Here is a 121,896-nt window from a genome sequence, read left to right as displayed (position 1 = left end):
AGCCGCCACGCGCCAGTTTATCGCCACCCTCGACGCGAAATGGACGCGCTGCCACCACCGCATGTAAAAATATTCCAAATACGTCAAACGGATAAAACTCACAACTTAAAATTAAATAAAAAATAATAATTTAAAAATTTATAGTGAAGTGTGTAATTACGAGTATTAAGAATTAAATAATTATATACTATAAGATAATTAAAATGTTTGAATATTGCAATCAGGAAAAGTTTTGTAAAAAGTTCTAAATGAAAGGTTCAAATTTTGCACAGACTTTAAGACAGGACGAAAATGCATTTAAATCGAGTAATGAATCATCACGAGCTGCATTCGGAGCGTTGCTGCAGCGATCCTGCGTGCGTTAACGCCGTGGCAGCCGCCGCCTCCGCCGAGGCTTCGCAGCTCTCCGTAACTGAGCGCCAGATAATTCTGGGAGTGCTCAAACGCAACGAGCAACTACAAAGAGATCAACAGTTTCGCATTATGTAAGTTCTAATAATAAAATATAAAATAACAAAATCCAACGAGAATATATTTTTATATTTAGTAAAATATTATTTTTTTGCTACACTTTATCCGATTAGTCTCAGTGTTTTTATGCAGGCGTTGTCAGGCCTATAACTATAAATAGCCTATTAGACCTACTGATACGTGAGATTCAAGGCTCACCGCTATACAAACATATTATACATCATACTCAGGGCTTGAAAACATTGTTGATGTGTGTACGTCCCCTGGGAGTACCTACACCTATCCTACACCCTTCATGCGGAAAATTCACTTTCGATTTCTATAAGTGCCGTCCCAGTTTAAAACCCTGTTTGCTCGTACCACAGAGACGGTTTAACATTTAATGTCGTTCTGTTTGCATGATAAATCAATTATTGTTGTGTGAGTTTTTCAAATTAGGTCTTTGTTGTTAATATTTGAGTGTCGATTTAATCACTTGTGATATTGGATGAAGTCAATTGGAAATTGTGTAACAACTTGCAACAATGTAGCAAATCACCAGTATTCCGCGTTGCATATTTTACAAGTTGGATGTTAATTAAAATGTTGTGCAGTGTTTTGCGTATTTCCTGCTAAACATTCGATTCTGAGGTTACCAAAGTTGATGTGTTTGATGTTACAGCTGTTTGAACTTCGATTGGATCAGTTTTCAATTAATTATTTACATACAAACACTTTCCAGATGAAGAAATTTTATTTTATATTTTCGTCTCAAAATAATAATTATTTTATTTTGATGTTGATTAAAATATTTGTTGTGCTCGCAAGCCCTTTAAAATATATTTTTAATAATTATTCTGGCGGTGATGTAGGTACTCGTACTCTGAGCCCGCTTGACAGAACCAGATGAAGCTACTGCCTGGGGTTGTTTGCGGACGCACCTCACATGAGTTCATGTAGCTGGAGCTTTGAAAACGCAAAACCGATAATTCGGTACAATAATAAACGTATTACTAAAACAAGGAGTGTTGCATTAGATAGGACGTGCACAACAAGGGAGTTGCATAAATTAGGTACACGTAACATTTAAATGATATGCACAATTCGAAGAATTACGAGTATTCTCAAGAATATACGAGTAGATGCAGAATCATTGAAGACCCCTGCGGTCTGCGGTGGAAATTGGTTTTGGGATTTTGATTTGGTTCAATTATTCCTGTAGGGGAATCGCTTCACAACCAGACGCACGACCTAAATACTAGAATTTTTACGGTGGTCGGCAAAATCAATTCCTGAAGTGCATCAACACGTCTACGTAAATCCAGCGTGAGTTTAACTCTTCTCTTTCAAAATAATCGAACAATCGGACTGTTAAAACAATTCTACATATGTGCGTATTTAATTACATTATGTTTAAAAATAGCTTTTTAAATTAAATCATTTTTGTTCATTTCCAGTTGGATATTTCGAAATGTTGAACTAAAAATGTATAGATTGGATTCAGATTCTGAGTTGCAAGTCAATTGCATTTGTTTGTGCACAATTTTGTTGTCCCGGGGGTGTAGGTGTAGGTCCTGCCTGTATTGTGCAGGTATTACTTTACTGAAACCTTATTGCATCCAGAAGGTCATTTCTGTAAAATTGCATTTGTTTGTAAACACTGTTCTGCAGTTGCAAAACAATTGATTGTTCCTGCCTTTTGCGTCTTGATCAAAAGAAGCGCCTTCAGCATTTTTTTTTGCTTTCGCGTATTTGTGCAATTATTCATATACGTAGTTTTTATCTCTTCATTTAAATTAAGATAAATTAATTAAAGAAATATGTATATAAAAATATTTTTACAGGAAAAAACTTTTAATTATACGAAGCGCTCTTTTAGTTTCACCTAGGAAATTATTAAAAGAATTTTTCGCTCACCTAGGAAAGGCTAGACCATAAAGGTTAGACTTTCAAGAATTTTTCCAACAAGTCCAAGTTTCCCACTTGACTAAAGATGTAAGTTTTTCCAAAACATTTAGTAACAGTTTGAAAAGCTTTCAAACCATCAGACTGATTCAGAATCAAATCTTAATTCTTTATAATATTTTAGTGTGTAATTCAGTTAATATCAAGTACAATCTGAGCAATATCAATTAGTGTTATAATAGCAAACACTAACGAAATCGATCTGATTTCCCCGAAATCCTGAATTTGATAAATAGTGATGGAGCTATTTGAAAAATGATATTTCCATGGCAATGATCGGTACGTCGAAGGATATCTAAATTGGCTCGCACGACATAATTAAATTTCGTGGAAAATATTTCTTTTCAATAAATAAATATAGCTCTATCCATTGTAATGCATCCACTGATCTTCTATTAATATTAGCCTTTGTCACGCTGTGAACTTGATCTTGAAAAACTTATGCTTCATTTAATAACGTGTTAAAAATTTTTTGCTTGTTTACTCCCCGATGAAAATGAATGTTTATTTTTAATTTTCATATGTTCTTGCATAATGCATTTTCACATCTAAATTTATATTGTAATATACAGTCTCTAACACAAATAACCGTGCAGCTACTGCAGCATTGTTTAAAATAAATGGTATATAATAACGATGTTGAAATTGAACATCCTACAACCAATGCCATATTTTGAACAACGAATAAATTAACAAATTAGTTAATTTATAACATTTAAATAAATTCGACCTAATATCCCATATACAACAACAATAGTACATAATTAAAGCAATTTGCTAAAATATTATCGAAATGTATTGTTCCCAAATGCAATAAACAAATGAAAAATATACAAAATTGACCACCAACTTGTTGCTAAACTCTATATGCGCAATGAAGCGAGACTCAGTCATACCACCTTGAGACCGAAACTGTTTTAACGCACACTAGCGGCCACATAATACCTACCAATACCTACATATCTAACATATGGTATGCTTGCTTGAATGGTATGGTCAATTCTACACCTACCAACGCACTGGCATCCTCGTAGGTGTTCGGGTTTCTCCGTCCACCACATCGGGTATACCATACTGATGGTAAGTAACATAGCTTAAGCGAGCGGAGTTCACCTCCTGCGTGGCGCTGCATGTCGGTCCGCATCTTACCATCGCCGGAACGCCGCCATCCGCTGTTTAACTAGGTATTCTGTTGTCAGTCGGCGTGCCGGTGTGTCGGGGCCGGAATGCTATCAGCTTTCCAGCTTATATTCGCGTTCTAAAAGTGAAACCAAACCAAAATTGACTTAAGTTCATACTCAGAAATTACTTAGTGCATCCGATGCAATCAAACGTAAATTGAAGTGAAAAAGACGTTGATTCAGTGTTGTGCCAAAGTTAATTGGATATACCACCAACTCCCAGAAGAGATTACTCGAGGAACTATATATAACCACATTGGTAATTAAAACATGGTATATAAACAGTGAAGGTATTCAAATTGTATTTCACACCACATACTTTTGCGCATTTCTGGTGTTAGTCAGTCACCAGCAGATTAAATCAAAGCCTTTTAAACCCGGCGATGGTGTGGGTTGAATAATAATGCAATAATGCAGCAGCGAGTAAAATCTGAATTGCGGCTAGCTTGCGGCAGCGATTGTGAGCACAAGAAATGAACGTGCATCGGCCGCACTGGCACACCACCAACACAGACAACTCAGTGCAGGTAGATGCATAGGTTTTCAGCATGAATGTGTCGCTGAGTTTGGTGTGAGTAGTCGGGTTGTGAAACGGGTTCGTAGCTTAGTCGCTTATTCAACTTGAGTCTACCAGGTTTGTTTGAATCACCACCAGCCGCTGAGCAACTCCACGGTTTCCCTTGAACCCCATGGTTGGATAAGACGCGAGTGAACATTATCCAAAAAGAAACATATATTTATAATGATGCATACGGCTTGGAAATTTGATACAAGTTTACCAGCAATATAAAACTTTACAGTCGTTTTGCAAGTCATTTATGAATGACCTCATAAATGGTTGCTGCATATTTAACAATTCATTAAAGTTGGTTCACGACGGTTATGAACTTACAAATTTAAAGTTCAAGCAAAAACTTTACTACTACTCAACTTAAGCCTCGGAATAGACTCAGTCAAAGTTCAGTTTTAAATTTAGGTTAAAGCAAAGTAATAAAATGAAAGTAAATTAATCATCGAAAAAAATGACCGAAACAAATTGCTTCAAGGAGATGTAGAACATATTGAAGTAAAGAAACTTTTAAGGTGCTAGACAATTATAATAGACAATAGATAATCGAGTCGGATGGACGCCATTGAACGATTTTGAACTTGCATTGAATCGTTCAAATTGGAATAACATTGAAAATTAATTGAGGTCTCACTTTATGGAAGCCAGAAATTGATGTGATTAGAATTCTAATTAATCCAAAATAAGATATGATATAATAGTAATACATTTGGCTGCAAGCTGTGTAGATTGTTATTAAAGTTCGTTGTTTCGCCATTGTGCTTTTCGGCTTTCTGTACATTCACTCGCGAGTTTTCATACATTGCAAGTGCTTGCACCGCTTGGACGAGTACATATTGTGTTGCAGTGTACTTATGTTTTACCTGTTCGTGCTGGACTTGGTCAACGACGCCGCCTACCCTCTCCCCTTCACTCGAGCTACAATCCTTTGATTCTTGCGTCTATATATGTGACTGAGAATGACTCGGTCGGTAGGAATTTAGATGTGTGCGCATGTACATGTGTTTTGTGTATGTGAACTTGACTTACCTGGGATGTACATTTGTGTGTGTGTGTGTGTGTGTGTGTTTTGCGACGCGACGCGTTCATCGTTCAGGTTCATCAACCTCACCTCCTCACCTGTCATCTCTATGAGGAACTTCTTCATGCGCTTTTTCACCTTATAAGCAAGTCACCTGTGCGCATGGTGCAAATGAAGTACACACAACACACTCACGTGTATCCTGTGTCCAGTCGTAATATTTTTAATCAAGACGCCATTTTGACGGCGCTGTTGAATTGAATTATTGTTTAGCAGGAAACGGTCGGCTTATACAGACTAATAGCAATAATAAATAATATAAATGGATGCTATTCAGATTATAAAACAGAACAGTGCAGAGCAAAATTAAAGCATTCGTTATTAGGTAATACAATACAATAACATCGGATTAATGTAATTATCTCCGGAGCATGTGTTCATACCCGGTGGCTATTCTGTTCCTTGGTCATTAAGTTTTCCTATATATAGAAACATGACTTACATCATGTAATGAGTATTTTAAACTTTGAAACTTACATAGAAACATCCACAATTGAATTTTGTGATTACCTATGCTTTGATATGGTTTGCTTGGATTTGTTCCTACAACGAAAACTGAGATATGCATGATGTAAACGTTTTTTTGCGCTGATCTTAACGCCGTGTCCTTGATTGGCGCCGCACGAATATTTAAAATAAATGTTGTTATTTGTTGCTATTTGCCGTCGCGGTATTCTTGTTCACGTGCTGTCATTATACAATTTAATATTTTAATTCTGGGTGTTTTTTGCCCATTTATACCCTGAGAGAAAAAAATCAAACAAGCTTTTTCTAAAAGTATTACGATAAGTAGGCTAGACGTAGAAAAAACTAAAGTTTTGTTTCGTGGGCGTAATAATTGAAGTGTATTGCAAGACGTTTTCCAGTTCAACCCCGATTATAGGTTGCAAAGTGCAAAAGTTGGAAGTATTCAACCGTGACAACTATTATTGTCTGTATTCTGTGTTCTTTATTGTAAGAAAGAAGTAAAACATTATTTTGATCTTTTTGCTGGCAGTCTGGAAAGTGTTTGCATCTTTTATTTATAAATAACTTTCGATGAAATGTATTGAGTATTATATTTACGGAATGCAATATTGTATAGCTATCATTTTCTCTGTATAGTTCAGATCAGACTTTAAACACACTTGCAGCAAAGCAAAGCAGCTTTCATCTTTGCTTTCTTACACTTCGGGAGATTTGCTACTATACTCGTACTTGTCGGCAGCTTTAGCAAAACGCAGCCAGATACAAATAGGTACTCATTTTACTGCAAGCCTCCATCCTCCATTCCTTCGCGGTATCTGTTTTTAGCTTTAAACGAAAATGGAAAGTATGTCAGAAATTGTCAGCGTACGCCAACGCGCACGTATTCTATCGATTCGCGAACCGCCGTTTGCGTTTTCTATCGTTCAACGCGTGCTGCGGTTTTCCAACACAATCCCGGCTGATGTATCGCGTGCACGGCGCGTCAGTCCTTTCTGCATCCGCCAACGGGTAACCAGCAACCAGTAACAAGTACAAATGCCAGAATCTACTTACGAAGAGACAACAAAATTAACAAGTATTACTACAAAAACTTTTCTCATAAAATGATTATAAATCATATTATCTAACTGTAAAATCTAATTATAATTGTTTGTTTTATATCCCGGAAATCTTTCGGATTATACCTACATATGTGAGTTAGTGACTTAAGTCATTAAACCAACAAATCATATCCGCTTTACTAGTTTTACTCTCGAGTCAACACTCATTTAATCACACGAGGTTCACACCCAGCCTTACCTAGAACAAAACGACTCACACTTTATTTAGAGTTTGTCTTTGTCTTAGGTATGACTTAACCGATAATTTATATTCCGACATTTTGCATATTTGTAACAACTTCCACTAATGAAAAATTATTTGATATGAATGCAAATATTATTATTATTATTCAGTGACTTAAAGTGTTTGCTTTTTGCATAAAGTGTGGAAATTGGCTCAACGGAAACATGCAAGCGACAAAAAATAGAAGATAAACTAGAAACTAGATCTAAGGCAGGGCTTGGTCTCTCATGTCATTTGCTAGATAATAAGAATAATGTTGCAGCCATTATTAAAACCATGCAACACTTGTGCTCAAAATAGGAATAAAAGCAGTGTACTCTTTGTGCCTCTCTTGATGCTTTATTATAGGCGTGACCTTTGGGAGCAAATCCGAGAAAATACTGCTTACAACACCGTACATAATACGAAATAACGAATACTAAGCAGAATTCAAACCTGAGTCACGTTGGCTAGAAAATAGATACAGTTATTGTAGTTGGTTTGTACTCGACGGATCTTTGTACTGCATTTTTTCTCACAAGTACAGATAGCCAGATTTCGGACACAGAGAGGCGAGAGGCGAGTATTGCGACACGGTGGATCAAACCATATCAAATCTTTTGTACTAAGTTAAAGTTATGGAGTCGTAAATTGTTGGAATAACTTTATGCTGTATTATTTTATTCATAATTTGTTTCAGTTCCTTTCTCGAAGTCTTGTGAATGTTTAATTGTATAAAAATTAAGCGCATTTGAATTGAAGCTTTGCCGGTGTAATTATTGTCAAATAAAATATAGTAGAATGTGAGCTCAATTCTTTATAAAAGAAGAATAGCATTGTGTCATAATCGGCCATAATAATAAGTAAAATATTTTAATTTGATTGCTTTAACAAGCAAGTTTGTTTGGTTTGGTTTGGATTCATTATACAATATGAGAATTATTTAAATTATTCAGTACTTAAATTTAAAAAGGGGGTTAGTATACAATCAAATTGCAATTAGGCCAAGATTAACCTCAAAACATATTTGGAAGACTAATTTGGTTCAAAGTTGAAAATTTTAAGTATTTTAAGCAATTTCAGATTAAATATAAACAAAACGCTTAATTTATTTGACGCAATTGATTTTGTTTCAATTAAATTGATTATCCAGATATGTTTAATCCAAATTTTTATTTCATAACAAAGCGATTTTACGAAATAAAATTTATAATCACACAATGTTATCAGAAAATTGATTCATAAATCTAATCGCCTTTAAACATAAATTGCTAATTAAAACATAACTCTAAAAGCACAACAAGGTGCAAACACAAAAGATACTCTTAATTAAGGCACTTAACAATTAAATCCACACCAAATGAATTGATCTTGCTATATCTTGCGGCATTAAATGCTAATGAGAAGCAACAACGCCCAAGGGAGACCTCCTCTCCGTATACTCAATGAATCTTTTAATAAGTATAGCGACTTGTGCCCATGTATGAAATCATGAAACGCTCTGGTAATGTGGGAAAGCCATCGCTCGAGTGACTTCATCACAATGGGCGCGGAATGCACAAGATTTTCTATTACAGCAAAATTCCTTCATATTATTCATAATACAAGTTCAACGCTCAACATGAGAAAAGTTACAATTACAATATTTGCAACTGGAATTGTCTCTCGATTCCAGCATTTGCAAACGGCGGAAACGAGTCCGGAAATGTAAGAAGTATTCTGTATATTAAAAACTTTTCAGTGATGTGTTTTCCGTTATTTCTGCTATTATAAGATGAAAAGTTCATGTTTTTCCGTTCAAGTTCAACAAATATTGAGCGCAATTCAGCGCTGTCAGCGAGAGAATAATATTACTTGTTCCTTTCACGGTGCGAGTTTTTGAACGAGAGAAGACGAGATAGAAGCAACTGCGGGTAATTGCGCATCGAATGTCGTCCCCGGATCTTTCACGAACGACTTTCTAATAGATAGCGATGAGTAAACACTCGATAAGCGGCTGGCATTAAGTGCATTAATGATTAAGTACTTCTGCGCGCTTTCAGATATAATATAAAATGTATATAGAAAAAATGAAATTCATATGAAAAATTAACCTAATATAAACTATGAAACCATGTAAGGTAATATTTATTAAATAATGGAAGTACATACTTGTGGTACACACTTTATCGATATCGAATTTGGGAAAATATGATTATTTCTTATCGCCATTTTCAATTTCACCAATCAAGGTAATAAGATTATGAAGTTGTGCCTTCATACTAACAAGTTCTCCCTCCATTAATTTTACACTTTTTGTTAAAGTGACAGCCACGTTTTTCAAACTGCGAATTGTTAGTTTATCTGCTGGATTTGTTGTCTTCTCAGAAGGTTCTTTTGGTTCTGGTTCTTTTGACTTGACAAAATCTGAACCTAGTAATTCTGTTGATTTTGAATGGTATAGAGCTTTTCTAGCCGATACTTTATTGTTATTTATTGTTGTATCAACTTCGTCGATTTTACTTTCTTTTGAACCCTCTGGTGATAGTCTTCTGAGGGCTTCCACATTACCCACTGATAATGGTCGATCTGTTCTATTTCGTATTGGGGTTTGCCTACGAAAACCTCCATTTAGAGGCTGGACACTTCCTGTTTTGAACATGTTTTCGTCTGCTTTCTTTTCTTCTTTCTTTTCTTGTGGTTGAGGTGAATCTGGTGGGGTAGAATAAGAGTTCTCGTCTAAGGGAATATTAGCGGCAACCAGTTGTTCTTTAAAGATGTTTGTAGATTTTGGACGAGTTGACGGCGCCTTGACTCGGTTAGATCGAACGTCATTGAGAATTTCATTACGTTCAATACGATCCAATGTACTGTTGTTTTCATTTACTACCTCGTTTGATAAGTTATCAGTACTTTTTGAAGTAAATTTATTTAAAGGCAATCGCGATTCGGTCGGTTCCTTAGTAAAATTGTAAGTCACCGGTCGTGTTTCAAATGCCTTCCTTGGATTATTATCAGAGGCAGGTGCGGTTGCCGAATCGCATGCCGTAGTTTCTTCTTTTGTAACTTCCGGTGCATCCGGGCTATCTAATTGGGCATCTTCTTGCGGTGATGGTTTTTTTGGGGCTTGGAATTTATTCATGAGGGCATTACCCAATGCTGCGCCAAATTTTCCTCCATTTTTCTTCAACATGCTCGGAAGGAACATGTTTGGAGGTTTGTCATTTTCTGTAAATTACTGTGTTAAGTATTGATTTTATAATTTATATAATAGATTTAGTTACCTGTATCATCAGACGACATTGTCGCAACCGCCACACGCAAAAATTGAATTGACTGAACAAGTTATCACCTGGTGCGTTGATCGCATGTGTTTATGGATTTGGATTGATAAGATTACACGATGTTCACCTTGTATTGTAAATCGATAGCGTGTTTGGTTAAAACTTGAATTATTATCAGATTTTTCCTAGAGTTTTGTTAATCATGAGATTAATTTAATTCGTTTGACAATTTTGCCAATTATATAATGCGAATATATATTAATCGATAAAGGGATTTTAAATTGGAGTATATTTTTGTGTTATTTTAAGATAAGCCGATTTTAATTGGATTTATTTTTCTAGACGACTTCAAGCTGAGCTTCAAATCCTCCGACAGAAAGGCGCCATTAGAGTAGATGATCCCGACGGACCAGATCCAGATCGTTCCTGCGGGAGGTGTCGGGTCGAGCTAGGCCGTGTGATCAACCGAGGTGCCACTTGCCGGGCATGCAGATTCCGTGTGTGCAAGAGCTGCCGCGTCTATCATCTGACTGGATCCGAGTGGGTGTGCACGGTGTGCCACAAACACATGTAAGTAACCCAATTAGGATCGTTGTAAAAGCATTGTACCATTGTGCCATCGATATTCCCATAACTAATCCTCAATGACAATAATAATTGTGTCAATCATGAAGATTTCAACACTAAATACCATTTGGAGTCATGCCAGTCACGACCATCTCATCAATGGCAGCGTGCATGTTCATCGTTGGAGAAGTTGTGGGTGAATGAATCATCCGTCGGCGCAATTATTATTAAATATTGTTTGGATTGGTTAATTGATGGATAGATGTAGTGAACGCGTGTTGTTTTTAGGAGGCGATGTTAGTTGGTTGCGGGCGATTGTCGAGCGTGGTGTAATATCATATTGGAGTGCTTTTCGAAGTTTTGTAATTTATAGAGGAAACTGTTTCACTAAGTGGGTTATAACCGACGTGCGGTCCTAATGGTTACAGGGAAATCCAAGCAGCGACCGGTGAGTGGATGAACGAGTTCGTCCGGCGTCCCAGCAGGCGGCGAGACAATCGAGTTTACAATCCCTCCACTGATATCATAAAACGTTCCATTCGAAGATCTTGGACCATTTCGAGTAAGAACCGGAATAATTAATACCGAATTTAAATGATAAAATATTGTGCATTTTAGGCCCATCAACAAGATGGAGTTTCATGAGAGGCAATCAGGATTTTCGTCCCTATAGTAGTCTTCCTCGTAGCAACGATATTAATAATTACCCCTCTCTAATATCTCACCAACAGCCACCGAAGCCAAAACAACTGCCTCAACCTCCAGTGCAGCAGGTGCACAACTCGAACGCAAATTTGATCACATCGAACTCGAATACGAACACAAACTTGCCAGAAGCATCGCAGCATAATCTAAACAATCCCGGCGTTAGAGTTTCATTGATTTGGCGCCGCCGCTCGCCCACGAAACGCTCACAATCAGAAGATGTTTATGGCGACGCGACCACCACCTGCGACCAGCCCCAACAGCCGCAACCTCAGCCCACAACCACTTCGAATATTTTCAAAGACCTAAAAGATCCATTTAGCTTCCTAACGTTGAATAACAATCAAAGTTCTAAAAATACCCCCGCTCAAAGTGGTAACAAAATCAAACGGGAAACTTCACCAAAACCACGAGTTAACCCACTCATTAAGTATGCTTCTGAAAGGAAACCTGCCAAGTTGGAGACAAGCTCCGATTCAGACATGTCCGACAACGAGACTATGGACCTGATGAAAACGATGAAGTCGAAACGGAAGCTGCAGCACGCCAAGTCTGACGGCGCGAGTGATCGAGAAGCCGGGAAGTTGAATGTGACGAGAAGACCATTGGAGACTAGTAAATCAGAGGAATGCCCGAGGTTCGGGTTGAACATGCATCAACTATCAGAAAAGCGTGTCAGTTTCTCGACGGACAAAGACGATTGTATGCTTGCGAATAGTGAACGGGAGGAGGGGGCGGCAGTGCGCGTGGATACTTATTCACAACCCTCTGTTCTGCAGTCGACACGGGCGGAAATTCAGTTAACGGAGCGCGATGAGGTCCCGATTGAATTATGTGACATCGAGCCGATCAGCGGAACTGTTTTCCGAAAGGTCACTGTGCGTAGGCGGCGGCAGGATATGCGAAAAATGCCCGCCGTGGATGCAGGTAAACAATATATTTTAACTAAATTATATCTAAAAATTAAGAACCTGCATGAAATTTCATTACTATTCACAATCATAACATTATGCTATTTAGTGCTATATGTATATAAAAATGCCTACAGTGAATTGTTATAAGCAACTATCCTACGTAGGATAACATTTGTTGGCAATGCTTCTATTAATATATATGAATTTAACAAGTATGGCATGCATGAATACATAAAGTGGAGATTGCTTCAAAGAAAATATCCCGCGGGCGTCTTTGGGTGTTGGTTGCAGTTAGCTCGTATGTCGGTGTACGGGGGTGGGTGCAAGGCCTTAGTGGCGATTCAATTGCGTTATCGCTGCTCTGACTAACTCAATAACAAGCGCGAGCGTGCAGCTCTTGCTTCAAAGCAAGAAGTATAAAAATGCGCACGGAGGTGTAACTGCTATCTGCATGCCCATAACAAGGCAATATTTCGTGTGGGCGCCACAGCACTAAAATCTCGTAGTTGGCATGTTGGGTGGAGGGCACAGACTTGTCCGTCTCGGGCATACACATACATTGTTGGCTTTTGCCAACGCTGCGTGCGCGACGACAAGAATTTATTCATTCATTGTAACACAACTCTTTGTCCGCTCGCGACGCTTTTGAACTAGGTTGGCGACGCGGAGGCACGCAACACGATCCCGACCTGCTCGATATTCTCCTGCCTGAAGGCGACGACTACAAGCTGGTGTTCATCAGTTCGGACTCATCGTCAAAGGAAGAAGACCCAGATGACAACGATAGTACCACGACCAGTTCGAGCTACCCGATTGACGAGTGTGATTGGGATTATTTTGAACCAGGTGGTGGTACACCTGGTCAGGGTAAACCAATGCTATCCTGGACTACGTCTCCGTTCGGTTCCCCGAGAGTGTATCGTAAAGGTTTGGCGGAATCTCCATTGGGATCTCCGTTGGTTTATAGACGAAGCGTGAGGGAATCTGGTACAGACACTGGAACAGATGATGATATTGTGAGATTTGATACCAGATCACCATCATCTTCATCTTCTAGGGATGTTGAGGTGGAGGAAAAAGAAAAGGTGCGTATTGGAGTTGGTAATACCGGTGGTGTGACCGGCATGGAAGACGCATCGTTACAGTGCGTGCATCAGGATGTTATAGAAACGCCTGAGCGCCCGCAGTGTAAAAACTGTGGTGGGAGTAGTGGTGGCGCCGGTGGCAGCACAACGCAGTATGTGCCTATTCCGGTTCCGGTGCCCATTCCGGTGCCAATGTCACAGTGGCACCCACATGAGCTGGTTGTCTACACGCCAGAAACATTAGAAGCGCTGCGAAATCAGCTGCGCGTATTGCCACGAGTGCTGTGCGCCTACCTCAATCAGGCGGCGATTATCTGGCCATTGATTAACGCTGGCGAGCCAAATCCGTTTGCCACGGCTCTCCAGCAGCACTTACAGCAGACCATCAGTGCGGCGAGCGGTGATTCCGGTAGGCAACAGAGCGACGCAGGTTGTGTAACCCAAGCTGAAGCAGACGCCGCCGATTCATCAGCGGATGCACGCCCGGTGAACTTGAGCGAGACGCCGGTCGACCAAACGTCGATACCGGTCCCAGTCGCGGAAGAAACCCTCACGAGTGTAGACATTGATACAGAAATGAAACTGAAGAATATCAACGAGAAACCGCAAATAAAAACAGAGTTTCTACATTCCGATAATGGTTATAATACAGATCTTGGTGGGCATCTAGCATGTGATAAGAAAATGGACTCTGAGTCCTCATCGTCATCCAGCTCAGAGGAGGAAGACGAAGCTGATGCCACTATTGTTGCCAGGTTGAAGAAAAAGGTTAAAACGAGAAGTTATAGTATTAATGATAAGAGTGACGTGATTGATGAAGTGTTAATGACGGATACAGTAGGTAGTGCTTCCTGTACTTCCTCGGACGATTCCGAGGTGGATTCCAGCGAAAATCAAATAAGTTCCGATGACAATTCGGAAAACGAGAAGAAGAAACGTAAATTTTCCAGAGTGTACGTTGTGAATGTTGCTAGTTCCAATGAAACATCTTCTGACAACGATACAGACGTCGATGGCGATTTTGGTATTATTTTGACCAAGATTAAACCACTTGACGACGAAGTTCTCCCCGCACTTGAACCTATAAAACCTGTGATAAGCGAAGCGGATTGTGATACAAAATCGGAATGTGAAGAAGAAAAGACTGATCCTGATGATGATAAATCCGCATTAGATGAAAAGTTAAGTAAGTCGGAGGAGCATAAAGAAGTCGACGGCGTGTGTGTAAATGAAGACGAGGCGAGCGCTGGCAGCGAACGGAACGAAAACGCGGGGATCCGGTCCGACGATCGTGGACCCGTTACGCAGCTCGGCGGTGCTACATGCATTGCGGAGGTGGAGGGGCTCGCGAACGAAGCGGACACGCGCTGCCTCGACTCTCGGGCAGGTGTGCGCTGCGCGGCAGTCACCGCCGAGCATGAAACGCATGCCGCTACGTCGTCGCTGCGTCACGCGAACAACAGCGCGCGCTACACCAGCCTGATAATGATCACGCAGGACGCGCCGGCGCCACCACAGCCACCGCCTCCATATGCTCCTGTCAGCGTCGTCACGTCCGACACGACGACTCTTGTCGCAGATAACGATGATGACATCGTGGTGCGCCACACCAACTGTCAACAGCAAGCAAGCACTCAACAACTGCTAGACAATGCCGACCACGCCGCCCCCACTGCCAAACCGCGATATTTCACACTGACGTTGGAACACGCGGATCGACCACCTGTTGTATCCGAAGCGGCGGCGACGGCTACCACAGACAAGCCGCGAATAATAGATGGAAGCGAACAAAACTCTGATGGTGAAGACAATAAAGATGTCACGCTCGTTGGCTCGCCCGACACGCTTACGCACACTCACAAATTACGCGCACCGGCCACAACAACTTCAGAAACTAGTACTAGTGCTGAAAACAAAGACGCCGAAAATGTTACAGTGATAACGGGTGCGGATACGTTATCAGCGGTAGTGTGTCTAGAGGAAGGACTTGCTGACGATGATTCATGGGTAGAGGATTTGAGCCATGACGATCAGGAGTTTGATTCTGATGAAGATTCTTCTTCTGGTGAGGAGGTCCTTCATTGTACAGTCGCCATTGATCATGAGGATGAACTTAGAGGCTATCATCGTACTGCCATTGACTTCACCCTTCATACCATTGTTGAAGAAAGTTGTGAAGAAAGTGAGGTTGAAACTCCAACGACCAAAAAGCAACGTCCCCAATCCGCAACAGACTTAGAAAAATATTTCTTCTTTGGTCTTGGGGATGGCAACACTGTTCGAGATGATGCTCTCTCCGAAACTAGCAGTATTTGTAGTGAAAGTTTAGATTCCTATGTGGGTACTGAAGAAACAACGAATCACGAAACGAACGATCCTGCCGAATTAGCTTCATCTAGATTAGAAAAGTATTTTCTTAGTGGATTTACAAATTTTAAATCAGGACGAAGGGACTCTGATGGTTCCGTGGGTAGTGATAGTGAAGGTAAACCAAGCCCCGAGCAGCGAAGAAAACGTTTAGTACGCGCTAGGGGCACCGGTAGATCTCATTCGTCTTCCCTGGATAATCTAATTGTTTCAAATCCTGACCTGTCCAATATGGAATTAAACGACCAGCCGGAAGAAGCATCTTCCAGCTCGGATACCGACACGTATGATGAATCAAATTTTGATAAAAACGACGGACAATTCGATACTGTCAAACGTAAGAAGAACAAAAAGCGCAATGGAACATCTTCTCCTTCTGAAGAGACAAAACCTTTAGAAACAACTCAAGAAGTCAACGAAGATTCAGAAGAAGATGGTCACAAGACACCACAACCCATTGAATCATTTACTTCGGACTTTAATAACCGCAATAAACAACAAAGTCGTGATAGTGGTTTTATCGGAAGCAACGATGATCTAAATAAAGACACACGTGACAATAACAACGAACTATCTATAAGTGACAATCGCAACGAATTAAAAATGAACTTGTATAACATATCAGAGGAGAAGCGGGTCGATGAACGAATTACCGAGTCAACACCTCCTGCGACGTCGTTGACGAGAAAGGACAGTTTTAACAATTGGAGTTCCGACGAGGAGACCAACCTTATGATGTGCAAAATGCGTCAATTCTTCAAGACAATGGTGGCAGCGAACAATACCTCCAAACCAACAACGCCAATCATGGGCGGTCCTCGTGGATCACCGAAACCTGTGCCCAGCCCAAGATTGAAAAATCGTTGTAAACCACCGCAACTAGTGTATTTCGAAAATGAACTGACCAGGCTGATGAAAACAGTTCCGGGAATTCGCGATGACCAGGTGCGAGAAATTGTGGAATATCTTAGTAGCGAGGACACATGGAGCGATTCGTATGACTCATCGGATTATACTAGCAGCGACTTAGAAGGTACAGCAGTGTGTAATAAATCCGTTCTGCAACAACAGATTTCAGACAGTTGCAAGCAAATTATAAATAAATTTGATACAAGTGTTGATGATGAAGGGGATGAAGGTGATGGTGGTATTTTGGAAGAGACACATGGTCTTAATAGGGAAACAGCATTTGTCTATCAAAAATTGGTGGCGTCATTTGAAAAAATTGCTACTGGTGATAGTGATGAGAACAAAACCAACTCACCTCCATTAATTGCAAAGGTGATGCATCACATTGGTAGCAGGCTCGTAGCGTTGATGCATGAAGTATCAAGTGGAGAGAGTCATGCTTCCAATAGTCCCAAACAAAGATATCATAGACGATCCCAACAGAAAATATCTTCATCAACAACCACCACAGAAGATGATGATAGCACTTCTGATAGCAATATAAATGATAAACTATCTGGAATGGATGACGTAACACCGTATAATTTGCTACCAAGGAGCAGATCCCATGATCTTCTGGTCAGTGAAGGAAGAGCTCATCACCAATCAGTGTCTGATATTGCCGAGGAGCGTGAAACCTCTGACTGTGAACGGTTTAGTTGGAGAGGTAGCTTTGAATCTGCACTTTTAGCAACAGATAGTCGCAATAGACTTTCCCTAATTGGTGGAGAAGGTTCTGCATCAGCTTCAGCACTCGCTATAGCCGCCAAACGCAGATCTGCAGGTGATCTTCTCTTCAGTAACAAGAGTTTGAGCAGAGAACAACTGGACCGAGTGCGTAGTTGTGGTAGTATTGGTGGTGCAAACAGTGAAGACAAGTTGTGGGTGGCAAGTGGACGTCCCTCACGACGTCGATCGAGTGTACCTGATGCCTCATGCGGTTCGGGCGGTTCTGCGGATGGTGAAGACGACGACGACGATGAACTCGAAAACCGCTCGACACTTCCTCGAAGTTTGCAATCCAGCACCGCAACCACGAACTCCTTACCTAGACTGCCCACAAACACCGCCACGAATAGTATGCAAAAGGCACAATCAATGCATCAATTTCCTCCGCAGAATAGCGTGAAGAGTGCGCGATACAGGCCGCCTGGCTTTAGCAGACTGATTACAAGCAGTGTTCCCAGTGTTCCTAAACGTGCGGTGTCCGCTCCGGGCTTGCAACCAACACCACAAAGACGCGGTAGAAGGCAGCAGCCAGCTCTTGTAGCTGCACAAAGTGGTGAGTTGAAGTTTTACATTGTATATCTCGGTAATCACAGCAATCACAGATTTTACGAGTCTATTACGCATTGACACTGTCGGATCTCAAGGTAGAGGAATTTTTATGACTTTATTATTATGCACACGACATTAATAGACAACATTGTACCTGTAATCGTTTACAATCTTGGAAAATGTCAAAGTCGTTTCACCCACTCGCGGGCTTGTTTATTGATTGCGGAAGCAGTTCATTACATCCTTGCCCACCTCGCATGACTACAATTAGGCACTTGAAATTTGAACCCACAATAAAAACAGCTGTGAAATTAATTTGATAAATGTAAATAGTTTAAAAGTCCATGTACTATAATCAATATAAATATTGTTTCCATCGGATGAATACGAGTACCTCAATAGTCAGCTATTTTTATATGGAAAAATATTATTCTTCTACATAACTCGCAAGATTCCTGACATAACTGTAATCAGGTTGCACCGCTATGCATACATTCGCTGCAACGATCGGCAGTCGAATTGAAATTACTAGCGAGGTAGAAGTGAAATAACTGCGCGGTGCGAGAATATTTACTGTAATGGTGCGTACTATTGATAAATCGAATGGGACACGAACACGATTACATCCAAAGATGATATATACGACCATACATGATAGAGATATGGAGGTAGTGAACATAAAAAGTGCATATCCGCATATTCCACATACGTACGCACATATCTATCGACTAACGCACATACTGGAATTTATATACATTGAGAGGAATGTGTATATTATTTAAAAAACGATGAAGGAGTAACGGTGTAAGGTGTTGAGTAGCCAAGTGACGACAATTTACCTTGACCTAGATGGAAATGATTTTGCATTTGGAATTCTTTTTTCTTTTAATACATACTTTGATATTTTTGAAAGTAAATAATTACAATTTTGTAAAATGGCATACATTTTTATTGCTGCACCAAGAAGCAAGGATGTTCTGCGTGTTCGTAATGCGCAGATTTTCTACTTTCACTTTTCGAGCCAACGCTCCTTCTTTTTTGTTGTTGATGTTGTTGTTTTGTTGCGTTTCATTCTTGTTAATACATATTAGGAACAATACTTTGTGCTTGTTCACTTAATTTTTTACTTTTTTGATTACTACTGACAGCATGATGGAAAAAAAATCAATTTTCCCATAGTTAAATAAAACATCAATTATTTACAATTTTGCAATGCATTGCATGACCTGTTATTATTCCAATTAGACGTTGTTAGTCGCATTTAATTAAAACGCGTACCAGGCACAGCTCTCAGGCGCGTTTCACTAGCAACAAGTCAAGATTTTTGCAATTCTGTCGTTTCTACAATGACTTAACCTAAGTAATAATAAGTCCGTGGCTGACTGGTCGGATGTCATAAGTAATAAAGTGACTTAAGCGTCGACATAATAAAATACAAATGCGTACATTCCGTCTAGTTATTGCAATTAAACTTTATTAATCGTTGTTCATTTATTTTTTTTCAAAAAAGTCATTTCACGTCTTATTTATGGATAAATTATATCTGCAATTATACAATTAGTCTTTAAGTCATTAAGCAATTAAAAACAATCGTGCCAATACTCTCGTGTTCCCATTCTGATGGCAAATGCTTTTCTCTCTGGAATATTGCAGATATACAAATAAATATTCCTGATGCTGTAGGATATAGGCTAATATACCTACTATTAATATGCACATTGTAATTTGTATTGTTTTAGTTGGTGAAAGTTGAATGAACTGGATACATTCAACTTTGGTTAAAATTAGTTTCGCTATGCGTATTATATAAACAGGTTAATTTTAATTTTAATAACCAAGACGAACTCAATGCTTTATTACGTTATAATAATTTAAAGTGCAATTTTATAGTATTTACCCATTTACGGACTTGTTTGGTACTGTTTCTATATTTGTTTAAAGATTTGTCTTATACTATAAATAGTGATAATAGTCAGAGCGGGATGTAGAAAACAAGAATCGTAATTAAAGCCCCAGAAGACGGAAGATTTTCTACGTAATCTCCTTACGTCTACTGTTAATTAGGTTTGGTTCAACAACGGGACTTGTCCTCGCCTAATTAATTAATAATATAATACACAAGACATGACTTCTTGAGTAATACTCAAAGTAGCACCAAGCTAATTATATTTTCTTTGCTATTTTCATCAATTTTTATTGAAATTAGCAAATAACTACATTTCTTATAATTTTTAATGCTTAACATTACAAAAGAGAAATTGAGCTCAGTAGACCAGTCCGGAACGAACACCAAAGCAATCTGTGTTTAAGTATTAACGGAATAATCAGTTTATTATCTAGTATTAATAAAAAAATAATCAAATTTTATTTTGCAAGTTAGTTTATTATTTTATAAACGGTCTTGAAATTTAATGGATATGCTTTTTGCGAGTATCATGTTCTCATTCATTTGATGTTGACGAAAATGTGTAGCTCAAGCGGAAATGCAATCGGCATGTTTGTTTACGCATTGCATTTGAACACAATGCAAATAAACATTTTATATTATAGGGAATTTCAAATTGTGAGCAAAATAGGTTGTTTGAGAAGTGGCACAAAATATTAATTCGCGAAATAAATAAATACTGTCTGTTAGTTTCGCAAAGGTGAAGAGAGATATGTTGAGCTCTAAAACCCCGCAACTGGACTATTTTTAACTGCGGGCGACCAGAAACAGTAGTGGGGGTAGAGAGGACTCTAGAGATTTACGACCCGTAAAATGTGGTGGGGGTAAGCACTCACGAGGGTGCGTGCTACCCGCGCAAAACCGGACTAAAAAGCAAGAGAAGTATGAGTCATCAGAGCGAATATGGTATATGGCAATGTTACTTTCATTGTTATAAAGTTCTCCTCTCGCGCGTCATTGCACACAAAGCCAAGGACCTAGTACTTTATAAAACTGCATGCAGTGCAAAAAACCAATTGGAAAAGTACGACAAAAAAGAACTAAGAAACGTGGGTGGTATTTAAGTTGTCAGACCGGGTCGATTTGCTCGGTGCGTAATTTGATACTCGCTCGAATTTCATGACCAAGTTACAGACATTTTATTAAGAACTCACAAGTAGAGTAACTTAATAGAACATTGGGTTATTCTATCTCGCAAGAACAAGTCTGAAACAAAACCTGAACGATTACGTGTCACATGTTGGAACCAAATGTTGCGCTGTCACTAAACGTGACACAATTATAAATTCATTATGTATAGACGCGGTTGAACTACGAGCGTAAAATAACAACAAATCATATCACAGTTCGATAAAAATACAATTCAATGCCGTGTTAATCTCAGAATTGTTCTATTTATACTTTATTAATTAATAGAACTTAAGTGATTTATTTTACAATGCGTTTAAATAGACGTTATATTTATCAGCAATAATGTAATGAAAGAATTAAAGACGTTGTTATTTAGTTATTGACGTAGGAAGTAAATCGAAATTGAAACTTTGAGGTGAAACGATGGAAACCACAGCGAGTGAAAAAAGACACATTAAACATTAAGACAAAGACATTCCTGCTGGGCAGTCAGTGAATCGCCGTCCTGTTCGGTCATTTTCCTAACAATCGCTGCACATTGAGTGCAAAACTACAAGAATTTCTATTAACTACGACTTAAAAACGCTTAAAATACCAAAAAAACATTACTATAACTATTTTAAACCTTGGCAAATAAATAATATACAAGGTGTTTCTACGTTGTAAAATAAAAACATGTATATCTCATAATATTAGCTGACTTAAGCAAGTTTAAATAGGTCTAATGCTTATAGCATACACGCACTCGTAGATATTTCAAGGACAATTTCGTATATTTCACCTTTGCGTTCTCCGAACCTCCACATCGCACTCGCAGCCATTCACACTCGTACGAATGCTTGTGTACATTAATTGTGTTTGTAAGTACGAATGTCGGTGTGAGTCTTAAGTGCGAGTGTGTTTACGATTGTGATTGTAAGCATGGCATTTGCTTCGCACGGGCTTCTCTCACCTGAGCACATAGTGCGACACAGCGACATAACTCAGGTACACAAGTAATGTGCAGGTTAACGTTAGGTCAACGTCACAAGCTAAAAATAACTTCAAAATATTTGAATATTGGTAGTGCGTAAATAATATGAAAACATTCGTTTTTACGTTGCTAATGATAACCGTCGAAAACAAAACTCACATCCGAATTCAGTTTGAAGTCGCATTTTTCTTTGAACACATTGTAACTTATATAAAATTACAATTTACATCAAATTTAAATTCTAAAGTTTGCTATTAAATCAATATAAACTAGTCTAGACTCAAGTGAATGTTAAAAGTTTTCTGACTCCGATTTGAACTATTTCTATTTCTTACGTAGGTTAAACTTGTTAGTTACAATAACCAGAACTTCAAAATCTTCCGTAGGTGGACAAACATAAAGACTGATTTATGTGATTATTGTCCCGGGTTTTTTGTTAACTCGCTCTATTTCTTGTTAATTAACACAAAAAATTGTCCACCATGACAAATACAAACATGCGCACCAAAATATGTCGCTTAAAATCAAGAGGCATTGAATTACAGTTAAATTAAATTATTAGAATTTATTGCTTGATTGTCACGCACTAATCTCTTAAATAATTTATCTAATAATTATCTTTTTAATAGTTTAACTATTTAGATATTAAAATAATTAATTTAAAATGGGCGTATGTCACATATATCAAACAAAAAGCGATAAAATTAATGTCAATATGTTTGAAATACTCTGGTTTAGAGATTGATAGGAATGATTCAATCACATACTCGAAATATGAAACAAACAACGTGTTAACACGTTATCACACGCGGAAAGTGCGCGTGTTGCGCGACAAAAATGAATTCAAAGCGTTGTATCGAGCACAATGAACCGTACAGAGTGAATACTAAATACGATGCTAACTAAAACATTGACAATGAGAGTATGTACAAAACATGTTCATGGTGTGAATTTAACACACCTGAAGCGCGGATACGTGTACATCAAAATGTCTTTATATTATACATTATGATGGTATTTTGATCTGAAAATAACGTTGAGAACACTCGTCTTCTTTGTTGCTCCTGTTGTTGTTGTTGTTGTTCTGGGATTGTTGGCTTTGATGCACAGTCAAAGATATCAAAAGGGTGCGTTATCATGCGGCTTTACAACGATGCTCACCGCCGGCGATGAAACGTTGAACGCCTAAAAGCCGCGTCGCTTTGTTATTGAACTTGCGAATGATGCTGAATCGGAAATTAAACACACCGAAATACGGAAGTGACATGTGAGTGTGTGTGCGATTTACTCGGAAGTCGGAAGTATCCATCGAAGTCAATCTCGAATTTACCTCTAATATATTTACATTTATAGAAAATATAAATTCAACTTTTATCGGAAATGAATAGAATATTATTCTGTATGCTGAATAAATACCATTATATTTTGTATTTACCTTGAAAAATTGATAACAATGGCTGAAAAGAGTTTTTTTCTAAATAGTTCAATGCCGCTAAATTATTATCATTTAATTAATTTTTTTTTGCTAGACTGTTTGAAAAGTGCAACCTTGTGTTTATTTAATCACATGCTGAATAGAGCAGTAAAAAATTCTATTTTCCGGCTTCTCCTTATTTTGTATTTTCCAGCATGTCACGCTATTCATCGCTCAATACTTTGTACAAACAACAACGCTGGCATTTCTACACATTTCCGCCTTGTAGATTATTTAATTTAATTAGTACTCATTTGATCGCTTTGATGTTATAGTACACATCAATCGATTTGTAAGTGACTCACCTTAAAGAGTGTTTTTGTTATGGGTCTTGCCCAATATCTTTACTTCAAATAAATCAAGCGAAATGATAGTGACTTGTTCGACAGTTTAGTGCTTAGATGACTTGCTATTTATATATTTGAATGATTGGTTCTTTAGGTGATTAGAAATTTAACTTTCTTTTCAATGCTCATGATATGATCAACTATGAAATGTTAGGAGCAGGATGCAAACCGGAACTAAGACGCTACTTTTACGCATATTAAACATTCTATTCTTGTTTATTTTAATGTTAGTATTAATTAATTAATGTTCAATATCATGATATATTCGTAAATAGTTGTAGCACTTGTTAAAAAAGAGCAGTGATGAAAGTTCAGAATGCCAAGCCCGGCGTACCCAGAATTTTGTATGTAGATGCATAACGTTATTACAAAACTTGCGTTAACAACAATAATAACTAGGTAGGCTATATTTATATGCATTCTTACGCTCATCATACATTCAAATTTACCATACATTCGCATCCACGCCAGTTATGTAATAAGTGAATATGCTTGTAACATGCAACCGTACTGAGTGTCTTCGTTAACAAAGGCCACTCTCTAATTACTTGATTTGAGCAATTCTGCGAAACTCGACTCGACTGCACTCGGCGTAGTCTGTTTTTGCAAAGAGATAATTAATAAAATGAATAATAAAATTCGCCCAAGTATAAAAAAAAGTGTTGAGATTTATAATATGGTTTTATATGTGGGGAAACCACAAGACAAAATGTACATTAATGACCACTGGCAGATAAAATTCAGCGGAACTGCATGAATCATTACTCGAAATTATCGAAAACAGAACAGTTAAATTCAGTCACTTCGTGAATTTCAAGCGTGTCATATGGATTTTAAAATTAAATAAATAGTAAATAATTTTAAAATGGGTTCTTCGCATTCAGTTGCATCAAACTCTAGTTCTTCTTGTTATGGCAGTATAAACAAAACTAGTTGTAAATCAAATAAAAGATCACCGAAACAAGAGAATTCAAATAGTGAATGTTGTAGTGGCTATAAACGTAGTTTGAAGTGCTTCTTCTGCTGCTGCTGCTCGAGTTGCTGCTGCAATGCTGATTCAGCTGATTATGAACTGGAACTCGCAAAAGCACGCAGGTTTCCTGAACCTGAGAGGTATATGATTTTCAGTCGGCTATCCAACAAACAACGCATGTTTGATGCAATTCTCAGAAGTACCGAGCAGACGGCAGCAGCTTCGAGCTCAATTTCACAAATGGAAAACGAAAAAGACGAGAAAGAAGTTAGAGAGGAAAATAATTTGAATGATAATAAAAAAGAGAAGATTAAATCAGATAATATTCCGATAATAGGTGACAATGGAACTCATGAAACCCACCGATTGTTTCGCAGAGATAAAGATATTGACACATGGTCTGTGTGGTCTTCCTCAGTAGTACAGAATCCGGAAGTTTGGTATAATGAACGACAGCGTGAGGATGAGATTATTAATACCGTTGCATGTTCACCTATGATTAAAGTTTCACCACCAGAAAATACAGGTAATACCAAAATTATTGGATTTTACAAGAACTGGTTTAAACTAATGGATATAATTTGAATGTATTCAACTAAAAATAACTCGGCTTGCAAATGTCAAATTTCCAAATTTTGATTTCTTTGATACCAACAGTAGTGTTTGAACTTTTGCAAGAATAACATAATGGGAAACAAATCCACTCACGAGCCATTCAGGCGTTTTCCCGAACCGGATAAAAACATAGTTTTCAGTCGCTTATCAAATAAAAAACGCGTTTTTGATTCGATTTTAAAAAGTATCGATAATGATGAGCAATCAAGTGTTAATACTCGCAAGAAAAGTGATGCAGATTCTTCCTGGTCAGTATTGTCGTATTTAGTTGTGTACAACCCGGAAGAGTGGTGCAATCAACGCGAACGAGAAGATTATATCATCAAAACAGTCACGTGTAATCCACAAGTTGGAAATATTAACCAAGGTATTCGTTTTGTTATTTAAACTGTAATTATTGATTAATTATTCGCATTTTCATATTTGTTGTTGGTACTTTGAACGAATTAACGAATATAATAGATGCAGGTTCTCTGGGCGGACTTTCTCTAATTCAACAAAGCGCAAACGATTGCTCATAATAGGCAAATGCTTCTTTCGTTCGTCGGTGCGAAATACCCGCTCGCAAACAAATATATACGAGTACGTCAGAGAATTAAATTTCCGCAGGCGACTGCTTCGAATATTGTCTGTCGTTTTACTTTCACGGTTTCAATCAGCGCTCGCGCTTTTCATTATTTGCATTTGAATTAGCAAGAATACAACTTGTTGCAGTTTTACACTGTGGATCTACGAGGCTTGTTGTGTTATTATAGAGATATTGTTATAATTCGTTATGCGAGAGCTGATAATTGGTTCACTTGTTTTTCAATTTATGCATTTATGCTTCTGTGTCACTTGGCTCACTTTTATTTGATGTCTGTTTTGAACGAACACATGTTTGTTGTGTGCTATGTATAAATTACAACTTTCCAAATTTAATGTTTACAATGAAAACTGCTGTGCATGTGCGAATTTGCATTTGCATTTTGCCTCTAGTGATAAATTGATCGTAAAATAATTTCAACGTTAAAGAGAAAAAATGAATGTGATTAAGAATTAATGCTCTCATTGTGTTACTTTTAGCTTTAATCTGAAATATTTTATTCTTCTGACGTGACTATAGGTCAATGATAGAATTGTATTCGGTTCTTGATTCAAATGCTTGCGATTCCCACGAGAATCGCGCATTGTTTGGTGATTTTTCGATGAACTTTCTAGCACATTGTTCGTTCGTCACGTCGACATCTGAAGATGCTTACTTTTCTTATATATTTTCCATGCAACTAATTTTTTGCTCATTTGCAGACGACGTGAGCATCAGCGAAGCTCACTCCTCACCGATGTTGACACCGCGCTCGGCAAAGAGCGCGACGCCGTCCCCGGTCGCCCACAAGTCTGCGAGGTCTTTGGGAAGTCAAGAATGGCAGCACAACGAGGAGGATATAGATCATCTAGTTGCAATACATTCGAAAAGGAATAGTTTATCCAATTTAGGGGTAAGTTTAACGCCAATTTCAGCAACATGGTGTTAACCAACACTTTTGTGCCTTAAATTTTCTAAATTCAATTGTTTTTCAGAATCGTTCCGATTCGATGGCAAGTGTGTACTCAGGAGCTGGTGAAGGACGTTATGGCACCGTGGCAGTCAAAGGACAAGTCGAGTTTGGTTTACAGTACAATTATAAAGCAGGCGCTTTGGAAATCAACGTCAAACAATGCCGAGATCTGGCCGCAGTGGATAGCAAGCGAAATCGTTCAGATCCTTACGTAAAAGTATACCTCTTGCCGGACAAGTCCAAGAGTGGCAAACGCAAGACAAAAGTGAAAAAGCACACATTAAACCCTATCTTTGACGAGTGTCTCAAGTTCCATATGTCGTTAAGTGGACTGGAAACACGCACACTCTGGTTGACCGTGTGGCACTCCGATATGTTCGGACGAAATGACTTCCTCGGAGAGGTCATGATGACTTTAGAGAATAAAGTCTTCGATGACCCCACGCCAATGTGGTATAATTTACAAGAACGCGTAAGTTTTACTAACTTGCTAATAAAATATATTCTAAAATATTAATTAATTGTTTGCAGACTGAACCCTTTGATGATCTATCGTTCAAAGGTGACATCCTAGTGGGGTTGAAGTTTGTACCGCCAGATATGACGGTGCATAAAAAAGGAAAGCGCTCGAGAGGAGCACTACACGTCCTCGTGAAGGAAGCGAAATCATTGACGGCTGTGAAAGCGAACGGAACCTCAGATCCGTTTTGTAAAAGGTAATAAACTTACTATTAATTAACAAAAATGACAAATACCATAATATTTTTACCTTTTTCAGTTATTTGCTGCCAGATAAAGGACGTCACAGTAAACAGAAGACGTCTGTAATCCGCAGAACAGTGAACCCAGTCTGGAATCACACATTTGTGTACGATGACGTTACTTTACAGGAGTTGGCCGAACGATGCTTGGAGTTGACGATATGGGATCACGATAGACTTGCTAGCAATGAATTTGTTGGGGGGGTTAGATTCTCATTAGGCACAGGTACTTACAAAACAAAATATTTTCAATTTCCACGCTCTAACTTTAAAATTTGTAGGTAAAACTTATGGAAAGTCTGTCGATTGGATGGACGCATCTGGTAAGGAGTTGTCCCTATGGAAGAGTATGCTGGAACGTCCCAATTTCTGGGTGGAAGCATGCGTATCCTTACGGTCGTCGCTCGAACACCGGACGTCGTAGCGCCGATAAAATAATCAAGTTTATTTAAATATTACTTGCTGATAACGACCATATTAGGAGTAATACTGCGTCACATAGTTAATGTTGTTATAAGCGATTGTCGTTTGTATGATATGATAATGATAACCGTGTTTTGTTCTATTTTTGTGTTTGGTCGAAAACTATTGTACATGATATTTTTTCTATCCTACGATTTATTTCGATTTGACTCATATATCAATGCGTATTTGCTAACAAATGAAAACGTGATTGTGTGGTGCCTATGAACGAAACCAAATGATCTGAGGCGTTTTGTTTTACACACACACACACATATATATATATATAAAATATAAATGATTAATAAAAAACATATATTTTTAAATTTGTTTGTCACCATCATTATCAACACTGTTCAACATTAATTTTTTTGTTTATGTATTCTCGACAACTTCCAAGCGTCATTATGATCATTTGTGATTATGATGCTGAACGTTTCACACGCAGAATGAAGAAAATTAATATAAATAAATATGCTATTCTGTGGCTTCAGGGCTGGGCTAACATCGGTGGATGGAGCTAGTTTGCTATGGGATTATTAATACCATCAAGTCACGCGCTCGCGTTCGTTTAGTTTAACACGTTTAACACGCAGAAAACATTAAATTAGCACTTAGATTATTTAATTGCCGTTTATCGCGTCTCAGGTTTGTTCTTGGGCGGTTTAAACATTTTTATCTTTTTATTCGTCTTCTCCTTTTTATCTTTCTTTTTCGCTGATCCACCAGCTTGAAACGTCTGCCAGCTATCGACACGATTTTGTCGAGATTCCTATAATAAACATTTGAAGAACAAATTGATTTAAATTTCATAAAATGTAGAAAATTTAAAAATATTGATATGTAAATACCTCAAAATTCTTCTGCCACTCTTTCTGAGCTTTCTGTTGCTCCTCTTCTTCGATTTCCGATTCGCGTTTGCGTTTTCTTTCCTCTTGTGCTCGGTCAGCTAGATCGCGCCTTTTCCTCTCCATATCTGCAAAAAGTTTCATTGTAAGAACATAAACGGCATGTTTATATTTTTCTGGGTCGTCTTCTGGCACGGCGCCATCTTTGCCTTCTTTTTTGGCTTTTTTGCGTTTCTCTGCAAGCTACAATCACATTGATAATTAAAGCCGTTAAGCACATATTGCACCAGATATCGCACTCTCACTACAAGACTAGCAACGTGACATAACTATATTCATTACAATGTTCTCTGAATGAAAGCATCACTTGGTAAAACATCAACTTCTTTTGGTGGGGTTCATTTCCTAAAACTCTTCAGTTTCTGTAAAAGAAATACACAACACAATATATATACTCAAATAAAAACAATTCAAGAGCCCTGTGTATAAAAATATAAATGAACAACAATAGTTCTTCTATTAATTTGTATAAAAACTTATAATAAACATGTAATAATAATTTAATTAATGTTTTGGTTGTAAATTTTTGTGTTCTACCAACCCCAACTATATTTACATTAGTTGATCTTGTAGTGAAAGTGCAATATACTATAATATCTATGAGCAATACCAACCATTATGTCTGTTCGGCCTTTGGCTTCCTCAATAACATCAAGACACTTTTTTCTAGTTTCATCACTCTCCAATGTTTTCCATGCTTTATTCAGAATTTCAAAAGCTTGCTGTGCTCGGTCTGCATCATCCTGATTCTTATCAGGATGCACCAATATAGAGTATTTTCGATATGTTTTCTTAATTTGTTCAACTGGTGTGTCTGGGTCAACTTGCAATACTTCGAAGGGGTTCAGATTAAAGTATGTAGAACCAGGCCGTAATAAACGATCAATTTGTTGTTTGGACGTCAGTACTGAGTCTCTTTTTTCAATTGCTTTTACCTGCCAGAGTAAACATTGAATTACTTTTAATTTTAATGATTGTTTACCAAACTGTTGCATTGTTATTGATGTTCAAGAGGAAAGAAAATCACGCAGAAAGAAGGAATGAAATGATTTGGACTTACCTCTGAATAGTACTCAGAGAATTCCTCCTCCTTCTCAGTCATGATTGTTGGTAAATAACAACGTTGAGAGTGATAAGATATTTATTTTATGGCAATTTACTCTGTTCTCTCGATAATAATAACCTACATATCGTAAACGACATTGAAGTTATCTGAAATGTAGGTATCGTTGTCGCTGTTGTTTCCTCTAGCAAAGTACTTATCTGACTAGAACAACGTGCTGCTCATAGATGGCAGTTCCAGTCCAAAGTTTTAATAAAATTAAATAAACTTTGAGGTGAACATTAAAAATTAGTTACAGACTTATGATATTGATAACATAGAACATAGATAAATTCTATGCTTTGGTCTATACTTATTAAATAGGCTATTGTTTACTTACTCTTGTATGCTTGTTTGCTACATCTATAATAATGTTCTTTTTTATCTGTGATTTCAATCTGGCATAATGAAGAAAACTTAATATTAAACTAACAAAAAATATCCCCATATGAAGGTAAATAGGCAAATAGAAAAACTGTCAGCAGGTTTGTGTCTAGTTAATTTATTGGGAGTTTTAATTAACTTTTATAACAAATAATAATTTAGAACTTTGGTTTGGATTTACTTTTGACATCAACTTTGAATGCTCTTTTTTGGGAATTAAGTCAAAGTAAATTAACAAAAATTAAAATGTAGAATTTGTCATAAGGTCAAAGTAAATAATTATAATCTTTTTGAGCATCATTAAAAAGTTGTGACGCAATTACAGGCCCAGAAATTAAAGTAAATACGTTAATTAACCAATCAAAACATATCATGAAAGTAAATATTAATGTTTTTTCAAAGAACACTTGAATAAGTCAATTCATTGTAGAATGAAAGTATGAATAAAATTTATGAATGATATCAATTCTGAATTACAGATTCAAATAAATACCAATTTTACGTTACTTTACTTTACTGGTTAGGTAATTTCATTCTAAATAACGTGGAAAACTTAAACAAATAATTGCTTTGTTTATTATTTATTTATACAAAACCCTTTTTGCTAAAACACCTAAAATTTCAACCCGCGCACGATATTCATCGCGACGTGTCTTCAGATAAGTACGCGTTTTGTTGTGCTAAACTAAACTATTTAGTATTCAAAATACGAAGAGGTAGAAACGCGCACCGGGGGCAAAACGCCGCCTCTGCTCCGCTCGTTTACTTCGCAGTTACAGTCGAGTCATGCATATTCATGGCGTTCGTAATTAATCATCAAGTGTTGTAGTCGGCGCGGTGGCAGCTTTTACAAAAGCGCCCGGCCAACCCTAAATGCAAAAACCCGCCAAGAGAAACTGCAAAATATGGGCCCTCTTCATGCCTTTGAAGCTTCCAACAATGAAATTTCAAAGTTTATACTAAAGGAAACTAAACTAAACCAATATTTTGCTTATAAAATGCATAATTTTTGTGGATATGCTTGGAAATCTGCGCCATTTTGTTGAGATTTAACGGATTTTTGTATTTGAAAGCAAAATGAAAACAAAACACGCACAATTATTAAAGCAAATGAAAATTTATGAATTATAATAAATATAAATCGTTTACAACTGCGTGTTTGCGCGCTTTCACGCTATGCTTTGCTCTACAAAGTAAATGTCTTTGCGACGTTAAGCTCAATTAACGTCGCATTGGTGCGCTGAAATGCCGCGCCGTTTTGCATAAGTTAATTATGAGTTATTAGGAACTTAGAGCCGTGTCGGCGTGGGGCGGCGCGGGGGGGCGCAGGGCGAGCGAAACGAAAGATGAAGTGCGCACCGCCGTATTTAATGTTTATGCATTGTATCTTTGCAAATGTGAACAATAGAGCACACTTTCGGCATCTCTTCTTCTATTCTTCGCCGCGTTGGCGGCGGCGGCGGAATCACGGCGCGCATAATCGCACAACGTGAACGTAACCATGGCGCACAATGCGAAAAGAGAGACAAATCTGAAGATTACGTGGGAGCTTTGCATTAATTTTGATTGCATAATGTGTTTCAAAATAAATTATTTATATCTTTAATGTGTGCATAGTTAATTATTTCTATAAAACTTTAAAAATAAAATAAAAATAATTTTAATAAACACTTACACCCATTACACCCATTATTTTTCCCTGCCTAATTTGTATCCAACGATGACACCCTGAAAAACCAACAGATAATATAATAAATCGTCGAATAACAAATACAATTTACCGCCACATTATTAGGCACAATGGAGAAATGAACACCATCTGTTGCCAATACACAGGGGCGACCCATCCAACTATCAGCAGTACATTTGCAAAAAAGACCATAATAGTGAAGCCAAGTCACACAGTGCAACCCTAAATCATATGGAAGAGGAGTAACTAGAGATAACTAGATATAAATACTGCTGGTGTATGTGTGTGTACTGCTGACTGTTTGAACTGGGCATTGTTGTGTAGCTTGTTCATACAAGGGACGAAAAAACACGCCTACTGGACTTTCTTTATCCATTCATATGAGATATGAACGAGGGATGAACAAAAAAGACAGCAGACAAATCGTATTTGAAAACATGTCATAATAAACGGCCAGTCATTAATTTATTACTATTTGGACTCCAAACGGATTCTGTTTTTATTATATGTGGATTTAGCAAGTAAGTAAATTCTCTTTTAATTTGCTTGAAAGTTTAGTTCACGTTTATTCTATACCCATACGCTAGTTCATTCTAAAGCTAGAGCGGGTTCTATCCTAGCTTCGGTTCCAACAACAAAACACGTGTAATAAAGTTAGTAGACAGGTTTAGTGGTTGGTAAGGTATGGCCGCGGCGCATAAGGTGCCCCGAACGCATCCCCTTCGACCGACCAGCGTCCACTGCTTCTGCCTTGGCCACAGCAGGTCCGTGGAGATAATAAAACTCAGTGCCTAAGCTTTCGGGCCGACAAAGCCGCGGCTGAGGTAAATTGCCGTGCGTGGATTACGCTGGGATTTGTTTAGGAGCTTCTGCCACCTGCAGGACGACGCGCTCTCCACAACCACTACCACCTCTTCGGCTGCATCTTTCCGAACAGGATACAAACACAAACAGGTAAGCTGGACATTGGCAAAAAGTCTCTATTGGCCACTCTAGAAGAGTCCTGATACTATACTAGTAGTGGTACAACCTGGGGCAGGAAGAAACCTCGGCTCCGGGTTCTAAAACTAATTTGGTTATACACGTAAAGGACTTACACTTTATGTACGAGAGTATTACCTACATGGGAGGTGCATTTACACTGCGGGAAAACGTTGAGGTCCGAGGAATATAACACTTCGAGATAGGTGAAGCTGGAAAGCTCGGATTCTAGCAATATCACTTAAAATTGTTTTCCACTATTTTAGACTCTATTTACAGTGAATGAACATGGGCTAACTGCCGAATAGTAAACATTTAAATTAAATTAGTTTTATATCTACAAAGGAACAACAACAATCTTTAAAACTGCGAAAATAAATCCTCGGTTTTGTTTTCTTATTGATAGAGGAATTTCTATAGAGTAACCACAAACTAAATAAACAAACTCAACATTTTATCCTTTCTTTACCTTGCTGTGTATCTGTGCATCGTTCACACTTTCAGCAAACTCGGCGTTGCCGCAGACAATATATCATTCGAATATGAATTGTATGAGGTTATAACAACCAACAATGGACAGGCTGGTATTGTGATGTAAATATCAGGGATCTAGCCACCGCTAGCTACCCCTGGGCTGGAATATTCCTGCACGAAATGCAAACGTTTGCAACATTCGCAACGAGAGCAAACATTGCGGGGATCTTCGCCGCCATTGTCCGTTCCGCTCCGGCCTGGGATTAGATCGGTTATAACTTCGCCGACCGCGCACTTCCAACAAGGGCAGAGAACTATTGTTCCTTGGGGTTGCTTCCCGTACAGCAACAATGCGTCTTTGTTGTCCCAAGGCGTCAGCACATATTAACTCCTAATAATGATGATAACCAACAACACCGACAGGGACCTAGTGGTCGAAGTAGAGTTAGACCAGGTAGTAATATCACCTAGTGTAGATGTTTTCAAGGAGTATTAGGAATTTGTCCGCCTTTTGTGCACCATTGTCCTATGGTTAAACCCATTTTAAACAACTTTTATTCATGCTGCTGTATTAAACGATTAGCGCACAAAAGAAACGAGTTCTAACCTTTAAAAAAATGATTTATTAAGTGATAACCAACGTTCGAAATCAATGTTGATCCGTGGATTACAAGAAAATGCAAGGATATTAACTATTTATTTAGTTTTTATTTCAAGTAGATTTATTCCGTGATTCTTACAGTTGATTCCCACAGCTCACGTTTATCGCAGTGCATCACATCAGGTTATATCCAATAATAGATATTATCCTGTAATAAAAGTTTCAATAACTCTATCATATCTAGAAAGCCACAAAATTGCACGGAATGTGGAAAGTGAATGGCGGTTACGAGTGGGTGAAATATAAAATAATGCCGTAAATTTTGCAACGTGCGACTTTTAGATAGCAGCCAATGTTTATTGTAACTTTTATTAAATTTATTGCGTTCATTACGCTTTACGGCTGTTACTACCTACCGATATTGGCAGAGAGGAGCGCGATTCATCATTTACCTGGCTGCTCGCTGTTTGTGACACGACAAAAAATGTATTTATCAAACGCGCTCGCGGCGCGATATCGTCGTTTTGTGATTGATTTACGACCACTCACGGCACGGCGCAGATGCAACTGATAAACGTCACTCACGCACTCACTGTAAATTATTTATATTCACCATTTTCAAATTCCACGTATCATTCATACACGTATCGCATATGGTCACGTATTAACTTGTAACATATTTTAGTTATTTATGTAAATATATTAATATTAATATAATATATCTTAAATAAAATATCCTGCAAATAAAAAATATTCTATGTTTGTTTAATATTTTCCGGCTTAATTCTTGATTATCCGTTTGAAATACACGCTTCAATAGAGTATTACTTGTTGTGTTTGTTGTTTCAATATGAATGCTTGTTGCGGGTTGTTGTTGCATCCGCATTAAATTCCTCTCAGTCATTGTCGTTGTTGCAATGCTTTCGCTGGTCGCCGGTGGCAAAGTGCAAGCTTTCCAGGTGAACGCCAACCGGAAGCCGCGCTTATCGAGGCGAGCAAGTCGTCGGCGTTACTCCGCAACCGCCGCCGCTTCCGCCGCATTCCGGCATTCAGATGGGATAATAATCCGGAGCGCATTACGCAAAGTCTTTGCTAGTCCTTCGCTTAGTCCTTTCGCCAAGCCGGCTGCCACAGACACAATCATAGGGATATGTACCAGTACTTGCAGCAGCTCCCAACACCAACAGTGGAATCACCGGCATCAAAGACTGGATCGAATTGAATTGCTTCGACGTCCTCGTATCTAGAAATCTAGGCATTCGAGGATATTCTGAACTAGATACTAAGCTGTTTTGTTGTTTACCTTTGTACACCAAAGTGAATTGAATATTCTAAATAATCCAACCGGTGTAATATAATATCTCGGTGCGTTTTTGTAATTTGCTAATTATTCTTTTATTGGATTGATGTCCGAAGATCAGAAGATGTTGATTACGATTAGGATGTTTTTCCTGGCGGGCGCAACAACAAAAAACCACTTGCTGTAAAATTGACGTTAATCGGAATTGGGTTTCCTGGAGCCAGCCGGAGGGTGCATGCGAATGACAGATTAGACACGTAAAGGCATGGACAGACGCACGCCAACATCCGACCCCGATCCGGCCTAATTCAATAAGCGTTAGCTGAAGCCAAGCACAAAAGTTGGGTAAATAATATTTTGCTTTGAACATTTGAGCACAAGTTCAAAGCGCATCTACACCTCCAACAACCGAATACCAAGTTCATCTCATGTTACATCAGATTATATGGATGGATACAAAATGTATCGGAGGTGTAGGCGCGTGCACGCTGATAGACATTGACGGGAGGTTGGTAATTTTATGCACACAGGAAAAGGAAGCGCCGAATAGAGGAGGGAATTGGTTCAGTGTAATTACAATTGCCGCAGCTCAACCGATGCTCGATTTGGGGCCTGGCACGTGACCAGACACGTGGTGATAGGGCTCGTTGGGCTTGTTTAGAATAAACTAAACTCATTCGATGTAGGCGTATTTTATTAATCCAAATGGTTATTATCTAAATATTTAAAATTTAAGAAAACATTTTTTAAAATTTTTGTTTTTATGGTACCTGACTGCAAATCACTTAAAGTCATCACTAATATTTGGTCCAAAATACCTAGGTGTTTCTTGTTTACAGAAGAGTTTGCTTCTCAAATCCCGTCACAAACAAATCGCATTATGTGCAATGTGCACACACTTGCCAAGTGTGGTGTCGACGACGGCAGCAATGAGATCAGAACCCGATCGGTGCGAGATGGTAAAACAAGAGGTATTTTCGTTCTGCATCGTGGCGGTAATCCGTGGCGCAGGCCGCCGGGCACGACCGTTGCCTTAGCGCGAGCGATTGAGGTACCCCTATCCTCCGAAACAAGCTATTGACACGTGTATCAGGATAGATTTTCGCACGTGTCAAGTAAACAACATACCAAAAGGATCGGATGCACCATGCATATGCATTTTATTGAAACATTATTTATTTAGATTTCATTTAAATGAGAATACTAATGTTTTAGTTTAATTTATTCATCGAATTACTATTTTAATCTAGCAATTACACGTTTGCCAAAATTTGCGTTAGTGCAAAAAATCCATTTAATTAACAACGAAAATCACCGAATAATTGAAAACAAAATGTCCTATCCGACAAAACGCGACGCACTACAGCTCTAGCCGTAATACACTTAAAGTACTATAGTTCCATGGTGACATGAAGCGCAATCGTTTGTGAAATTCCAATTAGAACACCGGATTAAAGCGTCGAAATATCATTCTAGGCCAAGCCGGAATGCCGGCAATCACACTGAACCGCATGATTTTCCTCACTATTTCCACACATACATACAGCGACAGTCATGGAGCAAAAGTTACAATTAATTAATTTTTTCGCAGCTGACTCAAATCCCACTAAATGTAACTGGTCGAGCAGTAAAGTGATATTGGCTCGGCGCGAAATCTGTAAATGTGCATCGAAATTAAAAATCGACTTTGCAGCATGCGGCGCGATTGGAAATTGATTTTAAATGCCACCCAGCGCCGAATACGGGATTAACGTTATTACCAACATCGGTTTGCTTTTTCGATATTGCTCTCGAAGCCAGGATTACACGTTTTGATCTTTTGTTTTTATGTTAATATTTTAATTAACAAAACTCTATTCAAAATTTTAGTATTTAACGCAAGAAAAAAGAAAAACGTTGTTCAAAATGCATTGTGGTTTTTAACGACGTGTCTTTTATGTGTATGTGTGTGCCTGAAATGGAAATTTAAATTCACCCTCTTGTGTCGTGAGGTCTTCTTTATATTTTTTGCGTTTTCCGTGCGCTGCCACCGCGCGTTTCCTTCGAATCCACTTTTTTTGTCTCCTTTTCAGGGATCCCATGGAAAATACCGCCCCCCCGAGTGCGTGTTTCCACATTTCTAGTCTCGCCACCCTTCGAAAATGAGAACCTTGCCGACGACACCAACGGCCCCCAAGCCGCACCGAAGGATATAAAAAGAGAAACATAATTTTAAGTTATGTAATCCTCTCACGGACCGACGACACGTTTCCATTAGCATAAACATTCGTTTTTTATTTGTACCATTAATAAAGCAAATATTGGGCCGGCACGCTCTCGCCTTCTAGTCGTGAGTTGAGAGTTGGCGTTTCGTGAAAAAGTGCGCAGGGGGTGCGCAACAAAGATTTGCGCTGAAAAGGGGGCAGCATGCACGCGCGGGCGTAAAACGGGATCGTAAAACGCGGCGTGCCGAGTTTGCAGACGTTCGCAGTGAGGAGAATCTTGATTTCAAATTAGGTTCGCCCACAAACGAATGTGAGCGATGTGCGAAATGCGATGAAATGAAATGGAATTGCGCAGAGGCGCTGCTGGTGGCTTTAAAAAACAAAACAACGTGTGGGAAGCAAACAGTATTAAACTAACAAGGGTGGCGCTTGCCGTACTCAGATTCGAAAAAATAATAATATCGTATTGTGGTCGTCGTCTTCGAGTGGCGTGTGACAGATTGTTCGTGTTTATAAAATTTAAAATTCAATTTTATTATTTAGGGTTGTCAGTCAAGTGTTTGCATTCATCACAATCAAATTCAATTTTAAAATTATTCATATTATTATTTTTACTCATGTTTTACATTTAATAATTTTTTTATAATTTAATAAAAATTTTTTTAACGTAAGATATTTTTTCATTATTGACAGATTGAGTTCATTTATATTTCTCATATAACCGTTTGAAAATTTCTATTATCATTGCAATCATTTATCTTAACCTTGCCAAACAAATAAAACCAATACAATGAAGCCTGTCACACCGCGAAGGGCGCGCTGTTACTGGTAGAACGGGAAACACAAACGCAAAGGGATGACACCTTCCTCCGTGTTGTTTTGAACATCCCCTCACAATTTTACCCCAAATACAACATACCGTCTGTATTTACAATTCGCGTATTCTCTTCTTTTTTTATTAGAGCTTCTGTATGTTTAATATTTGCAGTATTTTAGTTTTTGCCCTTTTTACTCAATTTCTAGAAAAAAACTGCATGAGTTTAAATTGGCAATTTTTCACATTTTCCACTTTTCTTTTGACAACAATTCTTCCCTTTTGTGTTTTGTTCAATAATACGATTCTTGATCGAATCGTTTCCATCTATTTCCATCTGTATCTATACAATGCGCCACAATTTTTTTTCACTTTTCCCGAGCTGTGTTTGCAGTTGAATGAAACATGAACACCGAACGCCCGAGACTCAAGAGAGTATATATGGTTATACGAGTCTAGCGACGGAAATATGAATCAAACATCGATTTCGTGTTGCATTTCGCTTACATTTTGTGTAAATTCTCCACAGCGTGGCATCTCGACGGCGATATATCACAAGCGAACTATGTGTCCATGTCATCCGCGGCGGAATGGCAAAATGCATAAATCAAAGTATCAACCATTCAAAACGCCAACCGAGACGTTTTGCAACCGGTTTGAAACGCTATTAGAATTTGCCCCAATATATCGAGAGATAAAAATAACATTTGTGTTAAATTGAAGTTTTTTTCTTCTTTCCTTCATGAATATTTTGCAAACATTTGATTGTCGTTATCATATTCTGGATTTTTTTATTCTTTCTTTCAAATAACGTGTTAGTATGCGTTTATTTTTGGTCCGGGTTTGGGTGTCGAATCGTTTAGACATGATTAGGACCTCTTCGCATCACAGTAATGTATCGGCCACCCGCCGTGATGAAGATTGATAATGCACTCGCACGTTTTTGAGCCTAGCCTGCCTCCGCTCTGGTGAGCATCCCTCTCGCAAGTGTTTTTTATTCCATCAATTTTGCGAGCGCACCTGATGACTGTCGCAGCTTTCGTTTTTTTTTATTTTCATAAATTACCGATTAATCTGTTGGTGCAATCGTGTCGATACTCATTGCCATCTGTTCACAAATAAAAGTATTTCATTCAAATATTCGATAAACGATATTTAATTTGAAAATTAATGAAATTTGCAAATTTTTATTCAAGGGAATAAAAGTGAAATATTAAATTTTTTTGTTTGTATAATGAAACGACAAATTAGTATTTTGATGTTATGCAACGACATGGCTTCAAGGGCTAACGTTTTATTGCTGTCGGTACACATTAAGTGGCTGATAAGACGTCAAACATCAAACATCACGTTTGTGTATCTTGATGTAACATTACAATGCTATAATAAATGTAGAAGATACCAACTTTACTGCTGTATTAAATTATTTATTATATAGGCAAAACTTAAATTAACGCCATCTATCTCCAAATAATAAATAAATAAATAATCATTTTTGCAATACATCTCTCCAAATTATCCAATAACCACGCTTGATTATGATAACTTTAATTTTTAGTTTTTTATCTGATTAAAATTCACTTGCCACAATTCGATGTGGTCCAAATGGCACATCTGAAGAGATGCGAACAGATGATACGTATCATCATATCATCACACAATGTTTACATCTCTCTTTCTATGATTGTATCGTTTTTATCGTCGCATCATCACGCATCGCCTCGTGTGGTGCTAATATTCATATTTCACGCCACGTTAGATACGTCCAGAGTGTTGGCAATCCTTGGTTCTATCCGGAAGGGTAACCCCTCGTCATCTATGTCTCCTGTAGATACAACATTCTGACGCCTTCGTTCCCCATTCCCTTGCGAATGTAACAATCACCCTTTTCATAATTTTAATGGCAGCGCAGTGCACAGTTGCAACGCTCCAGTAAGTTTACAAGTGCAATGCATTCGAAGGGGTTGCACCAAGGGTGCATTGTTGTACTATTAGCAAGTGACCCAAAAGATTACCCATCGGGGAACAATAAAGTTCATCAATTACGTTTAAGGTTTGCCTCAAAACCAAATTTTTAATTTAAATATTTATCTTCAAATGGAATTTTTTTGGATGGAAATAAACTCTTAAAATTACATCATTTTTTGGCAATTAGGATCATAGAAAACAGTAGCTTATTTGAAAAAAACTAATGACTCGTCAATTTTATCACATTAATTTTTTTTGCCAACCGCCATTATCAAGTGTTCAGCCTTTGTAATACAAATTAATTGAAAGGAATTACTGCGGGCATTACGCAAGCTTAGCGGTAGTACTTGTAAGATATCACCATTATCACAGCGCCTTTGATTTTCGCCGATGGATCGATGACGACAATCCGATTAAAACCATTAGTCAATAACACTTTAGGAAAAAAATGTTATCATTTTCAAATCAAATATTGATTAACTGATATCTTCATACTAGCTACATTCAAATTCAATATACAAACTTATAATAAATTAAATATACCTAATAATTTATTTTTAATTTGTTTCTAATTATTAAAAAAAATTAAACAAATATTGAACTAAAATGTATTTGATATGTTTTTTGTAATGTGCTTATGGAGATATTTGAATTCCAATTCTGTTGGCCCTGTTGGATTGTCGTTGCGGCGTCTGGCGAGTTGCGCGGCGTCGTCGCACCGCCATGTTGGGCGCACGTCGCGCGCCACGCGGGAGCCACTCCTATCCCTGCTACTGGCCGATAAACAGTTATCTATATAGGCGGAGTTTGCCTGGATTTTGATTGACATCTTGTGATAACGCGAGGCACTTGTTCGGGAGTATGTTTTATTTCGATGCTGCTTCATTCATTTCCTTCCAACTCGTACGCGTCCCTGTTTGTCACCTTCGTCTCTCCTCTGATACCCGCATGAGTTGGGTTTTTCTATTTTCCGCAGGTTGCCACTTTCATTTTTTGCATCGCTTAACTTTGAGCGCGCGCCGCTTGCCGGGAAAATTGATTCCGTCAAGCACGTTGTTGCACCTTCGCAACCCTAAATCCCTAAAAAAACCCTAAACCTATCAAGCCTCTACTGCGATATAGAGATATTTTCTCTATAAAGAGATGAATTCAATATTTTTCTGTTCTATTTGGTTCAAGTTGAAGAAGACGCATTATTGATATTTTTCTGCCTGAACGAGTTGGAAAGTAATTTGCTGGAGTCCTGAATAGTGGGATGGTGCTCCCTTTGGGAGAGAGACCTTCTCCGGCAGTCTAGACGATTTTTACGACGCCTTTTTTGGCCTGCCTAGTTCACAACCCGCTCACATTTGCTATTCTCCTGCATGTGTATGTGTACGTACTTACTCAAGGTTTGCAAGCCCTCTTATAACTTTTCATCCGGCAGTTTACTAAAATAAATTTTCTTCTTACACCTTCGGTTTGCACCGAGAGAAAAAAGCACACTTTTCACGAGCAAACATAAACTTTAGAATTTCTTCATGTGAAAGCTCTGCGCAAGCCAATCTCTCCTAGGAGGCATTATTTTTGATATTGTGAGTTGGGCCGAACCCTTGCGGCACAAATCAATTTATTGCGCGAGCTCTTTAGGCGTTATTTGTTTCCTCGCCGGAACGTGAAGAAAAAGGGCACGAGGTCGTCCCTGAGTGGATTTGCTTTATCTTGCTTCGAAAAACCAGCATCCACCGCGGCCAACAGGTACTTTACCTCAATAAAACCTCAAACCACAAACCTCAAAACGCCAAAAACTTGAGCAACCAGCCTTGATTCAACGCCAGTTCCAAGTTCAGCTTTTGATAAGAGTCAGGGACGTCATAAATCATATCAAGATGGATGAGGCATTAAGAACTGGTAAATAAACATAAGGACTCACAGATCCTAAATCAATATAATAAAATCGCGACCATCGACTGAAGCCCGCAAAGCTGATCTAACAGAGTTTGGTGGTAGTATTCGATCAGCGGGTTGCTTCAATGAGTGATTCCGTGACTTAGCGCCCGACAGGGTGGGTCCGCGTCGATACACGCGGCATCCCCAAAACACGGTATCAGATAAGGATAGATAAAACGACGCGGCAACGCATGCTCGCCGCGTGGGCGTGCCAACCAGGACATGTTGGATGCCGGTCTCGCCTTGTGCGAGTGAGTTCAACTTATAGCCAACATTTAGGCTAAAATAGGACGACTGTTCGGAGCACACGAAGCGCCTCGATGGCGACCGAAGTTGTCGGTGGGAGTGAACACCAACGCGGGATGCCCGACGCACGGCCCGGCGATGATATATAGAGTATCCCGACTTACGGTTAAACCGCGCTGGGAAGTGGCCCAGATTACAGAGACTTTGCGAGAGCATCAAGCGCCCCCCGATATCTGTGCGGTCCGCTAAGCGCTTAAGACTTTTTAATACTTTCATAGGATTTCTGCGTGAAACCTCGCGCGGCGACGAAGGCGATCTCGTGTGCAGCCGTCGCCGAGACGGGAGCCGGGAGTCGTCAGTGATTTGTAAGCCGCTTGCCGCCGGCGGAGCCGCCACCGATGACGTTCGGGGATTTGCACCTGCAGGAATCATACAAGTGCCCTGTGTGGTGAATTTTTTGCACAAACTATCCAAGCAAGAAAGAAACTGACTGTCGTCGACTGAAAGTGAAACGTGTGCAAAGTGGGTCTGTGATCATCCGACGGGGAGCTGCTTATCAAACCATCCGACGGCAGCCGATACTCAGAATACTCAAAATACCAAAGATTTGAAACGTTAATATTATCATCAGTATCAAGAAATTAAGTCATTAGAGATTATAAATGAGGTAAGCACAAAATTTGTCATTTTTTACTAATCATCAAAATTTCTAACTTATTGCTTATTAAATTAAAAACCTAGTTAAATTGTCAAAAAGCTGGATTAAAATCAACATAAATAAATACGAGACCATTACATGAAGATAAAAATTATAAAATTATGTTATTCGTTAAATTTTGGCACGTTACAAGTAAAAAATGAAAAGAATTAAATTTTGGTGGATGCGCCCGATGTGGAATATTCGCATCCGTCGCACGCAGTACGCTCGCAATGGCACGGTAGATGGCCAATGGTGGGGGTAGAAGGGGGATGATGGAAAAGCCGCGGCGGGCTTAGCCCCGGGCGCCGCAAAGCCGTCCTCAGACCGACGCCGGCACCGTCGCGACGTCGCTCCGCACCGCTCGCCGAACGAGCCGCCGCCACGCGCTCCCAGTGATCCGCTCTAAACCGGGCGCAAAGCTGTTTTTAAGCTCCGGCGCCGGTACTTTTTTCCCGCCGCCTGCCCGCGAAGGCTCACCTGGATTTGCTTACGCGATCTCTTCGCCGATCCCCGAAATCTCGCGCGCTGATTTCGCTAACTGATTTGTGACCAGACATCATCAGATACTTCCTGTAAAGACCTTACAATACCCTAAAGATCTGATAAACTCATATGCATGAAGCAAAATAGTTTGTGTGGCAGTTAATGTTGATATTTATTTTGGGTTGAATGAAAACCCGGTGCTTTAACAAAAACAACTTGTTTCAGATTAAATTGCTGCTATAAGTGATATAAACAGTGATTACATACGGGTTATAGAACTGCAAACAATTGAACTAAAAATAAACTTTTGTGATACAAAGCGTCAAAATTGCGCTAACACGCGAAGAATTCATGAATTGTGCGCCGAGGAGAATCGACATGGAGCGGATGGAATCACTGACGGATCCGTCGCTCTGTCTGCAGGACCTCGTCTCGACATCGACGGCAAACAGCGATCATCTGCATGGCGTGCATCATCTACACGATTCTGTCACTTCGGTGTCGGTGAGTTCAGCCATTTCGGGCATCATGAGTGGGACCTCTTCTGTTTTGGGTCATCACCTTACGTCGCATCATGACCCTCATCACCATGGGGTTGTACCGCACACACCGTCACTGCATCATGAACCTTTGGAGAAATTAAAACGTGAGTAACTCATACAATTTCGCAAATTATTTTGTAATTTATGGCTTGTTTTTTACTCGTGTAATTTATTGATAATTTGGCTAAAATTGAGCGCCTACCGGGGTGAACGGAATTTAATTAATGTCCAATTTGGGCGCCCAATGTACGTGCATGTTGATATTGATAATAATTCATCGCCCAATTGATAACCGCGACACTCGAAGCAGGCTGAAATATTAATTATTTTTAGCTTCCTACGTACTTGATTGCCATTGAATTAGAAAATTAATCGGTAATTTTCTACTATCTTATTGCAATTTAAAAGAATATAATTCACAATAATAAAATCATTGATAACATTTAAGTTATATTAATGTATAATCATGCAATAGAAATAATTTCTAATGGTTGATATTACCTTGATACGGCAGATGACATCTGACATAATGTCCCATGTTGATTTGCTGATATCAAAACTCTGTTTAATCTAAACTATTCTCCCACAGACATTTTTGTTTGTTGTCTGCATTGTCCCATAACGCACTTCTAATTTTCGGCAATATCTCTTATTTGCGCGCAGCTTATCTGATATTGACGCGGTGGAAAAATGCCAAAATGCGACACGAATAATTTTATTACACGTTTATCAGCCGTTATCGCTAACAACCGTTGGTGGTTTTGTATTAATTATAATTTTCGGTGCTATTACTTTACGACCACGCATCAATATGATAATACATAGTGTGATTGCATTCGTACGTTGTAAAGTCATAAATTCATTTGGAGGTTCATAAAACAAGCGCCACGATTCTTTTTAGATACAATATGCGATATAAAATGTATTAAGCTGAGTAATTGTCTAAGTATTTACATTGTTATCATGTGTATCAATGTATGTTGGAAGTAAAAGTCATCTTAAAACTACAAATCGGAATTTATTAAGTGTTTGCAGAAATAACTTGGCCATAATTTACGATTGCGTTATTTTAACATTATCTCCTTTAAATATAAACAAAATAGAGTAAAATACATACTTATCATCTCTTTAGACACTTGAATGAATAAAAACTTTCATTGAAACGTGTTTCAGGTAGCGTAAAATTAAGTTTTAAATTGTTTTGGGATTATTTAAGCATTTTAAACTCATTTAAATCAATACTTCAAATCAAGTACACTTATATTTAAATTGTAAAAATAATTCATATTGTTTTCATGTTTGAAACTAGTTAAAATGATAATTTTAAGCCAAATTATCAACATGAACATTAATATTAAACCTAATGGAACCCGAATTAGGCCTTATGCATTTGTTGACACAATCGAGTAATGGTTGACAACTTCTTATCAGTGTTTGACATTCATATCAGTAGATCGTCAGTGGGGCATCAAAGAGATATCTCTGATTCAATTAGGGGACGCCTATTTTCAGTACGCGTCCATATGTCACAAAACAAGCAAACTTTCAATGTTTAATACCGTGAAATAATGATTTGGAATTATTTTGATTTCATGTTATAAACAAAACCTGGAATTGATATAATTATGATTGGGTTTGAATCTGAAGCAAAAGAGCAATTTGGGTTTGCACCCCAATCGTCTATTATTATTGGTTGCCTCAATATAACCGCTTAGAAAGTCACCCCTCTAGCCCTACACGACAAAACATGATGCGGCGGATGCACAAAACAACATTATGTTTGCACCGTATGTCTTTCTCACCCTGCGCCTATTATTCTATCTTTTTTGACCTTGCTACTGTTTTTCAATGTATTATCATTGTCAGTCTTGTGGTTGAAGAATAATATCGTTTGCACGTCTAGGAAACAAAGTTCAATTGTGCGAAAACTAAGGTAACGCGCCCATTCGCGCCTTTTCTCCAGAAAGAGAAAGTCAATAAACTTTGTTGAGCATGTCAAAGCGCATTTTGGCCATGCTGAGGTAAATACCTATTCGAACCCCACGGATAAGAACAGAAACAGAGTGAATTGTAGGTTGAATGCAACAGAATGAAAACGAACAGTGCCTGAAACGGCAGAAACGGCTGGAGAAAGTTGATGGCGAAGCGGGCTTAGGTTTAGCAGTGAGCAACCCTTTCCTGCTTTTATCGCAAAATTGGAATTGTAATAGCGGGCGGAAAGTGAGCGCTCGAGCTTGCCGGGTTAACCAGGATAATCCGCACTTCCTTACTCTGCCGGCTGCCCTCATCGTTATTTTCGACTCAATATTAAACCCTTTCCGAAAGCTTTCGAGAAGTAAAAGCAATTACAATTTTGGGGGACAATTTTCAAATTGATCAAAATTTTGCTCGCACATCTGTTCGGGTGGGTTACCCAGCAATAACTAGAACAATGAAATAACATTTAACTTTTTTCCCGTTTCCTGCGAGGATATATATTTAAATCTTCACGAGTGTTTTCGGAAAAGTCACGTACCTACGACATTTTTTACACATACAAAATATTTTTCTTTTTATAAATCTTCATGAAATGAAATTTTTGCTAAAAATGCAATCAAATGTTGTTTTTCTCATTCTTTCCTTGTTTGCTTTCCATTCTCGAGCTGAGTTGAGTTAATCTTTACAAAGCACGCATCTCACTGGCATTCAGCCAGTATGCACTGTACTGACGAAGATTTTAAAAGAGTCTTGAAACATGGGAGGGAATTAATAAGTGGGACGTTTTGGAATTTTTGTGAAATTAGTTGAACAATTTGTCGCATTGGCGACCTCCAACAAGATGACGATATGCCTCATCGCATTCGTAAGAACTTGAAACTCGACACTACTATCTTTGGATGTGACACATCTTCATTTTATTTTATTTGCATCTGGAAGTAAAATAAGAAATAAAGCATGGTTCTCTGGTTCATAGGGTCTTCGCGCTTTTTATGTCTAACACATTTCATGTGTGTAAATTTGTTTACAGGATGTTTGGGAACGCCCCATACCGAAAATCTGTGTTCACGATTCGCTGTCTCTTTGACTTTGATGTGCTTGTTTTACTCGTTTTGGTGTGGTGTGTAAATCCTTGCAAATATCTGGATTTTGGCTGAAAGTAAAAGTGACACATTTCGATAATAAATTAGTCGTCATAAATCAATACAATCTGAGAAATATTTAGAACAACACAAAGAAAGATCTAAAGAATACTAAATTTGGGCAAAATAAACAAAAACGTAAAAATTATTTTTGCTAATAAATTTTTAATCCGTGTTAAGTACGTTGAGTTGAGTGAAAATTTGAGTAAAATTATTATATAAATTTCTCTTTGAAGCGTTTATTCTTTGCATACGTCGGGAATACTTGTATGCTGTCTTTCGACATCGTTTAGCGAAGAATCCCGGTGAGTCGGAAGCATTTTGCGGAATAAGGCGTGACAAGAAATGCGCCCGCGAGCATTAATTCCTCTTAGATCGGGCTTACGGCGCGTAATGCGCGCAGATTAAAGGGGGATCATTAAAATTATGCTCAGGGAATTATGGTATAAAACTTGATAGCGCATCGAAGATTATCCAGGATCAGGTCTTGTTTAAGAAAGCTTTCGTCCCGATTTGCCTTCCTACGAGTACATCTATATCACACATCCAACCTAGAGGAAACACTTGGTAAAAAGTGGAAGCAAATTAATTGTTATCACTCGATTAAACGCATCACAATTATCACACGTAAATCTTAGCTCTTGAATGTATATTTATTTAATGGTAAGCTGAGATATAATTTTGGTAATTTCAGTGATTCAGGGATTTGTTCTGTTTGTTAGTTTGATTTTGCTCAAAGCTGGGTGTGTGAGGTTATAGTTAATGGCGGTTTGGTGGAATATGAAAATAGAATGTTGCACGCCACCTGGCCAATATCTGCCTGACTGATAAATGACTTCCAGCGTAAGCCGGTTGGACTCGGAGGAGGAAGGCCAGATTAAGGGTAGGCTTAGTGGACGTGTCGCGACGCAAGCTCGGGAATCATCCGGAAGAGTCAAACCAAACCAACTCTACTTTTACTCATGAATTGTAAACGTGTTGCATCTTTATTTTACTCTTCAACATTCAAAAATTGAATTTTAATCCCCGGAATTCAATTTTGGGAGGTCTTCTTTCTGGTAGTGGTTTTTTCTTTCTTTTTTCTATGAATTGGCGCATCGAGGCATCAAATATCACACGTGTCACAAGAATGTGAACGGGCGTGTGTGGCGGACAGGTTCGCTGATGTTGGAAGGGTGCCTTGCCATGAATATGGTTATAATGGTTATAATAGCGTCGGCGAATCGGAATAATTCGCTAATCTATGGTGTCATAACTAAACGTGCTGGCGGCTCCCTCCAACTTCCAACTGCTCTGCTTGCGTTCCAGGGCTGCGCACCCCGCGTCCAATATTCCGCTCCCGTTTGCTGCTCCCGTTTCTCCCATCGACACTTGCGAAATTCTCATGCAATTTTGCACGCCCCTCAAAGGCCTTTGTATTTCTTCCCGCTACTTCTATCTCTTTTTTCTTGGAAGGAAATAGTATGCCACAGAGAGAACAAAATAGATGTTACATTATAAGACGGAGCATAACGTTATGTTTGGCGAAGTTCAGAAGACGTATAAAAAATATAAGACGTGGCAAACATCAAGGACATTCATCCGAGATGGATGAAAATGAGAATTGAAGCAATGTTTCTCGTGCCTTTGCCGTCGAGCAGGAAGAAAAACGTAAGCCATTGGCAACGCAAGTAGCACAGCATCTTTTTTGCATATCGTTCGTTGAGCGTGAAGCGAACTGATAAATTATGCGTGAAGTGTTTTACAAAACGAAAAAAAAAAGCGAATGAGTTTCATCATTCATCATTTTCCCATCGCGCCCACATCGGTTTGGAAGGGGAGCGATTTTCCATTGTGTTCTGTTTTCTGTCACTGACGAATTAATCATACGCAATTCTTTCGAAAACAATTCGAAATTATTGATTTCATAAATAAAATAATGTTGATTTTGGCAACATTTTACTCTGTTCACAATAGAATTATTTTGTGCAATTCATGCTGTGACATTTAAATAAAACTTCCGCGTTTCAAGTTCACGACGCAAACCTTTCGCACTATTATCACGAGGAAAACAAATCATAAACCATTTCATTGCACTTGATATTTTATGTAAGACATCATAAAACAATAAAATGAAACCGAAAGATAATGAACGCTAGACTATGTCCTCGTGCCCTCCATCAAACCGCATCTCTTCACATCACACCTTCAAGAAGACATCGAGTTTGTGCTCGGCCTCGATAAAGAACATAACATAACATCTTATGATGTAAACAAACCAAGTCCTACATTTATTTCGGTGAGGGCTAGACTCGTTTACACTACAAATGTAACCGAATAACGAGATAAAATAGACCCATGAGCAAATACGTAATACGTTGTTTAAACATTTATTAAGCATTCGTTAGAATAAATACACAGTGCACGCGATTACAGCCGCAACAAAATTATATCATTTTTACACCTGTGGTCCTCGTGTGGGATGGATACTGGTGCACCTCCACCCGCTCGTAATTTTTTCTCTCTGATTACGTAACGAGTTTGTCTTTTTGTTTGTGTGGGCATCATAAAATGTTATTCGCCGCGTCGGAAAAGTGAGTCCGATCGAGAATACGAAGCGTGTCACGCGTGATAATTTGATAATTAAATAAATGTTAAGCCGTGGACCTGCGTGGAGAGTAGAAGAACATTAAAGATGGTGAAATGTGTGCGGTGGATTTAAGGCGATAGGACAAACTAAATAAAAAAAATACGTTGATGAGGGATTAACAACAAGGGATTTGGAAAGACGCACGTGGTCCACAAAAATGTAAATATTAAAGGTTAATACCTACGCACACTTAGCAAAAGAATTTCGAATTTATTTTAAACTAGGATAAAATTAAATTTTGTGCATACTTGATCCCAATTTATTTGTTATATTAAAAGTATCCTTGATGCAACTAAAACGGAAGTCTTGGCAATCGATTTAGTTTATTCTTGTTTTATTAATAAAAACGGAATTTAAATTCTTCTGATTAAAATACATTTCCAACATAAATAAGAAATGCGCGGCAGAATTTTTGGATAAAACTAAACAAACGACTGTTGCACTTCTTCCAACTTTTAAATAAATAAATAATGTGCGGTCGTCGTAACGACTTCACCTCTTCGCGGGCCAAGCGTTGGAAATTTATGAAAATTTATTTTATATCTACCAAAACAACCATACAGTATCCAAGGTTTTCTCTAACGCAACTTGCATCAACACACTGCACCGTATACGCTGTTTTCTCTTCCTCGGATGTCTAATGTCTGCGCCGGAGACGTCCCGACGCCGATAAATTAGGCTTGTAAAACTGTCGCGGACCATAAGGTAGTCGATAAATCTTCGCCGTGAGCTTTAAAGCGACGCACACGCATGCCAGGCAAAGATGTGAGCCGAGCAAAGATGTTAACTGCTCACTTCGGTGATGATGGCATATAAATCGCTGCGGCGTTACAACGTGTTTAGCGCTCAATTAGTAGACGCCTTGGAGCGGCTAACTAACTGGCGAGGAACTACGAAACGTCGAGTACCTACATGTCGTTTTGTGCGTTTTATCGGACGAGAGCCATTTCATCGCTTTGTTTGTTGTTTTGTTGTCGTTTAAGATTGCTGCCGAATGTGAACAGTATCTATTTATGTTCTGACAGTTAACTTAATCACGCGGACTGCATGGTGCAACTTACAAAACATCCAAATGTGTAAAACATTGAGATTAATTGTATTGTTTTATAATTTACAGTTTGGGCCGAGACTGGAGACTTCCGCGATGCGCATTCCGGGATGACCGGAGGTGGTAGCATGGATCATCCACAACTTCCATTTCCTACTGCAGCGAGGAGTAGAACGAGAGAACGAAAAGGTAAAAAATATTTATAAAATCAATTGTTAAGCCAAATATTTGGAAAGGTTCTGTTTCACCTTACAACCAGTGTTTGCATTTTTTTTTTCAACGTATAAATTTTTATACTGTGTACGTCGAGACTGCTAGGGTAGTCGGTTGGATGAAAATTTTAATCAAAACGCGTCTGGCAACGTGCGGAAAATTGAGAAAACCTTTTAGCTCAACATTGCGCTCGTGAAAGAAATACGAAAAATCTGAGCGTTGGTCTACGCGAAAAGGACCGCCATGACAAAGAACGACCCTCGACATACTCGAGATTCCACCTACTCAGACAATCCTACAAAAAAGGTTATTTGAGGAAGAAATTTTATGATTTAAACGACATCGCCATACAAAATTCATTCTACCAAAAATTAAAAATCACACGTTTGAAAAACTGCTCTTTTTGGCACAGAGTCTATAATCAATTGAGTTGGTAATAACGATTTATGATTATTACCAATTTATTGACTCCTAACCTTTTATTTTTTCACATTTTATCTTCATTTATATGAGTTAGGTGCCTTTCTCTGCTTTTATTTTATTAACCACACATTATAATCAATACAAATGACACTCAGCAAATTAATTAATGCATCGATAAAAATATTTCAATTGATTTGTCACAAGCGATTATTTATGATTTGCACATAAATCATGTATATAGATATTTGCATTCGGACGCAATTAAACAGACGCGAATAATCATTATCAGTAGTGAGGCACACAGAACGGATTATATTGGTGATAAAACTCGATGCTTCTTTTGCGCTTCAATTTTTGTGCGCATGTCAGCAATGATGATAACACAACGGTTCGACTCACGACTGCCTGGAGGTCTGGAGAGCAAACGAATGATAAGCGCATTTCAAACGGGTGCCGCCTTCGATCAATCATGGCTGATTTGACACCTTTGCCGATTCGTGTATGCCGACATCTCCACCTGTCATAATATGTACATTTACATGTGATAAAAAGTGCGGTTTATCGGTAAAACGTTTTTGGAGGCGGTCACGGAGTTTTAGATAATGGCGTAATTCGTATACTTGAAAATACTTCAATTTTTGCAATGTTTAAATCATTTTAGTATTATTTGATTACATTGCAAAATAATTTTAGAAATTTCGAAAAAATAATTATTACCTAGAATAGTTTATGACAAATATTCGACAAATTTTGAGAAGTGTTTGCTGTGTAATCATACTTCCATATAAGTGATTTTTTATGTGTCAAACTTCAGTTCTCACAATCCTATAGTATTCTGGGATTAAAGTAATTTACGACTCGCGCGCATGCTCGTGTTTTCTTACTGGCGTCGCGCGTAATTTGTAAAAGGTAATAACCGTTTAACAAGGAAGCGAAATAACGGTCGATTTTCCACTAAATTTATTTAATCCACACGTGCTCGGATAATTATTTAAAGACGCCGTCTTCTCGTCTAATCTGGAAATAACTAACACGCGAGGAGGAGAGCGCGTTCGGGCTTAAAGTTCTCGCTTCCTCTGCTTCGTTGGCTCATTCTGTGATTTTCAAATACACTTTCTGAGTCGCTGAGGTGGTGCTTGATCTGCTCGGTGCGCTTCCACGCTCATTTTGCTATTTTATTCTATTCCACATCGTTAGTTACACTCAAAGGTGGTGCAAAACGTTGCCAGTGAAACGGGTGCAAGATGCAAGCGTAAGCCCTTAGTGCAGCATGCTCAACGCTCGCGGTTTCTTTCATAAATTCCTTCATCATAATCCTTGTAATCCCGCGCGGTGCACTAAAATAGAACGCCTCGACGGCGCGCACTACTTATCAAGAGGACGCTTCTTCCTTTCGGCGCAACGCTTCACACGTTTCGTGGCTTTTTTATCGGAGACGACTTAGTCCCGGTGTTTCCGTCTTAAGCGACTTAACCGGGAGCTATCATTCGAAAAAGTCCAAAAAGCAACTATCAACTTTTCAAGTTTACAGCTATTTTTAACCCCGGCTTGCCATATAGGTATACAAATAACACTCTTGTGTTTCTATTTTTGCAGCAAGCAGATCTTTGAGTGATCCGGTAAAGACAGAACAGGTTGGCGTGGACAACGGCGACAGTGAAGAAGGCAAGAATGATAAGAAGTCAAAACGTCAGCGTAGACAACGCACGCACTTTACTTCTCAGCAGCTTCAGGAACTGGAAGCTACTTTTGCGCGGAATCGTTATCCTGATATGAGCACCAGGGAAGAGATTGCAATGTGGACGAATTTAACAGAAGCCAGAGTCAGAGTAAGTCAATTTTTCAAGTAATTTATTTTATTACAAGAAATTGTTGGCCATTAAACCGAGATTTTTAAAGCGAGATTAATTGATGATTAAATACTAGAGCTTTTGTTAGTCGTAAACTTTTTACGACGCCCATGATATGTTTGACGAGTTAATACACTTAAAAATACATTTAATTATTTATTTTCCTTCTGGTTAACCAAAAGAAAAACATCGGTTGTGATTTTGAATAATTTCGTTAGCACACATCTTAATTCGTATTAGGACGTTTATGTTGAGGGTGCGGTGTGTGCAAGTGGGTCTCATGACACCCTCAATTAACTGCTTAACTGGGGGGAACATGTGTTTCCTGATACATTTACAAATAGGTACGTTTATCAGAAGTAATGAATTATGTTTAGGACTATCTAAACTTTCTCCGATTTTTCGTTGAATTTTTTGACATTTTAAGTAAAGTAATATTCGACGTGGGTCGTGACCAGCGTTGGTAAATTTGGCGAATCACACTGGCAGCTTTTGGCCACGCAGTGGCGAGGACTTTGCGTTTAATTAAAGATCCCGCCGGCTTACTGTGCCTCCGGTTTCGGTTAATTAAAAGTTTGTTGCCGGCGTCCGGACTCGTCGACGTGGTGGTGTCGAGCCAGTGCGATGCACGCGATGCGGACGTGAGTTATGATTATTAAACTGTGAATATAAATAAAGCACCTGCAAAAGCTCCCCGAAAAACCGGCACAACAAACAAGAATAAATAGCAACAAAAATAACCAAATTAAAATGGCGTAACTTTGAATTAGAAACTGCAAAATATGAAATTTTTTTCCGCAGTTTCTGTGTTCTAGGAAGTATTGTTTGAAAAAAAGAGAGTAGAGTTTGAGGAAATATATCGGGGCGCAGCATTCTCGCGTGCGTGTGCGTTTTGTAAATCTGGCTTAATATCTTAATTAGTAAATCGTCCGCGATGCGCCCGCCGGGAGCACGGGCGGAGAGAAATTTCGGGGGAGAACTACGTCGTATTGATCCGGAGCGCGCGCGTGAAGGGAGAAGCGAGTTGGCCAACCGAACAGAGGCGGGTGCGAGGCACATGGCCGCCGTCGCCGCCACCAAGCACACCCCCGAATTGCAGAGGGACGGCGCGTTCCGTCGCATCCCCTTCACAAACGCAACCTTCAACATCAAAATCATACAGATTGTAGCATAAAATAATGAATATTGTGCTGAACAACAAAAATCCTCTTAAAATTATCCATAAAATATAAAATTTATTATTTAAAATCAATTCAATTAAATTTAACTAACATTTTGATAGAGTGCGAATATTGTAGGGGTTTAGGTTCTTTAGCAATGTTGTTTGCATGTACTTTGAATTTTTTGATTCTTGTTGAAAAAGTCTAAATCCATTCGAAAAGCTATGGACTTAAACAGGCTATAAATGCGGTCGTGTCGTTTGTTTCGCATCGCCAATGGTCGGAGTGCTGGATGCCGACTCGCTGTTTTTGCTCGCGTCGCGGCAAAGCGTATGGGTTTCGGAAAGTCTCTTCCAAAGCCTCCAAATGGCCATCATCTTCTTCGCACGGCCGGACCGAGATCCACTCCCATTCCGCGCTGATTTATTGCAACAACCTGCCCGGAGCGCTCGCGCACACATATCGATGTTGTTCTTTTCGGCGTTCTGGAATTACGCAGTTTTAGACATAACAACTTCAACAACAACATTTGGGCAAAAATTGGTGTATCAGATGACAACTTAAAGCACAAAAGTTTAAAATAATTTATAAAATGTATTGAAAACGAACAAAACAATGACAACAAAAATGATTTCCCAGAAGTTATTCTTATGATACTTACAAAACTTTATGAGTATGTTTTCTGTTCAATATCACACAGAAATTCTGATCAGCCTTTGTCAGATTCTGATCTGGCGGCATTTAACATCTCGTATCGATTACAAACGCATTGGTTGTGTGATGAGCGGACGCGACCGAAGCGCACCCCGCCTGGAAGATAAATGTTTGTTTGTTCAGGTATAGCGGCGCAGAGGCCCACAAATCGCGTCCTCAAACAGACAAACAACCACACCACAGAAGGTTCCGTGGATGGCGGCTACTTGAAAGCCTGCCGCTTGCTCGTTCGTCGCCCGAGTCTATCATAACGCTGAGCACATATCAAGAACACGTGTAAACCAACATTATAACATCTCCTTCAACAACTTAAAGATATGAGGATCAGATAAAACTACAAGAGTACACGCGTATAAGAGTAGGGATAAAATCATAAAGAAAATCGAATCGAGTTGATTTTAATTTTGAATTTAATTGGCGTGATATGTGGTCCACGTGTTCAACCGTGGTGTAAACGCGATATTAGATTAAAGTCGGGTGTGCAAGTCTGAGTAAGTCATTTAATGGTTAGTTTAATATCCCCCGACAAGTTTGTTTAAACGATTTAAGCGTCTCGCGTAGTACGCGTAGACTGGCCGGCGAAATCAGCATGTAAAGTGATTTATGCTAAGCTGGCACGCGGCCCTTTTCGGGTGCCCATTGTGCGCGGGCGTGCTGGCGAAAATCGGCGGACCCGATGGGTTACGCGTGTCGGCGGGGCGCCGCAATATATGAGCCATCCCGCTGGGCCCACAACACTTCCTGTTGCAAAATCTGGTTACCCCAAAAGTTAAGTTAGAAATTTGGACGGGATGCTTAATTACGGCGCACGCAAGTGGTCAAAATTGCAATTTTGCGAAAACATTACGCATCAGGTTATGATACATTGGTACGAGTATAGTCCATGCAAGCGTGCGGATATTTACTCTCGTAAATCAACGTTATGCGAAATGTTGTCGCGCCAGGGTTTAGATTGAGTTGGATTTCGGCTGGAATTGGTTTGATTTGGACTGTTGTGACCAGTGTTATTTATCTTCCGATTACAATGCGGCACCGACAGGTGCCTAAAGCGTCCGCGCGTTGTCGTGTCGCGAGCAAATATGTAATGTTGAATTACGGCGAGGCCGCACTTTAGGTCCCAACACCAAACCAAATTCTGTTCATGTATTGGTTCGAATATTGGAAATTGCGCACAATATCACAATAGAATGGAAATGCGCCCCGACTCGATGCAGTATTCTGCGCGCTGTGACTAGTAATGGAAATGAAATTGTTGTTATGGAGCGGCGGTGGGATTTCACGCGTTACCACAGATCATAGCTGGCGAATCTGTTGTCATTCGTTGCGATGCAGTCGGCAAACATGCGCCTGTTCGCAGTTAATTGTGATTAACAAACGACTTTGCACGGCCAATCGGTCTTAATCGAAATTAATGCATTTCCAACAACCAAGTAAACAAACCCGTTAGTATACAGCAGGTATAATAACATTATCACAGTGCTGCATATGCAAAATTTCTTGCCCTGCATGTTGCACAAGTAAAATCCCAAATGTCAATACATTTCTATCTGTGCATGGTCGGCTGGCGCTGGTGCGGGTGAATGTTTGTTGGGCCCGATGCAGACGCCCTGGATGCATAGATAGTTAATAATTCAGCGTGAGTAATGCTGGTCTCGGGCGGGCGTAGTTATTGTTTGCGCAGATAAATTGAGCATGTGCCAGCCGACGTTAGCCGCCCGAACGGGCTGGGATGCGTGGCCGCCTCCACCCGCCCCGAGAGTGGTCGCATGTTTGGGTGAATAGTCAGTGATGGCGATCTCGTTAATCCTGCCTAGATTTATGGTGTTAATCATACACGGATTAGCGTACCTGGGCCAACTAGCCACTCGCACCAGCAACGCCACCAACACCGGGTTTGCTCTAACTCCAAACTCCAATCAAGGGATGAGGTGCATCATGACACGTTCATCAATCGTAAAATATCACTTTTTGGAAAATCTAAATTAACTAGTATTAGCATCACAATATTAATTTGGTAGATGGTATAAAACATTTGTTTAGTAAGAGTAGCAATGGCCTCTTTGGAGCATAAGACAAATTACGACAGAACTGCTAAGCGACGTGGTGGAAAATCGACAGAATCGGTACGTCAAGCGGAAGCAATGGAGATTGGTGAGGTGGATGCTTGCTATCATACTCTAAAAGTCTATCAAGCAAGAAACCAGGGAACCAAGACTATGATAATCGACCCGGTTTAATAAAACACCAAAACCACGTTTCGACTACATTAATCTAACTTTGTATGCTAAAAATATTTTAGGAAAACTTTGGAATTCTCACCAAACAAAAATCAATTCCGGTCCAATTTATATTTATGTTATGCGATTCACATGCATGTGGTGATTTGAGAATCCAATGAAACAAATGAGCATTTAATGAGCAAATCGACACGCGTCGCATTCGCTTTACTCGTTGCCCACCCTAGAAGGAAACAGTACTGTATGCGAGGCAATAAGGAAGCCGAGCTGGGCATGTTAATCGCATTAGTCTCGCCGCACATTCACACGCCTCATTTACCAAGAAAACTGCCCCGGAATTCGGAAGGGGGATGATAAATAATGCGTGCGCGTGCCGTACATTCGTGCAACCAGCTCACAGGGGGTAATCAACATCCAGCTCACTTCCAATCTTCACGTCTTCATTTGTTTGTTTATATTGGGAGTACCTATATTCGGAGAGAATTTTTAAACTAGCGAATCAAATCAGTTTTTCTTGCTGCTGGAATCGATTTGTAACAAAACTTTCGATGGTTTTCGTTGGTTTTACGAAATGGGGAACATTTATTCGGTTGGCCAAGCGTGTGAACCAATGACGCGCACTTAACAGTATATAAATTAAGTAATTTGTATTAATTTCTGGCGTCCCCTCAGCGTGGGCCAACTGGTGAACGACAAAGTTGGCTTCGGTCCGTAATACTTTAGATAAGTTTCGACGTTTGCTACGCTTTTCTTTTCGGAATTTTGGAATTGAGTTTTCTTCTCCAATGTTCGGTTAACGGCGCTCCGGTTGATTGCTTCATTCGCTTCAGACGCTCGTTCGTCTTCATTCCAGGGTCTGCTGAGGCCAGGCTCGTGGCGCAATTAGATGGATCGTTGCTCACGCAGCAACTGCCCAACTTCCCATTCCTTTTTTGGTCAAAGCATTGAAACGGGTTTCTAATGGAAAATGACATCGCATTTATTTTCTGAAAATTGTAGTCTACTCATTTCATCATTTTAATCTTGATGTTTTTTTTATAAAATTTTATTTCATGTGTTTTCATTTTTGTTGCAGGTTTGGTTCAAGAATCGTCGTGCAAAATGGCGTAAACGCGAGCGTAACGCAATGAACGCTATGAATGCTGCAGCTGAATTCAAGACCGGTTTTGGGACGCAATTCAATGGTTTGATGCCCACTTTTGGCGATACAGACAGTTTGTATTCATCATACAGCTACAACAACTGGGCGACTAAGGTACCCAGTCCTCTTGGTGCAAAACCTTTCTGGCCGGTGGTTCCATCCAACCATCATCAAAGCCCAGTGAATTGCTTCAACGCTGCTACCTCAGTGGCGTCTATGTCGGGAGCGGCCAACTCCATGCTGCCCGGCACCATGGGAACAGGGTTATCGACCACACCAGGATCCGTCTCTGCTCAGCAGTGTCCCTATACCACGCCAACAAACCCCTACTCGATGTACCATCATCGGACGACGGCTGAACCTTGCACAGCGTCCAGTATCGCTTCGCTCCGTCTGAAGGCCAAACAACACACTGGATTCGTAGGTTATTCATCGGTCAGTCCGGTGCGTTCCAGTTCCGCTGGTCTTTCTGCGTGCCAATATGCCGGAAGCGGGATCGGTGTCAGCGAGAGACCTGGCTGAGAACACGAGCAGCCTCTCGGGGCCCAATGCAAGAGTGAAGACCAAGACGATTAATTTGCAATTAGGTACATCAAATTCAACGTACAATCATCAATATAAAAAACAGTGCATCATTAATCTTGGAATCTTCGAATCTTTGCGTAATTATTTTAAATTCTGTTAAAGAACTTCCCTTGGAACGAAACCTTAAAAACAAAAGTGTATATATAAATAGCCGTCAATAGTGTCAATGTGTTATGTTAATTTTGTCTAAGAGAAAACAGAACTCCATCGTGCTTTGTGTGCCATCTTTAGTAACTGTGAAACCAATTATGCCTAATTTGTGATCATTGATTTACGTAAGATTGACGAAAAAAGTTCCCAGTACAAATTAAGTATCAAGTAGCAACACCCGCACTAGAAAATCGCTTTACGAAAATGTCACCTTCGCAAGTGGATCACAGGGTACCAAAATGGTAAATGTCAAGATCTCAGGTTGCCTAAAATTATCCAAGAAAGGTGACATTTTCAAAATATTAAATTGAAGCAACCAAAAAAAGTGCAATGGCATACTATCAACTATCAATATCATTAAGTTTAATTAAACACTTGTGTAACTAATAAGTTTAGTAATACTAATGAATGTATATTATATGAAATTTGAATGAGATTTTTGCAACCGAAGTGAAATACTACGTATAAGTACCAATACCAAACCAAAACAAAACAGTCATACCAAAAATGAAATGAAAAGATGAGAAAGATCGGTCTAATAAATTTTTAGACTCTGATTCATTGTTTTTAGTACAAAGTATAAAATTGAAAAGGCTGCCAAGTGCAATGTATTATAAATCAGTCGAAATAATAATACAATTTTATCAATGCGAGGAATGCGAATGATAATGATATGAATGCGTTTTTACATTCAGTTTTGTTCGCAAGTACCTACATTATTCGTATTAAAAAAGAACATGATGAGAACATGATAAGGTAATATGATAATAATATATTTTAGCGAATGATTGTAATAATACATTTTAACGATACAATGATGATGAAATATCATATTTAGGCTCAAACAAAGAAATATCAAAATGGAACCGAAAGCAAAAAATTGTAAATATGTACTTAAAGTAATGTCAAAAGTGTCAAAATGTCAAGAAACCACGAAGATAAAAAGGAAAACGAAAAACAAACCACTAAGTAATAATTTAAATTAATAATATAAAGCCACAAAAAAATCGGAAATCCATCATACTCTGTGCATATCTATATTGTTTGTACTTGTTCAAACATTATTTCAGTCATCTAGTCACACAATAAAAAACAATTTAAAATATTGCCCATATGTTTTATTGTATGTAATTTTTAAAACAATTTCAGGATTTTTTTCAATTTAATTAGCATTTGGGGCAATCGATCATCAACAAAACAAAAGCGATAAAAAGAAAAACGCGAGGGTGAATTCGGGATGTAATTAATGACGAATTTAACGGCATCATCTGTTCGATCATGAATGCAAATCGTTTTGGTTTGCGATGAATGTGCGTACAATTCGCTTGAGACATTTATTAAGCAATTAAAATACACGCGACACATACACCCTCCGGCACCCCTTGTGAAGTTAATCACCTGTTTTATCATTGTCTTCTTTTTGCTGTCACTTTAGGGTTGTAACGTTTATTTAATTTTATTATTACATGCATTTTAAAGTAAAATTTTTTGTTGTAAAATTTTTAAATTTCAAATTTTGGAAATATTTGAATTAATTTTGTATCATTATGATAGATGAAGCGTAAACCCCAAACGATAATTTATACGCAAAGCATTGGGACTATTTACATCACAATAGTTGTTCCCCTCTCACTTAGAGCCTTTAGTTGACACCATATGCAGAATGATTTGACTTTGTTTCTTTTCAAATCTGTATTAGATTCGCGCTGTGGGTAATAAAGTGTCGGCGATTAATTATTTTGCACCCTTCCCATAATGGGAGCGACATGACAAAAGATACATTGAAACAATACCAAGGGTAGAGAAAAAATCTGAGAAAAGGAGGTAAGTGATATAAAACATGGAATCATACTGTGATAACAACATGTTATTTAATTGATTACATTTTTGGTTGAAACAATAATTTAACAAAACTTATTACATTTTCTTTTTATTTGTTTTATATATGTGGATGAAAATATTGCGTTACGCAATGTAATATTTTCTATGGTGAATTGGCAAACCACCCCGCTCCCAGATGTGACCGGGAGCTGATGTTAGTTGGGCTGGTCTGGTTGCAACGCATCAGCATTTTAACTATTATTATGCTGATGGCACCATGATAGCCGGATTACACTCGCAATAAAACCGAGCGCTGATACATATCAATGCAACCTCAATATGCTTCGCTCTTTTATTTATGACCCGCCGACTACCGGTGACAGCCGCCCTCCCATAGGATCCCCCGACAGACCTCCCTGCAGTCAGCATCCCTTGTAGAAGGAGGAGAAGCAGCAAAGATATTCGATTATATGTGGGCACAGTAGCAAGAACCGAGGAGGTTGAGCAATGTAGAGACCGAGAAAAAAGGGGGACGTATGAAATGGTATTCCATTGGCGTTCGTTACATCTACATGCTATGCATTTAAATAAATGTCGTTATTGTGTGGCATTACTTTATTAATCGCTTTTGCATATAAATCCGCAGCGGTTTAGATATATTAGTGCGTGTAATGTGATTCCAGACCCCAAATGGAAACATTTGTTTTCTAAACCATTCCAGTCTGAGCCATTTTAGGTCTCAAGAGAGAAATTTAAAAAAAATGTACAAGTTGCTATTGGGTCTTCACAAAAATATGCAAAATATGCAATCATCAATTTTGTCATTTTGTGGTACGTGAATAAACTCATAGTATACAGATAAACGGTACAAAAATATTGTGTTATCTAATAGATAACGACGATATGGATGGTAACACGACAACATTAAGCGAGTTTGGCCTCCGAATGGTAAAAGATTGCCGGGCGACGCAAGATGGAGTATATATCTTTAGAAGTGAGTCCGGGCGGATTGCAGGTTGAGAACCCGGACTAGCCTCGGAAGCTCGTGTAAAGCCCGGCCGCATTCGCCGCCGCCGCCGGCACGAAGAGAGTAATGTGTGCGCGCCGGGGATTCCGAGGTTTCGTTCGATGCGATCGTTTACTGCCCATGCGGCTCGATCAAAAACACGTTACGTTTTCAAATGAAGAAATATGAACTTTTAAAGAACACCCAACACAACTATGACTACATCTATAGTGCCTCAATAATTCATACTTTTTGTATGACATTCAGTTGTTATGCAATACTTTTCAAATTACAATTAAGTTAATTCTGAATTTGTGGAGTGCTGATTGAGCTCGGAAGTAATTTTGATTTGCGTGCTTAATAAATTACATTTCTTTTTGTTTCACAGCCCGGACGAGATGAAATTACCCGCCACTTTAAGTAAGGAATTTAATTAGTTAAAAGGAAGCGAAGAGCTTTCAAAAATGCTAAAAGGAACCGCATCCAATTTAAATGCACGAGGCGCTGGGCGCATTTGAATCCTTAATCCCTCTTTAACGAGCAATTTAAACTGGGTCCTTTTTGTCCCTCGGCGTTGTTCCTTTTTCTGCTTGGTATATTTTCTCGAGACGAAAGTGTCGTCGTTTGTTTCACGACCTATCAGATCAAAACTACAACGCAACTAAACTATAGTTACGCGATAAATTAAAACCGTCCAAAAATTTTATGAAATTTTAAAATGGAATTTAATTCAACGCGTTTTTATTTCATTTGATGCTTTCTAGTTTAACACGGTAAAATGTTATATTTTTCAGCAAATATTCAAAATTGGTTTCCTCTTTGCAGATCTCTCAACGTGGCGCTCAGTGTGCGCAATATGTTAAATGTAATTGCATTTGTGTGCGCCGCCCCCGATAGGTCCTGCGACCGCCCGTCCTCGTCTGCTCCGCGCTCTCCCCAAGCTTGTGTTAGTTTATTTTATATTCTGATCCGAATGTTTCTGAATGGGGGGATGAGCAAAAGGGAAGCCGTCGTTCCTCTCGCCCGGCAAGGCGTGGGTGTTCGGCTGTGCGTTTGTGTATGAGTGTGTGTCTGCCAGCCAGCGACGACTTCGTTCGCCCTTCGAAGTCGACGCGCGCTGGAAAATCCTTTAGTTTTCCCTGGCAATATTTTACTGGCCGGATGGAAGAGAACACACCGAGAGAAATAACGTGGGATTACCTCAGTGCGTTCCCCATGATTAGATTGTAAAATACTGGAAGTGACGTGTGCAAGGGTGGATAAATAAGACACATAAAACGGAAATGAAACAGATATAAAAATAGGAAAATGGCTGCCGTAAACTTCCGCCCGTTGGGCCTCTCACGCGTGCTTTTGCACGAAGTGAGGTTGGCGTGTTTTTCTTCTAAACTCTTGACAGTTCCGTTTTTGTTATAATAAAATTGACATGTCAATATGCAAAGAATTGTTTTGTTAACGTTTATTCGAATTGAAAATATTTTCAATATTTCAATTTTCCAACCCAATTTTATTCTTGTGTGATAGTTTAGATTAAGAAAATAGAAATTGGTTTAAATATGTTTCCCATGCGGTGAAGGCGTCACAAGGACACAAATTTTCCTAGAGGATCAAATGACTCGGAAGTAAAGCTCGAAGGACTTAGCCCGTCTTACAGTTGGCATATCCTAGTTATCTCGTTTTATCTCTCGTCCATGGCGCACCGCAACACTGCGTTTCGCATGCGGCGCTCGTTCGTTCATTCTTCGCGTCTACTTTCTAGCGAAACCAGCGAAAATGGCGTGTTTGTCTGCGCGCCTCCTTTGAACAAGAACTCCCTCATTCCGAGACGCGCGTTTGCTCCTTAGGCCAAAACCCGGAGATGCCAGGTGTCGCCGCTAAGCTCGCAGACGCTTCATTCGCTGCCGGATTTATCCACTGTCACTCTTTTACATCCAAAACTGGTCAATTGATTTCCCACGAGCTCCCTTAGACGATTGCCACCTTTGCCGTAGCTTTACCACCGCAAGCAGAGAAATGTCAGAGTTTAAGTTAGATCTTATTGCAATTTTCGGGGAGTTTCTCTAAAAGTATTAGCGAAAAATCCGAGGAATTTGGCTCTTGTTACTGCTTACAGGAACATTGATACATTGGACCAGTTGATATATTGATATTACAGCATGCCAATGCATTTCCAACCATTTTAAAACTTAGAGATACTTATCTATAGACTTTTCAAACTTTGAACGGTGTGATAAACAGATTCGCGCAGGCATGCGTGAATAACGAGCGGTTTGTTAGCTAAATCCGGTAACGATGGGTGGCGTTATCCGAAGGTATTTTTATTTCAATTTCGCGCGATTCTACCGGGCTTACTCTTAAATTAACACGGCATTTAGCCTTAATGGATTTTCGATATATTCATTCGATTATAACGATATTACCAATGCATACGGTCCATATTCACAGGTAATTTTCTATGACAAAAACATATTTTTAACAAAAAATCTATAACTCTTATTGTACTTTTTAAATTACACTTAACAAATATATTATTCTATACATGGGAAACAAAACATAGCAGTATAAAACCCAAGAATCAAAAGAAAAAGTATACATGTACGAGTACGTGGTGGAGGCAAATGTTCCTGCTTTGCATTCTTTTCCATTTGCCCAAACGCTACAGGTAGCTCATTCCGCCGTAATCACCTGAAAATTATACACCACATTACCTTTTCTACCATGAGCTCAACGTAACTGATCTTTTTGTTCGCTGAGCTTTGCGCGAGTACCGTCATACAAAGTAAGCGCTATCCTGAAAAAAAAAACGGATATGGTAAGATGTAATTCATGTGATTTTTTGATATACTGATTTGTAAAGCACTAAATAAGTTACAGTGGCTGATATGAAGTCCCATAGAACATCATGGCCGTATGAAAAATGAAAATAAATAAAACCCTGCATCATCCGAGTATCAACATCAACATCAAACCGAATGTGTGTTATTTGGATCTTGCGCAAAGCACCCCGAGAAGTGCTAAGGCATTGCTAAAGGTGGAACGTGTCGTGCGGCTCATAATTTCGTTTATGTTATGTTAAGATTACTTTTATGATAACATAAATCGACGCTTTCAGAAGTGGACAGTTTTATGATATTGCTCCGCTTGTTTGTCTATTCCTCGCGCATCACGCGCAGAGTCGACGGGAACTACACAATGAATTTACACTTCTTACATTTGGCATTGACATAGAATATTTTTATATTCCGTTCATCATACATATCATGATATTGATGATACTTTTTAAATTCTATTTATGTTATTATAGAAATTGGTTGGCTCGTAATTGTGAACCTATTAATAAATATAAAACAAAATTGTTTTATTTCCTTGTACAATTCTATTTCGATATTCAATATTTTAATTTAATAACATTTTTGTTAAACTGTTTTTATTTATTGATATTCCGAATTTTTTACTTGAATTTTTGATAACTTAGAATTGACTTTCTGGAACAGTCAGTATCTGCTGTAGTAAATCTTTGCTGGGGGAGTGTATGAGTGCAGATTGTGCGCTTCTTGTGCGTTTCGGGTCGTCGGCGGCGGGCGATGGCGAAGGGTGAGGAAGCGACGCGGCGTTGCGGGGTGGCGGTCCCTTTTCGGTGTGCGCGGCGCGCCGTCCCTTCTTTTGCAACGCGAAAACGCCACCAAGCCTTGATTGGCCCGAGCTCAACTAATCCCACTTTAGTCCCGGCGGTCGCTCCGGACTACCACCCGGAATATATTCCGGACCTTCTGACTTTAAACGAAATTGCTGCTGGTTTGCCACCGCGTCTGAATACTTCCACTCGGCGCAGTGTGTGTTGGCTTATGAGTGCGAGGGAGAGGAGGTGCGGCCGCCTCGACCAACACCAACGCACAGGGCACTCGTATTTTCTCCTATTACTGGCGCTCGTCCTGCTTCCTATCCTGGCATCCATTCCAGTTCGTACTCAACTCTATTACCAGCGCGTTTGTGTGCGCCTCACGAGCTGGTGTGTGCTGCAGCTTCCGGCCAGCCTCGAGTCGACTACACAATATCGCATCAGGCGAAATTATTTGGGATTTCGTTTTAGTAAAGAGCATCGTCGTCTCCGGACTGAAGCAAGACGGAGATGCCTCATTCAGGCAGAATGAGCAAGTTGCATTTTTGCTTTCAAATGAACTCTTCTTCTTCCATGAGGAAATGAAAGACCATCTTACAATACTTTGCAAAATAAGAAATTTCAGTTGGTTTTAATAACTATATACTTATATTCATACATATCACTCTTTCAAAAAATAATCTTGGTTTGGTGTCCACACCAAAGTTTTTAACAATGCATCTCAAGAAAATAAACTGAAATAAATGTTTCCTAGATGTTCCTCAGTCTCTACTGGCGCAAAGTCCAGGGCGCACGATAGTTGCGCGATAAACTTACTTCTTCATCAGGTTCGTATTTTGGTCTCTTTTCTTCTTGGGATCAATGACGGAGCTATCGCAGTCGGTAGCATCTCTGGCACAGGGTTGCGTCTTGGCGCAAAGCGTTGCGACGCGTTCGGCATTCGAGTGAATCGAAGGTGTACGGCCGGAGGCGACGGAGATTTATGGGTTGCCGCATAGACGGAAACAAATGGGCCGCGTAATCGATACTGATATCGCGACAGAGAACGATTTATCACATGGGCCTTTTTCGAGACGAAGACAAGAGAATCACTTTCGTTGCTGTTTTAAAATTTGCTCAAATTTCAAAGTAAGGAAATTAATTTATGCGTAAAACTTTTAAAATATATAACTATATTAGATGACAACAATGGAATTTTTACTTAAAATGATTTTTATAAAATAATATATGATTTTGAGTACAGGCATCCTTAATCATCCTTGCAACAAAATAAAACAGCACTATTTTTAAAGTTTAAAAACGGTTTAAACCTAAGCATGCCACGTTTATGCGGCCTACAGCCCCTGAAATAAGCTCCGGAATACAATGAAAGCGAAATAAAACGCTTGTATCCACTCCGGGCTCTTTTCCGCGCGTAATGGTGGTTAGATGCTGTTGGAGGTTGTCGGAGGCGGTTGGACCCCGGTGCGGGTTGCGCATGTAAGCTTTTCGAGAGCGAAGAGCACCAGGACATTTATCATTTTATATTATTGCCACAATAAAACGCGCGCGACCGAAAGCTGCGCGGCGTTATGAACGCGGACGGCAGCGTAAGGCACTCGGAGGCGGCGGATGTGCACATGTGTGTGGCTGCCGTCGGGCGCGTACACTTTCAAGCGATTATTCATTTTGACTAGAACAAACAGCGGTGATTTACGCGAGGATGCACACTGGATTCGTAAAATTGCTTTCTTTAAAATATTCATGTTTGGTTGTTTTCTATTTGATATTTTTTAGTACAATTCGTCAGATATAAAAAAGAAAATTTCAAGTTTTCTCTGGGTGTTTTTAAAAATTAGTATAAAAGTAAATAGCTACTTAGATATTCAATTCGGCAAGTTGGTTTCAATTTACTAATCCCTTGAAAATCAAATTTATCTCAGGTTTACCATCAAAATAGTTTCCGTTTTCTAATAGTAGGTACAGCAAAGTTATCCGATTCCACACACAAGATTGCACATTACTGACATTACGTAGCATCGGTAACGTTATCGGTTCGCGCCATTGTTGTCTACAACATGTGATTACATTATAATCTTGTTTGGAACACTAATCCAAAGGGAGCTTTTTACCCTCCGAACTATCAGTGTCGCGTGTAACTACTGCGGAAGCAACGGTAGCGGCAAGGACGTCCTTCGACGTCGAATATTACTCGAATCCTGGTGCGCAACCTAGCGAACCGAAAACGCATCATTAGGAAGATGCGACACAGTGAAGTGTGCCACCGGGGGCAGCCACGCGACTGCTGGAAACGTTGGCGATGTTGGCGTTTCCCGTCGTAAACGAAGCCGCGCATCCGTGTGATCCGATTAGGTAATCTTGCGTAATAATTGAAATATCATTTCCGACAATTGCCAACGCGCTATCATACAAATAGTCTTTGTAATGCATCTTGTATATACCTACGTCTCCCTAAGTAGATAATTGTATTAATTTTTATTAGTTATAATAAATCAATGACAATTTTAATTGTATTCATTTGTTTAATCTCCTTTGGTTATTAAATTTCAATGCTAAAACTTTGAGGAGCTACTTATTCTAAATGCAACTCTTGATCTTATTGGAATTTTGAAAACCTCAAATTAGTAAGCAGTTACGCGCATCGGTGCCGCGGTTTTAAAGGTTAAGACGTCGTCGACAAATAGATCAAACTCCTGGCGGCACCAGCGATCCGCAATTGAGTAGAAAGCTTTGGTAATGATCTCGAGTTGAGCCCCCTGGATGAGGCAGATATAAATTTGCGGCGCTTTCGCTAACCCGCTCGCGCTCGCTAGCGCCTCGATTGTACTTGTCTCTCTTTGATGGCGGGCGCGCCGCCGCCGCCGCCACGCGACAAAATGGCGCTTGGCACGGTGTGCGCGGTTCCGGACTCACCCTCGCTGACGTCGCCGCCGTCAAGCGAGTGCATGTTGCCATGACGACGCGCTCCTTGAATCCACTGCCTCCCGACGTTCATTGCAAGTCGTCTTGCCCTTTTTTTCTTTCTTCGAGGAGCACACGCTCGATGCCATTTATAACTATTAAATTTTCTTCATGAAGCTGTTGCAATTGTGATCGAAGACATTTCAATCAATCACACGTGTTTAAGCTGGGTTTGAATTTATGAAATAGTTTATTTTAAGGAAAACTGCTTTTACTAGTATTTTATTTATATGATAGGCGTCATAAAATAATTATCAAACATTGCGGTAAGTGAAACTTTAAAGCATTTTTGAGCGCCATTGGAAATGATCTTCCTTGTTGAAGTGCGAGAAGATGAAGACGGCGCGAGCCGCGGGCGAGGCAATAAAGAAGAATTATTAAGGAAACCCGTGAGCCAACAAATCCAGTCAAACTTAGCAGCACAAGTTGGGGATCAATGGATCAAGATGCTGCGCGGCCTGCGTGTTGTCGTCGTCGGTGGCGGCGACGGAGCTGCTTTTGAGCGGCAAGCTAAGTTGATGAGAAAAACGAGCCTGTCCGTCTATCTCGTCCGCGCCGCCGACCATCTCGCTACGTATTACGCCACTACTTACTATTTTATTCGCCATTCACTTTAATTGAGGATTATTTTTTTCAGCTGTTCTTTTTATTTGCCGTATAGACGAAAAGGTGATCAGAAGATTGGCTTCTTCTTATGTGCTACTTTAAATTGAATTTTTATACAACAGGATATTGAAATAAATTGTAAAATACGTATTTATAATTATTCCGAAATTCATAATTACTATTTATTTAAAGTTGTGTTATATATTTTTGTTAAAGATATAATATCATATAATGATTCATTTTTTTTTCAATTTATTATCAACTGATACAAATAAAAACGAACCTCTATCAAAATAAATATTGAGCCGTTAAGCCATTGAATCCAATCGAAAATAAATCGTTCTTGCATTTCTTTAATTATATTCCTTATATTGCCATCTAGGAGAGGACAGCAAAACTATACTCATTTGGCAACCCCAATCAATAGAGTTACATTATCAACCAGAGGAGTTCTGTACTACGCTGGTTCCGGATGCTGACACCGAATGTTTCGGTAGTGTCAAAAGAGCAAGTAAGCTATCTGCATTTCAAACCAACGTAGTTCAAACAAACGTAGTTGTTCAACGTTGTTAAAAAAAATAATTTCTAGTACTTATTTGTTTAATTTTTTCAATGCTTGGGAAATGTTTTTAAATGTAGACCGAAACTGTAAATGTAAATGTCAGTTACAATGCAGAAACTTACCAATGAGAAAATTGTTTATTACTCCTAAGAAGACCATTCAGAACATTTATTCTATCCTCTTCCATAAACTCACCAGAAAGGTCCTAATGTTCTTATCAAATCGGAATTTCTCTAAAATTTTAAAAACATGACGAAAAAACGCTACAATTATCACACACTTATTTTAAAGGTTCAAACCATTCTAAAAATTATTTTTAGTTTAAAACCCCTTTTCAAAACTGTCCCAAAATACTCTATAAAAATAGCAGATTTCACAACTTTGAAAACATAGCGTGAAAAATGTCTTGAATACCATGAACTAAGTCACATTCTAAGAGTTTCCTAACGTTATATTATATGTTTGAAGACTACATGATGATTTTACATTCAATTCTTTAAAAATCTAATGAATATGAATATCACCTGGTATAACAGGTTATTTCATTGATAATTACTTAAATATTTGAAGGTGTCAAGTTAGACGTCTAAAGTGAAAAGTTTAAGACCAAAATGATAAATTCCATCACGAAATATAGACAATTCGTTTAACATGACGTTCCTGTGTTTCTATACTTTGCGATTATTTATTTATTGTGTCATGTTTCTTGGATTTTTCCGGTAATGATTTAAACAGGTACTAATAGACTAGTGGCGCGCTCCACCGGCGAATGTTCTGTTTTCTAGACCGAGACCAATCGTTTAACATGACGTTCGGTCTCCTGTGTATCTAAACTCAACACTTATCAAATGCTCGAGTTAATAACACAAGTAGGGCTTCACACGATACCGAGACTTTTCTCGTATCGTCTTGTTCTCGTCTCGGAAAAGCGAGACGATACCGAGACGAGACGTGTTTCAACAATTTCTCGGCGATACCGAGACCACAGTCCGAGTCTCATTTTGGTCTCGTTAAATTTTTTAATGAAGTTGTTATTAGAAAAATGAGAAAAGGTCAATATATAAAATCAATATATGACCATCTGTGAAATATTTCTTTTGTATATTCAAAAGAACAAGTCAGTAACCGAATATCATAACCTTTTTGACTTTTTGAATGTTTTATGAAAATTTTGTCTTTGTTTACTCATCCGGAGACATATTTTTGTGTTTTCTGTACTTCTGGAAGCAAAGATATTGTATACTTCTGGGTAAGTTAGGAATTGTAGACGTACGCCGCTTACTTTCAACACAAATCAACTCGATTATTGTACCCTAGTATACATTAACGTTTAAAAATTTGATGCATTAAAAATATATTTTCTATTAAAAATGATGCAATCAAAACTTAATATTTTAAATGATGTATGTATTTTTGGACTTACTTTACAATAAAAGCAATTAGCAATTAAATGACTAAACTTTTGAACTGCAAAGATCGCTATTTTATTATTTTAATGATAAATTAACCGTATTAGGCATGGATAATAAATAAAACACCAAGTTAGCGATAAAATTAATGTTAAATGCAAAAAATTATTTTGTTTGTTCGATAAAAGTAGGTTACTAATAGCAACAATTCTACAGTCAGTACTTATTATTCAATTAATATTTCGATCAAATGAAAACAGCTTATTATCCTCATCCACACAGTAATAATAATAATAATCATATTTGAAAGTAAACACAACTCACAATTATAGGGAAAGTCAGTAGTGTCCATTTTGTCCATTTTGTTATTTTTCCAAGAGTTTGTCCATAATAAAGACAAGTTCTATGTAATAATGATCATCATCGTTATCGCATTACAATATGGAGTATTGTTCCTTTATAATGTCCATCAGCGCCTAGCCGCAAACTTTGTTCGTACCATTCGTGTTTAATCATCAATTACGCCAGTTATTTTTGTTAACATTTAATATTTATTAGGTATTAACATTTTGGAAGTACTCAATTATCCGTCCTTCAATTACGATTCAATACGCTTATTATCCATTCAGTTTATTAGTTCTTACAATTCTTCCGGTACCATTCTGAGCAATGCCAATTTTTTAGGCCACTTTTGAAATTTGAATATCGATTGGTTTTGCAGTGTCGTAGAGCGAGGGCGCTTTGAAGATAATCATCCCGTTCCGATAACGCATGCAAGGGCGATGTACTTCCAGTCTTCCTCGGCGCTCTCGACTTGTCTTTGTTCTTGACGTGTTGAGCAATGAACTTGGCGTCCGCAAGGGTCTTCTCCATGTTCTGCAGCCCAAATTTATCGAAGGTTAGGCTCACATCACTGATGCCTTCCATTGCATTGGTGCGGCAGGTGGCAGGACTGTAGAGATCTTCATCGGCGCGGGACAATGGCAGCGATGGGAATGGTGCTTCACCAAAACAATAGTTATTTGTTATTTTCCCTGATAGTTCGAATTTTTATAGGTTAGCGGTAAGGGCTGATATCAGGATGATTACCTTTACCACTTGAGTAATTTCCTCACCCCCCAAAGCACTACAGGCAGTGCCCTAAAATACATATCAAAATTAGCGTTGTTACAAACATTTGCAAAGGTGCTGTCGGAAACACCCAGAATCCCATTAACTAATTGACTTTCTTAAAGTCTCTTACCAACATCCTAAGGTTCAAGAGTCGCGCTAGACAACCTATACCACTTCAAATTTCGAACCCTTTTAAAAATTCTCTAAAATGCTCGTTGAAAATTGGCATTTTTTTCAAAATTAAAACATGGAGTGGAAAACACGAGGTAGTTCGCGAACTAAATAATTTTCTTAAATTTCCTTATCGCCATATAAAAGCTCTCCATACGATGCATACCATTCATATTATATTCCATGTTAAAATTTTTACTTATCAACACTTATGTAATAATTAAAATGGTTAATAACTTGCAAACTAATTAAGACAGGGCAACCAAATCTGGATTAATGGATTCCTAACAATGTCTTACTTCAATTGGGAAAGTTTGGGAAAAATCGGAGAGGTGGTTTTATTTTATCAGTTTTGAATTTACCACTTATTTCCATAATAATGATGTTATCGGAAAACTGACTTGATATCTTTCATCCCTTGGAAAACTCAATCGATTAGCCTTTCCCATTTTCCTCTAGCTTAAAAATTTTTTTGAGTCCAAAAGAGTCAAGTGTAACTAACCTTTTGATGTTTTTGTGAGATTTTTGGTCAACTTCGGAAAATGGAAAAACTTAATCTGCCATTTTAAAGATCCTTACTACGGCATGAACAAAATGAAGAAAGTTTTTATTAACTTTATTACATTCTGAGAAAATCACTGCGGAAATTTTTTAGGCACATGTTAAATTTAAATTTTTTAAATGTAATCTTATCTAGGATTTGTTGCTGAACATCGGAGTGTGTTTGGTTTTGTTTAGCTCAATTAGTTCCTGAGATAATTGAGCCGCTTATTTTGAAAGTGGCCTAACTCCATTTGTCTTCAAATCGAGATATTGAAAGTTTTGCGTTTCAATGAATTTAAAATATACGTATAAGATACAAAGGAGAAATACTGCTTAAGCGTATCTTAGGATGTTAAATTTAAAGTTCCTGTTAAAATAGTGGCAATTATTAAGTAAATAACATGCGTTTCCTTATCAAGAATGGAGTTGGGCCACTTTCAAAATTAACAGCCAGATTCATTATAAAATTTGAAGATGCCCAAGTCCATTCAACATAATTTAAGATGTTTCAAATTGAAGAAAAAAACGTCTTCGTTTCACAGACAGCTTCGTGAAGTAATACATTTTGTTTGTTAAAATCTGCCAAATCCCAAAACTTCTCAAAAATATTCTTTCTTTCTTCTTCATTATAATTTTTGTGCACGCATTCCGACAACCACAATCTTGGTTTTCGAAATTTTTTCATGAACAATACTTCCGGTTTAACTGCAATATCTTTTTCCTGAATTCCGTTTTATCTTTCGCACTTTTTGGATATATGGTGCATCAATCTTTTCTCCATTGTTATTTGAATCTTCATCCTCTGACGAGGAATATTGTTTTATAACTCTTTTCTTATTCGCTTTTTTTATTAATTACTATTTCTTTTCACTATCTGAACTAAGTGGTCTTCTTCGGTTCTTCCTCATGGGTGCAATAATTTCTATAATTTAATATTAAATTTTAAGTTTTATATTAATTAAACGTACAGGTTAATTAACTAACGCAATTGTCCCAAAAATGAGGTGGACTTGTAAATACTAATTAATGGAAATTACCTTCATCGCTGCTTTCCGACATTATCAATAGTAAATACCTTGATGTAACTATAAATGGAGTTAGGCCACTTTCAAACCACACGGGTCAGTTATTCAATTAATTCGGAAAACCTATGTGTAAAAATGTACCGTATTTTCTCTGAATATAAGCAATCTGAAGTGCGTCACTGATAAATAACATGAAGTTGTACATGTAACCATGGGAACCGGCAAAAAATTGAAAAACGGAGTTAGGTCACTTTCAAAATAAACGGCTCAATTTATTATCGATCCTGATTTTGACCCACAAAAATTTAACAAAAAGTTCGACCCTGTTCTTCGGCCGAAAAGAATTTTAATAAAAAGTTCGACCCTGTTTTTCGACCAAAAAAGGTGATTTATGGGATAAAATAGCTATTTTTAAGTGCATTTTGGGGCACTTCTAAAAGGGTTAGAGGGTTAGAAAAATATGGGTCGCGTAGAGAAATTCTTGAACTTTAATATGACGAAAAGAAACTCTACAAAAGTCTAATAATTCACGAGATATTGGGTGTTTTCAACACTATGTTTGTATTTTTTGAAAATTGCTCATTTTTAAAAGGGCTATAAAACTGAAGAAGTATTCACCGCGCAGAAAAACTCTTGGACTATAACATGACGGTAGCAAACTCCAAAAAAGTCAATTAGTTTATGAGATACAGTGTCTTTTTACACCATGTTTTCAATTTCTTTGACAAATGCCTGTTTTTATAGGATGTTTTAGGGCACTTTCGGAAGGGCTAGAAAATTAAAAAGATATGCATCGTGTAGAGGAACTCTCGAACTTTAATATTGCGGTAACAAACTCTAAAACACTAATTAGTGCATCACAAACCAGGTGTTTTCCACACCATGTTTTCTATTTATTTTAAAAACGCCAATTTTTAATGGGCGTTTTAGAGCACTTCCGGAAGGACTAGAAAATAAAATACTTGCATCGTGTAGATAGACTCTCGAGCTTTTATATGGCGCTAACAAGCTCTAAAAAAGTTAATTAGTTCACGAAATACAGTAGAGTCCGTTTATAATGACATCGAAGGAACTGACAAACACGTCATTATAAGCGGACGTCATACAATGCGTTTTGTAAAATGATAAAGAATCTATATATATATAAAAGAAAGTCGTCTTGGTTAACTCCATTATAACTAAAGAACGGCTAATCCAATTTAGCTAAAAATTGGTGGTGAGGTAGCTTAGGGCCAGGAGAAGGTAGTGGGATACTTTTGAAATGAAAACTTTTCTAAAAAGGCACTAAACGACACTAAAAGGAAACAAACATATTCGCTTATATGGTTTAGCCTACGGGAGAAAAAGAGCACACAAATATAATGTTTTCTATTATTTCTGTCTCCTCTTTGTGCGATTCGTAGCTTCCCCCTAAGCTAGACGTGCGTGTGTTTGTACGTGTTCGTTGAAGGTGCCCGGTTGATGTGTTTGTTTGAATAAGACTTAGTAAGTGTAGGATACTTTTTTTAATACTTTTTGAAGTGAAAACTTCCTTGGAAGATACTAAACGAGTTCTCTCCGTCTTTTCGTTCCCCACTCAACATGCATCAACCAAAACGATCAAATCTTACCCGACAAAACCGTAGTGCACTGAAGAAGAACAAGAAATAGCACGTGAAAAGCGCCGTGTTAGTATGACTCGACTTCGTGCTTCTCAATCACAAGAGCAAAGCGAGGCGGAACAAAGTTTGCCGGGTCAGCTAGTATTATATGAAAACCAAACTTCTTGTGTAATTACGTCATAATAACCGGTTGGTCAATATAGGCGGAGTCATACTAAACGGATTCTACTGTACAAGGTCTTTTCCACACCATGTTTTCAATTTTTAATGCCAATTTTTAAAGAGAGTTAAAGGGAATTTTTAAAAGGGGTAGAAAGAAGATTGAAAATTTATGCGTCATGTAGAGGAGTTCTAGTGCTTTAACATGGGTATAAAAATCGAAAAAACCCAATTAGTTCAGAGGATACAGAGTGTTTTCCATACTATGTTTTCATATTTTGTGAAAAATGTCAATTTAAAAGGGGAATAAGAAGATTTAAAACAGTTAATTAGATAATAAAGTGTAGAGTGTTATTCATACCATTTTTACATACTTGGTGAAAAATGCTACTTTCGAAAATCATTTTAGAACATATTCAGAAGGGCTAGGGGGTTTGGAAATGTATACATCGTATAGGGGAACTCCCTAACTCTAACATGTCGGTGAGGAACTGTAAAAAGACTATTAGTTTGCGAGATACTGGGTGTTATTTTGCAAACCACAACCAAAACGAAATTTTGCAGTAGTACGATAAATCTCTGTCAAAATCAACGTGCCAAAACCAGGGATTGAAGCAGAGACCTTATGATCTTCAGCTATTTTGGTTCATTGACAAATGATTGTTTTCATACAAATAAGAAATTTCTAATTCTAAACTACATTTTAAATCAAAGTCACTCGAATTATTTTGGAGTGATACAGGATAGCAGAATTGTACAGCATGCTTTTAAATTTTTTGAGAAATGCCACTTTTTAAGTTATTTTAGGGCACTTCCAAGGAGTTTTGAGAGTTTAATCAATAACGGAATTTTCAGTTTCTGTTAAAAAATAGTCGAATTTAAATAGTACTTTTGAAGCCACTCCGAGATGTCACTAGGATGTCCGCGAGTTTACCACATCGCTCTTGTAGTGTTATATAATGGCTCTCGCAGCAGCGGATTTTATCAATTCACGTCCACTTTATCTCATTTCACCCTTGAAATGTCACGTGAATCAATTTAAAATAATAAAAATAAAGTATATGCTAATGAATTTACTATTTTATCATAAATTAATTCACTATATTACGTGATTTGCTCTCTGTCACTATCCCAATAGTAGCTTAGCTCTTGAAAATTTTAAAAATACTACATTAAAAATAAGAAAATAATTATGCCACTATAACTAATAATTCCAAATTATTTTAGCAAATAATTGATGTTACTACATCTTGTCTATAAATTGTTTTATTTTGAAAATCCCAATAAAAATAGCAATGATTGTGCCATCTATACTGCTTCGTGTAAACTTCATAAAAGCAAGAAGCAGGTTTCTCCTTTAGAATACTTTACAGTGCGCAAGTTTACGTTCTCACTGCACCTCCACTCTTGCTGTTGCTTGCTAGTTACCTCTTGGCATTGTCTGCGAGCCTGGTCGAGGAAACCCGAAAAACAATGTGCACACAACAGGAATGACCGACGCATGGCACCGCGATGGTTTTTGCTGCCTGTACACGTTTTCCAAGTTTACGGAAACTCACGAAATCCGCAGACACCCGAGTTTTTTGATTGGTAAAAAATTTGCAAATTAACGAATTTCAACCTCGGCTACAGAAGGAACAAAAGCAGGTAGAAACATCGAGTTTTCGGCATATTTGCAATTGGGATCCGATTAATCTAAATGTGATATTTTAGGTTTAATTTAATTTATCGTTTAATTACTCATCGTTTTATTAAAATCATAATTATATTATCAATACTTATATAGTGTAAATTTAGAAGCGCTAATATAAAGTCTGAACTTCGTTCACAGATGGAGATACGTCCGCAAAATGTAGGGTTCCCCTTTTAGTTCTAAAAGTCTTTTATAGAGAAACCTGCAATTTGCGTTTGGTTCTTATAGTTTTCTCTCTTTGACTGCCACAAAAAAAAACTGCAGTGGGAGTATAAAGACTTAGAGGAAGCTCAACTAGGTGCCTCTGATTTAGGTTACTGTAAGTTAGCTCTCAGTGCATTCAAATAATATAATTTAATATTAACTATATAACTCCAAACAGTCTATTACATACCACAGCATGGTAATAATTACGGATGTAATAATTAACATTCTTCAACTTTACCTTTTTTTAACTTAATACCGAGTAAAAAAACATCAATAAAAACTAAAACAAAAGGCACGTAGCAGGCTGAGCGCTGTAATAATATATTATGTATAGCTCCTTTGGGCTGGCAGGAGCTTTCTTGGTATGCCAACAAAGAAATTGCAATATTGAAGTGATGATTTAGAAACACAAAACACGCTCGCAGATTCCAAGCACGTCCGAGTTTGGCGTGTGGATTGAGCGAAATATATTTTAAAGTGGTAAATTTACCTTTAAAAAGAGAGCCACTTTATATGGCGCGCAGGCAGCCCTCGCTTTTGCTCGTTGTTATTTTCTTTGTGCGCCGCCACTCGGCGAAGGCGCGAGGAGTTTTGGCGCGAGTCGGCGAAACACGTCGTACGGTGCGAGCACGAAAAAGCTTCGAAAATTCTTCAAACATTCGTTATGTATAGTGTTCGTCGTGCGGTTTTCAGATACATTGTTGTACTCGCGCTGAATTTAAATTATTCAGGAAGTAGAAGTTGCAGACGGCGGAGCTGCAATCCGCCGCGGCGGTCCACTCGTAAACGAGTGGCGCATATTAGAAAAAGAAATACGAAAACGGCTGCCGTGTTCAACGATGAAATATTGCACTCTTCTCAGTCGGAATGAAAATATTTAATATATATACTAGCAATGTTTGCTGATTCGATATGTTAGCATTATTGCAATCTCGAAGTGGAATCTCATATCACGAATATGTTGAATGTGTGAATGTGGAATCTGGTATCTAGATTCGCACGAATATTACAAACTTTTGGGGGGCTTTTTCGATTTCTTTTTGGTGCCTTTGTTCCATTATCCGGCACCCGCTGGTGTTGTGTTGTGCGCGCACGAACTATCTAATAATAATTCGACACGGATTCGCGTGGCGAATTGTATTTGGCAAACTTTTGCAATAGGTTGATGCGAGCGCGACAGGCATGCGGGTTGAGGGGGTTGAAAGATGGCGGCTGGGCGCGGGACGGGAATCGGGGCGCGGGCCGCTCGGGGCCGTTCAGGCACGTGCATAGGCGTAACGAAATAAATTTCGTTGCAAAATAGACATGGGAATAAGTTTTCGTATAAATCACAGCGTGATCTAGCTGCTAGGCCGCTGCCGCTGCCGTCGTCGACGAGCCGCGAAAGGAAATTTCGTAGTTATGTATTAGTCCGGGTACAAAACGTCGGAATAGGAAGTGAATGAGTGGAATGAGTGAATGGCAGGTTGGCAGGCGGGCGTACACTGCCTCGCACGGATTCTACTTTTATTCTTTTTTCCCGTTTTTACATTATATCTGCGCAGCACAGCTTAGAGCGGCAAAATGCTCGCTGAAAAACTTTCTCGCAGGCTAGCAGGGTAGCATTCTACGTCGGTAAACAACACCCGAAGACGAATTGGAACAGACGAGGCTAAGAAACTTTTATTTGTTCAATTTTCTAATAAAAAGTGCGCGTTTTATCACCGTTATACCAGTTGCCTGATTAAAATATAATTAGTTATTTATTGCTAACCACCTTTGTTATTGCTGTATTTTTTACAATGGTAGCAGTGTAATTGCGCTGGTGTTTGAACTGTCATCGTCTTTACGAGGGTATAAAATGTGCATTAATGATAGTTGTAAAATCGATGTATAACTTCGTCAAGTACATTTGCGAACATTTATTGCCACGATGGATGTGCGACGAGTTGTGTTTAATGAATTATTGAACACTTTATTGACATGTTATTCTCTGTCGTCTAGGTACCTAAAATATCTGTCTAGTAAAATATTAAGTGTGTTGGAATATAAATGAAATTAGAAGACCAGAAAACTTATTTTTATAGAATTTGTGCTATGGCGGCTTTAATATTTGTGTTTAACTTGATGTTAAAGTTGGAAATCAAATTATGCTGAATCAAGTTCAACATGGATCATTTTTTATTTGAATAATTTTCAATAGTACGAGGGGAATCTTCTGATTCTGAAATATTAGTTGTAATAAACGCCATAAACCGACGGATGATTTACACAAATAACGAATCGAATATCAATACCATCAATATTACGAACTGCCGAGGGTGCGTCTCGCCTGGCAAACGGACACCCACGATATTCTTCATGAAGTCGGCCGTTTCATCCGTGATGGGAGCGAATAAAAAAGTACCGGATTGCCCTTGCCGAAGCTAAACTCGCCTGAGAGGAGAAATTCGAAAACGCAACCACCATTAACCCTAATAGTTATAGGGGCGAAAACGGTGCCTTCTCCTTCGTTTATCCCGGAGTTCGAGCCTATTGCCTGCCGTCCGCCAAGCCAAGGAACTGCATCCCCTTCTGACTTCAGTCTACAGTAAAAATACAGGCTGAGGATAGAACTTTTTTTGAACAGTAAGGATGTAGTCTACACATTAGAAAAACCAACCAGGGACTTTTTTAAACCGTGCTGTAGGCGGGCAGTCCTGGTTGTAATAGAAGGTAATATTGTCAAAGAATATATCCGCCAGCAAGGATCGAAACTGCGTATAAGACGACAACGTAAACTACGAGGGTTACGTCGAAATTGATTGCAATGAGGGCGAAAGTTGGATGCTGCGGGGTCAATTACAAACGACGTAGCAGCTATATGTGACGCCGCCAAGAATGGATAGCGCCTGCCAAAAAACCTGCCTGTTTATTATCCGCCGTAAATTTTTACGCACTCAATGAATCCGCGCTACACATAAAGTCCACATCAATTTTCGACTTTAAGATGGAAGTAAAACTCATTTGGGAGCGGCTAACTGGCGAGATAATCCAGGGCTGGCTAATTTCGTGAATGGCGAATGGGAGAAGCCTCAAAATTGTCAGATCGCTGTCACGCTAGCGTATTGTGCGGTTCTGCCGCGATTTGTTACAATGAAACCGGGGCACCAAGAAAAAAGTTGTTTTATCGAGGCGCGGGCGGAAAGGACGGCTCGGGGACACATTCGAAGCGATCCGGCGGCGATCCGAAGCAATTACTTATGTTATCGGAAACGGGCGCGCCGTTCGTCCGCAGACGAATTAGACGAAAGCATCGATTCGATGCGTGTCGTGCGATTAGTCCCGGGCGTCCATTGTGCCTTGTGAATAATGATTACGTTTGCCCGGGCGCGATCCCTACGGCCCCAGATTGCGTCGAATTTCTTTCGGATTTTCACACTCTGCTTAATTAATTTGTCAAATATACCCTCCTAATTCCCACGATTCTACCGCGCATCGTAAAGCCAAAGAAAAAGCCTAGCTGTAGCAAAGTTTGTTGGAAAACACTTCACCACAGCTAGGGGAGTGGGTTATTTGATTCTCGGTAGACCAATTTCTGCATTGGTCAGTGCTAGAGATTTCTAAACTTGATTGTTGCAACAAACTTTCGAAATGCTTTATTCCACAATAACATTATCAAAGTTTATTATCTCTTGGGAGCACGACGTACGAGTGCTGTAGTGGAAGTCTCTCCCTTCCAAATCCGGAAAATTGTTATTGCAATCGAATGACTACTGCAATTTTATCGATTAGTAACGTGTTTCTACTTCAGACTACATTTTATAACTTATATTCCCATGTTACACATTAACTCACGTTTTAAACTAGTTACTTATCACAGTTAGATATGTAGTACGTGCATATCAGCATTAACATTAACATTAACATTTTTTTTTTTAATTTTTGATGTTGAACAGTTATGTTAACGAGTGTTGACGTTGAACCAATAATGATAAGAAATACAATATATGCAATGTGGCTATACAATAATACTTTATATTCATAATGTTAACAACATAGTGACAAGGTGTATCTTTCTTTATTTTTATTGCAATATGTACTGTTTTCGAGGAATTCTACTTGTACTGCAGTTAATATTAGGAAACGTTTTCACCGCGAACGGAGATACTAATAAATTCGTTGAGTATAAAAACCTTTGGTTGGAAAACCTGGCAAAAGCCGCACAATGGACTCAGCCGACCGAAAATTCCCAATTTAAAAATGTACGGCCCAATGAGCGATGCCAGCCAATCGCACGCAGTTACGATTTTGTGATAGTCGGCGGCGGCACCGCCGGCAGTGTGCTCGCAAACCGACTCAGTGAAAATCCACGCTGGGACATACTTGTGCTGGAAGCCGGCGGCGATGAGACGCCGTTCACCCTGATTCCAGGTGCTTACCTGACATCGTTGAGGTCGGAGATGAATTGGGGTTACACCACCGAGCCGCAAGTGAACGCATGCCTGCAGATGCCTGGGGGACGATGCCCTTTGCCAAGAGGGAAAGTCTTGGGTGGTGAGTCGGCGATGAAAGACGTCACCTACGTTCGTGGCAATCTGAAAGATTTTGATTCGTGGGGACCATGGTGGTCACATAATGCTCTCAAGTACTTTAAGGTTATGGAAAATGCCACGGCATTAGACGTAGACAGAGCAGATGAGAAATACAGAGGGTCGCATGGCCATTTTCACGTAGAATATCCTAAGAATCCAGGGCCGTTGACCAAGCAGATATTTGATGGGTTCAAAGATCTCGGTTTTGATGTTCTTAAAGATTACAACGGCGAGACACAGATTGGAGTGGGTAATTTGCAGGCATATACCAAAAATGGAGAAAGAAGCAGCACAAATCAAAGATATTTACAACCGATTATAAACCGGCCTAATTTAAAAGTCATAACAAATGCTTTAGCCACTAAAATTATTTTCAGTAAGAAACATCATGACCGGAAAGCACAGCAATTAGAATATTATTATAATGGCTCTTGTTACTCTGTCAATATTACCAAGGAATTACTACTAACAAGTGGGCCTATCAACACCCCGCAATTACTAATGCTTTCTGGCATTGGACCAGAAGCTGAACTAAAGCGCCACAATATCCCGCTAATCTTGAACCTATCAGCGGTAGGCCAGCACCTCGAAGATCATTTGTCAATTCGTGATTTCACTTTTCAAGTAAACAAATCCTTCGGATATGGAAAATTTGACGATGAGCTCAAGTCATATCTGGAAGACGGTCGTGGCTGCCTCGCCGAGCCACTCGCCCGACAAGTCTCATTCGTTAATACCCGGTGCCCCAACAGCGCAAACCCAGATTTTGAAATGATGTTTGTGGAGGCCAACCCGCAGCTTTATTACCCTCCCGCAAATCTCAGCGAGCCACACACCCTCATCGAATTTTCCGCGCAAATACTGCTGCTGCATCCACGATCCAGGGGATCAATCAGCCTGAAGTCAAACGATCCCACCGATTATCCCATCATCGACCCAAAGTATTTGCAGTCGCGGCACGACATGCTTGCGATGGTTCGCATACTACGCTTCATGAAGAATCTCGAGCGCACGAAGAGTTTCCGGAAGATGAACGCAACCATCGTAGGTTTAGTTCCGGATGCATGCCAAAATGAACATTTCAACAAGGATCCGTTCGAAGATGACGAGCTGCTCGTCTGCATAATCAAACATAAAACCGCACCGATGCAGTGGCGGATTACGGCCTAGGCGCACTAGGCGCGCGCCTAGGGCCCCGGCTGCCTGGGGGCCCCGGCTGCCTGAGGGGCCCTGGCACTTATATGTCCCATATAGACATAGTAATTCCACAAATACTTCATCAGTTGGTTTTGACCTCAGCCTTTATGAATAACGTATTGGTTTCACTTGGCGCCCAAAACGGCATTTCACACGTGTCCGCAAAGCAACAAAGCAACCCACTGAAGCATAATCCGCCACTGATTGGGAGTGTTATCAAGTGATTATTCATTATAAAATAGCTGTGCAGCGGGGCATGCATGTTTCAATGTGTCGCGTGCCAGCCACTTTGGGTGGGGCCGAGACACGTTTATTCATTTCATTCGCTCTCTTTCTCTTTCGACTCTCCTTGGCAGTTGATTTTGTTTGATTGCTGACTTGGATATCTGTCTTTTCTTCACCTTTTGTGGTGCAGTGTCTGCTGTTTCTACTTACGGATTTTGTATGAAATACCGGTATTTCCAGACGGATATATACCGTCCGCTATTCCTTGTGAGTAACGGAACGCTTCTTGATACCTCCTTACTCAATTTTGCAGTCGTCTAGTGGCCTGTGTATACCAAAGCCTCAAGAGCATGATGGCAAGACATTTGCTACGTGTCAGTGGTGTGGTTTGTACTTCGGTACAAAGAAGAAAGTCAAAAAACACGTAAATTCATGTCACAAGCAGTGTAGAAATATTAATAATAGTGTAGAGATGCACAATGTTCATCCTTCACGCATTCTCACGCGACGATCGAACGGCAGATCGAGAGAAATTCTCTGCGTTGTGCGTGAAAATGATGACACCGAGTGGTTCGATGGAAGCGACGTGGATTTTCAACAAAACATAGTGCCAACAACTGACCTGCAAGATGCCTATCCAGTTGTTAGTGTTGAAGAAAGTATTGCAAATCCGTGGTCCGAGGACAATATATATTAAATATGTTCATGGACTAGTGTAATACTGTGTAATAGTATAATTTATGAATTAAATAAATGATAGTGATAATAGGGGCCCCCTATTATTTCAGGAACCAAAGACAAATATTCTTAATAGTGTTAGTTTATTAAAATCATTAAACGAATTTATAACAGTGGTCAGAAATAATTTCGAAACTGTTGAAGAGGAGGCTAAATCCCTAACAGCTCATCATTCTTATAAAGAGATGAGACAAAGAAAACGCAAATATCCATATGATGAAACGAACAAAAATGATACAGCATTTTCGTCAAGAAATTTTTTTATTGTCAACATTTTTTATATTGTATGTGATGTATTAAAATCAGAAATTACTCGAAGGGGCGATGTCTATATCAATGTTCTTAACGATTTTAAAATTTTCTTTGATTTAAAATTAAGCCGTGTTGAGACTAATAATTGTGTAGAGCGATTATTGTCTAAGTATGAAAAAGATATTGAGCCAGAATATTTCACTGATGAGTTAACTCATTTTCTAAAATACATACAAGAAGAAAATATTAGAGATCCACATGAAATGTATGCAACATTAAGTAATGGTCTAAAATCAACTTTTCCAAATATACACACAATACTGCAAATTTTTTTGACCTTGCCCGTTTCTAATGCAAGTGGAGAAAGGACATTTTCAGTTTTAAAACGAGTCAAAAACTATCTGCGCAATAGTCTTTCACAAGAGCACTTAAATGACTTCGCATTAATGTTCATAGAAAATGATTTTTTTAAAAAACTAGAGTACGACAAAATTATTGAAAGATTTCAAGCCCAAGAGAATGCAAGAAAAGTAAATTTGTAATTTGTATTTAAATACGATCACCGTTTTTGAGCACACGTACGATGAACTCGAGAACCAAGATAGCATTGAAAACGATAATCCCATCGCGGATAGTATGGCAGAAAATTTTACCTGTGATATTTCGATCGGTTCTGAAAACAATTAACGCACAACACCTGGTCCATCGCGAAGAGCGAATCGGAAGATAATCCATTAAATTTTGGAATAGTGCGTGTGGATTAGGCCTGCTGGGGATACCACGATAAAAAAAACGCGTACTCTACCTCATGGTGGTGTGGAAATGAGTTTTTGGCACAAACGAATGTTGAAGTAGACTTTGCGGTGCCCGTACGCTAAAACTATTAATTTAACTGGGCTAATAACCGTTTTTGAAAATTTTCGGATTTAGGGGCCCCAAACTTGATTTGCGCCTAGGGCCCCACTGAAGCATAATCCGCCACTGCACCGATGCATCATCAGATCGGCACGTGTAGAATGGGCAGAGACAGGAAGAAGGACTGTGTTGACGAGGACCTCCGAGTTCACGGCGTACGAAATCTGCGTGTGGTTGATAGCAGCGCGATACCGAAAAGCACATCCGGGCATACCATCCCGGTTGTCGTATTGATGGCGGAGGCAGCGGCAGATTTTATAAAAGCGACCTATTAAAGGATTTCTGCCATAACATTACATAACGCGGGCGTGATTAATCAATTTTCAAATTTTCCGGGATACACAACCCAGCCACATTGTATATGATACATGTCAGTAACATTGGCCCATTGACTCCGTAACCTGTTCACACAGAACGACCACGTCGGCGTAAGCAATTAATTTATACGCAATGAAATGTGCGCTACGTAATCAATCTATCATTACGTCCACGTTATTGGAAGTTATTATGAAATACGACATACGCTTGTCACGGTTGTGATATATTCTCCATCTAATTATCCAAATATTACCATTAAAATGTATGCAGAAGATTTTATTTTATTGCTATCAAAAATAATACACATGGGTTTTTTTTTCCTAAATGCATGTCAAACCGGTTAAGCTTTTCCGCAATTTGTTTGCCGTGGAAGCAAATTCGGCATTGTACAGCTTACGCACTTGATGTGCAGCGCAGATTTTTGTTTCAGCTCACAATCATGACATAATCCATCATTTCACTCGATCTGAATAAATATCAAAACGCTTGCCAGTTGAACAACGGCCGGATTTTTTGCTACAATGTTTCTTTGTCCCAATGGGAAATGTCGATTTTGGGCCGGAATTCGAAACTATTGTTCACGGAAATGTGCGATACTGATATGGATATATCTACCTATAGTCAATATAGATATCGCAGGAATGCCGCCGCGGCCAGCTTATTGCGGGCAGTCGTAGTTGTAGGTGTGTAGGAGTGGCGCGCGCCGCCGCTTGTTTGCCAACACTGGACGCACGACCAGCAGTGAATCTGTGCGAACCGACCGTCGTTCACCGCCGTCAGCCACCCCAACCATCGCCGCCGCCACGCCGCCGAGCGTTGCACCGCTGCCGGATTTTCCAGGCCGGAATCGAGCATTACCGTAAACAGCGGTCCGTCATTAGGCAACTTGTCCATTAGTATGATGCCGATGATCCCGGATAAATCCGACATTCCCGGCGGACCCATCTCCGGAACCGGCTCCAATTTCCGCCCGCTTCTAATTATTACATCATCATTCTCGGAATTAGCGCCAAGGCTACCCAGTCATAGATATCATCAATTATCTTATTAAATCCTTTCGACGTGGAAAGCCTGTCTTGCTATAAGCTCGCCATATCGGCGCTTTGAAACCTTAGAATCACCACCAATAGAACCATTACTAGACTTTTGGCGCTACCATTGCAAAGCACGTTACTGCTGCCTTAATATATATTAATTTGAGAAAATGTTTCAAAAGTTGATGACGTATGGTATTTAAACAAAACGCGGTATTATTAAATGGAATACTGTTGGATGATATTATTCAAAATTTTTAGTTTTTTCTGTGAACTATTTGATATTTCCAGGCACGAATGACGAAAATGCAAAAAAGCAAAGTTTATAACTACAAGTTTGACTAATTTTACCCCTTGTACTAAGTTTCCGCCTGGTGCAACAACGCAGCAAAGAATTTCCTATTTTGTTAACACTCATAAAACTCTTATGTTTTCCATAAAATTCTTTCCTCTCCTGGGGTTGGCAGGGTGCGGATAGCAGCAAGTGGCTATAACCTCGCACAGGCTTGCGTGACGCGAGTCGTGACCCATAATTTATTAATATTTTCAGCCACTTTCCAGCGTCTTGAAATTTTCAGGCGCATAATTCGCCAGAGAGACATATTTAAAGTTTATGCATAAGTAAATACGTGTACCGTACTTGCCGCGTACTGACGGAGCAGTTTTGCTTCAGAACTGAAAGCAAAACATCTTCAAACGCAAAAAAAGTTTCGTTTGCACGTCGCGCTCGTTGTCGGAGCCTGGAGACACTCGACGGACGGAACTTTCAACAACTAAACGTAATTGACTCTGAAATGCGCTCATCATAAAAATGAGCCATTTCTCCTCTTTCTGCGTGTAAGTTCCCACCGACTGGAAGTTGAATTTTTTTAAATTTACTTAAATTATTCGCTTTGCTATGAGCACCACTAAGCATATTACTGAAAATGTAATAAATCACGGCAATGCCAAATTCTAAATGTAAATCCCTGGTTTTGGTTGAATTTAATGCAAGTTAAGTTAACGATTCTGGCCTAGATCTGCTCCAAGTGAGAAGGTTTAGGCAGAGCAATATTACTCTTCTTGACTTGGGCTGGGGCAGCTCAAAGAAGTCAAAATAATTGCGTATTCCCATCAGTAATTGCTACTTCCTCGAGTTGCGGAAGTTTTCTGGGTTCCGGCTGGCCCAATGAGAAGTAGCGAGACGCGCGAACAGCACCAAAGGGCCGCATCAGCGGGCGCCCGCAGAGCGGAGAAACGGAATGGCGTAAGTAAAGTCGACGGAACGATGCGAGCTGCTTCCTTGGCCAATTAGCAATGCAATGCGCTGGGGTATCATCATTCGACATGAACATTGTTCTCGCTTTTGCATCTCTATCTTGTTTCTTGCTGTTAAATATTGGTTGTTTTGTAATTGCATAAACTCCATGAATATATTCCTTAAGTTCAAACACAAACACTAAACTTCTAATTAATATTTAGTAATATTTTCCATTTTCAATTATCCACATCACATTTGGCATCCCGAAAATAATATTTAGTTGAATATGGAAACATGAAGTATTGAACTTTGTTTTCTGACTTGACTTCATGCTGAGATTTCTTGGTGGGCCTCTGAGACACATTTGCTAGATAGCATTGCAAAAAGAACTATTAAAACTTAGTTACAGCTAGTAAGAATGTCTTAACGATCTCACAAGCTTTAGAAAAATTACTGTCAGTTTTTTGTATTCATTTATATAGTACAAGAATATTGTTAACGTCTTCTCTTACTGACAAGCGTAAAATCTAAAATTGTAGAAAATCAGTAAATGTTGAAATGTAATTAACGTGTCTAGCATTTTCTTCATGTTGCTAAACTCTTTCCTCAATGAAATCGGAGAATATTAGAACTCGTGATCAAATGACTTTGCAGATTTTAATTTTGTCTGCAGTGGAAACCTCGCGCAAGATGCAGCCGATTCGATAAAACGATAAATGAGCGGATACTTAGATTGGAAAGAAAAGTTTGTTTGCGATTTAACTTACAGCACGCACACGCCGAGTGCAATGAATCTGTATAGTCGCTTCCGGATTGGAGCCTCTGTCGGAATGAATCAAGAATCGAAGAGCATACTGTTGTAATACAGAATGTTACATTGTAAAACACTTTTTCTTGCGCAAATACTTTTTTAGGTCACCACTTTTCGAATAATTTAAGATAACGTGGTTTATTAATATTTATATAAGTTCTTAGATGTAATTCAGATTGTTGGGTGTGCGTATATTTGATTTTCGTAGTGATGACACTAGGTATTAGATTTGGCTGCGATTAGATGTGTGTGAGTTGTGTAGAGGAAAAGGCTGGAAGGAAGTTTGGAGTGCGCGCGAAGCCCGGAAATTGAGTGAGTGAATTTAAGAGTGGAGCAAATATCGTCGGGATTCTCCACATCCCCGTTGCTGCACGCTCTCAGCAGTCCGCTTCTTCGCGGATACGATGGGCCAGGCGAGGAAGGGATATCGTTAATCCGATATTTGTACTTGGCTTCGTTTCACAAAACCGACACGATACGCTCCGGTGCGGATTGGACGCGCATTGAAAACATGAAATACCGACCGATTCCCGCCGTCGTGTTTACGCTTATTTTTTGCTACTTATTTCAGCTCGCGCACGGCTTCCTGCTCCTCCGCATCCTCGAGCGGGAAAGCTCGTTTGGCCAAAATGAAAGGACGAGCAATTTGTACCTAAACGCACGCCGCATTCGAGCAGCGTCGGCTCCACTTAAATACGTTCGAATGAAATGGCTCGGATTAAATAAAGCTTTTCAGAAGCAAATTGCGAATATATATTCTTTATTTGTATGTGCTTGAGGAATTCAATGCGAGTTTGGTATTGCGACGCGACGGTACGATGCTAGTGAGCTTTTCTTTTACGCCAAATAAAATACCATGGAATGCTGGAATTAATTAAAATCGCTCTAATTTCATTGGCATTTCTTTCGATTCCTTGCTTTCAATACCGTCTGGCTTTCTTCTGGTAGCGCTCGTGGCAAATAGTTGCGTTTCCGTTTTGTCCTCTCTAATTTCGGGCAGCTTTCCAATCTCCTGCCGCTTGCAATGTACGTCAAAGGCTTGCCTGCGTTGCGTCACTCTTTCATGTGGGCGGCTTTTTTTGTTCAAATGTGTTGCACTAATAGTGACCACATTCGCAATTCTTCCTTTCTTCGGGCGCTTCGCTTTGACGGTTTTTTTGTGTGTGCTATTTTCCGTTATCTGCGTGTGGCGAACCAGCCCGGTCGACAATGTAGCTGGGAGCGGGCACGGGGGGCATCGAGATGGCTACAGCGTTGGTGTGGGAATGAGTCGGAGTCGGGCGGTGGACGCGCATTGTGGAAAGTTGGCCGAACGGATGCTCGCTAACATGGTGGCGGTTTCAGGGTGATAAATGTGTTTTTAATTGTAGCCGCAACCTCGGGCAGTCCCGGTCATTTTGTTCCAACCTCCCTCGCGATATATCCACAATCAACTTGCGCACCAACTGCGCGCGAAATCCAAGCGTCGACAACCAACCATATAAACCGACACTATATTCTCGATTTCAGCTACAAACTGTCTCGCCACTGGGAATAAATTCTAATATTCCACACTTTCCTCGCGAGGAACTATTTTCCGAATCAATTTTACAACACTGTTGTTCCACGATAAAGAATCATGTATTCGGAATATTTAGGGAAATCTAAAACAATATTTTTGCTACACTATTATCGGAAGCAATTGGTATATCGGACGTAACATACGTTCAGTTTTGTTCCAACAACGGCATGGAATGCTTTTGTTTCTATTGTGTTTGAGTTTTTTTTGTTTTGCAATGTGGCGCGTTGTATGCAACATTGTTAGCGTGCTATCAATTAAATTCGTTTAACACGACTAAATTTACAATATTTATCACGTCTTCAAATGAGTCAGTACCATAAAGTAAAACAGCAATAATTTTATTTATAAAAATGTTTATTTCCGGAAAATTATTGTTTTTATCGAGAAATTAATACATAGTAGAAAATCTAAATGATAAACATTTTTAGCGTTTGCATATAAATATAAATATTTTATTTATATTAAAATGCAATAATATATAATTGATAGAAAGTAGATACGCGCATTTACAAACTTGCGCTTTAGCAAACAATACAATTAATTAAAACATGACTATGTAATCAATTTGACAATAAATAAATATATTTATGTTTAATTGCTTTCAAACAATTTCCGGAATACAAATGTTAAATTTTTAATCCCTATTCTAAAATTTCTTTCTGATGGCAATTGTTACAATAGTAGTAAGTTTATACATTTTCCGTTTTGAAATAAATATTTATTTATAATTATATTATGATAAACTTTTTTAGTAGCTCGGTATAAATACGCTTAGGATATGAGTGAGTTAGTGAACTTGGAAACTCGTGTAGGGTGCGAATGTGTTACCACATCTTGTTGCATATAAATCGAATTTTACAAAATGTAATTTTGTTCTATTACACGAGACGTGAAGTGTGTTCATGGTCTAGCAGTCGGCTCACCGAGATGATATGCGAATAGAATTCTGAATAAGTAATACTCGCAAATGCGTTGGTGAGTTGGGCCAGTTCTTTGGTTTAAAGTAAATATGTGTTAATAATCAAAATTAAAAATGTGTAGAACTTTCAATGAATCCTATATTTACCTATTATAAAGGGATCAAAACATTTCCATGTGTTTTGCGTTTGTCAGTTGAATCCGAAATGAATAATGAGCAATGATTCTTCTTTAAGCAAAACATAAAATAAAGCGGATTTATTTATTCAGAACATGTAGTTCTAAAATAAATGTATATTTGAGGGATAAATAATATTATTACTGTGTATTATAATACAAACAACTAAAATTAAATTCTCCCTGTTGCACTTTGATTGTTCAGGTGGTAATTTTCACGAGTAAAATTTTAACCGCGGCAGAGTGTTGACGCGAGATTCTTGATTAAGTCTTGTTTTAATCATAATATGCTGTGTCTGCCTGACTGCTAGCAGTCATAACAAGCAGAGATTGTGCCACCTGCAAACTCCAGGATAACAGTCGTCATAACGACGTCATAAAATCTGCTTTTCCGCATTTGTCCTCGCTGCGGAACGCGTCAGCTCATTCTCGCCTCCCTATCATGCCTGATGCAATATAATGCAACTTAATGTATTCCTATAGAAGCACAGCCGGATGACATTTCCGTACGTAATTGTAAATTTTACGAACTAACACAATATTCAAATTAGATAGAAAGGAAATGTTATTAAAATAACTTTCATCTGATTAAAACGTCATGTGGTTCTCCGCTGATCTGTTGAGCTATCAATTAGATTCCAAGATTAAACTTTCAATTGTCATTGCACACCCTTTGTGACTTCATGTGTGTATAGTTGTATGCAAATGTGCGATTATTGCCGGGGTCGTTCCGACTCTTTTAAACTGACACATCATTTGTTATCCTCCGTTGGCGGGTGTAAGGAATCCGACGTTTCGGGGCAGAGGCACGCATGCAGCGAGCAAAACGCTCGCCTTGCTCAACGTTCCAGGGGCAAGAAAAATGAAGTGCAGGGTAAAAATTTAGACGATGTCGCGCCACGTCGAATGATTTATACTTTAAGGCACACGGTCATTAATAGTGTCGCGTTTCGGTTCGAAGGGTGGGTAGGAACCTTAAGAATCGTGACTCGTGTGTCACTCAGTGTTTTAGCGCTGGGGTGCTTGTTATTTTATATGTAGTGAGAGGATTTGGCTAGAAGTCTAGATTTGCTCCGTTTGTAGACAAATAAATGTGTGATCGTCTCGTATATCGCTCGGGAGCGGAAGGGAAGTGATGGCCTGATGCCTTGATGGGTTTTGCTGGCAATGGACCATTGGAGCCACGTTGTTATGCACCAATGTAGGAGATGGTGTGCAAGGCAGGAAGACATAAAAAGAGGGCCTGCCTCACTGGCCGCGTTGGGTGGAACCAAATTCGGGAGTCAATAAAGCGCTGCCTCTTTTACTACTAGATTAGTTTCGGATTGTGGATGCAGGGTGCAACATTGCATTATGTGTGTAGCAATAGCCGCAACTGCAGAATTTAAATATTATCTAAAAATACAGTATGTTTAGATTAACTTTTTTTCGATAAGAAAATGTTGCCGTTATTTTATTTTATGGTTTCCTTATTTTTATATACAAGTCAGTAGGTTTGTGGAAATGTCGTTGACACATCGCTTCGCTGAACTTTTATGTATTTCAATTTAAAATAGTTTGCATTTTCTTCTTCTCAATTTTGTACGACAACATTTCTAGTTCGTTTCTGCTAGGCGTTATAAAAGTACAACTACTTATACATGCCCGTGTGTAGTAAAAAGTTAGTTATAAAAGAACTGAGCTGCTAAACAGCAGTATACGTTGCTGTTTCGTATCCGTTTCGAAATTGCATTTTACGATGAACGTCAACTGTGCCATCGTTACCATTGAAGACCTGGAAACATTACATAGTTCCGTGACACAATTATGTACATTGGAAATTGGGTGCATGCACTCGCCAAAAAATACAATTCTGTAGACCAAACGTAAATAAAATTACTTGCGCATGCAAATTGGCTTTGTATTTTGGGAAAATCTAAATTGCAAAAATGACCGAATGAAACAAATGTTTTTCGGGTCCAAAAATATGTTGTATACTTTGGCATGTTGGCTTTTATGTTATTTTTATAATACAATTTCATGATTCATTTGAAATTTTAATTAAAACAATGTCACGTCCGATTTGTCGATTTCGTCATGGTAAAATATTTTGTCTCAGTTGGCAAGCGAATTTTTTCTACTGAATGTTTGATATGCGTACAATAAGTGAGGAGGGTGTATAATAAAAGCAGTGTGACTGACAGTGGATATTTTTTTTTTGTTTGCAGCAACAAAAAAAAAAGTGAAACTAAAACTATTTTAATTTAATCCGGTGGTTTTTGGCCGCTTTGAAAATAATAAAAATGAGCCTTTCATCAACGCCTGGCCGTGACTCGATGGCCTGCATTTAATTTCCATAAAGAGAAAAGCCGCGTTTCAGCAATTTGTGTTTTAGAAGCTTTTCCAAACGACCAGTCGCATGCTGCGTTTGCCATCAGCCAACCTCGACTGTATTCGTATATGTCAGCCTGGTGGGAATAATTTCATTTTTTTGCACTTTGCTTCACTTTGTCAGTGAGTGACTGGGGGACATGTTGTTGTCAGATGTGGGTTATGTACAACTCTAAACAAGTTGAGCTTCACAGCGTAGAATTTGACTGTTGTAGAATATTGGGTGCATATTTTGATGCACGGCTCAAATCTCATGAGCAGCAAATCCTCTACATAAGCTTTTCAGTTCGTATTGCTATTTTGGAAAAACAAAAATGCCACGCATAGCTGAATAATGCGCTTATTTTGGTGTGAGTTGGGGTTTTAGGCTAGGGTTTATTCGACACTGGAGGATTGGATGTTGATTCTACTTAATGGAATTCCACCCTTCTTCTTCGGCGAGTGTAAGGAGTGCGAAGAGACGGCTAAGCACGCAGTTTTTCCGCCAAATAGAATCAATATTAGAGGGCTAATGATGGATCAGTTCGGTTATTGGAAAGTGACCCCTCCAACTTCCTTGTGGAACAGTAACCAATGCACACAATAATCCTCCACGCTCGGACTGAAGCAATTATTAGAGTAGCAGCTGCTTTTAAGATTATTGCACAGATTCGCACAGGATTCACATCTAGTCTTTGGCAAAGATATCATGTTATGTTTTCACACTGGAAACGGTTACAAACTATATTTAACCATAACATAATTTTTAGATATAAGCATTTATTTATAAATTAACTTGTAGTCTCAATTAAATTTCATTTTGCCCAAAAACTTTTTTCCAGAAAACAACAAGAAAATCTGACTGCATTTATGCATTCAGTTTTAACATTTTCAAAATATGCAGCAGATTTCAGCACACATGTTACCACCACGCTGGATAATAAAAGTAATTATATTTATCCGTCGAATCTGCGCACTCAAAACAAAGCAATTTAATATAAAATAAAACAATTTAATAATTTGTGCTGGGTGAGCCTGGCCCACATTTGGACATACCCTTCCAAAAGTTATAAAATGTGATGTCGCTACGGCTGTTTCGCTTTGTAATTGAATACATCGGACCATCGGATATGACCGAATGTTAAGCATACTGTAAGCGCGGAAAATCAGCGTCCAGTCCGTCGAAATGGCCCTCCACATGGTAACTCGCCGTTTAGCAATTTGCACAAACGCGCACCAGCCAATTTGGAAATTTTTTAATTAAAACGTTAAAATTATTGCGCCCGCATGTGTGCTGCACGCATTGCAAAAATTTTCCATTTTATGGCTTCCGCCCCTCAACCACTCGCTGCGAACAATAAACAATAATTGCATTACGCGATTTACGCTTCAAATTATTTATTTACCACTAGTGTAAATACCACACGTTTCAATTATTGCGAAACATATTTCTGAATCTGGGTCAGAAAATTGCATCGAACTTTGTTCTGAGTGTCTGTATTGTGTTATTTGTGTCTCTACAGGAGAGAAAAATTTAATATAAGAGAAGTGTCTATAAATCTTGGACGGAGCTCAAACTGCCACCGTTTGCGATGTGATATAGTAAAATATTAAGCATCATACGAGTCTATTACGGCCGGAAGACGACGTAAAACAAAACGCGGCGGCGATAAATCTGTAAAAGAATAAGCTGTGCAGTGCTCGAGCGAGAGACATCCGCACACTTGAAAAATGGAAACTGTATCAAAGAAACCAAAAAAGTTTAAATGTAAGAATTACAATGAAAGAAATAAAATGTGTAATTATTACGTTATGGTATTCTATGTCTGTATAGGATACTAAATGTCATATTCCCACATCAAAGTTTTTATGCTTGTGTGTTATTATCGCTTTTCATGGCGACCAATAACTGCTATTGTGCGATAAGTGTTTATTGTGCTTTAATGACGTTGAATTGTGCGACTTTCGCACCCGTGTGCGTCATGCATGGCTGTGTGCGTGTGCGAATGTGTTATACGTGCGAAGCACCACCGCTGGCGAGATAATGCCCGAGCGACTCGACGGCGGGAGGCGTTAGTCACACTTCCGGAAGCGTGCAGAATGCAACCGGAATCGGAAGCCGGTCGTCGCGCGCGCACGCCGCTATTTCGTATAACTTAACAATAAGTCATTGCGGACACGAGCTGATACGTCCATAAATTATTTGCTCGTGCACACGCCGCGGTCATGCCCGCAAATCGAAATGCAAACATTGCTATGGCGTCGCCTCTTGGCGTAATGTTGCGACATTGCGACATGGTGATATGAATTGTTGCCACTTGTAAGTACGTTTTATTGGGGCCTTTTTTCCTGCTTTCTACCCCACATGTAATGCATTATGGCGCACAGGTCGGTATTACGATTTTTTGTAAGTTCGAAAGTTTCTTTGATGATTAGTTAGCGTAGAACTGATACGGACCAGCTTGATTTGCCGCACCCCGGAAGTCGGTGTTATAAAAACGGCACTCAGAGACGTTTTTTATTGCGAAACAATTCGCCCCAAAGCAGTGTAACTCATCGTGCCGAAACCCTACGCAGGGGGCGCAAGCTGTGCCGCCGGCTTGCGACGAAGGAGAAGGACGCAAAGGACCTTCACATAATTTGATTCTTTATGAAATTTTATTAGGTTTTGTGCTGCTCGCCGGTCGACCAGAAACGAAGGAAAAATGAAAACTCGTTGCCGCCAAGAATACAAAATTTCACCATTCCTTCAAAATTACTTCAACGTTGCGTAACTGTTAATTTCTTAAAACATCCTTGAGCAGCACCCCGGGCAAAACCACCACATTTCAATTCTTAAAGTAATATATTCTGCAGCACGCAATAATTTATTGTACTTGAATTATAAATTGAATATTTTTTGTGTCAATTGATGCTTAATGCAAATATAAAATATACAACATACTCGTAAAAACTTGTCACAAAATGCAGGGGTATCAAATGCAGCGACGAAAACTATAAAACTAAAAATATTCACAGCATAGCAACAAACACATTCAGTACGTTCGTTCGCAGCCAACAAACACTGCGCAATTTAAGCGCTCTAGGCGAAAAAAGAGCAACAAAACGCAAGAAAACTTTTCCTTCCGTTATAGTTTTCTTATGGTCGTCATGCAATAGTTGCCCTGCAGCGGCGCATAAACCTCGAAATTGGCAAGGAAACCGATATTCGCTCGCGGCGCCGCGACTGGTGCATTCATGAGAAAACCTTTTATTGCGCTTTTGTTCATGCACACTACACCCTCCACACACCCCCAACCACCAAACTTTCTTGCCAGTTGTTTGTTTGGTTATAATGCGCATGCATGCATTTCGCGTTTCAATCCGATGCAGAATAGAAATTCATATTTATTATACGCATGTGAAATCGGCAATAAACCAGGACGAAATATTAAACGCGCGGAATGGCGCGAGGAGGTTTATACTCTTTACGACTTTGGACTCTCGTGCGAACTAATAATGTTTTTGGGCTGAATGTTTTACGATACGCCCGACGTTCTGCATCTACATCCTCGTGGGGCCGTTACTCGCCGCTGGTGACACAGTGCGGGTCTCCAGAAGTGACGAAAACCAAGCCCCGAGTATGCTAGACTTGGAAGTGAATTTCCAGCAATCATTAAAAGCTGTACAAATCATCATTGCCGCCAACTGCCGCTGACTTGGATTGCTTTACAGTGGACCGAATGGAATTTACGGACCTAACGCTTCGAACGGAGGCAATCAAGGGCTAAACAACGAAGGGTTCCGATTGAAACTCAACTCTTAATTCTAACGCGCTTAGCAGGAAGCTGAAATCGTAACGGCGGGTGTTGGTGTCCCCTGTGCGAGGATTTTCTAAAATATCGCCGTTAATAACGACTTTTATTGCTCACTTAATACTTTGACTGTTCAAAAACATTCTCTTCTTTAAAGCAGTAAATCAATTCGTGCTTCCTGCGAAAACAAGCGATTTTTAATAGTCTGGTTATTGGTATTTCAACAAATATGCAAGGAACTTATAAAAATCTGATTTGGGACATGTTATTTCACTAAACAGAAAAATTAATTTTCCTGCCCGAAGCAGGTTTATAGTAAAAAAATTCCAATATACGTCTTTTGGATCCATCCATTCCTAGGTTTGTTCGCGTTCGGGAAAACCGCCTGCAATCTGAGCGCGCTGTGTCATGCATATATTAAATTTCTTTCTGCGGCCGGACAGTTGTGCAAACTCGCGCAACCTGCTCGGCGTGCTGTAATATCATCCCACATTCGCAGGACATGAATATTCCGGCCGGACCCGCTGTCCGGACAAGCCTTGGGCCAGCCTGCCATCGCCACAAGCCCAACTGCCATGTGCAACAACATCCCTAACCTTCCGCCCGTCTTCCAATATTGTACTACAGCATGCATATGAAATTTATGTTTAATATCAGCATCACAAGTAGGACCTCGCAGGACCTCAATCCCTACTCCGAACAGCGCATGTTAGGTCAACACATTTTTCTTCTACGACCTCACAATATGTCACAATCGCCGAGAAGTTTGCCCTCCACATCAGATTTGCATCCAATTTAATTTCCAATTATTTACGCTAAGCATCCCTAACATGCTCGACACGATGAACACGATGAGTGTGAAATTAATCATATTACTCCTGGAAGAGTTTAGCTTGTTGCTGAAAGCGCACGAGACACATGACGCTCGGGGGTTTTCAAAGCGGCAGCGAGTGAATCTAGGAAATGTTTTGCGCTGTAGTGCAAAATTAATGATTGCAGCGTTAATTATCGAAGTTTGAGCTTCTTGGTACTGTGCTGGAACATCCTTATATGCGATGTGCGCACAACATCAGAACATCGACGACAAGAGGCGAACTCTGTGAGGAGACTTTGTCTCGAGGACAAGATGACAAGCTAAAGGAAGTGCCCTGTGACAGAAAGGCCAGCACTAGAACGTGCTTGAAGGGAGAGACAAGGAAACAAAAGTCAATTATCTGTACTTAGATTACCAAAACGAGTCGGAAAGTTGTTTTATTACGGTATGTTGTGACATTGCTGGGTATTAAGTCAGCATACGCTTTAAATTGCATCAAATTTTGTATGTTAAAGCATAACGGATGTTTTCAATTATAATTAAATGTTATGCTACAATTTTATAATAATGAGAGATTCACTATAATTATTTTTATGCAAAATAATTGTTTGTAAGTTGATTCAGCAGTTTTGTTTACTCTTCAATCATGAAACATCAAATGCTGTATTATTTGAATGATTTGATAAATAACAAATATAAATAAATAGGTTTAATTGAGTATGATTGCAATAACATAGTACAGATCGTTTGAAAAAGCAAAACATTTAATAACAAACTGGAAGTGAAACTAGATTCCGAACTGGAAACGATTTGCGTCGAGTTTTCTTAGCGTGTCTCTGAAGCCTAGCAACTTTTCTAATTTCAAACAACCTGTTTACAAAATACGTAAACTCAGTAAACGTCTCAAATGTTTTGCAGTTTCGCAATCTTTTGCCACTCAAGTTTCCTTTGCGTATAAAAAGAACGACGACACCGCTAACTCCTATTAACATCGGATGCGTTTAAAATCGAAGCCGATTGGATATAAATCAGTTTTAATTAAGGTTGACAACTTCGACGCATTCCAACGTGAGCTTACAAGCGCATGGAAAGCGATAAAGATAAATAAAGCAAATTATATCCAAAGCCAGGCGTGAAATTTATTGCATTAAATAAGTTTTGCCGCCGTTAAAGTTGCTATTAGATTTTCACGCCGGTTTGCAAAACCGCATGGGACGCACTCAGTTTTTAATTGAAACTTGCATTTGCATACGCTCGTCGTATTTTTATAAATTTATCGGACAAATAATGCAAACAAAACGGCGCGCCATTGTTACATTTGCAGCGCGAGCGGCGTTCTATTATTGCCAGCGAAGGGTTGTGCTGGACGCGGACAGCAGGAACCGATAATAAAAGTTTTAATTAAGTTGCCCAGTGCAGGGCGGACGTGAGTGCCACCAGCGCAATCATCAGCCGCAAATAAACATATTTCGAAACCATTTGGATGCAAAATGCAATGCGTGTTTTCTTTTAATTAAATCAAACTACAAACATGCATTTAGGTATCTGTTAATTAAAAAGAAATCTTTAATGGACACTCACAAACATTTTGAAACAATATTATTGTGTGGAATATTGAAATGATTTTGTAAACATTTCACTAACTTGTTTTTTGAATAAAGTTGGTTTAAGCGATACATAAAACAACGATAAAAGTAAATGTAATCCGATGGTAAAATCTAAATCGCGACCCATATTATCGCACCTAATCACTTCCTTGCTGCCTCGCTGGTTTTAACCCTGGCGGAAAACAGCGGGGAACGTCGAAATAATAGAGACACGTATGCGGCATTATCAGGCCACCTCAATAGGAGGAGCAATTTGGAAAGTTTACAGCGTTACGTTACGTCTGGGACGCACGGGAACGGATTTTGATTTCCAATTGCGATGGTGGGATGTGCGGTCGGAGTTCCAGCGGGCTGGCGGCCGGGTACGTGACGCAAACTGATAAAAGTTCGAAAACGATACCGAAACGATGATTATATGGGAAAACGAAGCGAGCGGAGCGTCACGAAGGAACCAACCACCTCTAGCCCAACAAACCTCCTAACCCTTGGATGCAGACGTATCGCCACTTCTGTCTATCTCGAAACATTTCGGGAGCAGAGTTGATTGGCACAAGGCAGAGTTGAATCGAGTTGAGTGGAGTTGAAAATCGCTCGGTTTAATCTCAAACGCTACCGGTTTTATTGTTATGATACCGTTTGCTTGTTGCCATTGTTGTTACAGTTTGGATAGTACCCTTCGAAATACATGGTTCATCAACAAACTTGTTTCAACGTTCTCAATGTGGATCATCTATTCACCTATACACACTGACGTTTCAATGAAATCAGCGCTTCTTTTGTTTTATATTTCTATCTTTCTGATATACTTGCTTGGATGAACATACGTGTGGTGCATGCAAATCATCGCGGCAATTTTCTGCTCTGATTTGCCTCGTGGCCTTTCAGTGATGTCGCATTAAGTATTCGCCCATTCCCTGTTCATAGTTCATAGTTCACACCGTTTCCAGGCTTCGGGCGACACGATGCGGAAGCGTTTCGTCAACTTCACATATTGCTTCCTTTCATCCTGATGTTCTCTACTAATGTTCAACAAACTTGGAACCACTGAATTTTAGATTATCAAGTTGGGGACCTAATTATAACTGCTAACTATGTTCAGCTGGGACTCGCACTAAGAGTCATCATCATAATTTGTTAAAGTTTACGAATATTAATCGAAATTGTGTTTTTTTGTTATAAAAAAAATTAATTTAAACATTTTGGAAACTGATTTATTATCAACTGTCGTTGGTTCTTGTGCAAAACATCACTACTGGCATATCGGCGGTTAAACTAATTTCCATTGCAATTCGCCCAAGATTCCTTCTAATCTTGGATTACGTCATCCCCTATTCCTTTACCGAACGCGCGCGCTTCGCCTGAATGTGGGACTTCACATTTCCAGCGTATCTATGCGAGGTTATTGTCGGACGTGTCGGCAAAATTCTGACAATATATTTAACCAAGTCCTTATAAGCCAGCCAGATACGCAGCAAAACGGATGGAACACAATGCAAAATCGCAGGCTTGCTTTCATAACAGCAATAACACTAACGACAGGTGGATTTAAAACGTATTCAAGTGGGTAATCCGTTTGTGAAAAAGCGGTGTTTGCCGAGTGCCGATCTAATGTAAGTACGCCCAGCGTGTGGAGAAACAAATGCACTATTACAGAAATCATTAATCAGCTTAACAAATTATGACGGGACACCCGATGCGATAGGATAAGAGTATGAGGATGAGCAATTATTCTACAGGGCACTTCAAGATTAAAGCAAATGACAAACAAATTGTAAATATATAAATAAATGTGTAATTATTGATAAAATAACATGTTTAATGCATATAATTAAGTTTACCATAATTGTTGCAAAGTATACTTTGGACCATTTCTAATGTTCACTTTGAATCATCCAGTGTGAATTGGTGCTTGTTTAACAGCCGCTAGTTTATGCATGTACACATTCGTTCCAACTAATTTCGAACAGACATTGACGTATTGAGAGCGTAATTCGCTTTTGTGCGCGCGCGGCGCGCAATTCGCCATCGACAACGATCGGTGGGGCCCGGGGGGGCTATGGGCGGAGGGGCTGTGTAGTAGTTTGTTTGCGCGGCGGGCGGCAAGTTTGCAATTTCGGCACCGTTGTCCGCGGAGCCGATTGTATAGCTAATGAGCGGCGGTTGCCGTGCGTCCAAATCACGGAGTACAAAATATTGCACACCAAACGAAATGCACTACCCAGCATGCGCTGGCACGTTCGTAAATTATTAAATAAGCAATTATGAATTAAAATAATTAACACATATTAATAATTCATTCAGCTGGCGATTCAATTATGGCTCATTGAATATTACTGCATAACTGCGTGTGTACAACGAAAGTGATCAAAATTATTTCGAAAAGATATTGAATATTATAATTTATTAAATAATCATAACAGGTTAATTAATTCTATGGTGTTATTTGCGTAGAATAAATGACATTTATTTTCTTTTGAGTTTATTTATTGTAGTAGATGATGAAAACACTCTATATTCATGTTCATAACGACCTATTGAATAGGTATAGTCATCTCTTGGTTCCCATTGCCGCTGTAACCTCGATCCGATGTCACCGGGGAATTAATAACTCATTGATTTATTTGCACATTCAATATATTTCCTACCGTATTATTCATTTCATTAATTTCGATTTCAGCTCTAACCATTTCGACCACGCACAGGATTGCGTTTTAACTGGCAAACCGCAGTTAATGGACATGTTTTTAAGGTTCTAGTGCTAAGCCCATGAAACTATAATTTCGTCACCACAACTTTAGCTCGTTTAAATTTTATTAAAACATTAATAATAATTTATCACACTAATCATCAATTTCGCTCTCATTCCATGGTAATAATTCAAGTTGAGATAACATTTTTAATTTGTGTATAAAGATTATTCAGAGCTGTCCGAAAAGTTTATCTCATTTGCATCACAATCTTCATTGAGTTAAACCTTAAAGTTTAAGTTTTGAACATTTACAAATTAATAAATTAATATTTAAACGAGAGCTGCGTGTTAATGTAGAATTATATAAGCGTGTTAAATACTGATGCGTATTTATCTAATTTCGGGTTTGGTTCGAATCTTCTAAATGCGTAACAAGTGTGGCACATGGACATGTTGCATGTTGAAACTATCTTTTAATTTAAACTTGTCTCGCGTCTAATAGCATCCAAACTAGGGCCGATATTTCATTATAAGAGGATTAGTCCATTAAGATCTGTCAAAGATCTGTTGCGTTCTTTCCGCTCCAACTCGGACCGGGCCCAACTTTTCGAACTTTTAGCCTTTCACGTAATGTTAAAGAGTGCCGCGTTCTTTTCGTAATTAACAAGCCAACACCTGCGCGACTTGCATTTGGACGTGTGCGGCTTTTAGTTTGCACTCTCGGCGTCATGTGGGTAAGTCTCGGAAGGCAGCTATAAAAGCTGCAAAGACGATACCAAACACTATGCTTAAAAATATTTCAGAAGGATGCCTTGAGGCAAACCTTCACACCTTTTCGACGAAACATTTTATTAACGCCGCGTCTTGTTAGGGATGCTTTGCTGTTTCGAAATCTCAATTTCTGGCCGCGTCAAAATAAAAGGCCCGAAAATGAAATTAAAGCAAAAAACAAGATTCGAACCAAATCGATTTGGACGTTTTTAAACGTTTCTTGTTTCGTACAAATTGAACATCTGCGCTTATGAATATCGTGATTATAGCTTTTTAATGGTGATTTAAGTGGAAATGAGCCATTTTGAGTAGTGCGGTCTTTTAATGTTTTTAATTTTTAATAAATTCAGACCTCGTTAGTACTGCTGGCAGTTTCAGAGCTGCGCGAAAGTATCAATAAAGTAATGGTAAATTTCCTTTACTCATTTTCGGGGCTTCACAGCTGCTGTTTAATGTGTGCTCGATTACATAACTTTAAGATTTTGAGCTAATCACTTACGATCGTAATAGCACTGACATAATAATGACCACTCAGACGAAATCGTTTAATCTGGTAATTGACTTTGATTGTATTTATGTCCATTTCTGCTTATTCTTCTCATCTTCATTCTGGTGTAGGGTGCACATTCGATTTGCTTTTTGTTTGTCCGCAATCGTCCATTTGACGATACGGGACTCGAGACATGGTCGTCAAATTGAATTCAACGTGCATCGAGTGCCTAGTGTCCATTATTGGGTTTGTTGTCGAATTTGCTTTGTATTCCTTGCAACAATACATAATCGATTTTGCTATACTTTTCCTCGGTTGCTTCGACTTACAGCAAGCGCAAGTTCTCCGAGAAAAAGTCGAAAAAGTTGACAATCTTCGCCGTTTTAAGATCCGCACGCTAGATCTAAACCCTAGTGGGTAGTGGACTTTGCTCATGTCCCATGCCCCTTGCACCCTGAACTCCGGTCGAACGTAGTCTTGTATACTCCTCAGATCAACACACACCTTCCTGGGCTCTTACAAACTGACAAGACTTTTAGGTACTCTAAGATGCTTTCTGTGCGATACACGCGGGCAAATAGAATTTAACGAAACTTTTAACTTGGGTACGGAGAGCACAACTAAGAAAAGTGGATTTGAACTGCAAAGTTTAGCAAATTTATGTTTTTCGTTTTTCAGTTAATTCAATCACCTGCATGACGAATCATTGAAGTGACAATCGTATTAATCTATTTTAAGATTAATTTTTTTTATCAATATAATCAGATTTGTGAATTGACAAATCATTTCAACTTCAGTTCCTTTCCTTTCATCTTCCTTTCCGGCAATAGAAATAACCTGCAAAAAGAAAATCATTCCAATTCATTAAAGGATTAAAATAGAAAGATGTAATTCAATTATGAACACAATAAGCCCCTCGAAGAATTCAAGTAGACCTTTTTCTATTTTTAGCGACTTGCAAATAATTCTTCTTTTGGTTTCAGTAATTCGATTAGGTTTGCTTTTTTATTTGCCGTCTTGCGTACAAAAGCTGCTTGAGGTCACCAGAAGAGAAAATTAAACGACTTGCGACTTCTGTGCGGATTGCTATGAACGTAATGCAACAATGCAACTCTACACGAAGCAAAAAAATATAAAAACAAGAGCTTTATACTCCCAGAGATAACCAGCGTGTTTTCATGCCTCAAGCCGGCTGATCTCGAAACATCTGTTTCATCTTTTTAATTATAGTAGGTTTGTTGTTCGCTCGTCTCCCTTATAACGAAATAAACGCCGCGTTGCGCTCCACACGTATCTGATTCAACATCGTTTGTTAACATTTCAGCGGGCATATAAAGCGAGTCCATCTATCAAATCAACACGCCATCGCCCACACACACTCGTGATCTGATTAATTATTTTTTCAACGTTTTAATGTTTTAATGATAACGAACAGCCAGAGCAGGCTGCTGTTTTCCGTAGTGTAGTGGGTAAAGTTGGATGCGTGGTAAAGAGAAATTAAGTCCGTGGAACCAGAAGCCCTTTAATCAAATGAGAGAGGTCACGATGTGTGCGAATTTCGTGCGCTTTGGTATTCGGAGGCGTGCGGAATATATTTAGGTTTTAATTACGCTGAGAATTTTATCGCGTTGTGCTTTAATTTCGCGTGAATTTAAAGAACCCGCGAGGGCATCGGTGGGCTGCTGATGATTGCACAGATAACGAACGGCCTCTCCACATCCCAACGCCTGAAAATGTCAGCGAGTGTCCGCGCCAACTGCTACATTTTATCGGGCATTAATAAAATGATAATTAATAACATGTGTGCCGAGTGCCCAGCGTCCATAACCCGACTCTAAGTCAATTCCACGCCTGCCTCGGCCGGGATGCGTGCTATGTGATTGCGTATGTGGCTTTCCTGTTCATGACCAGGAAGAGTGGGGTTGGGAGGTGGAGGTCAACGACGGCACGTTGGCGCGCTTCGTCTATTGACACACCGTGGCAATTCCAGCATCATAATTAGTTAATTAAGCTAATTGATGACTGCGGCGTTTCGTATCCAATCAACGATTTACTCAGTATTTCGAGCGTATGCTCGCTTGCAAATAGGAAACCACACTATTTCCTATAATTTGTTTGTGTAATTTAAAAAAAAAATTATTTTTTTTATTTTTTATTGATTGTACCTTGTTATCATGATAATCTTCATCATGTAAGTACTATTCGTAGTCGCATCATTAGCATCTCGCATTCATGTTACACTTTTCATTACACAACTTCGAAAATTCTTGAACGAATATTTATTATTATTGTATTTCAGCTGCCTCGGAAAGAATGTTGATCGTTCAATCCGACAAGTTGCTCGCGACATGGAAATATCATACTGTCCTGAGTAGAAGCGCGAGTGTCAATAAAAACGGATCTAAACTAGAAGATCGTTTACAAGCGTTAAAGGCAGCACGACGCGGCCCGTAAATGAGGCAATAAAAACGACTCGTTATAATGACACCGCGCGTCCACGCGACCATCGAAAACGTGTTGCTGCTCTGATGACACTTAGTTAACATAGAAGACGCCGCTCGGCGTCTTTAAATTGTCGCTTTTCATCAGGTGACGCAAGATATGAGCATTTTGAAGCGATTTTCGGTGCGTCGCCAGCGCACCTGTAATAATACTCGTTTTCCAGCGCACTCGTTATAAATACCATGTCGGTAGCACCCTTGTCCTCTTAACTAGCTGTAACTACCTGCGCCTAAAGCGCTCTCGGTTAACTAGACGCTGATGATAATGACCATATGCAGCTGCCGCATTGAGGAGAGTGGAGCTGTGATGGCGATGGAAAGAATCGCCGTTTCGCGCTTCAAGGTTGCGCGTCAAGTGGCTTTAATCGCACCCATGGTATCCTCCTATATTCACGTAATAACAGTCTTGTTTGCTGCACGTAAACCGACAACTTTTCTGCACATAATACAGGATAGAACTTGCGAAATCCAAAAATAAACCTAAATTATGTAATTTTTCAGTTTTGATCCGACCCTGAAACATCTTGAAAACGATGTAATTGAACAAAAGAGCAACACCACTAATTTTTCACCTCATGCAGTCTTGGTCGGTTACACCTTGTTTGCAATTTTGGCTGTGCCAAAGAAAGCTGACGACGGTTTATTGCGTTTTTATTCTTCTGTCCGTCATTGTTCGGTTACCGTGTGGCGTGTGGCTTTTAATCAGAAAACAAAGCCTTCAGACACAAAACTCATCGCGTACAGCGTTTAATGATTTGGACGTTAAGTACGTCCGGTGCCCCGGATGATATCGTTATTATTTAAAACCGCATAGTTATTCAAATTGCACATGTCCGTTTTGCTCGTTTTAATTTCGCTGCCGCCCGTTTGCCGTGCGTTTTAATTTCAGTTAATTTTGCACGCGATTAAACCCAACCTTCGAATCACCAAATCAGAAATTACAATAATTAAAGGCTTGCTGCAATTATCTAATTCAAGTTCCGACATGACAGGCGAAATTACCGTGCTTTCCAAAAAGTTCGCCTAACGCACGAATCTAGCAGTCTAGACACGTTCCAACTCGAAAACTTCCAACTCGCTATGCTTGAGAGGTGAAACAAGTCGAATCCAATGAATGCGATACGAAACGAAAATGATTATTTGTTACTTATTTGAACTGACGTTCGGATCGTACAACTTGTGAAATCTGTAGACGTAGTCTTGTTATTATATTGGAGTTGTAAATTTGTGAACGCACATCGGAGGCAATCGGAGGTGCTTTCGAGGTGGATTCAAGGAAATATAAATTTCAAACCTTGTAATTAATGATCCCATCTTTTCATCGTTTGCGCCCGACGAGAAAGAAGCGCAATAAAAACAACAGGATTGTGTGTGTTTCTAGTACCATTCCTGGAGTGTAGACACAAGACACCTACCAATAAAAGAACGAGGTGGTGCACGTGGCACACTGCACAAGAATGTGAGTGCTATCCGTGTGTTATGTAAGAAATCTGACAAATTAAATTAAGATTAACGGGCGCAGAGTGCTTGATGAATTACAGCGCAGATTATACGGCAACGGATCGGCAACATCGGGCGAAGGAAGCGCCTCGAAGAAAACCCTCGACTTAAAAATCCAGCGCGCATCGAAAATTCTATCTTCGTCTGCAATCATTTGTGCAATCTTGACTCGGTCTGTGATTATTATGAGCATTGCTTATATAGAGAAGTTTTTCAATCCCAAATTATACCTTTTGTATACTTACCTAACCAGGAAACGGCAAATAATCTATATTCTGTTTGATTTACAACCTCACACATCAGTAAATTAAAGTAAAAAAATAGTTTGCATGCATAGTGCTTGTAATTGCATTTAATCAGTCACAAACAATGCTCGAATATAATTAATTAACTTCACCGACATGCCACCACGCCGTTCTCTTGCATTCTATCAACATTTTTGCTTGTGTGCACTTTCGCATTCAAGCGCTTTGTTTGAAGCGCAATCCAATTGCAATTTGTTCGCTTTCCCCTGCGATTTTGTTTCGCTCGCGGTGCGAATGTGTGTCAGCACCGCATTAAACAAATCGAGTAAATGCGCAGTAATTATAAACAATTAACATGCGCGCAGACAACTGTGATGATGAATTGCTTCCCTGCTACATTAACAAAAGCGCCAGTCCAGCGATGAGTTTTGCAGCTTACGCGGCGCAATATTGCTGTAATAAATTGTGCTGTAATTTTTCAGCAAGTAATTATTCTAGCGATATATACATACATTTTTGATAATAAACAGAAATTGATAGCGCACGCTGGATATTTGTCAATATTTAATTGAAATAAACTTAAATTTCGAATATTGGCTCGCCTGCATGCATATTTCATGCGCATTTAATTTTAGATTATTTATAACCATAGAAATAACGATGTGAATTTCTGCTTGGATCAATATCTAATTACTTTTGCTAATATACTATTCGATTTTAATTCACTTTTTATTAATTTTTATTTACCTGGTTGTTAAACATAAATTCGAAAGTGTTAGGAAACAAAACCATCGCAATGGAATGCAGTAGGTACCTATTTTAATTCAAGACTGTTACAGTAATTTCACTCCAGGCATACATTGATATAGTATGTGCAAGATATTAACACCTGGTATATAGTAATTCCTTCGACCGTAGAAGCAAGAAATGCTATTTTCGAAAATTAAATGTAACGAGGATTGGAGGCGAATTGTTCCCCGGGAGGAAAGTTCGACTCGCCTCGCATGACGTCCACGGATAACGTCAAAGACGAAGGTTATAATCAAGCGCGTTGCCGCTCGTCGCCGCCGCGAAAGTCGATAATTGCGAATTGAAATTTTCGGCAGGTACGCTCCGCCGGCTCGGCAGGGTCGAGGGGGTCACGGGGCGGAACGCAGGCTTCGCATGGAAAGCGCGAACAACCGAACACCTATATTATACTATATTGAAAAGAGATCTTACGCCCCTACGGCTATATGTTCATTTTCATCGCGCCATCTTCGCAATCTTCGCCAAACTGATGCTACTCCTTTTTGAAGGCGTGCGGATCATAAATCAACTGTTACCTTGACTCTTAACTCCTCATATTTTCAATTGAAAAACAAAAAAAAAATTAAAAACATTATTTTTGGAAATTGGGTTTTATAAGACTTGTCGTAGTTGATTCAACTGCTACTGGTGTTGGGGGTAACGGCGATCATCAAGATGATCAAGTTTAGTCATCGTGTAGTGAAGAAGGTTTAAGTTTGCAGAAGTTGGCGATCCACGCAGGTTAAACTTTGAGCGTATAACGAGACCAACCAGCCAGGTTCTTGTGTGTGTTCATAGTTAGCCGACCGAGAGGTGAGGTTCGGAGAGTGTTCGTCGCATGCACGCTCGATTAAATCCGAATGCGCACACGATTTGATTAAACTAATTCGACACGCCATTTACAAGTGCGCTTAAAATTTCGCAGCGGCGCGCAATTTTCACAATTATCGTCAATTTAATTAACCGACCATTAGGCCAAAACTGCGGACGCATGCACGCGAGCTTCCACCTCCAACAAACGTGTGGGCACGCTGGAAATGTAACCAGATTCAACACTTTGAAACTGAAGCTGCTACGCATAATTTTACTTAACTTCAAAACAATTAAATTACAAATTCTCTTCGCCTGTGGTTCAGTGATAGTTTAGTATTATTATAGTGGAATATAGAGCATGTCTGATGGTGTGGTTGTGTATGGGCTAGCTGCGCAGTTTGAAAATTATGGAAGCGTTAAGAAAGAGTGATTTATGCGGCGTTGAAACGTGCGTGTTATATGGACTGGCCCGCACATTCCGAGTGCCATGCGCCCGTCCGCCACGCATATTTCGGGCATTTCAGGCTGGCCGCCGTCGAAGGACCACATGGACCACATGCATGCCGGCCGGCCCCGACCGATCGTAAATCGAGCGCGAGCATCTGAGGCTGAAACTTCGCAGATTGTAGTGAAATATGGTCCTTCATTCACAGCCCGATACATCGGCATGCATGAGCGATTACAAATTACCGATGTGCAACCCGAGCTGACTCGCTGACTGGGTGGATGGCTGTCGATACCGGACTCGCGGCATCGCGCAATGAGGGGCGCCCGTCGCGATGACTTGCGTTAAACGTTGACCCGTTAAACGGGTGGCGTTCATTATTGATGAGCCTTGTTGATGCAGCGCTTTTTTCAAAGCCTCCTCCTCCCATGGCGGTTTTTTCACATGCCCGATTTGCGTTTGCGGAATCTCCGCGCGTCTTCCAGAAAAAAATATATAAAGACACTTGTCGGTGCGTGCTTCACTTAATCATCCGCCGACGATGGGTTACTTAATGCTGGCTCGAGAGATCCATCAAGAGGCGGAGCGAATTTATCGAGTCTATTAGAAGCGCGCGATGCTGCTGCTGGGTGTCATTTTTCATTGGAAACTTTTCGTTGTAGACGAGCGCCCGATGAGCTGCAAGAGTGTAAAAATCAATTAGGAGCACGAAGTGGAAGCAAAAAATTTTCATCGCCATAAATGCATTACTTTTTGTGCTGCCCGGGCGCCCAGACGGGGTTTTGTCTTGGAAAAATTGTCTGCAATACAATTTTCGCTCCCTTGAAGCGAGAGGGAATGTGTTTCATTATTAAGTCCAAGAAAAATCATCCCCCAATGCACCAGTAACAATCAACCTTCCCCTCAAAGCGTGAACCCTCGCCCTAGTTTTATTGCATTCTTCTGCACACGTCACGAGCAAATGTAGTAAAAGGTGACTTACTGGCTGCATTCTTCATATATGTATGTACATTTTGAAAATACCTAGTGTTACAGAAAATTCTAAACATGTTCTCCAAATTTACGAACAAAATACCCCTATATATAAAACATAGCATTACACTGGTAATATGATCCAACTAATAAAACAGGAGCAAAGAGGGAGGTTGATTCCTAAAGGCAGTAGGCTGAACCCACCATCTCAAGTTCGCGGTTGCCATTCTGATCATCACTCCCGTCACGATCCTTCCCGCGGGACTTATTGATATGCGCATGCTCATTCGCCCTTCACACATGAAAGTGTCTCGGGACCCCGCGGCCCTCTTTTTTAGTCTCCCTACCTTCGTCCCACGAGATGGTCAGCGCACCCTTGGTGTAGCTCGGTGTGTGGAGTCATCGTTAATACGCTCGCCGAAAAGAGAAAGTTATTTTTCACCCGTGCATGGCAGTGGCAACGGCGTCGCGTCGTCTTGAATTTTTATGCTCGTACGCGTCGTCCTCGTTTCTGTTTTCTTTTATCGCCGCCACCCGTAAAGACAAAGTTTCCATGCTTCTTCTTTTGCCAGTTCTTTTTGGTATGCATCACGCGTTTTGCCAAAACTCCACACGCTCGTCACGTCTGAATACACGCTCAGCGTTTGCGTTTCTGCGCGGTGGCGGAAAATCCGGTTTCCTGCGGCAATTAAAACGCAAAGGCGCGAGCAATCAACGCCCGATTATTTATTAATTACTCAATTTAGCCGTGTTACCGCTTGCCGCTGAGCGCGGGTTAGATTCGCGCTAACTTTTCGCGTTTCGCGCTTAATTGGAATTTTAAGGAGCAGCGCCATTGTTCAGCTCGTCTCGAAGGATATCTCGACGCTTTAGACAAGGCAAATCCTTAATACCCAATACTTATGTATAGTGTGTTTGTTTATACTGTTTGCTCTAGCTCAAAATTCACTTTGTCTCCGGAGGATCCGAACCGTTCCCTGAGACTGTAAGCCGAGACGCGATAATCTACAATAAAAGTTAACGCCTTCAAATTTTCAACTTTTTCAACGTTTTAACCAATTTAAGCAAGCCCCGACTTTTGAAAATTAACGCTGTTTTAAAAGAGATGTTCAACGACTTTCATTTTAGCACACTTTGCAGGCGCTTACGATGCGACGTCGCCGCCTTCAGTATTAATTTTAATTAAAAGAGCGCGCCGAAGCAAAGCGCAGGAACGATTCGACGCCTATTATTCGGCAATTTTCAATTCGGTTCCTACGGCGTCACGTAAATCTTGTTTAGGGGCGATTTTAAGGCGTGAGGCAACCAGAGACCGACCATGAAGTGTGTAAATAGACTGGCAAAACGAGGGCGAATTGATGATGATGGAAAGTCCTTTCTATTACAACCCAGGACCTTCCACCTTTGCAAAATTAGAGCGGGAGGGTTAAAAGGTAGCACAAATGGTAATGAGAAGTGCGTTTGCAGTGAACCCTTCAAGTGGAAAACGTCGGTGAACGATCACGAACGGAACTTATTGGTATCTAATTTGATTGACGCCAAGTAGCAATATTTGAAGTGAAACCAAGTAAAAACTGATAGCCACTTATAAAGGTAGCTATAGAGAAGAGAAAGTGCTGATTCCAATTTTTTTATAAGATAATTCTATAAATTCGGTGGTCATATGAATGACCCCAGTAGGAAAATGCAAATTTGGCTGTTTTTTCATATTTTTATTGCGATTATCTAGTAAACCAAAAGGGCTAGAAAGGAACGGATTGAAGATTCTAAACTTATGGGAAATTCTTTATAAGATCATTGTTTTCTAATGCATGAAATCTATGCAAATTTTGCAAATTCTCAATTTTAAAATAAAATACTGCTCGGGTTGCACTAAACTAAACTGGACTTGGATTGATTGATTAGTTGATTCCGAATGGACATTTAACACAATGGAACGCATCGAGCCCGGCGTCGCTTTGCATCGGCATCAATTTCAAATCGTCAAGAGAGTGTAGAGCCTGGCGTCCACGGCGCGCAATGGCTATCCAACGTCAACATCAGCAACTGACGGATACTGGCAGGCGACTGGCGGACCCGAACGCTTATAACAACGCCGATTTGAAGGAATGCTAGGCCCGATTTCAACAGCCAGAGCGTCCTTTCGGTCCCTTGTCTGATAACTGCCATTCCGCAAAGACGGGCGTATAAAGCACGGCGACTTATCCGTCATTCGAACTGGGAGAGCTCGCGTTTGCGACTACGACTATGAAAGAGCATCCTTGTTAGCGTCATGCGCCTGCTCTGCTCATTTAATGCCGAGATGTCTAGCAAGATGTGAGGTGGCATGTGTAAGCATCCACCGCAGCATTATAAAATAAAATAGAATCTTTTGGAACGATAGCTACAACATTAGTGGAATGAGAATGATTCTAAAGAATTTCATTAGACTCGTTACAAGTTGTCTAGATATTATGAAATTTGTAACCGCGCGATGCGTCGTTCATGTGAATTGTACGTTTTATGTCAATCAATTTTCTGTTGTGTTGTGTTGAGTCAGAGTGAAATTTTGCTTGAATTGTTTATGACATGTGTACGTGTAAGGCGTGCGCAAGCCGACAGAATCGAAAAATCCAGACAAATTAATTTCGTATAAGTTTGCTTGCGATTTAAGCCAATGTGACACGCACTTGAATTTATAATAAAGACTAAGTGGACTGCGTGGTCCTGGATTTTGGCTTGGTTTCCAGTGTGAATCGCGCCGATCGACTGAGCAATGAGAAACGAGAACCAATGTATTTTCTCACTTAAGCCGCTTATAATCTGACCAAAAGTTGAAGTAGTCCACGAATCCAAAAAGTCGACTTTGTTTAATCGGCTTACACGCTAGGCTGCTGCGATGCGGCCGCATCCTTTCCCTACCAAGGAAGCAAATGTTTGATAAATAACTTTCGAGTTGATGCGTCCGCTGTCCGAGCGAAAAGCAGCCCATCTTCATGGTGTTTGTGTGCGTGGACAACATATAATGATCGGCCAACAAACTAGCAAATCCGATGGAGCTTATGAAGGGAGTACTTAAACATTCGCAAAAATTACACATAAAAAGCTCGGCGACTTAAGCATGATCTACGGTCGCGTTCGTTTGCCGGCCTTTGAGAGACGCGCGCGCGCGTTGAGATGTAAACCTACGTGGCGATTATCGTCATCGTCGGTTCGCCGAAAGGAGAAACTTTAGAGAGGAGTGGAGCGCTAACGAAGGAGGCGCGCTGAACCAGCTTGCTGGAGCGGAGGCCGAAGAGACGATATCAATCATATGTATGCGCGCGCGCCGACCGGAGCTCGAGGATTAAAGCTGATTGAATGATAACTAATGATATCGACGATCGGCGGCGAGGCGCGCGCTGATTGACAGCCCGGTTGCACAATGACGACGCCTTCGGGTTATACATCATACAGTGTCAAAGAAGCGTGCTTTTTTACGCCGACAACCCGACTGCCGCAGGAAAAAACACATTTTTAAGCATCGAGGATAAATCTAAATATTTTCGGCGGACGTCAGTGACATGCAGAAAACAGGCGGGTCCAAATATTTTAATCCATTACCAAGCCTTGTGTATAGAGTGTACAAATTCAACTTTATATGCAAATATCTTATTGTTTTATTGTTCTAATTGAAATTAGTTTGTTGCCAGCGAAGTTCTGTAACGAGTTGCAGCGCTCTGCATGCTGCTGGGTTGATGTTGGTCGTGAATCGAATTTGCATTCTAACATTCGGGTGCATGTTGCATAGAGCGCCAGTGAATTTTGGGCAGGAGACGTGAATTAAAGAGCACATTCTGGCAACTCGGCAGGCCGAAGCTTGTGATGTGTGTTGGTGGGATGCAAGTCGAGGCCATCTCGTTTGCGCGTTTATTGTGCGGGCTCCAGTGGATGCTACTTCATGCACACAATACGACGCTTTCGGCTCTTTCGGTGAGAAAGTCTGGAAGTTACAGGGGTTACAGCGTTGGCACGAGTAGTGGCGATATTGCACAGACCAGGCTAACGCCAAAAGCCCTTCCAGCCTTTGTAATGACCGAACCTCTGACCTAACAGGGTTGTATTACATAAAATTAACCTCGGCTAGAAGGCGATATTCTATGTCTAAAAACCGTATGTATTGAGAAGACTCCAATTGTGCTTATCAAGTATAATGTTTCTTGATACAGTCAAATATGTTTTAAGTTTCCGGGTTTATCGTCTGCTCTTACGTTTCGAAAAAATATAAAAACTTTGTTGGGTATGAATTTTATTATCGGTACTGGTTGGTATATCCCTTGGTCCAGTTGAAGTTCATGTCCGCGCTCGGCCACCTCATTAAACCTACGAACTAAATGGACAATGTCCTCTAACTTTTCTGACCCGGGCGCTCTCTGCTCTCCAGCTTTTAAGGTCGGGACATACGATGCTTAGCATAGTCTCGAACTCAAGTTGGAACTTGGGTGTCCAACAGTGTGTTCCACATATCCCCATACTAAAAATATTGAGTTACAAGAGAAGATTATAAGTTCTTCTAAAATTAAATTTACTTTCGAAGATTTAAGGGCAAGTATGTTATTAATTGATCTAATTTCTGATCTTGTGATCAGAAATGATTTAAGTTCAATGCTATGGTGTTTAAATAATATGAATTACAAAGCAATGGCAAGAAGTGCAAAGCAATGGGAAGCCGCTTTACATGGATTACACCCCGGGAAGTCGATCCAGCATTAAAAGGAGCACATAAATTACACAATAGACATTCAACTGGGCAAATATTTGCACGCATAATCTACTAACATGAACGAAGAAAGTAAAAAATACATATTAATGTAATTTTTTCAAAACCAACGACCTATATATCTAAAAAATCACATAACGTTTTTGATATTATAGCGATCTAGGTTTATATTGTAGTTGCAAGGTTATTTAACAAAGCTTGTGAATGAACATGCAAGGGCATTTAGCATAGGCGGTGTGCACAATGCGGCGGCGACTCAGCAGGACGATGGCATGCAAATTGTATTCAGCAAAGCATTCATAAATGGATAAAGTATATTTTATATTAAACGAATAGTCGTTTTTATACTGCATCAAACGGTAGGGATGCGTCTGGTGTTGTTTTATAACTTTTATTACATGAAAATATGTGTATGTGTATGTTATCCTACTAGCGCTTAATTGGATTACCGAAGTAAAAATAAACATCATTAGTAGCTTTATCAAAATAATTGGCGTTTTTTCGGTCGGTGTTGTTAACTACCGACGCCTATCCTGGGGATGTAAAAAGCACAGATATAATAACTATAATAAAATTAATAAATTCCAGAATAAATATCATATTACATTTTAAATAATGAACAAAAATTTGCAAAACAAAATAATTATGCAAAAAATAGATTTTTGACTGTCATTGAAATTAATTTAAATAATTAACCACATTCATAATTGCTGTCGTTATAATTACTCTAACTTATGGCTTATAATTATCCAATATTACAACAATGATATTTGCAACAGTTGCAACATATGAATGCAAAATGAATTATGTAGAATTAACGACAATGTAAATAGAATATATATTTGGGGCGACTGTTTATAAATCTAAAGTTGCCACTACAATATAACAAGAAATCAATTTACATTATAGTTTTAATTGGAAAGTTTCATTAATTACGATTATATAGTTTACATTGTACACCATTTCAAGTGTACCATTGGCACGTATGTTAAACAATGTAATTAATTGCAATTCTATGCACTAAACTCGTTGTTCTACATTTAAATTTGTGTAAATTACGGGAATTTTTAACAAGTTGTGTTCTTTTGGTTTTATCTCAATAAAATAATTACTAGTTATTGTGGAACGTCCTTTATATAAGTATTCGGTAATAGATTTTTAGAAAATGTTAATAACTGAATCAATATACAACAATTGCTGCAATTTGTATTTCACTATCTGCATTAATTCATCCTGACAAAAGTTAGAGCAACGTTATAAGCTCACAAGTATATTTCGTGGTTTCCATAAGCCGGTTATTTATTAATTACCATACGTAATAGAAATTATGTAAATTTGGCACAACATGTATTGATTATGCTGATTTCACTTACGAAGTTGCCGCAAGTTCCGACTCCCCACACGTCAACCCCTTGCGCGTTGCTGAGTAATAGAAAACAATTAAATTTGTTTCGACGTCCTGCGTCGAGAAAGATTGCACAGGAAGGCAAAAAATTTCCATTCCCTTTATAAAAGGGTACTTCTAGCACCATACGAAAGTAAGTTTAAAAAATTACTGCTATTGGAACATATAATTATGCTAACGAATTCTGCACTTTACAAATTTTTCCTGCTCGAATGTAATAAATGAATTTCACATTTAAATAATTACAGTTCCGTTGAAGCGAAAAAAGTACGTCTGAGCATGTTCAAACATTTTCCGATGCGCACAAGGGAATCGATATATTTACAATGTTTCTTTAATATTCAATCTGAGTGCAAACAAAAGCTGAGCGTACAGTATCTATTGCAAACTCGGCTCGATGGTTCGATTGTAATGCTATTAAATACATAGCGTTCCTCGTCGATCGCCCCTTTTTGTTGAACCCTCGTAATGTTATTGTAAATAAGCGCGGATAACAGATTTGGTCTAAACTGAACCGAAAACATGGAACACATACACTACATGCAGTATCAACAAAACAACATGCTCAAGTGAAACATCCAGCGTGTTCAAAAGAGTTTCTCGCGAAATTTTCCATCGTTTGTTTGCGCAACCCATTCTTCTTTACAAAATTTAACGCTTGTATTTTTCTCTATCAATTCATACGTTTATGTTTTTATAATTTCATTTTATTATCCGATTTCCATCGGCCTTTTTATTTATATTTCACTGCGCAATAATGCCGCCCCAGTGTTGCGAGTAGTCGTCGGTGTGGCTGTGTTTGCAGAGATACAGCACCCTCGATTTCAGATTAACGACGGATTTATGCGGATTTGCCAATCGAGCAATTTTCCCAAATGCGCGCCTCGCCGTAAAACTCACGATGCCAAAAAAGTTTGAATTATGAGTCAAACGGCTCCCAGCCCTAAAAAGCTTGTACACCGTCTTCTTTCTTCTCTTCTTTTGAAGGTGCAACAACTCGATCAGGCGATTAATCAAATTATGGGCTCGTTTTTGAAATTCAATGGCTTCGCACCCCTCGGTGGCTGCTTCCACAAAATTGTGCTTTAATAGAAAACAACAGCGTTTTAAACAGTTCTGTAAGCGTTTTAAAAACTCGTTTGGATCGTTGACCACTGAAATATGGGTTGAATGGTAGTTGGAAAGTACACCTGCGCAAATTCATAAATTCTTTTGAAAACCACCACCAAACCACCAAATTTTAACTATTTTAATGCCTATTATATGATAATGAGGTGCGAACGAGCGCATCCAAAACACATTCGCGGTGGATAGTGAGATTTATGAGACATTCCACCTGCTTAGTGCGGAGAGTACCTGCTGAGTACCGTGAGGAATGGGTACCAAGAAGACACAAGTCGCACGTGGTGAGTGCCAAAGAGTTGAATATGAATTGTGGTGTAGTAATGAAACACAGGTGCTTAAATGATATTTACTGCAATTTTAGTAAGATAATATAACTAATGTTTGAAAATAATATTTTTTTTAGTTTAAAACTTGAAATTTTGCGAATTTAATTTCTTACCTTTCGTCTGCATGTGCGAAACTAACTTTTACGACTTTATTCAACTTGCACATCGTGAGTTGGAAGTTTATGATTTTATAAATTTCCCCGACATTATCCTTATTTTTCTCACAACCAACATGTTTATTGCGCAGTTTAATATCCATTCGGTTGCGCTAATGCGCAATCCTCGAGCTGAAGACGCGCGACGATCGTAATTAATAAAGTAATAAAATCCGCTGAACGCACGACGGAGTTTTGCCTTTGAATAATGAGTAATGAACACAACGCAGCGCCTAATCGTGCGCGATAGACTAATAAACGTGCTGCGGCTATAAAACTTTTATCCGGTAAGCTCTTCGCGATGAGTAAATCAATAAAATTGAATGATTTTAAGTTCGTTAGCAGGCACCGACGCAAATACAAGTTTGAAGAAAATAAGATGATAAATATAAAAACAAACTCAACGATTAATATTTTTATTAACTGTCTGCATGCGCCAGAACTTTAATTTTTATGTTTTAAGATACGTTAATAAATATGTTACAAAATGACTTATCATAAAACGTCTCATCTACATATTGACTAAGTTAAAATTAAGTTAATCATTAATATGTATCTAAAAGTGAAAGAAAAACCAATAAAAACATTTAAGATGTTTTATAAAATCCAGTATTAAATAATTTTGCGTTTTCCGAACTATAAAATGAATATTTGTGCCACCCACGTCTTTTGATCAGCAACTGGATCCAAAAGCTTTTATATTCCAAAAGATACATACATTAATGCATGTGGCTAGACGAGGGGTGCACATTCAGAATTGAATTTTTCTGTCGTTTCATTGGAATTAGTCGGCTCGTTTAGCTGCAAGGGTTTAGATTTTGCTAGATCCAACTGCATTCATTCGCAGTTCCACACGTCAATACGCTCCCATTGAATTCATTCATATTGAAATTCAATTGAAACACTGCCTTCGCATTTAATATATTCCCATGTAAATGTTGAATTTTTTGTTGCCACCAAGCCGTCACACCGCCTGGATGAAAATGAGTAATGTGCAATGCATATGCAGCGAGTAGAACATGTATTCACTAGCAATGTTGGAGTTGGACGTTGGTTAAGTAAAAATCATCTGTGGCGTGTGCCTATGTACACATGATATGACAGATGTACGATTCATTGATGTATGCATGATGCTCGCGCGGTCGGTGCATGTTTAATATGATTGGTGACCATGTATTGTGTGCTGAGCGTGTAGGAGCGGAATTTGTGATTTGTTTAATTAGATTTCGATTCGCCGCGAGCAAATAACGCTTCGATTTTACTCCTTCGAGTATGCACTTGACACCGCATGTTTGATGCCCCCATTCTACATACACTTCATGTTCGATGGTTTGCGCGTCCGTGGTTCATCGAGCATCGTTGAGTTTATAATGCATTAACAATCAGTTGTGATGAGTGTTTGCGTTGCACCAAGGCGAGTTGTTGATTTTTATAAACCAGGTGTTGCCCTAACTTTAACCAACCTGTGGAGGATGGTATGCCGAGTGTGCGTGAAACAGGTTGACTGGTTGCCCTAAATGGTCCCCACTTCGCCAGGTTGAGGCTGCAAAAAAAACGTCGCTTGGATGCGCATTGCGTTCGGCTGTTGGGTGAGCGATGCCCACTTAGGTGCGAAACGCCGCGCCGGACCATAAGCGGATGACCAGCGCCGCCGCAAACAACATAATGACCCATCGAATCGCGCCCCGGCGAATGCATGCGCGCCAGCCAAAGGAGATAATAAGCGGACGCGATGCTGTCCGCTTTCGGCACCTGCTTAGTGCGCCCATAATAACACCTTGTTGAACTCCGGGTATCGGGCGCGCGCATCGCTCGCGCAAAACCGGCCCCCAGCCGACGCCACATGCATCCACCAAAAAGACAACACCGATGTGTCTGCACAAGTGCACGAGCAAAACAATTTTGTTCTTAAATTTTAACGTGATGCTTTTTTTCTTAAGCACGCGAATACCAAAT

At 39.2% G+C, this 121,896-nt stretch overlaps 5 protein-coding genes and 1 long non-coding RNA gene across 8 annotated transcripts; 3 read left to right on the top strand and 3 right to left on the bottom strand.

Moving 5' to 3' along the window:
- The first annotated feature begins 279 nt into the window (after nucleotides 1-279).
- Nucleotides 280-28,708, top strand: btsz (bitesize). Of its 3 annotated transcripts, none has more exons than XM_065300186.1 (10): nucleotides 280-485; nucleotides 10,642-10,869; nucleotides 11,295-11,428; nucleotides 11,485-12,498; nucleotides 13,140-18,167; nucleotides 26,909-27,099; nucleotides 27,182-27,631; nucleotides 27,691-27,875; nucleotides 27,938-28,146; nucleotides 28,202-28,708. In XM_065300186.1, exons 1-10 carry the CDS (start codon nucleotides 292-294, stop codon nucleotides 28,342-28,344), a joined length of 7,776 nt encoding a protein of 2,591 aa, XP_065156258.1. In that variant the 5' UTR covers nucleotides 280-291; the 3' UTR covers nucleotides 28,345-28,708. The 3 variants fall into 3 exon arrangements, with proteins under 3 accessions (XP_065156258.1, XP_065156259.1, XP_065156260.1); XM_065300187.1 differs by lacking the exon at nucleotides 280-485 and adding an exon at nucleotides 3,603-3,855; XM_065300188.1 differs by lacking the exon at nucleotides 280-485 and adding an exon at nucleotides 3,603-3,855 and having other exon boundaries at nucleotides 11,155-11,428.
- LOC135791128 (uncharacterized) lies at nucleotides 9,136-10,446 on the bottom strand. Its single transcript, XM_065301442.1, has 2 exons — nucleotides 10,300-10,446; nucleotides 9,136-10,243 (listed from the first exon to the last, which is right to left on the bottom strand). The coding sequence occupies exons 1-2, from the start codon at nucleotides 10,316-10,318 to the stop codon at nucleotides 9,231-9,233; spliced, it is 1,032 nt and encodes a 343-aa protein (XP_065157514.1). The 5' UTR covers nucleotides 10,319-10,446; the 3' UTR covers nucleotides 9,136-9,230.
- On the bottom strand, nucleotides 28,681-30,508 carry LOC135790133 (dnaJ homolog subfamily C member 8). Its single transcript, XM_065300189.1, has 4 exons — nucleotides 30,351-30,508; nucleotides 29,905-30,225; nucleotides 29,234-29,473; nucleotides 28,681-29,154 (listed from the first exon to the last, which is right to left on the bottom strand). Exons 1-4 carry the CDS (start codon nucleotides 30,390-30,392, stop codon nucleotides 29,017-29,019), a joined length of 741 nt encoding a protein of 246 aa, XP_065156261.1. The 5' UTR covers nucleotides 30,393-30,508; the 3' UTR covers nucleotides 28,681-29,016.
- Nucleotides 30,509-43,146: 12,638 nt separating this feature from the next.
- On the top strand, nucleotides 43,147-61,084 carry Ptx1 (pituitary homeobox homolog Ptx1). Its single transcript, XM_065301416.1, has 5 exons — nucleotides 43,147-43,650; nucleotides 44,392-44,812; nucleotides 51,574-51,693; nucleotides 53,737-53,969; nucleotides 59,177-61,084. Exons 2-5 carry the CDS (start codon nucleotides 44,518-44,520, stop codon nucleotides 59,762-59,764), a joined length of 1,236 nt encoding a protein of 411 aa, XP_065157488.1. The 5' UTR covers nucleotides 43,147-43,650; nucleotides 44,392-44,517; the 3' UTR covers nucleotides 59,765-61,084.
- Nucleotides 61,085-82,488: 21,404 nt separating this feature from the next.
- Nucleotides 82,489-86,973, top strand: LOC135790830 (uncharacterized GMC-type oxidoreductase Mb1310-like). The gene is made up of 3 exons (XM_065301111.1): nucleotides 82,489-84,190; nucleotides 84,762-85,107; nucleotides 86,411-86,973. The coding sequence occupies exons 1-3, from the start codon at nucleotides 82,529-82,531 to the stop codon at nucleotides 86,626-86,628; spliced, it is 2,226 nt and encodes a 741-aa protein (XP_065157183.1). The 5' UTR covers nucleotides 82,489-82,528; the 3' UTR covers nucleotides 86,629-86,973.
- Nucleotides 85,429-86,419, bottom strand: LOC135791127 (uncharacterized). Its single transcript, XR_010547930.1, has 2 exons — nucleotides 86,276-86,419; nucleotides 85,429-85,735 (listed from the first exon to the last, which is right to left on the bottom strand). It is a non-coding gene; the product is annotated as an uncharacterized lncRNA (long non-coding RNA).
- Nucleotides 86,974-121,896: the final 34,923 nt, after the last annotated feature.

Source organism: Atheta coriaria, unplaced genomic scaffold, assembly GCF_025399875.1.
Source record: "Atheta coriaria isolate IRGN ID8LTWV9N9 unplaced genomic scaffold, Caltech_Dcor_3.1 hic_scaffold_4_pilon, whole genome shotgun sequence".
NCBI lineage: Eukaryota > Metazoa > Arthropoda > Insecta > Coleoptera > Staphylinidae > Dalotia > Dalotia coriaria.
The sequence above is the reverse complement of the archived record's forward strand: the minus strand, read 5'-3'. Positions and strand labels throughout refer to the sequence as shown.

Excerpts from the sequence above, each read along its gene's own strand:
- btsz (XM_065300186.1), top strand. The coding sequence starts at position 292 with ATGCATTTAAATCGAGTAATGAATCATCACGAGCTGCATTCGGAGCGT. Across the intron at positions 10,870-11,294 it reads ACGGTGTGCCACAAACACAT|GGAAATCCAAGCAGCGACCG; the intron begins GTAAGTAACCCA and ends TAATGGTTACAG. Across the intron at positions 27,876-27,937 it reads TCAGATCCGTTTTGTAAAAG|TTATTTGCTGCCAGATAAAG; the intron begins GTAATAAACTTA and ends TACCTTTTTCAG.
- LOC135790133 (XM_065300189.1), bottom strand. The coding sequence starts at position 30,392 with ATGACTGAGAAGGAGGAGGAATTCTCTGAGTACTATTCAGAG. Across the intron at positions 30,226-30,350 it reads TCTCTGAGTACTATTCAGAG|GTAAAAGCAATTGAAAAAAG; the intron begins GTAAGTCCAAAT and ends TTACTCTGGCAG. Across the intron at positions 29,474-29,904 it reads AAGGCCGAACAGACATAATG|CTTGCAGAGAAACGCAAAAA; the intron begins GTTGGTATTGCT and ends ATGTGATTGTAG.
- Ptx1 (XM_065301416.1), top strand. The coding sequence starts at position 44,518 with ATGAATTGTGCGCCGAGGAGAATCGACATGGAGCGGATGGAATCACTG. Across the intron at positions 44,813-51,573 it reads ACCTTTGGAGAAATTAAAAC|TTTGGGCCGAGACTGGAGAC; the intron begins GTGAGTAACTCA and ends TATAATTTACAG. Across the intron at positions 51,694-53,736 it reads TAGAACGAGAGAACGAAAAG|CAAGCAGATCTTTGAGTGAT; the intron begins GTAAAAAATATT and ends CTATTTTTGCAG.
- LOC135790830 (XM_065301111.1), top strand. The coding sequence starts at position 82,529 with ATGTACTGTTTTCGAGGAATTCTACTTGTACTGCAGTTAATATTAGGA. Across the intron at positions 84,191-84,761 it reads CGATGCAGTGGCGGATTACG|TCGTCTAGTGGCCTGTGTAT; the intron begins GCCTAGGCGCAC and ends TCAATTTTGCAG. Across the intron at positions 85,108-86,410 it reads AGTTGTTAGTGTTGAAGAAA|AATCCGCCACTGCACCGATG; the intron begins GTATTGCAAATC and ends CCACTGAAGCAT.